The sequence below is a fragment of the Acomys russatus genome, chromosome 14 (assembly GCF_903995435.1).
Source record: "Acomys russatus chromosome 14, mAcoRus1.1, whole genome shotgun sequence".
Taxonomy (NCBI): Eukaryota; Metazoa; Chordata; class Mammalia; order Rodentia; family Muridae; genus Acomys; species Acomys russatus.
In genome coordinates, this window is record NC_067150.1 from 46,380,575 (window position 1) to 46,485,057 (window position 104,483).

At 43.7% G+C, this 104,483-nt stretch overlaps 2 protein-coding genes across 3 annotated transcripts; both read left to right on the forward strand.

Moving 5' to 3' along the window:
- The first annotated feature begins 25,006 nt into the window (after positions 1-25,006).
- Positions 25,007-83,630, forward strand: Ube2q2 (ubiquitin conjugating enzyme E2 Q2). 2 transcript variants are annotated; one of them, XM_051156483.1, is made up of 13 exons: positions 25,007-25,295; positions 41,078-41,179; positions 46,357-46,461; positions 55,802-55,858; positions 60,038-60,178; positions 63,662-63,746; positions 65,630-65,690; positions 66,483-66,573; positions 70,342-70,400; positions 72,972-73,020; positions 73,545-73,640; positions 80,076-80,142; positions 82,815-83,630. In XM_051156483.1, exons 1-13 carry the CDS (start codon positions 25,095-25,097, stop codon positions 82,844-82,846), a joined length of 1,146 nt encoding a protein of 381 aa, XP_051012440.1. In that variant the 5' UTR covers positions 25,007-25,094; the 3' UTR covers positions 82,847-83,630. The 2 variants fall into 2 exon arrangements, with proteins under 2 accessions (XP_051012440.1, XP_051012441.1); XM_051156484.1 differs by lacking the exon at positions 46,357-46,461.
- A 2,820-nt stretch (positions 83,631-86,450) lies between these two features.
- On the forward strand, positions 86,451-100,559 carry Fbxo22 (F-box protein 22). Its single transcript, XM_051156482.1, has 7 exons — positions 86,451-86,622; positions 86,778-86,916; positions 91,349-91,436; positions 92,644-92,739; positions 93,669-93,833; positions 96,976-97,141; positions 99,499-100,559. Exons 1-7 carry the CDS (start codon positions 86,486-86,488, stop codon positions 99,914-99,916), a joined length of 1,209 nt encoding a protein of 402 aa, XP_051012439.1. The 5' UTR covers positions 86,451-86,485; the 3' UTR covers positions 99,917-100,559.
- Positions 100,560-104,483: the final 3,924 nt, after the last annotated feature.

Sequence of the window (104,483 nt, forward strand, 5' to 3'; positions counted from 1 at the left end):
AGTTCCTCATGTTGTGGTGACCACCCCCCCCCCTCCATCATAAAATCATTTTGTTGCTGTTTCATAACTGTGGTTTTGCTATTGTTATGAGTTGTAATGTAAATATCTGGCGTACAGGCTATCCAATATATGACCTGCAAAGAGGTCACTACCCACTGCTCTAGAGACTGCTGATTAAATCACAGAGGCTGTAAATAGGGTTCATCTTGTACTCTGATGGGGTGGCTGCATAGAGAACCATGCTAGAAAGGCTTCTTATGGTAGACCAGGCTTACTGGTGCGCTATGTTGTGATTGATTAACAATGCCTGCCATGGCCATAGGCTACTGTTGTACTATGCTGGGATTGATTAGCGGTGCCTGCCATGGCCATAGGCTGTGCACCAAACATCTGTCAGCTCTGGAGAAAATGCCACTCCTCCGGTGCTGGTATTGCAGACATGTGCCACCTTCACTAGCTTTTTTTTTTTTCCCCGTGGACACCGAGGACCCAAACTCAGCTCCTCAAGCCAACTCCTGCCCAAACTAGGGAGTAAACTTTCTGTCTTTTGGTGCCAGAAATCTCGCTGAAATTGCACCAGGGTTTTTTTGTGTGTGTGTGGTGTAGGGTCTATGTACAACAGTTCTTGGAGGGGCCTTGCATTTGTTTGCTTGCTGCTGAGAACGGAACGTGTTAAAGTCTACATTCTGCCACCACGCTATAGCTGCAGTCCCGGAGGGTTCTTTAAATCGGGGCTTTAGGAAAATGACAGCAGGAAAGAGTTATTAGAGATGATGTTTTCAGCTTTCCTGAAAATTTTAAACAGGTTTATAATTTTCCAGCAGAGAATTTTGAGAGCGACTATTTTTTTCCTCCTTACTAATAGAGAAGTGGCTTTATGTAATTGCATAGTCCATGATGGAATCTCATTATTGCTTCATGCAGGCACATTTAACTATATCCTGTGATGGTGTGAGGATGGCCATAGGTTTGAATGTTTCCCACAGGTCCATGTGTTAAAGACCTGGTCCCGAGTCTGTGGTGGCATTGGGAGATATGGAATCTAAGATGGGGGAAGGCAGTGGAGGAAGCTTTCTGCAATTCTACCCTTGAACGAGATATGGGGACCCTGCTTTCTCCTCCCTGTCTCTCTTGTGCTACCTGACGGCCGTGAAGTTTCCTGATTGAAACATACAACAAAGCCGGGCGTGGTGGCGCACGCCTTTAATCCCAGCACTCGGGAGGCAGAGGCAGGCGGATCGCTGTGAGTTCGAGGCCAGCCTGGTCTACAAAGCGAGTCCATGATGGCCAAGGCTACACAGAGAAACCCTGTCTCGAAAAACCAAAAAAAAAAAAAAAAAAAGAAACATACAACAAAACTATGAGCCGAGGTGAACTTCCTATGTTGGAAGGTGATCATCCTGGGTATTTTCCTGTAACTTGAAGAGCTGGGGTGGGAAGATGACTCAGTAAAGGGCCTACTAATACCAGCATCAGGACCTGAATTGGCATCCCCAGAACACATGTAAAAAGGAAAGTATGGCAGCCCATGCCTGTAATCTCAGCCTTGGGCATGGGATGGGGGGGGGGGGGGGGCGTGGTGATGGCAGAGGGTGGAGCCAGACAGATCCCTCAAGCTCATTGGTCAGCTAGACTAGGCAAACTGATGAGTATCCGGTTTTAAGAACGACCCTGTCTCAGACACCCTGCACTGGCCTTAGGCCTCTACATGCATGCCCACACCACATACAATTAGTCCCCCCCCCACACACACCATGCACACAAGTAAGTACATGAAATTGGAAAGTGTCAAGTCCAAGGATATAAAATATACTAAAAGTGCTATGCAGGCTGTTTCTAGAACCGTCTTCACCGTGCAAAACTGAAACTACCTCCTAAACGCTCTGGAGTCCTCTTTTCGGACCTGCCGGACAGTCTACTGTTTTTCTGTGTTTGACTGAACACCTCAGATAAGGTGAGTCATACAGGGATGTGGCTCTCTGTGAAGACACTTAGTGTGGTATCCTCCAGGTCTGTCCTTACTGTGGCATGTGTCACAGTCTTCTTCCCTTTTATGGTCAGATAGTATCCCATGGTGTAGGTGGACACCTTTGGCTCACTCATCCCTCAGTGGACGCCCAGGTTGCTTCCACCTCTCAGGTACTTTGAAATGCCTTTTTCATCAAGAGAAATGAAAAGCGTTCACATGGAACTAGGCCTTCTGCCGTGAGGAGGGGCATGTCCCCCTCCCGCCTTGACTTCCTCTTGATGGTTTTGTTTGTTTGTGTTGTCTTTGTCTAACCCCATAGCCTACCCATGACTTTCCCCCAGCTGTTTCCCCGCCTTTATGAGGAAATCTGTCTTCTCCTTCTTCCTTGCGGAATTGGCCTTTTTTACTTACTATGTTTCTCACTGGGCTAGTTCTTTTTAATTGCTGTGTGACACCCTAGAGTATGCAGAACCCGAGGCTGCTCACACTCATGCTTTGGTGTGAGTTGGTGTGGCCACTTTGGAAAGCAGCTTGTCACTTCAGGAGGTCAGCATCCTTGCACGTCGTAACAGAGCAGCAGTGCCTTTCTTTCTTTCTTTCTTTCTTTTTTCATTCTTTTCTCTTTCTTTGTTTCTTCTTTTTTTTTTTTTTTTTTTTTTTTTTTTTTTTTTATTATGTATACAGTGCTCTGCCTGCTTGTACTCCTGCAGGCCAGAAGAGGGCATCAGATCACATTGTAGATGGTTGTGAGCCACCCTGTGGTTGCTGAGAATTGAACTGAGGACCTTTGGAACAACAGACCGTGTTCTTAACTGATGAGCCATCTCTCCAGCCCCTCTTTCTTTCTTTCTTTCTTCTTTTCTTTTCTTTTCTTTTTTTTTTTTTTCCTTTTGTTTTTTTCGACAGGGTTTTCCTGTGTAGCCCTGGCTGACCTGGACTCGCTTTGTAGAACAGGCTGGCCTGGAACTCACAGAGATCCGCCTGCCTCTGCCTCCCAAGTGCTGGAATTAAAGGCATGAGCCACCACGCCCAGCCAAGCAGCTTCTTAAAGAGCACAGAGCTGGAGAATAGCTGGACCAGGATGAAAACCAAGGACTCCGAAACTAGTCCTCCAGTAAAAACAGGCAATGTCCAAGGGTTCAGGCTAGCTGTCTGCCGGGAACGCTCTCTCTACGTGCTCCAAACATAGCAAATACCCACCCTTCATACAGCAAACAGAGCCAACAGCCCTTCCTTTTCAGAGGAAGCTCTAAGGGCAGCTTCGAGGGCAGTGCTCCAAGCCAAAAGAACTTTCCTCCACCTTTGTTTCTGCAGGCATGGGTGTGTTTGTGTATGAGAGGCTTGCCCAAGGTGGCCTTCAGGCCTACAGCCCTGTCCTTAGATATGAGTCAGCACGACACAGCCCAGCCTGGCCTCCTCCACCATTGCAAGGGTCCAGCTTGACTTTTCGACTGGTTGTCTGCTGTTTTCAAAGACTCCCTAAGCAGCAGGCAGTGTGGAGATACAGCCTAAGTCCAGCTCCTGACATGGACACTCCCCCCAGTCTCGGAGCTCCAGCACGCCATCTGTACACGCAGCCCCAAGCCACGTCCCAGACGGTCTTCTGGTTAAACAGATGTTATCCTCTGCTTCCTTTTCACAAATGGCTGGAGCTGTTAGTGGTCTCATAAGATGTACAGCCTGGGTCTGGCTTAGTTTTATCACCCAGGAGGTGCCTGTAGGAGAAGAGGCTAGGTTGGGCCAATTCCATGAGGGACTTCAATTCCTTTTCTTAGTTCAATGATGCCCTACTCTGTGTGTGTGTGGGTCCCAAGAAACAGGCACTGCTGGCTACAGGCTAAGTATTAGCTCATGGTCTTCCAGCAAAAGACATTCACAAGAAAGCCACATGCTGCCTCATCTCTGGCGAGTGGCATCATGTGGCTTATGCTTGTCAGAGATCATTGGTTTTTCGGTTTTCGCTGTTCTCAATCTCAATCTAGTCTAATTTCAATGGATTGTATAAGTAGAATTCTTCCAAGCTCACAGACACCAGTTGTAGAAGCAGTTGAATCACACACCCTAATTTTGTGGAGCTGACTGTAGCTTTTCCCCCCGCAAGACAGAGTTTCTCTGTATAGCCCTGGCTGTCCTTGGAACATACACTATAGACCAGGCTGGCCTTGAACTCAGAGATCTACCTGCCTCTGCTTCCCAAGTGCTGGCATTGAAGGCATGCACCACCACCTAGAGATGCAACTCTAGAGTCTATAATAGCCAAGGGCATGCATGGGATCTGGGCTCAAATATGGGCTCAGCACACACACGGTGTAAAATACGCAACAGTTCACAGCCTTGGCTTCCTGATGTGTAGCAGGGCTTATTAACTAAGACAGGTGTGAAAAATCAGCACACTGCCTGGCTCAGAACACCCTCCTGCGTGGTGACCATCATCCTGACTGTGTGCGAATTAGTGAGACAGGGAAGTACTTCTAAAGACAGCGGAACACCCTCCTGTTCTTGTGCAGAGGAGTGTGTGTTTTGCATGCTCTTGTTTTAGCTCGGAGCCCTTATTCTGGCAAGGTTAAACTCAGGACTCAGTTTGCACGACAGCACAGCTGTCACCTTGGCTGCTAAACGGAGGGGACGTAGTGCCCTGCTGTCTGTCTTTCTATTTATTTAGTTTCAACAGTGAGCATGTGTCTAGGTCAAGAACAGCATGCTCTGCTGGACATATTGGTGCATGCTTTTAATCCCAGCACTCGGGAGGCAGAGGCAGGCAGTTCGCTGTGAGTTCGAGGCCAGCCTGGTCTACAAAGTGAGTCCCAGACAGTCAAGGCTACACAGAGAGACCCTGTCTCGTAAAACAAAAATACATACATACACACACACATATATACATACATACCAGCATGCTTCAAGGGCTGGGGACGTGGTCCATTGGAGAGAGTACTTGCTGTGCACGAACAAGAGCCCGTGTGTGGAGCTCCAGCACTGCAGCAGTAAGTAAAAAGCTGAGTGTGGTGGTCCCCGCCTGCAACCCAGCACTGGGGAGGTGGAGACAGGAGGATCCCGCGGCCTCACTGCTCAGGCAGCCTAGCCAGCTGTTGAGCTGCAGGTTCAGTGTGAGACTCTAGCTCAGAAAATAAGGTGGAGACTGATGGATGATATCTGAAGTCACACAGGCAAGCACATCTGGATACACACATGTACCCACATGGATAGACCACACACACACACACACACACACACACACACACACACACACACACACACACGGGAAGAGCATGCCTCAGTTGGCTGAAATGAGCAGTCCAACTTGGAGAAGAATACCAAATCACCATGTTGAAATGTGAAAATGTAGAATGTTTGTGCCACCTCTGCGAAGTCAGTGACTGCCCCTGAGTTAAGAGATAAGCATTTCACCAACACTGGGGGCGCTTGCCTATAATGCCAGCACTTGGGAGGCAGAGGCTGGTGGATCTCTGGGTTTAAGGTTAGCCTGGTCTACAGAGTAGCAAGTTCTAGGATAGCCAGGGCTACACAAAGAAACCTTGTCTCAAAAAACAAGCCAACAAGCCAGGCGTGGGGGCACACGCTTTTAATCCTAGCACTTGGGAGGCAGAGGCAGGCGGATCCCTGTGAGTTCGAGGCCAGCCTGGTCTACAAAGCAAGTCCAGGACAGCCAAGTCTACACAGAGAAACCCTGTCTCAGAAGCCCCCCAAAACAAACAAACAAAAAACAGAGGTTGGGGGACTGCTGGGAAAGTAAACATGTTTCTTCAAGCTCCTTTTGGCTCAGTGCCTTGAGCGGGGCCACAGAAGGATTCTGCCACCTGAATCCATGCCTCTCTTCCCCATTTCTTTCTTGGGGTCTGGTCTTCATTACATAATCCAAGATACAAGTGAAAATTATTGAGGTTCCTCAACAGAGCCTGGAAAGATAGCCTGTGGACCTGAGTCTGATCCTCAGAACCCATGTACCAAAGCCAGGCATAGAGTGGCAGGATGGCTCAGCTGGTAAAGGCACTTTGCTACCAAACCCAGCCACCTGAGTTTGATCTCCGGGACCCATACGACGGCAGGAGAGAACCAGCTCCTGCAAGTTGACCCTTGACCTCTACAGATGTGCCATGGCTTGCATTGCCCTCTCCTACAAACAAACAAACTTTTTTGTTGTTGTTTTGGTTTGGTTTAGGAGACAGGTTTCTCTGTGTATCTCTGGCTGTCCTGGACTTGCTTTGTGGACCAGGCTGGCCTTGAACTCACAGCGATCCACATGCCTCTGCCTCCCTAGTGCTGGGGTTAAAGGCCTGCACCACCATGCCCGGCCCTATAAACATTATTTAAAAACAAACAAACAAACAAACAAACAAACAAAACAGGTGTGGTGGTTTGAATGAAAACGGCCACCATAAACTCATAAGGCGTGGCACTTTTGGAGGTATAGCCTTGTTGGAGGAAGTGTATCTAACAGGTAGTCTTTGAGGTTTCAGATTCTTGAGCCAGGCCCAGTATTTCCTCCTGTCTGCCCATCCAGATGTAGAACTCTCAGCTAGCCCCTCCCCCAGCACCATGGCTGCCTGCAGGCTGCCATGCTTCCCTCCGTGATGATAATGGACCAACCCTCTAAAACTGTCAACCAGCCCCAATGAAATATTTTCCTTTATAAGAGTTGCCAGCTGGGTGGTGGGGGCACACGCCTTTAATCCCAGCACTCGGCAGGCAGAGACAGGCGGATCACTGTGAGTTCAAGGTGCAGCCTGGTCTATAAAGTGAGTCCAGGACAGCAAAGATTACACAGAGAAATCCTGTCTCGAAAAAAACCAAAAACCAAAACAAACAAAAAAGAGTTGCCATGGTTGTATGTATGTGCATATATATATGTATATATTTGCCATGGTCCTGTTCTCTTCACAGTAATTGAAAGCCTAACTAAGACACCAGGTTTGGTGGGAGATGGGGACTAGGGTAATAGAAATAGGGAGACTCCTAGGGCTAGGGGGCCTAACTAGTGAGCTCCAGTGAGAGACCCTTTCACAAACACACAGGTAGACATCTCAGGAACAACACTGGAGGTTGTCCTCTGCCTTTCATGTCCCCTCCCCACCCCCCCACCCCACACACAAAGACAAGCCTGGCATGACGGTACACCTGATTTGAAAGGAAGGGCAGCCAAGGTTTCTGGGCCCTCGGGCTCTCAATGGGGAAAACAGTCAGGACACCTGGTGTGTCAGCTTTATTCCCAGTCTGGCTTGCTCCCCGACCCCAAGCACAGATGCTGGGGCCGGACTGCCTAGGCTCCAAGCCTAGTTATAGCTGGTTGAATGCAGGCTGTGCCTCTAATTTTTCTGTGCCTCAGTTTACTCACAGATAACATAGGGACAATGACAACATCTCTTCTGAAGAAGCACAGGGAGTATTAAGGGTCTGATTTATGTTAAGAGCTTCGGGTAGTGAGCAGCACTGAGAAAGCCCAGGCCTTTGCTGTGGTATGGTCACCTAGGCTGCTGCCTCCAGTTTGCTCTGCCTTTCAGTTTTTTCCCCTCTGGGTTTGTGATGTAATTGAGACCTACTCAGTTGTATAGCTCCCTTGTATAGCTCAGATTTCATATTTGGCTAAATCCAGAATACAGTAAAACTTCAAGCCCCAAACTAAGATGTCCTGTGAATGGACCAGACTCCCCCGTCCTGCCTCTTGTTTGTCTTCTCAGTTCACATCATTTGGCTTCTGCGCCTCTGTATAGGCCATTCTGTCTGCTGACAACCTTGCCCCCACTCTCCACTGGCTGTCCCCTGGTCACCATTCTTTTTTTCTACGTCCTTTACCTCAGACATCACATTGCCTAGGTTTTCACTGCTTCCCGGCCACTCTGCCTGACCGCCCACGCTGGGCTAGGTAGGAATTCCATAACCCTAGTTGTCCTTTATCTACCACTGCCATCCGGTGGTCTAGTTTCCTGTTACCTACAAAACAATCAGCATGCACACCTTTAATCCCAGCACTTGGGAGGCAGAGGCAGGTAGATCTTTGTGAGTTCAAGGCCAGCTGGGTCTACAGAGGGAGTTCCAGGACAGCCAGGGCTACACAGAGAGAAACCCTGCCTCCAAAAACCAAAAACCAAAACCAAACCAATCAGCACCTTGGGACACTAGCTGTGGCTTTTATCTTTGATCTCTGTGTTCTTTTAGATGTGCTGTACCCCCTTCTCCATCCTAGAGGCTCTAGCCTACTTGTCTAGACTTCCTGGGTTCTCTGCTCCTGGTTGGTTTCCGTCAGCTTAAGTGAGGTCAAGAGATTAAACAGTAGGGGTACAGCCAGGCCTTTTCTTCTCTCCTTCCCTAGGAGATTGTTCAAGGCTGGGTGTTTCCCTCAGCCAAGGCTGAGGCTCAAGACTCCCTCCTCCTCCTCTTCCTCTACCCCCCTCTTCCTCCTCCTCTTCTCCCTCTTCTTCCTCTTTCTCCTCCTCCTCCTCTTCCTCCTTCTTCTGTGAGACATGGTTTCTCTGTGTATCCTTAGCTGTCTTGGATGTGATTTGTGGACCAGTCTAGCCTAGAATTCACAGAGATCTGCCTGCCTCTGCCTCCTCGAGTGCTAGCTATGATTAAACGTGTGCACCACCACACCCCACTCAGTCATGAGCTCTTGCAGGGCGATGAAGATGGCCAACTACTGTCCTATGTTCTAAATGTCTGGGTTTTTTTGTTTGTTTGTTTGTTTTTGTTTTTTGTTTTTGCCATCCGCATCTCATCATGAACCAGTGTCAGCATGCAGAGCTACTCAGCTCTGCAGATCACACTTTGAATGATGGCACTCTACCCTACTCCCTCATTTTCCAACTCTGGCAGGCAGGTACTTCTGCCTCTCCTGTGGTCTCTCTAGGTTCCTGCTCTCTTCCTCATGGGACCCTTACAGGCACACCTTTGTAATTTGTTATAGTTTATTTATTTCTTTTTGAAACAAGGTCTCACTGTGTAGATGGGCTCTAGCTCATAGAACTGTGCCTGTGCCTGCTTTCCAAGTGTTGGGATTAAAGGTGTGTATCACCACATCTGGCCGAAAGGTATACACATGCATGTGCACATGTGTAAAGGCCAGAGGTTGGTTCCAGGTGTGCTGTCACCTCCTACTCATCATCGTCACCATCACCATTATCATCGTTATTGTTATTTTGAGACAACCTCTCTTACTGACTCTGTAACTTGACAATTTGGCTAGACTTGCTGGCTGGTAAGGCCTCAGTGCTCCTCCTGTCTCCACCTCCTCAGTGCTAGGATTACAGATACACACTATCACAGCTTTTCATGTGGGTACTGGGCATCCAAATGCAGGTCCTCGGGCTTATATGATATGTGATTTACCTATCTATCTAGGTGTCTCTCTCAATTCCCCATAATTATTATCTTGGGCTTTTGTTTGTTTTGTTTTGTTTTTCGAGACAGGGTTTCTCTGTGTAGCCTTGGTTGTCCTGTAGACCAGGCTGGCCTCGAACTCACAGTGTCTGCTCTTCCAGAAGTCCTAAGTTCAATTCCCAGCAACCACATGGTGGCTCACAACCATCTATAATGTGATCTAATGCTTTCTTCTGACCTGAGGGTATATATGCAGGCAGAGTACTGTATACATAATAATAAATAAATAAACCTTAAAAAAAAAACTGCCTCTGAATTCCATGAACTGCCACACTCAACTCCACTGCACTGTCTTTCAACTCACTTTTTTTTCTTTCTTCCTTTCTTTTTCTTTCTTTATTTTTTGTTTTGTTTTGTTGTTTTTTGAGATGGGTTTCTTTGTGTAGACTTGGCCATTCTAGACTCGATTTCTAGACCAGGCTGGCTACAAACTCAGTGATCCTCCTGCCTCTGACTCCCTGAGTGCTGGAATTAAAAGCATGCAATACCATGCCCAGCTTCTTTCCTTCCTTCCTTCCTTCCTTCTTTCTTTCTCTTTTTCTTTTTTCTCTCAACCCAACTGCCAGAACAGCACTGACTAGAACTCAGAGATCTGCATGCCTCTGTCTCCTGAGTGTTGGGATTAATGGCATGTACCACCTGGACCTAAGCTTTCCTTAACCTGAAACTTGTCTATACCAGGCTGGCCTTGAACTCAGATCTGCTTGCCTCTGTCTCCTAGCATTAAAGTCGTGTCTGCATTCCAGACAGATCACACAAACCTAGAAGGTCTTTGTATGTGCTCTCTTGCCAGAACAGCCATGTTCTGAATTAAAATTCCTCTACACAGAATTTGTAGAAATATGTTGTTCTTGCTTGCAGGGTGATCTTTTCCCACACATTTCCTCTTTGGCTTCCTGAGTGGAAGAAGAGAGTCCTTACTGCGTAATGTGAGCAAGTTGTTTTGTAATGAGGGGCCACAGGAGTTCTGGGAGCAAACGCTTCTCTTCTGAGTATAACTGTGTCATCTGTGGGAGGCCTGTAAGATCCCCATGCTGCCTGTCTGTGCCTGAGAGCAGCCCCAGGGAGCAGAGTAGAGGAGAGCCAGCACTGTGAACCAGTTCGTTCTGCCTGCAGCTGTGCATCAGTCCCACAGTGGGTGTGCTGATCTCAGGAGTGGGCTACGGAGAGGGAAGGAGGAGTCCAGGAGAACGGGCTGTCAGAGCCTGTGATTCAGACCTTCCAGTTGCAGAAGGGGTGATTTGGGTTGACATGAATTCCCAGAATGCCTGACACACCCACAAGCAAGCGGGCCCCAACCCATCCCAGGGAGCTTCTGTTATCCAGCCAAGGGCTTACATGGTTTCTACTCTCAGCATCATTTCCTGCTCTACAACAGCATGTCCCCCTGAGGACATCAATGAGAGCTGATGGGAAATGGTCCAGAGGCTCGCATGAGATTGACCTGTCATTTTAATAGGGCAGGTTGTTTCAGGAGAGCTGGTGTCCTGTCTTTGCTGACACACCTTAGCTTCTCTTAGTTCCTAAACTGCTTAAGCAGATTGGTCAACTGTTGGCTTGGTGGTAATGACAGGAATATTTACTCTGTAATCAAACCAAAGGTGGTGAACCTGGAAGGACACTAGGAGGTACATCTGGAAACAGGGGAAGGTATCGCTCTGGGGCCTGCAGAGAAACACCATTCCTGTACCTTGCTAGTCAGCATTTTGGAAACTAAAAAGTCCTGAGACCACTGCCCCTTTAAGAGCAGGACACTAAAGCTCAAAGGAATGTATTACTGTTAAAGATTACCCTGGAAATGATAGTCAGGGTTGGAATCCAAGTCTGACGGCTGCTAGTCCAGTGTGACTCCTAGTGTACTCTGCTACCACACAATGTAGTTGCCTCTCCAGTCATTAATTACTCACCTTTCTCTTTCTTTCTTTCTTTCTTTCTTTTTTCTTTTTTTAAGACAGGGTTTCTCCGTGTAGCCTTGGCTGTCCTGGACTCACTTTGTAGACCAGGCTGGCCTCAAACTCACAGAGATCTGTCTGCCTCTGCCTTTCAGAGTTCTGGGATTACAGGTGTCATGTCCCTGTACCCAGCTTCATTTGTTCATCATTCGTTCGTTCGTTCATTCATTCATTCATTCATTCATTCATTCACTCGCTCAGTATTTGTTGAACACTGCTATTAGTTGGCCCTGTGATAGGAGTATATAGATGTAGAGCCATGAACTAGATAGGCGTGAAGTTTAAATGCTATTAACTCACATTAAATGGGGGACAACAAGCAATGGCAAACGTGGTACCTTACAAGGATTTGAGAGTGCCAATGATACTAGGCCTTACAAACCTAACCTGGCCCTGTGGGGAGTGATAGTGATAATATCCTGGCTAGGTTCTTATTTTTTGGTCAAGGTGGCACAAGCTAGTGTAAGAAATTTTAACCCATCAATATGGCTACTCTGGCAGGACTACAGACATGTCCCTCACCCCGGCACCAAGACAGGGTTTCTCTTTTAACAGTCCTGGCTGTCCTGGATTTGCTTTGTAGACCAGACTGGCCTAGAACTCACAGAGATCTGCCTGCCTCTGTCTCCCTGAGTGCTGGGATCACAGGTATGCCCAGCTCAGATATCCCTTTAATCCCAGGAGAGAGAGGTAAGTAGATCTCTGAGTACAAGGCCAGCATGGCATACAGCAAGTTTCAGGTAAAGAAAAGCTTAGGTTCAGGCATGGTGGTACATGCCTTGCATCCCAGCACTCAGCAGACAGAGGCATGAAGATCTCTGAATTCTAGTCAGTGCTGTTCAGGCAGTCCTGCTGATGGTGAGCTGAGAGGCAGTGTGGTGAACTGAGTCTGCAGCAGTTCAGTTCATGGAATTTAGAGGCAGTTTTCACTGGGACAGTTTTACAGAGATAGGTTGAAGAGAGAACAAGCCAGATACAGGTAAAGACAGAACGAGCCAGGGAATGAGAAGGAGCCAGAAGATTAGAACAGATTGCCAAAGTTAGTTAGTTTGAGGCCAAGCAGAGCAATTCAGTCAGAAGCTGAGAAAAGCCAGTTTGAATCAGACAGCTTGGAGAGCAGGTTGAGCCAGAACAGCTGAACTGAACATCAAGCCAGAGTTCAGAAAGAGCTAGAAAGGGTGATGTTACTCAGCAGAAAGTCACAAAGGCTGAACACATGCTAGGCCTGCATTAGCTTGTACGGAGGCTAGAAGCTTCCAGGACTAGGTTAGCAGACAGAGGCTACAAGCCTTGAAGACAACAATTACATCAGGAGAATAAAAGTTACTTTCACAGCCGGGCGTGGTGGCACACGCCTTTAATCCCAGCACTTGGGAGGCAGAGGAAGGTGGATCGCTGTGAGTTCGAGGCCAGCCTGGTCTACAAAGTGAGTCTAGGACAGCCAAGGCTACACAGAGAAACCTTGTCTCGAAAAACCAAAAAAAAAAAAAAAGAAAGTAAGTTACTTTCACAAGCTAGTTATCTGGGAAAACAACCTCAGTTGAGGAAATACCTTTACAAGATTGCCTGGAGGCAAGTCTATAGTGCAGTTTCTGGAGTGATAATAGATGTGAGAGGGCCCAGCTTGCTGGGGTGGGGCCAAAACCCTGGGCAGGTGGTCCTGGGTTTTATAAGAATGCAGGCTGAGCCAGAGTATAGCGGCACACTCATGCCTTTAATCCCAGTATTCAGGGGGCAGAGGCAGAAGCAGTTGGATCTGTATGAGTTCAAGGCCAGCCAGGTCTACATAGCAAGTTCTTGGACATCCAGTGATAGCTACATGTGGGATCTGGGGGGCGGGGGCTGGGGGGAACCAACAAAACAACAAAAATGAAAGAGAGGAAGAAGGAGGGGAAGGAGGGGAGAGGGACACAGTTCACCCAGCAAGCACATGAACCAGAATTTGATCTAGAGGCCACATAAAAAAGCCAGGCATCACCGGATGCAGTGGCGCACGGCTGTAATCCCAGTACTCAGGGAAGCAGAGTCAGGTGGATCTCTGTGAATTTGAGGCCAGCCTGGTCTACAAAGTGAGTCCAGGACAGCCAAGGCTACACAGAAAGACCCTGTAACAAACAAACAAACAAGCAAACAAACAAACAAACAAGCAAAGCCAGGGATGGTAGGTGCTTGCTTGCAATCCAAGCACTGGAGAGGCAGAGACAAGATGATTTCTGGGGTTTCCTGGCTAGCTGGTCTAGGTAGATTGGTGCTCTCCAGGTTCATCAAAAGATCTTGTCTCCAAAAACAACATAGAGAGCTACTGAGGAAAACACCTGACATTGACCTCTGGTTTCTACATGCTTGCACCCATGTGTAAATGTATCCTGTACGCGCGCACACACACGTACATATGCATAGATATAAATTAATAACGCAGTTGATTCTGTTGTGGGAATAAAAGATGCACACCTAAGACCCTACCTTTGCTCTAAGACCTGTCTGGCTTTATGTTGTTCTTTATTTATTTCAAAGCTGAACTTGTATGCTGTCCTTGGGGTGCTGGGCTATAGATCGTCTCTTTCCTTTGCCTACCAGGCAGGGGGGTGGGGACAGGGGAGGGGATGCTCAGAGGAGGCTGGGAGGCTAGAGAAAAGAGAATGGATTGTTCTTTTTCTGCTTTTGCCCACCATTCCTGTTGGCGTTGTCCAACAAAGGCTGTTCATCCCAGTGGGGACAGTTGGTACCAATAATCACGGATGGTGCCACTTCCAGGATGTATGCACTTTCAGACTTGGCTCACTACATTCTCTGGAAACATCAGACTGGGTTACCCACGAATTCCAGTATCCTTGCCTACCACTGTGCTTACCTAAAGGCCAGTTTCCTGACCCTAGCTTCTTCCTGGTGTTGCTGGTGTTGCTTCCCTGCAGGACTAGAGTGGAAGCACAGGCAAATGTCTTTCCCTGCTGTGAGGGAGCCTGTGAGTAAGGGCGGTGTGAGCTCCCTGCTCTGGGGAGGTGGGGTTTATAATATGGGAGTTAAGAACCTTGAGAACTCTCTGCTCTAAAACTCTATCCCAACTCTTGTACTAAGGGGCTTAACCTATTTGAACCCGGTTTCTGGCTACCTAAAAGAGAACCCTTGGGAAAACCCAGTCATTTTTTTTTTTCTTTTCTTCTTATTTCTTTCTTTAAAAAAAAAAGTTTATTTTGTTGTCCTTCCTGTTGTTATTATTTTGAGACAAGTTCTAACTATTTAGCTTTGCTTGCCTGGAACTCACTCTGTAGGCCAAGCTGCCCTAGAACTCATAGACATTTGCCTGCCTCTGCCTCCCAAGTGCTAGAATTAAAGGCATGTGCCACCACACCTGGCCTCCTTTGATTTTTGAAAGATGCTATCTGAATGGCCAGCAAGCTCTAAGACTCTACCTGTCTGTATTTCCCCAGAGCTGGCCTTACAACAGTCTGCCACCATACCTGGTTTTATTTTGTTTTGTTTTTGAGACAGGATTTCTCTGTGTGGTCCTGGTTGTCCTAGAAGTTGCTTTGCAGACCAGGCTGACCTTAACTCATATACATCTGCCTGCCTCTGGCTCCCGAGTCCTGGAACTAACGATGTGTGTCACCACACATGGGTTCTGGTGTCGAACTTAAGTAGGAATCCTTTTATGGTTAGCCTTTACTGGCTGAGTTATTCTCCCAGCTCCTCCCACCCAGTCTTCATTTGAGGGTGTGTGTGTGTGTGTGTGTGTGTGTGTGTGTGTGTGTGTGTGTGTGTCTCCTTAAAACCAGGAGTGTTTTTCTCAAGGACCAGAAAGAAGCCATTCCTTTGAAATGCCATCACCTGGGTGGACAGGAAAGAGAGAATCCTAACTTTGACAGTGGCCAGCTACCAGACACAGCCGGCACCATCACATTTATGCAGCCCTCAGCAAAATCTCCCCTTAGAAGCTGTCCACTCCCTTTCCTGCCCCTTTCCCCTCCTTTGTGACGCGCCCAGTCACCTCTGCACAAACTGGAATGGAGCCTGGCTTTCTCTCCTGTGGTCAGAAGTTACTGAATAAAACCTCTTTTCATCACCTTAATTACTGTCTGCTTTTATTTACCAGTGTCAGAATCTTCCACCAAATAAAAAGATGACTTAAAAAAATGATTGACAGCCATGGGTAATGCAAGCATCAACAACAGAGGTTTGCTTGTTCTCTTTTCTCTTTGTGATTTGTCTCTTTCCAGGAAGGACATAATCCAGAAAGTAATACAATAAGGGCAAAAGGGAAGCCAAACTGTCTCGAGAGGGACAGCCTGGTTAGGGAACAGGCTGAGAACAAAGAACCCAAAATAGAGTGCTGACATTCGAGAGTTTATTTCTCTCTTACACAGAAGTTAGGAAGTGAGTTCAGGAGCAGAAGGGCAACTGTGATCCCACCCTGCCACCAGGAGGGGATTGGAAAGTGATAGCATCTTTTCCTGGTATACACTCCCCACCCCCACCCCGTGTCTATATCTTAGTTACTGGGCCCCACTAACTTGCAAGGGATGTTGAAACAGACAGTCTTTGGTTAGGTGTCCACATACCCAGGGAAAACCCTTTAATCCCAGCACTTGAGAGGCAGAGGCAGGCAGATCTCAATGAGATCAAGGCCAGCCTGGTCTACAGAGTGAGTTTTAGGACAGCCAAGGCTACACAGAGAAACCCTATCTTGGAAAAACAAGCAACCACGCCTTTAATCCCAGCACTAGGGAGGCAGAGGCAGACGGACTGCTGTGAATTCAAGGCTAGCCTGGTCTACAAAGTGAGTCCAGGACAGCCAAGGCCGTACGGAGAAACCTGTCTCAAGAAACAAACAAACAACAACGACAAAAAAAAAAAAAAAAAAAAAAAAAAAAGAAAGAAAGAAAGAAAGAAAAAGAAAAACCAAGCAACCAACAGGCAAACAAACAACCTCCTCAAAAAGGAGAAATTGATGGAATTGGCAGAGGAATGAATCTCCAGAACAGAACATAAGTACCTCAGACTAAGTCAGAGATTTGACTTGCACAGAGTTATCAGAAAAACCAAACTCCAGTTGCCTTCCTTTCTGCTTCCTGGGATCAACCTCAACATCAAATACTTGTATTGGAATCCTTGTTCAATGGCTTACTTCTGAGGCAGTGCAAATCTTGGGTCCCTTGAAATCCAGAGGGAAACTAAATGACATAACTTATATTTAGGAAGTAGATGAGAAGCCAGGTCTTTAACCAAGACAAAATATGTCTCCTTGTCCTTCCAGCCTGAACTCCCACTGTCCAGTTTGTTGCAGTGCTCATGTTTGCTCTGCTCTCACGCCATTGCGCTCCTTGACCCTTTGAACCGGCAAACTCCCTCACACATTCCTGGAACTAAGCTTGTCAGGATGGTGGAAAATATGAGCTCCGTCCAACACTTCTTGACACACAAAGAAACCAAGTATCAGAGACTGTGACTGGGCAGCATGTTCCCGGGAGAGTAACCCGAGGGGCCAGCTCAGGGCCCTTCTGGTTTTCCAGCATAAGCAGAATTTTGCTTTACCCTCTGAGTGGATGGAGCTCAAGTCTTTTAGCTGGAACACGGTTGTAACTGCTAAGGAAGCCTCCACCCTCAGGGGCCTAGGTTGTCTCCCCTTGGCCATGAGGTCTGTAGGGCTGTGCTCCTTACTACTTAATTTTTCATATCTTGTAAGATGAGACCTAAAGGTAAGGAAGGATATGATCTATTGATTGCAGGCTATTGAGAATCCTATAATGCATTCATTGATTATGGGGAACTGCGAACAGGATCAGGCTCTTGTTCCCATGAATTGCTCCTGGAAATCACACCCCTTTGGTCCTCAAATCTGATGCCAGAGGAGGAAGATCCCCCTCTAACCCAAACCAAAAACATCAAGGGCCCTTACTCAGCATGGTCTGGGGAGAAGGAGTTTTTTTTTTCCTAAAACAGTATAAAATTTGTGGAGTGTCAGTGAATTGGCCGTTTGTTTGGTCGGGTGCTTGTAATTCTACCTCTGAGTCACTTCGATTTCAAGTGTCCTTTTAAACGATTAGAAAACAGATCAAACCAGAGGAGGAGCTGAGGAAGTGGCTTTGTGAGTCGAGTGCTCAGCAGTGTAAACAGGAGTACCTGAATTGGATCCACAGCGCGCGCACGCACGCGCGCGCGCGCGCGCACACACACACACACACACACACACACGTGAAACCAAACCAAAGCAGGCCAAAATATATTTTTTTTGTTTGTTTGTTTTTTTGTTTTTTTTGTTTTTCGAGACAGGGTTTCTCTGTGTAGCCTTGGCCAGCCTGGACTCACTTTGTAGACCAGGCTGACCTCGAACTCACAGCGATCCACCTGCCTCTGCCTCCCAAGTGCTGGGATGAAAGGTGTGTGCCACCACGCCCGGCTGCAAAAATATATATTGGCCCTTTACATTTTCTTTGCAAAATTCTTCCATGAATGGCATCTCGCTGCCTTAAGAATGCATAGACTAATTGAAAATTATGTATTTATGTATCTATTCAATACCAATACTTTGAAAATTATAAATAAGCAGATAGAAAATTGAAGTCGTCTGAAAAGTCATTACCAAGATGTAACTTTTTTGTTGTTGTTGTTGTTTTTTGAGATAGGATTTCTCTATGTAGCCTTGGCTGTCCTGGATTCACTGTGTAGATCAGGCTGGCCTCAAACTCATAAAGATCCACCTGCCTCTGCCTCTCCCAAGCACTGGAATTAAAGGCGTGCAGCCACCACGCCTGGCTATAAAAATAACTTTTACTTGCCAGATGTAATTGCTGTCTCAGAGGCTTACTGCCTCCATCTGCTAACCTAGGCCTAGTCCTGGAAACTTCTAGCCTCCATACAATGTAGTCTAGGTCTAGAATGCTTTCAGCCTCTGAGTCTTACTGCTGAATAAGCTTACTCTTTCTACTTCTTTCTGAACTTTGGCTCAAACTCCTCTCCAAGCTGACTGATTCTATCTGGCTTCTCTCTCAGCTGCTGACTAAATTGCTGACTGGATAAATAGTCAGATATCTGCTTAGAGTGTCAAACAAAGAACAGCCCCAGGGATTCCCAATATGCCCTGTTTATCCACTGCTACCTTCTGTATGCTGTTGTGTATGTTGGAATAAGGCACAGGCTTTAGAAGGACATAGCCCATCCGAATCCTAGGACCTGAAGTATTGAGCCCCCCCAATCCAGGCACTCCTTGCTTAAACAATGCATGCAGTCTTGGGTCATTCCATCTTAGATGGTGATTCTCTGAGGTGTTAAGTGTGATTCTCTGAGGCAGCCTTCTGCCACTCAGAACCGTTAAAGCAAACTTTTTTCACTTGATGTAATTGTTGTCTTGGAAGCTTATTGCTCCTGTCTGCCAATCTAGGCCTAGTCCTGAAAGCTTCTAGCCTCCATACGGTCTAACCTAGGCCTAGAATGTTTTCAGTCTCTGAGACTTACTGCTGACTAAGCTCACCCTTTCTGGCTCTTTCTGAATTCTGGCTGGCTGGCTCAACTCAGCTGTTCTGGCTCAAATTCCTCTCCAAGCTGACTGACTCAATCTGGCTTCTCTCTTGGCCTCTCACTGAATTGCTTTGCTTGGCCTCACTCTAACTCTGGCAATATGTTCTAATCTTCAGGCTCCTTCTCATTCTCTGGATTGTTTTGTCTTCACCTATGTCTAGATTGTTCTCTCTTCACAACCTGTCTCTGTACAACTCTCCCAGCAAAAGCTGCCTTTGGATTCCAGGAACTGAACTGCCACAAACTCAACTCCACTGCACTGCCTCTCAACTCACTGCCTCAACCAAATTGCCTACCAGAACTGGGATTAGATTCATGTAGCACCAGGCCTAGACCTAAGCTTTTCTTTACCTGAAACTTATTTTACACCAGGCTGTCCTTGAACTCAGAAACCTGCTTGCTTCTGTCTCCCACGATTAAAGGTTTGTCTGCATTCTAGCTGGATCACACAGATCTAAAAGGTCTTTGGATGTACCATCTTGCCAGAGCAGCCATGTTCTGAATTAAATTTTCTCTGAACCAAGAAATGTTTACTATTAATATGATGTTGCACCCTTCCAGGTATACGGCCTTGTTAATTAAAGGCTCTTAGTTATTCCACACGGTAGACCAAAATGTTTCAAATGTCCAATTCTAAGACGCTGAATCCCTTTTTGTCTTTTACAAAGATAAAAGTATTTCTACACTGTTGCAGTTAAACACGCGCACGCGCACACACACACACACACACACACACACACACACACACACACACAGACATACACACACACCGGAACAACCTTGTAGAGTCAGCTTTCTCTTTCTAGTTTTGCACAGGTTCCAGGAATTGACCTTGGTGTGTGTGTGTGTGTGTGTGTGTGTACATGTAGCAGTGAACAAACTGTGTGGAGGCCAGACGTCAACAGCTACTCCTCACCTCATTTATTTGAGACAGGGTCTCCCATTGAATCTGTAGCTAGGGAGCCCCAGAGATTGCTGGGATTATAGTTTCATGTTCCCAAGCCCAGGTTTTGAATTTTTAAAGAGTTCCTTGCCCTGCCTTACCTTACTAGCTCCAGACCATGAGCACATCACTTCACATCTCTTTAGGCTGTGTCTGTGCACTACTGCCTTCCTGCCATGGCTTCCAGACTTTTCAGTGTTACTTTGAATAAGACTCTCTCCGGACTTTCATCATCTCTCAGATGTAGCAGTTCTCCTGCAGACATGTCCCTAGAATTGGCATCATACTTTCCCGTTTCACTGCCATTTACCTTGCTTTAATTTTTTTCACTAGTGACTTGGGCTGATCCAAAGTCTTTTAAAAATTGTTTAAGATGCCGGGCGTGGTGGCGCACACCTTTAATCCCAGCACTTGGGAGGCAGAGGCAGGTGGATCGCTGTGAGTTCGAGGCCAGCCTGGTCTACAAAGTGAGTCTAGGACAGCCAAGGCTACACAGAGAAACCTTGTCTCAAAAAACCAAAAAAAAAAAAAAAAATCATTTAAGTTAATGTATAAAGTAATTGTTTTACCAGAACAGTCTCAGTCTCTCTCTCTCTCTCTCTCTCTCTCTCTCTCTCTCTCTCTCTGTGTGTGTGTGTGTGTGTGTAGGACAGAGGATAACCATGGGTGCTGTTCATCAGGAGTTGTCCACTATTTTTTGATAGTCTTTCACTGGCCTGGTATTTTAGGCTGACTGGACAATGACCCCCAGGGATCTGCTTGTCCCTGCTTCCCTAGTGATGGATTATAAGCATGTGCTACTACATTTCACTTTTAATTAAAAAATAGTAATTGCGCCAGGTGTGGTGGCACATGCCTTTAATCCCAGCACTCAGAAGGGGGAGGCAGGCAGATTGCTGTGAGTTCGAGGCCAGCCTGGTCTACAAAGCAAGTCCAGGACAGCCAAGATAACATAGAGAAACCCTGTCTCAAAATAAATAAATAAATAAATAATAATAATAATTGTTTGGGGGTATCCTAGGTAGCTTTCTATTGCTGTGATAAGACGCTGGGGCCAAAAGCAAGTTGGGAGGAAAGGGTTTATTTCAGCTCACAGTTTCCAGTCCATCACCCAGGGAAGTCAGGGAAGGAACTCACAGCAGGCTCCTGGAGGCAGGAACTGGTGCAGAGGCCATGGAGTAGTGCTGCTTACTGGCTTGCTCCTCCGGCTTTCTTATACCACTCAGGACCACCAGCCCAGGGGTGGCACCACCCCCAGCGGATTGGGCCCTCCCACATCAATCATCAATAAAGAAAAAGCCACAGGCCAACTTAATAGGAGGAATTTTCTCAGCGGAGTTTCCCTGTTCTCAAAGGACTCTAGCTTGTATCAAGTTTACAAAACAAGCAAGCAAGCAAAACCAACCAGGACATGGGGATATGCGCAGACATGACATGTGTTGAGGACAGGGACCAGCAACCTTGTGGAGGCAGCTTTCTCTTTCTGGTTTTACACAGGTTCCAGGAATTGAATTGGCTTTGCCAGGTTGCACGTCCAGCAGGTGCTTTTACCCGGTGAGCCAGCATGCTGGCCAGTACCTGGTGTTTCCCCTGAGGGGTTCCAGGTATCACACTCTGGTCCTCATGCTTGCAAGGGGAGCACTTTACCAAATGAGCTATCCCCCTACCCCCTGGATGACGTTGTCATCCATGTCATTACATTTTGTTCTTGTTTGTACTTCTTCCCTTCCTCCTATTTCTCACAGTTCCCTTCCTCCTCATAGTCTCCCCCTTTCTACTCTCACGACATGCATATTTTATTAACTCTACCCCGCCTTAGGATTTCTTCCTTTCCTTCCATAATCCTGTCTACTTTATGTCTTCTGTTCACCCCTAGTCAGAAGGATGGAGCTAGAGAACCTCACAGATGGGTCTAAACTGCTCCGATGAAATAGGGCTGTGGACCCGGGAGATAGGGCAGTTGGCAAAGTGCTTGTCACATAAGCATGAAGCCCTTAGTTTGATCCCCAGAACCCATGCAAATCTGGCCATGTGTTGGAAACAGGAAGATCCTTGAGGCCTGATGGCCAGCCAGCCAAGAATCCCTGTGCAAGTCCCAGACAGTGAGGCACCTCTATTTCAAAAATCAAGATGGACATCTCTAAGGAATGACACCAGAGGCTGATGAGAGAGAGAGAGAGAATGTGCATACACATGCACATCCATACCCCCCCCCAACACATACAAACAATAATTTAAAAATATTATGGGGAGGCCAGATTTGGAGAATCTGAGTTTATTGCCTCCCCTTGATTGTTACTTTGTTCTCCTAAACCAGCATTAATCCTTTTTGTATAGTAACGCCACACTAATTTGAAAAGGCGTGACCCTCACCAGATGAAACTATAGCTCCTGGCATGCATGCCAGGGCTTCAGAATCTAGTCACAAATGACATCACCACTTTATTTTTCTCCTTGTGCCTGGCTGTCCACAGGAGGGGTGTCTACCGGGAGGTTCCTGAACAGGTTCCTAAGTCTCGGCAGAAGACGTGGGATGATATATCCTCCCTATCTCTGGGTATTTTGTTTGGATAGGCCAAATGATAGGCTGCTTATTGTGAGCCTGACAAACTCCTCTCAGGAAGCCTGAGCTCTTGGTGACACTAGTAAGAGCTGAGCCAACCCTGGCGATGGCTTAGCTTCTGGATGTCTCATTAGGTGGAGCAATATAGTTCCTTATTGTTTATGCCATTTTCAGCTACTCTCCTGCTATTTGCAGCACAACACACCAGGCGATAGCATGCTGGGTTTGGTGTGATATATTGAGCTTCTTGAATTCAGATAATCTACTCATCTTCTTAAACCTGTTTGGGCTCGGCACACACTGATCCCTCCAGCAGAGTAACGGTGAGGTTAACGTCCGTACATATCTGAGATGGAACAGGTGAGACCGGTCACAACACAGGAGGTTTTCTTTTTATTGTCTTTCAGCACCTAGAGATAACCAAATACAACTTCACTTGTTTAGTGACACCCAGTTCTGACCAGAATGGGCTCCTTTGCTGCCAGTACTTGTTTGTAACTGCTATGCCTGTTAGGATCCTAAGCACCAGGGACTGAAAGGAAAAATGAAATGACATGTCACATCTGCGCTCAGGGTCACCCCATGCAGTTACTTTTAGCTCAGAGCCCAGCTGTATGGTGCCACAGCCACAAATAGCCCTAAGTACAGGTTTTCTTCTGGAAAGATAAGATTACAAATTTTCAGCCAGGTGTGGTGGTGCAAGCCTTTAATCCCAGCACTTGGGAGGCAGAGGCAGGTGGATCTACGAGTTTGAAGTCAGCCTGGTCTGCAAAGTGAGTCCAGGACAGCCAAGGCTACACAGAGAAACATTGTCTCAACCCCCGCCCCCCAAAAAAACAAAGACAAAAACAAGATTATGATTTTTCTTAGGTTCTCAGTGGGATCGGGGGACCCTTCTGAAAACTAAGAAGTACAATAACATGGTACCTCAGAAATGAAAATAAAAACCCAAACACTGTCTCCTTGTGTTGTTATGTTGTAATGTAAGGAAGTCAGAAGCAGGAGATACTGAGGCAGCAAGGTTAGGTGCCTCAAGGCCAGTGTAAAGAGAAAAAGCAGGGGCCCTCAGTGAATATAAGAGCTTCAAAGCTAGGTATGGTGGTGCATGCCTTTAATCCCAGCACGCTGAGAGACGGAGGCAGAGGCAGCTAGATCTCTGTGAGTTCAAGGCCAGCCTGGTCTACATAGTGAGTTCTAGGACAGCCATAGCTAGTGAGGCCCTGTCTCCAAAAACAAACAAATGAATAAATTCCTAGCCAGGGGGTGGTGTGCCCAGTGCTCAGGATGCAGACTGGGCCAGGCCAGGCCAGACTGGTCTATAGAATGAGTTCCAGGGCAGCCAGGTCTACACAGTGAAACCTGTCTGGGAAGAACAAATAGCAAAGCAAAACCAAACCAAACCAAAAAAGAATGTTAAAATGGTAATAGCACGGCATTAAGCCAGGCCCAGGAGTCTTACTAAGCTAGAAGGTTGCATGCCCAGGAAGCTGGTCCTGCCTCTGGAATACATGAGTACATCTGCATGTCCGATTAACTATCTTCCCAGTGATGCGCTATTCCTTCAGACTGCAATGTGGTCCTTCAGCTATTTGTGAGGGCACCCGCAACGTGTCAGAAATTGTCTTAAGTGCTGGGGATTACGGAAAAGAGCAGGTATTCAGTAAATGGCACTGGTGTCACTAAGGCTCTTCCTCCCCGGATCCTGGGGGTGCTGCTCTGAATTAAGATTTCAGTGTTAAGTAGAGAAAAGCAACAAACAGAAATAAGCAGTAAGTTAACCTAGTGACGGGATACATGGTTACTTTAGCTTCTTGGTCAGGAAAAGATCAGTTTGACACATTTGAGATGTGACTTCAACAGACCTGGGCCAGCCCGGGAACTCAGGTCACCGAGTATCTACGTTAGCGTGACTACAGAAAGACTGAAAAATGAGAGATGGGAAGAAGCCGGCAGGATCCATCATCTTCCGCAAATAGGAGCGAAGGAGGGCGCACAAGTCGGGTGAGAAGGACCTTTCAGGAGCCACACTTAGAAAAGTGGTGGGTGGTTCAGCGCAGAGCGAGAGCAGCAGAGGTGAAGCTGCGAGGCGTGTACCCCTCACCTCCGCAGCCCGGCCGCGCCCAGGCCAGGTGAGTGGGCGGCCCGCGGACAAGCACGCGGAGGAGCCACCTCCAGGGGCCCGCGAGCTTCCTCCTACCGGAGCCGACGTGGCCGGCGCGATAGGCCGCGCACGTGTCTGGCCAGAGGCCCGGGCGCAGAGGCGCGCGCGCGGGGAGCTCGGGTCGGTCCGCGTGCGGAGCGGCTGGCCCAAATCCTCAGGGCGGCGGGTGCTGGGCGCCGAGCCCCGGCGCGGGGCGGAAGGGGGCTGGGTCATGAGAGGAGGGGGCGGCCGGCAGCGCGCACGGAGCTCGCGGGCGCGCGCCGGGGCGGGGGCAGCCCTCTCCCAGGCGGCGGTGGGGGCGGCGTCGCTGTTGCCCTTTTAAGCCGCGGGGCCACCGCCTCCTGCGGGTGGAGTCGGTTACAAAGGCAGTAGCCGGCCGGGCTCCCGCACGCCTGCCCGCCAGCCCGCCAGCCCGCCAGCCCGCCGAGGCCTCGCGCTCCTCGCCATTTTCCAGCCGCGCTCGGACGCGGGTCGCGGCAGCGGGGAGAGGCGGAGCCGCGAGAGCGCGGCCCGGGCCGGCCCCGCGGGGCGGTCGCGGCCGTGACGGCGGCTCCCGGCCCCGGCTCCCTTTCCTCACCCCTCCCGCCGGAGATGAGGGGAAGATGTCCGTGTCAGGGCTCAAGGCCGAGCTGAAGTTCCTGGCGTCCATCTTCGACAAGAACCACGAGCGATTCCGCATCGTCAGCTGGAAGCTGGACGAGCTGCACTGCCAGTTCCTGGTACCGCCGCCGCCGCCGCCGCCGCCACCGGGCAGCCCGCATTCGCCGCCGCCGCCGCCGCTCACACTCCACTGCAACATCACGGTGAGGCGCCGGGCCGCAGCCCCTCGGGGCCGGGCGGGGGCGGACGAGGGAGCCGCAGTCCCGGGACAAAGGGCGCCTGCCCTCGGAGACCCCCCGGCTTCCCGGGCGCGGCCGGTTGGCGGCTGGGCCCTGGCCCGGCCGGGAGCTCGGGGCTGCCTGGAAGGGAGGAGGCGGAGGCGCGTCGCGTCTCGGCGCGGGCTGGCTTTGCTCTGTTGGCCCCTCGCGGCCCCCGTCGGGCCCGGAGGTCGCCATGGCCGCCCGCAGCCTGCCTGCTCTGGGGACCGCGGCGCGGCGGTGGGCTCCACTCAGCCGCCCGGGTGGAAAGGCTCTCAAGTGTTTTTTTGTTTTGTTTTTTTTTTAAACTACTCATTTTTCCACCAGGTTTCAAAACCCCTCGTCCTTGCTTGTTCAATCAGTTCTCGTTTATGTGTTGGTCTCTGAGGACAAACGAACACTGAAAGCATACGTATTTAAGGAAAAAGTTTAGGACGCAACCCCGGGGGATGGTGTGAACCCTCGTTTAGCCCTGACCTGGCTTTGCGCTAACGAGTTTTGGAAAAGCTCTTAGAACCTTTGGCACGGCAGGTGGTGTGGCCAGTGGGCGAGCTGTCCCACCTGTGCGGAAGCCTGGCCATTACCAGGGGGGGGAAAGGGGATGCTGTCCCGTCTGCTCCCCGGAAAGATCAGGTTTGGATTCGAAAGCTAGAGAGACACGTGGGAAGTTTTTTTGTTTGTTTGTTTGTTTGTTTTGTTTAAGCGAAAAAGCTTATTAGGAACGTACACCTTGGTAAAAAATATCGAATTGTAAGTGAACTCTCCCCTCGCCTCCTATTAAAAGTGTATCATGAGGCTGGCTAGTCATTGTGGAATTTAATCTCATGTGCAGAATACACTTTATTACAACAGGAGTTAAGGTAGTAGTTTGAATATGGCTAAGATTCCTTCTGTTAAGTCAATAGATAACCCCAAATGTGGTGGGAGTTTGCAAAGGTCTTCCTTAGCATTATAATAACTGACCTTAACATAGTTACCAAACTCTACGGGAGAATGGGTACTGTTAGGTCCTGTACTGTCTGACAAAACAAAACAAAACAAAACAAAAATGCCGCAATGTGCTTTAGTGAGGAGAAAATTCACTTTCTGAATATTTCTTTATGCTGGTTGTGGGTACTGGTTTTTAAGAACTTGGTGGACCAGTACCTACTGGGAGAACTCAGACTTGGAGAGTTTTTTTTTTTTTTAAAGATTTATTTATTTGTCGTGTGTGCATTAGTGTTTTGCCTGCACGTATGTCTGTGTGAGGGTGTCAGATCACTTGAAGCTGGGTTATAGACAGTTGTGAGCTGCCACGTGGGCGCTGAGAATTGAACTCGTGGGAAGAGCAGCCAATGCTCCTAACTAGCTGAGCCGTCTCTCCGGCCCCTCTTGGAGAGTTTTACACAACCGTGTCAGCTGCTTTTGGTGTTATGAAATCTAAAGCAAGAATCTTAATGTTGAATAGGCAGCTGGGCCGACCGACTAGGCCGCTGCGGTGGTGCTACTCCTGGGCCGGTGATCCTGTGGTGGGCACTCCTGAGAGGCAGAGGCAGGAGGATCTCTGAGTTCAAGGCCAGCCTGGTCTACAGAGCGAGTTCCAGGACAACCAGAGCTGCACAGGGACACCCTAACTCAAAAACAACAGCAAAACAGAACAGAAAACCCGAGCAAGCCATGGGGCTAGCATGGCGTCTGCTTCATTTCCTGCTTTGAGTTGGCGCCCTGACTTAACCTCAGCGATGGAGTTGTTACCTGAGAGCTGTGAACTGAAATGACTACCCCCACCTTTTCCCCCCAAGTTGCTTTTGGTCATGATGTTTTATCATAGCAATAGAAATAGGGCAGGAACTGAAGGTGTGCCTCAGAGGAAGCCCCGAGTAGTTGTTGATCAGGTGTGAGGGTGTTGCAGATAGAGGAAACTCCACCCGAATGAGACACGGGAGCTGGAGAAGGTTGACTTGGGGGTGGACAGTTGATGCTCAGACTTGAAAAGCCCAGGATTGTATGCTGGTGAAGATTTTCCAAATATGGAAGGCAGTGTAAAAAGTAAGAGACTGTGAGTGGATTGGCCTGAGCAGTCGGCGGGCTATTATTGAGGTAGAACTTGAAGGTATGGCCAGGACAAGGTGCAACTGATCTGTATGACAAGGTACTGACAAGGTACTAAAGTTGTAGACTGGGGAGCCACGCCCTTATTCTGCTAAATTGAGAAAGTGTATCTGCTTTCAGAACTCAAATTCTTTACAATGGTATGGTATTAGAAAATTTGTGAATGCATGGTTTTTGGTTATTCCAGTGGGTGTTGGGTGATGCTGTTGGTATGCTGGCATTTACTAACAGGGGATGTTAATGTTTTGTAATGTTTGGGCTGTCTGCCATGCCAAAGAATTATCTGACCTAAAATGCCAGCAGCATCCCATGGAGAACCGTTTTGGAGACAAATAGGTCAGAGAAAGGATGTGATGATCTGGATTAGGTAGTTGCAATGGAAATAGAGTCAGAAAAGCCTCAGATGAAGTGGGTGAAAAGGTGTGTTGATATACTAGTGCATTGGTGTTGCTAGTAGTCATTATTAAAATTGAGCTAATAATGAGTTATAGCCAGACATTATCAGAAGACAATTTCAGATGCTTGGTAGGGATGTATGTTAACTTTATTGTGGAAAACTGACATACAGAGCTGAGCAGAGAGACCCTGTGCACCGTGGCTCAGCTATGATAAACTATGTGTTCTACTGGATTAATTTGAAGTATAGTTCAGACATAGTTTTTTCTATAAAGATTTTTGTCTGCGCCTATAAAAGGTATACTTTAAAAATCTGAGTGTTTTGATAATCTACAGGGCCTGCTTACATAGGTGTAATTTCCTCAAAAGGGAATTAGCAAGGGAAAAATGTGGTTGAAATTTAAACACAAGGTTCTTGTCTGCTAATAAACTTGTAGGTCGTTAGTGTCGCGGGCTTGACCCGTTCTTTCACTTTTCCTCTTTAGACAGCAGTGTGTATTGAGCATGCTATACACCAGGTTGCCAAGCAACCAAGAAGCATCCTTTCGCAGTTTTCTGTAATATTTGGCTGAATGGCACCATACTGTATACCAGTTTCTGAATAATCCTCCGTGGACACTGTGCCCACTTTACCTCCATACCCTCTGTGTCAGCCGTTCATCTTATTCCTGTGCAAAGTGTTCCTAACTCCGTCCTGCCTTGGACCTTGTCCCAGGGTCTGCCTTTTCCATGGCTTACTGCCTCTCAAGACTTCCTGGGCCATGAACAGTTCATGACAACATTTCCCCTTCTTCCCCTTAGGTATCTCTGCTTTATGTTTTCCCATGTTCTTTCAGGATTCTGATTATCTTTCTCCAAGTTAGACTTTAATGGTGGCAGGAGAATGTTGTGTAATTATAATTTTATGCCTTGCATTTTCTTCTCATCCATACTTGTTTTACTGACTATGGCCACTGTCCTATTTATATTTTGTTCAAAGAGAATTTCCCTATCTTGGAAGATAGGGCAAAAGAGTGAGAACATTAGAAAGTGTCATGGGGAGTAAACAAATGCTTAAATGGTTACTGAGGACTTGATTGGAAATCTGTAGTTTAGCTATATATGAAGACTAATGTCAGAAGTAAAAACTTCAGACATAGATTGTAGAGGAATGTTAATTCAGAACATGGCTGCTCTGGCAAGAGATCACGTCCATAGGCCTTCTAGGTCTGTGTGCTCCCACTGGAATACAAACGCGCTTTTAATCCAGGAGACAGAGGCAAACAGATCTGGGTTCAAGCCCAGCCTGGTATAGAGCAAGTATTAGGTAAAGAAAAGCTTAGGTCCAGGCATGGTGTTTTAAGCCTTTAATCCCACACGAACGTAAAGTTAGTTTGTAGAAGGAAGCACCAATGTTTGAAAGTGATGTCTAATTGAATGGTAGAAAAGGTGATGAATCAGAGAAGATTTGACAGAATAGGACACGCCCAACTCTCACCAAAAGAGAGAGGAAAGGGAAGCTACTTCAGAGGCAGTTTACAGAGAGAGAAGGCAGTTTTACCAGGACAGTAATAGAGAGACAGGTTGCAGAAAGAGAACTCAGGTGAAAACGGAATGAACCAGAAAACAAGAAGCCAGAGGATTTAGACAGATTGCTGAGTTAGTTTGAAGCCAAGCAGAGCAATTCCCGGCCAAAAGAGAAGCCAGATTAAGTAAGTCAGCTGGAAGGGTTTGAACCAGAACAGATGAATTGAGTCAGCCAGCCCAGAGCCCAGAACGAAAAAGTATGGATGAGCTTACCAAGCTGTAAGTCTCAGAGGCTGAAAACATTCTAGGCCTAGGTTAGGTTGTATTCCAGGACTAGGCGTGGGCCACCAGAGGGATGCAGGCAGTAAGCCTCCCAGACAGCAATTGAGCCAGGAGAATAAAAGCTTTTATAATAGGTGCTTTCCTTTCTAGGCCAAAGAAATTGTGCTGTTCCCCTCGTGCTCTTGAATATGGACCTCAGGGAGTCTTTATTTCTTGTTTTCTGTGGAAGCATGAAAGATTATCTGTTATATAAACTTACATGTTGTTTTTTCCAATTCAGTAAACAGGCCTGGTTGCCAGTCAGTACCCACTAACATCAGTTGTTACAATCACTCTCCAAAGCAAAGCAGCTTATTTTAATAACCTATACGGCTGTTTTGGGAGCTAATATGTGGCTTTCTTTTAGTCCTTTAAACATATTTAAGCTGACAGTTCCTTTACTCCTTTTTGTAGGAGTAAAGGGATGTTGAGACAGGATCTCCCTGTATTGCCTTGGCTGGCTTGAAACTTCCTATGCAGATCAACTGGCTCTGAAGCGTCCTGTCTACTTTCAGAGTGCTGGGATTATAGACCACTGTGTCTGGCTCCATTTCTTCTTGTATAGATTTGTTGGAATTTTGTGAGTGTGAGTGTGTGTCTATGTGTGCATGCGCATGTGGAGGTCAGAAGTCAGCTTTGGGTGGTATTTTTCAGGAGCCATCCACTTCTTTTCCTTTTCCTTTCATCTTCTTTGAGACAGAGCTTTTCATTGGCCTGGGCCTCATCAGCTAGTTTCGGTGGCTAGCCAGGGCTGGAGGAATCCCCCTGCCCTTACCTTCTTGGTGCTTGGCTTAATAGAGTGTGGCACTATGCCTGTCTGTCTTTCTTTCACATGGATTCTAGAAATCAAGCTCAAGTTTTCATGCTTGTGTAACAAGCACTTTATATAGTCTGAGCAGCCATCTCCTCAGCCCTTGTCCTTTAGCTCTGCGTGTGCGCGCACGCACAAGTGCAGATGTATGTATGAGAAGGCCAGGGGCCAACGTTGAGTGTTTATACTTAGGAGTTGTATCCCTTGTGTTTTTAACATTTTATTTATTTTATGTAGGTGTGTGCACATGTTCATGTGTGTAGGTCAGAGGACAGTCTCCACTATTTGTTCTTGCCTTCTGCCTTTTTTGAATCAAGGTCTCATTTAGCTGTTGCACTAGGTACACCAGGATAGCTGGTCAGCTTCAGGTGTGTTCTGTTTCCACTCCTGTTTTGCCAAAGGAATGCTGGGCTTGGATTATGTAGACATGTGCTACCTCAGTTTTGGAGGTCTGAACTGGTGAGGCACGCATGACAAACAGTTCTACCTGCTGAGCCATCTTCCTGGTGTATACTCGGTTTGCTTGCTTGCTTGCTTGTTCATGAAAGTGTTTTCACTTTTGTAAGGCTGCAGCAGCAGCCTAGTGAGCCCGACTTGCCTCTGTCTCCCCAGCACAGGGATTATATGAATGTCCACCACATTGGACCTTCTGTGCACTCTGAGAGTCAAGTCCAGGCACTCATGCTTTTGTTGCAGACTCAACTCTCTAGAGTCCTCCCCAGCTCTTGAGAGAGTCTGATGTAGTGCAGACTGGCCTCATAAATAAAACTCCTGATCCTCCTGTCTCCCTTCTGTGTGCCCTTCACATACCTTGCAGCATCTGGAGACTCTTGGTAGTCAATTGCTGTTTTAGAGTTTAAAACAAACACTTCCCAGAGGAAATATAAATTGGTGTAAAACTTTATTCTTTTTTTTTTTTAATGGTTTTTCGAGACAGGGTTTCTCTGTGTAGCTTTGGCTGTCCTGGACTCACTTTGTAGACCAGGCTGGCCTTGAACTCACAGCGATCCGCCTGCCTCTGCCTCCCGAGTGCTGGGATTAAAGGTGTGCGCCGCCACTCTCAGCCCTAAAACTTTATACTTTATATTACTTGCATACATAAATTGTTTCTTCATCAATGATTGTTAGGTGAGTTTTGATGAAATACTTTTCTGTTTAGCTAATTTCTATTCATTATTACCAAAAGCACCTCCCTCAACAGCAAGCTACTAAAGTAACAAACGTTAGTCCTGAGTCTGGGAGGGAGAGGCAGAGGAGGACGGATCGCCATAAAGAATCTGACCCTATAGTACTAGCTGGCCAATAAATAAGGACAATGACTTTCTGATCTGAAAATACCATTTAGGAGCTTAACATGGCAGCTCTGATAATTCCAACAGTTTAATATTTAGGATCTTGTTTACTTAATATTTAGTTATTTATTTAATATTTAAATACTCTATTTAAATGAGTATTTACTTGTTTACTTAATATTTACTTAATATTTAGAATTTCCCCCTCCCCCAGGGTTTCTCCGTGTATTCCTGGTGATCTTGAAGCTTACTCAAAGAGATCCACGTGCCTCCGCCTCCTTAGTGCCAGGATCATCGACATGTGCCACTGCTACCCAGTTAATATTTAGACTCTTAAACAAATCATTTCTTTTATTCTTTCTCAATAAAACAATCCCTTTTTGCCCTGGAATATTAATGGAAAGTGTTTTGTCAATAGTATTTTACTATACTGTACAAATGGGAAAGTGATAACCTTTATTTTAAAAATACTTCAAGCTGGATAGCTCAGTGATAGAGTACTTCACCTTGCCTCGCATATGCCAGGGTCTGGGCTCAAGACCCAGCTACAAAGAAAGGAAAGAAGGAAGGAAACAATTCTTTGCTTTATAACATCTTTTCATGGGAAATAAGCCATCGTGTTTTTTCTAGTCTTTATATTGCTAAAAAGAGTTCAGCCAAAGTTGTACAAAGGAAATAATGAACAAAATAACTACAGAGCCTAAGAGCTCTGCTGAGCTGCTTTTCCCATGACAGACGGCCTTCCCAAACTGAATTCCTAGAAAAGCTGCCATGTTCAGCTCCTAAATGGCACCTTCAGACCAGAAATGGGATTCTGAAGAGGCTTGGGTTTCCTTTTTATGAATGATGATATACTTTAGTAAGTTTTTGGTGGTGTCTGCAGGGTGGACTCTTAAACTGAGCCTGGAAAGGGAATATTAGATAAGTGTCAGCTAGTTTAGGGAGGGTCAAGGTCGAATGAAGTAGACACCGTCAAATATGAGTTACAGGAGAGAAACACAACAAGGCTCACCTCCCACCCTCAGGGCTTCTGGAATAGTGGTCTCTGATTGTTTCCGAAGACAGTCATGAAGCACAGTGCCTGATCGTCCAGAGCTCATCTTCATTGTTGTGTCTGCCTCAGTTCACTTAGAAAGGTGATCCCAGCACTCGGGAGGCAGAGGCAGGCGGATCGCTGTGAGTTCCAGGCCAGCCTGGTCTACAAAGTGAGTCCAGGACAACCAAGGCTACACAGAGAAAACCCTGTCTCGAAAAACCAAAAAAAAAAAAAAAAAAAAAGAAAGGTGTCCCGAGGAGCTGTAACTGGCTCTCTACCTTGGATAGTTCAGCAGCCTTTAGAACATGATGCAGAGTTTGTGCTGAAGCTTGGTTCCAAGGTGTGGGTATTTGTAATATGGAAAACTAAATGTTGTTTTTTTTTGTTTTTGTTTTTGTTTTTTTTTTTGTTTTGGTTTTTCAAGTCAGGGTTTCTCTGTGTAGCCTTGGCTGTCCTGGACTTGCTTTGTAGACCAGGCTGGCCTCAAACTCACAGCGATCTGCCTGCCTCTGCCTCCTGAGTGCTGGGATTAAAGGCGTGTGCCACCACGCCTGGCTAACTAAATGCTGTTGTGAGAAGCTTAGAAACCAGAGAAACAAAATAAAACAACAAAACCTCTCCATTATACCACCCACTGCCATGTATATGTATATTTTTTCTTTTTCTTTTTGTTGCTCTTTTGAGATGGTCTCTCTGTGTAGCCCTGGAACTCTATATACCAGGCTGGCCTCAAATTCACAGAGACCCTCTGCCTCTTGAATTTGGGGTTAAAGCTATCATATCTGGCTACTATTTTGAAAAATAATGAACAAGGTTGTTTTGTAATGTTCTTCTCACCTAGCAGTATCTGTATCCTGAGGTTTTCTCCAGTTGTTTGCCCTTCTGTGATATGACAAAACCATCTAGTGAGTCCTGACTCCTCATATTGGACATACAGGTGGTGGCTGCTTCTATTTCCCTCACCTATTTTAAGCAACACTCTGAGCATCAGTAGGTGGAATCTTTGTGTATACAGGAAATGTCCTTGAGGTGGTTGCTTTTAATTCTTGTTGCTGATTTGGTTTCTGAAGGTAACGAATTATGTTGTACTACTACTACTAGCTTTGTCAGAGTGGTAAAAATGTTAGCATAATGTAACAAATAAGCCCCACCACAGTCATGTAGGAGGTATACTTATCTACAGCCTTCTGAGAGGAAATATGACCTCATGAATTCTCCAGTGAGGGTCAAGGTGAATGCTAGCCAGAATTATATCCATCAGCCCAGTTGTCACAGAAAGAGACTTTAGTCTCAGGGCTTCCCCCACCTGACAGCTCGTCTGTGGGAATGGTTAGAATGTGTTCTGGCTGGTTTCATGTTAGCTTCACACAGTCGAGAGTTAGCTGAGGAGGGAACCTGAATTGAACACATGCCTCCATAAGATCAGGCTCTAGGCAAGTCTACAGGTCCTTTTCTTAGTGATTGATTGCAAAGGGCTCAGCACATTGTGGGTGTTGCCATCCTAGGCTTGGTGGTCCTGGTTTCTGTAAGGAAGCCGACTGAGCAAGCCAGAAAACAACACCCTACCATGTCCTCTGCATCAGCTCCTGCTCCCAGGTTCCTGTCCTGTTTGAGTTCCTGTCTTGGATTCCTTCAATGGACTGTGACTCAGGCTATGTAATCCAAATAAACCCTTCCTTCCCAAGTTGCTTTTGTTCATAATGTTTGACCACAGCAGTAGTAACCCTAACTATTTCATCTGGAGTTCTTTGGTTGTTTGTGTTAAGGGAGGGAGGTAGCAAAATCAGCCCCAGTGGAACGTGTAGGGTACGTGGAGAATAGAGAAAGGAGGTGTTTTTTCCAGGGAGGAAAGGCTAAGGTATTTGGCAGGAGAGAAGTTGGTTTTCTTTTCTTTTCCTTTGTTTGTTTGTTTTTCCTGAGACAGGTTTTCTCTGTGTAGCCTGGGCTGTCCTGAACTCGCTTTGTAGACCAGGCTGGCCTCGAAGTTGCAGCAATCTACCTGCCTCTGCCTCCTGAGTGCTGGGATTAAAGGTGTGCGCCACCATGCCAAGCTCAGTAGAGAGCTTGGAAAGCAGCAGTTCTCAATATTTTTGGAGTCAGGACTTTTACTTAAATATATTGCAGGCCTAAGGTAATTTCATTTTTACCAGTTATATTTTTGGTATTTATCAATAGAAATTAAAACAAATACCTAGAACATTAATTACTAAAAACGGTCTTATATACTGATGTTCTTTCATTTGCTTCTGCACTTTGTTTTGTTTTTGTTTTTCAAAACAGGGTTTCTCTGTGTTATCTTGGCTGGCCTGGACACGCTTTGTAGACCTGGCTGGACTCGAACTCGCAGCAATCCGCCTGCCTCTGTCTGCTTCCCAAGTGCTGGGATTAAAGGCATGTGACACCACACCCAGCTTTGTACTTTGTTTTTTATGTATGTTGTCTTTATGTTTGTCTGTGTGCCACGTGTGTGCCTGGTGCCTGTGGCGGCCAGAAGAGGGAGTTATATCTACTGGAATTGGCGTTAGAGATGGTTATGAACCACCGTGTGGGTGCTGGAAATGAACTCTGGGTTCTCTGGAAAAGCAGGCATGCTCGTAACTTCAAAGCCATCTCTAGTCCAGTTATTTTATACTTTAATTGAAGTAATGTGAACAAACCCAAATTCAGATAATCTGGTTGGAAAAAGAAATATTTTAGTAGCAATAGCCACTACAGATAAGTGGGATCTCCATGCCCCTTAGTGCTGGGAACTGAACCTACAAGTGTGCATACCACTGAGCTGCTTCCCAGCTTGTGAGTGTGAATGTGTGTGTGTGTTTGCGGGGGGGGGGGGGGGGGGGGGATGAAGAGAGGGAGAGAGGGAGGGACGCGGAAAGGGAGGGAGGGAGGAAAGAGAGGCAGAGAGACAAACACAGACTGACTTGACAAGAAGTTGATTTTTTTTTTTTGATGATATAGCATCATGCGTTGATCATTGGAAAAATATTTGGTTGACATATCTTCTAAAACTGGTGAGTTTCACTATGCAACATGTAATCTCACCATCAGTCTCATCAGAATACTTTCTGAAGCTTCAAGCTCATCCTGGTGGGTACAAGTGTTTCAAAGTTTGAATGTTTTTTTCTATAAAGTTTGACCTATTATTGGTGAAATGTACTTTCCTTTGCTTTAGAAATGACAGGCTTTCTCTTATTTTTGAGAAAACGTTTTCCAAAAACCCAAATTGGAATAAGTGTTGCACAGCCATGTTTTTCAGAAAAGTGGTGTCTGTTGATGTCAGTTTATGGTACAGATGAGTCACACATACCCACTCTCCAGCATCCACAGGGCACTTGTGTGTACTTCCTGCTTCATTGCCGTAAGAGTAGAAAGGTGGAGAAGATGCAATGGACATCACTTCCACTGTTCATCACAGATGCTCTGAAGAAAAAACCTCATCTTTTCACAGTTTTGTCCATTTAAATCCATTCCAGCAGATCAGTGGTTAGGACCGTCACTTGTGCGAATTTATCTGTACTGGGTTTGTACATTGGTCTCCTGGTACTGAGGGGGTCTAAGGCCTTTGAGAAACATTGACATGTGTGCCTAGACGTAGTACCTATCCCATCTTCTCATGGACAGGATTTACAGTACACAAATATCTGGGGGGATTGATTGCCTTTCCCTAAATTTCTCTTAATGTGGTGCAAAGCATTTATTTCACTCCACATTAATAGCGCATATGTTTCTTCATGCAGACATTTACTAGATAAACACTAATCTATACAATGTAATGTAGATCTATTTTTATTTTTTAAAAGCTAAAGAAAATACAAAGCCCATTCGATAAAAATGGTCTAGATGCTGTGTTCCCAAACTAGGCTGAAGACTGTGAAGATGAAGATGCCCTACTCAGTGAGTGCCTTTAAGAATGGTGTTAATTCTGAAGACACTTTTCCTTTTTAGCCTGTGAAGAAATGTAGAGCCAGTAAGAAAGAAATGAGAACACAGAGATAGTCAGCCATTGTGGGGCAGGTGCATGGGTATCATTACCGACCACTAATTTCAGTCGCTTTTTTCCCCCCTTAAGATTTGGTAAAATGCGGGGTGGGGTGGGGTGGAGTGGATGGTGCATACCTTTAATCCTAGCAGACCCAGGTGGAGCTCTGTGAGTTTGAGGCTAGCCTGATCTACAAAGCGAGTTCAGGACAGCCAGGGCTATTATGCAGAGAAACCCTGTCTGGAAAAACAAACAAACAAACAAAAAGATTTGGTAAAACGTGTTAACATTTTCTAGTTTCTGTGCTGTTAGTTCTGTTATAATGAGGCTTTTTAAAAATAAAGTTCCCATATATAGTGTTAAAGAACAGTGTTCTTCAAAACTATTTGTGTAATACAGTATTCCACTACTTACATGTATTCAGCAGCTACTATCTACCAGTAATGTCTTTTCCTAGATTTCTAGTAAAAAGCAGGATAAAGGAACAGAAAAAAATGCCTTTTAGAGCTCAGTGTGGTGGCGCATGCCTTTAATCCAGCACCTGGGAGGCAGAGTCAGGCGGATCACTATGAGTTCAAGGCCAGCCTGGTCTACAAAGTGAGTCTGCAACAGCCAAGGCTACACAGGAACTCTGTCTTAAAAAACCAAAAAGGGAGGGGGGAAAGCCAGTTAGTGGGTAAAAACATGTAATGCTTCCTTTATTAACCCACCTAAGCACACATATTTGTGCATTTATTTATTTATTTATTTATTTATTTATTTATTTATTGGGACAAGGTTTCTCTGTGTAGCCTTGGCTGTCCTAGACTTGCTTTGTAGACCAGGCTGACCTCGAACTCACAACGATCCACCTGCCTCTGCCTCCCGAGTGCTAGGCTTAAAAGTGTGTGCCACCACGCATATTTGTATTTTAAAAAATATTATATATTAGTAGCATTTCTCAGCAGTACTTTGTATAATAGGATATTGGAATTGTTTGACTAGCAATAGATGTATTTCTCTGTAACAAACTTAGGAACATTTATTTTACTTAATTTATCTTATGTATATAGGTGTTCTGCCTGCATGTATGTCTGTACACACGTGTGCAGTGCCAAGGCCAGAAGTGGGCATCAGATCCCCTAGAACTGGAGTTACAGATGTTTGTGAGCACCACATCTGGGTCCTCTGTAAGAACAATCAGTTTTCTTTACTGCTAAGCCTTTAGACCTTAACAAAGACAAGGAAGTGGGGTGTGAAGAGCCCACAGAAGTCAAAAGGTGTTGGGTTCCCTGGAACTGGAGTTACGGCTGGGTGTGTGCTGTCAGGTGGGTGCTGGAACTGTACCTGCCCTTTTGCAAGAGCAGGGAGTAGTGCTCTACCCACTGAGCCATGGCTTCAGCCTCCTAAATTTAGAGTTTTTAAACAACAAATGTGTTTCTGTGGATCAGAGTCTGTGCACCACTCACCTTGGATCCTTTGACTATCGTCTTTCCCAGTGCAAGAAAGTGTTGGTGGAGGCTACAGTGGACAGAAGGCTGGAAGGCGAGAGAGATCGCCTCCAAGCTCTCTCATAGCTGTTGGCATGATTCTTCTCATAGGGTGAGGGTCTTGGTTTAGTTCTTAGAGTCCTTTTTCATCTGCTTGCCATGCAGAGCTTGCATAGGTACTAGAGCTACCAGGAGATAAGCCAGACAGATTGACTTTTTTGTAACTTGGTTTCAGAAGTGGTATTGGTACTTTTGCTGTATTTAAAAGTTCAAGGAAGAGTGTTGGTTTGTGTGCATGTGTGCGTGCATGTGTGTGTGTGTTTTGGGTTTGTTACTGTTGTTTGGTTTTTTGCTGTTGTTATGTGTGTAGCTCTGGGTATCCTGGACTAGCCTCCAATTCACAGAGATCTGCCTGCCTCCGCCTCCCAAATGCTGGGACTAAAGGTGTGCGCCTTTGCCATCACCTGGCAGGGAGGGTATTTTAAAAAAAAAAAAAAAAAAAAAAAGGTTTAAATACTAAGGTGAGAATTAATTAGGGCCATTTTATTTATTTATTTTTTAATTTTTTAATTAATTTATTCTTGTTACATCTCAATGTTTATCCCATCCCTTGTATCCTCCCATTCTTCCCTCAACCCCCCCCCCCTCCGTTTTCCCATTATTCCCCTCCCCATGACTGTTCCTGAGGGGGATTGCCTCCCACTGTATATGCTCATAGGGTATCAAGTCTCTTCTTGGCAACCTGCTGTCCTTCCTCTGAGGGCCACCAGGTCTCCCCCTCCAGGGGACATGGTCAAATGTGAGGCACCAGAGTACGTGAGAAAGTCATATCCCACTCTCCACTCAACTGTGGAGAATGTTCTGACCGTTGGCTAGATCTGGGTAGGGGCTTAAAGTTTACCAGCCTGTATTGTCCTTGGCTGGTGCCTTAGTTTGAGCAGGACCCCTGGGCCCAAATATCATAATGTTCTACTTGTAGGTTTCTAGGACCCTCTGGATCCTTCTACTTTGCTATTCTCCCATGCTTCTCTCATTTAGAGTCAATTAGGGCCATTTTAGAGGCTTCCTGGTAGAGTGTTTGATAATTTCTATGAATAAACATCTCTATTAGGAGAACAGCTAACTCAGATGCCTACCTCTGTGGCAGGTGAAATCTGAATAAGGACTGTGGCAGCCCTGTGCTGCTGTTCACTCTGCTTCTAGCCCCTGCTGTATTTAAAGAGCAATCTTTAAAGACTGGTGATACAGGACAGCCAAGGCTACACAGAGAAACTCTGTCTCAAAAAGCCAAAACATAAAAAATAAAGAATAAAGACTGGTAATATAGTTCAGTGGTAGAGCATGTACCTGGGCATGGCCTTATATTTGATCCCAGATCCCCAGAAACAAAATAAGAAGAAACTATCACTCTGAAGGAAAGGATCAGGCAGCCAGGGTTGGTGGTGCCCTCCTGGTATCCCAGCTCTCGGGAGGTCGAGGCAGGTGGATCGCTGTGAGTGTCAGACCAGCCTGGTCTAAAGCAAGTCCAGAACGGCCAAGGCTACACAGAGAAACCTTGTTTTAAAAAATGAACAAAGAAAATAAAAATAAAAAATAAAATAAATAAAAATAAAAATAAAGAAAGAAAAAGAAAAGGATTAGGCAATAGCAGATGAAGGTAATTTTAATATGTCTGTTCTTTATGAAATTATATTCTGAAGCCAGGCAAAAATTCTAGCACTTAATGAGGCTAAGAGGATGTACAAAGTTGAGTTTACATATTGAGATCCCTTCTCAAAAAACAAGGAAAGAGCTGGGTGTGCTATCACACACTTTTAAGGCAGAGGCAGGTGAATCGAAGCCAGCTGGGTCTACAAAGAGAGTTCTAGGACTGCCAGGACTATAAGAGAAAAAATTCTTTGTTACAGTTTAAGAAAATAAATGGAAAAATAAATAGAGCAAATCCCCCCTTTAAATTTTATTTTTATTTCTCTTTAATTATCTGTATGTGTTTGCGTGGAGGGATATGCACATGAGTGCAGGTGTTTAAGGAGACTAGAAGTGCTGTCTCCCCTGGAGCTGGAGTTACAGGCAGTCTGAGCCAGCTGAGATGGCACTGTGAATTGAATTCAGGTTCTTTGGAAGAGCAGTGCATGCTCCACTTTATTTTATTTTATTGTTTTGTTTTGTTTTTTGAGACAGGGTTTCTCTGTGTAGCCTTGGTTGTCCCGGACTCACTTTGTAGACCAGGCTGGCCTTGAACTCACAGCGATCTGCCTGCCTTTGCCTCCTGAGTGCTGGGATTAAAGGTGTGAGCCACGCCTGGCTTATGTGTAGTATTATTAAAAGGCAAAATGTACTGTTCAAAATCTATAGACTGAATTTGAGTTGGGATTTTCTTTTTAATTTACCTTTTCACTTTGAGAGATTATTATGATTCCATAGTTTAAAGCCCTGAAAAAAAGGGTAAAATCTAGAAAATTCAGGTCGTGGTAGACCTGTTGTTGCAAGTCTTCAGTGGCACTTTAATATATTCCTCCCCTTAGAGAAAAGCAACTCTTAGGCACTTGGTTTTGATCATCCTGCTCAATGGGTAAAGTTCTCTCGTTGGCTTTTAAATACAAGTTGTATAACATGAACTCAGCAAGACTGAGCCGTTAAACTTAGCAAGTTTAATTTTTAAGTTCTACAGAGGGATCTGGTCTCTCTCCACATGAAGTCACCTTTCGTCCTTTGATGTAATTTTTTTGTGGATCATAATCACCTTGCTGCTTAGTGCTGTGGCTTTAATTGCATCTCTGGGTTGGTCTGTTTATAAATATGTTTCACCTAGCTGTCTCCATAACAGGAATCCTACCCATCTTCCTCACCAATATGGTTTGTGGACTCTGATGACCCAAATCTGACATCAGTTCTGGAACGCCTAGAAGATACTAAGAGCAACAATTCGGTAAGGAGATGAAACAGTCTTTCCTTTTTCCTTCTTATGGTCTTGTACATAGAAATTAAGTATTTAAGAGGTAATATGATAAAACTTCCCATATTAAAACTTACACCATTTATTTCTTATTCCTGATTTTTTTCCATCCCTTCTTAAATCATGAGATAAGTTGTTACAGTATGTTTAATAGTTATAATTTTAGGAAGGTTAGAGACTATAGCTTTTGGGGTCTAACTCCCTCTTTTCACACACACAGTGTATATTTATATTAGGAATCGAGGTTCTGCCCCTCCCTCTTTGAGACAGGATTTCTCTCTGTAGACCTGGCTGTCCTCAAACTCAGAGAGATCCACCTGCCTCTGCCTCCCTGAGTTCTGGGATTACAGGCCTGCGCCACCACTATCCTGTGCCTGTGCCCTGCAAGGTTCTGTTTTTCCTTTCGTTCTAACCATTAAACAAAGCAGAGATTTTTGATAGACTGTGGCAAAGGTGAGGGAGAACAAAGGAGGAAGATAGGCCAGTGTAGCTGTGAGGGGAGGGACTCCAGGACAGCATTAGGGTTAGTGTTAGGGGTTCCTTTGCTGACCAGGGCCTCAAGCCTGCAGTTAGGTCGCATTTGTTTGTTTGCTTGTGCTTTGATACTTAGTAGTCCCCCTGTCCACACATTTCAAGACTCCCAGTTAAACAGCGATAACAGGCTCCATATTAAATAACTTTAAAAGCTGTTTACTTCCGGTTTGTGTGTGTGGACCTTGAGTAACCCGGAAAGCAGTGCTTGTCTGGGGTAAAGGAGGCTGCTGTGTGAAAGTACCTTTTGGGGCTGGAGAGATGGCGCAGGAGCGTAGAGCACTGCGGCTTTTGCAGAGGAACGCAGGTCAGTTCCCAGCACCAAGTTCAACAGCTTACAGCTCCTTGGTCTCCACAGGCACTGTACTAAGGTGTACAAACACACCCACAATTAACAATAAAAGTCTAGTAAAAAGGATCTTTTCACTTTTTCAAATATTAAAAATATTTATTCTTGATTGTAAACTTCTGAGTACACATTATGAGACAACTAGTACGTGTAGATAAATGAAAAGAAGACATTTAATGATCATATAATTTTCTACCTAATATAACCACTGTTGACATATGGATACTTTCTGCCAGCTTTTTCTTTGCTAGCAAAATACATATACGGTTTCATATGTCTTTAAATAGTTAGGTTCATAGTCTGCAGTCGTACATCCATTTTGACCTTACTGTATTTTTCCATGGTGTTATTAAATCCTTATGGAAAATAATTGTTCTTTGTAGATGTCTTTTTTTTTTTTTTTAAATAACCCCTCCCCTTTCCCCTCCTCCCCCCGAGACACGGTTTCTCTGTGTAGCCTTGGCTGTCCTGGGCTTGCTTTATAGAGTAGGCTGGCCTCGAACTCACAACAATCCACCTACTTCTGCCTCCCTGAGTGCTGGGATTACAGGTGAAAAATACCCCTCTTAAACCTCTATAAACTGTAAAGAAACCAGTTGGGGAGAAACAATTAAATTCATTTGTTGAAGTATATTTTATAAAAATCTTTAGTGCCCCAAATGCAGCTTATTACAAGATAGAAAATACAGTGATAGTTTATTGATGATTACAACAAAAATTAAGCACATAGGAATAAACTTAAATATGGGAGACTTATATGAAGAAAAGTACAAAATTTTGCACAGTAGGATGTAATAATTTAGATAAGTGTTCCTGGCTGGGCAGACAGATATCTGAGATGTTACAAACGCCTCTTATCTCCATGTCCTTAGTTATAAATCTAATGCAATGTCACTGAAAATGACTTATGTATTTATTTTGGTTTTTAAAGACAGAATCTTGCTGTGTAGTTCAGGTTGGCCTGGAACTTGCAAACCTTTTGCCTCATACTTTTCAGTACTGGTATTATAGGCTGTGTCACTATGCCTAGCAACCAACAGAGTTGTTTCTGATATTGACAGAATGACTTGTAAGAATAAATAATAACATACAAAAAATTTTAAAGGTACAAGATTTGTCCAAACAGATAAAATAAAAATTGAATATTGGGACTAGACCAGCAAACAATAAAAGTTTAGAAACAGTCATGCAAATGACAATTTAGAATAAGCAAAGCTGCTATTTTAACTCAAGAAGGCTTTCTCTATAGATAATTTTAGAACTGACCATTTAGGAAAGTTAGACTTTGGCTTGTCAGACAGAATAAATTATAGATGTTTTAAACATGCTCTTAAAATACAAAAATTCTGGGGCTATTGAAGTAGCCAGCAGATGAAGGCACTTGCCTGTGAGATTGATGACCTGAGTTCAAGTCCCAGGGCCCGCATAGGGGACGGAGAAACTAACTCCACAGTTGTTCTCTGACTTCCACATTGTGTCGTGGTACATGTCATCCCCCATCAACTCCCCAACCTCCATAAGTCTAAAAAAATTCTGAAAAAAAAATGAACATAAGTTTGAAAAGTTAGTAAAAGTGTTTAAATCTTCAGAGCCATGAAAGTAGGAGTTAATTAAGAAGCCAGACAAGTACATGTTGATATCTCCAGCAGACTGGTCATGGGAAAGAGAGAGAGAGAGAGAGCCCTCTCGCTGTTCCTCCTTAAATTGCTTATCAGCCAGGCCTGGTGCCACAGATCCCTAATGCCAGCTACTTTGGAGTTAAGGCATGGAGTTGGCAAGTTCAAGGCCAGTCTGGTGAACCAGATTGAGATCCTGTCTCAAAAGGGTTGAAACTATGACTCAGTGGGAGAGCGTTCACCTACCTCATGCAGGCTCCTAGGCATAAATCTTGGTACCAAAAAACAAACAAACAAACAAACAAACCTGTCAAATTAAATGGAATAGGACTTAACATTGGACCTAATTATAGAAAGTAAATGTGTTTACCTGAAGGAAAAACATGTTTTCACTCTTATCTATAGCCTCTGCCAGTTTGAAAATAGTTCTTTTGTTTTGATTTTTTAACTTATTTATTATAGTATAGATTCTGCCATTGTGTTGACGTTTATTTCTTAGTTGTCTAATCCAGTGGTTCCTTTTTAAATACCCAATTGGATTTTTCTGGAGCTGAAATATTCTTCCATCAACATGTATTACTTAATACCCACCAATACAGAGCTGGTTAAAAATTTTAAAATGTGTATAGCTGAATACTCCACTATAGTAAAAAAAAGAATGCAGACAGCCTTTCCCCATATTACACATAGGACCTTCCATGATATAAGTAAAAAACAAGGCATAGGCTATTGTGTAATCAGTCCTCTGCTGTGTACAGTGTTGTAAATATATACTAGTTCTGTCTTGGCTGTTCTTGCCCTCTCCCTCCCTCTGGTAAAGGTAGGAAGCTGTTATCAGAACACAGAGAAATACTTTTAAGAATATTGATTGGCTTCTCTGTGAAGCTCTGTGATAAGTGATGTGTATTCAAAGACAAGGAGTGTCTGTCCTGTGCAAATTGATAACTTAGTAGGGGCTTCTATGGGACCACTATTCTCTATTTCTTACTGTCTTGTCTTGGTCTCCTCTGAGGTGCTCTTCCTTGGTATGTCTCTTTATTATCTTTTTATTCTGTGCTTTCTCTGTGCAAACTCTTTTACTCTCATTACTTGAGTCATACTTTATTTATTGCAGAGATACCTAAATCTGTATCTCAAAATTTATCTTCGGAGTTTGAAACCCACTTATGTATATATAGAGCCTCTGTGTCCAGGGGATCCTGCTGGATGTGCCATGGGATGTGATTACCAGTTTACATTTGTCTCCATCAGCCCATTGTGTTTCCCCTCATTAATTATCTTCGTGAACAGGAAATAATGATACTGGTCATCTGTGCCTGGCCCTGGGAATTTACGAGTTCTTTTTTATGGTTCTGTTCCCCAAACCATGTACCAAAAACTTGTCCATTTACGTTCTAAAAAATTTAGTCCCCCTTAAGTTTCTTCCACAGTCCCTGAAGAGGAAGAGAGTGTTAAAAATTAACCTTGTGGATGATGTGCTCCCTGTTTTTCCTGTTGCGTGGTATGATCCCATCACACTGCTGCCGCCTACAGCACCCCTGCAGGGTCCTATGCCAGGAGTCCAGGGCAGGGTTGTGTCCTGGTCACCCTGTCTCATCTTACTATGTACTTAAATATCTAGATGGAAAACAAATCCTTAGAGGTGGGCCCTTTGCTTCCTTTTAAGCACGAGGAGGTTTGTTTGATATAATTTAGTTTAGCCTTCCTCGTGTCCACTTGGTCCTTCATTCATTGTGGAAGGGCTTGTTCTTTGCTGGGTTTAACCCATTCTAATCCTGTTTCTGTTTTCTTAGTCCTCCATAAACCTGCTTCTTCTTCATGTCTTTTCTTGGTCAGAGACACTGAGCTAACTGTTCCTGCCCAGTGAAGTAAGTTACCTTATCAGCTCCCATCTGAGTCTAAGCATTGCTTATCTTCTATGTTGGGGAGAAGCCCTGAATAATGAAAAGTATGTTTGCACATAGTTTGCCTTGTTTACTTCCTTAAAGTAAATAATACCTAAAACATTTTAAAAGTAGAAATTTAAAGAGGTATTCTAATATGGCAGTTTCCTAATGATTTTTTTTCCTTTTCTTTTGGAGAGGCTTAATTTTAATTTACTCCTTACTGTCATGAGACAGCCTTCATTTCCCTGTTTTACAGATGGGGAGACTAAAGCAAGGGGCTTAGATAGACAATGTTATTTATTCCAGGGCTTGGTCTACTAGGTCACATTTGTCTCTGTAGTTTTAAACAAATATGGCTGTTGCATATGTAATTTTATAATCCATATGCAACACCTTCTTTAGGTTTTTTTTAAAATTTTGAGTCTTAGAGTGCATTAATGCTCTCTTGTATAAAGCTGCAAGTTTTTAAGATGTTAGCAACGAGACACTAAACAGTGTCTGAACCTTCTGTGCCTTTTTGTTGGTGTTTTCTGCTAGAGACCATGTTGAAAGGACATACTAAGCTGTAGTAACTTTTAAAAAATAGTGATTTTCTTATCCCAGCAGCTCTAAAATGTATTAGAGACTGTTCCTCCATCCTTAGGCAGCAGCTGAGCAGGAGCACACGCTCTCAGTTCCTTCTGGATTGATAACAGTAGTTGTAGCATTGTTCAATGTCTCCCAAGGGCTCCTTAACATAATGCTTATTTACTGAAATGTGTTTTGTAGCTTCGTCAGCAGTTGAAGTGGTTGATATGTGAACTCTGCAGATTATATAACCTTCCTAAGCACCTGGATGTTGAGATGCTAGATCAACCACTACCCACGGGTCAGGTAAAGTAAACATTCTCTAGTGTTGAAGAGCTGAAATCAATTGTCTTAAAAGTTAAACTAGGATAATATAAAATTATTATACAACGTATTTGGAAGTTAGTTTTTTGTTCCTAATAAATTTAAATGCCTTGCTGTAGGTCCTAAAACAGCCTTTTTTTATTTCCTGGAGTTGCTTGTATTTTACTATGATAGGTGAGTCCTTGCTCATTGACCCCATCATTTTGGTTTTTGTTAAAATTTCTGATTTCTGTGTTTCTTCTTTGATTGTTTGCTTGTTTAGTCAGTTACCTTCCCTTGACATACCATGTCCATAAATCTGTGTGTGCTTCTTCAGGTCTAATGCAAAGTTACCTCTCCTAAGCCAAGGACATTTTCACCAGTTCAACAGTCACTCATCTAGTTAGCTATTAGTTGCTGGTGACTTTTTATTATAACAGATGAAGGCTTAGTTTCTTATACCACCTACTTAACCACCCACTATTTAGTCATGAGCAATCAGTTTGCCATCAGGACTTTGTGGAGCCATGTTTTCTGTTACGGCATTTCCTTACTTATGGCATCTTGTATTTCTCAGTGTCCTTTTTATAGTAATATTTCTTGGTTTATAAAAGTTAACATTCTCTTCCTGTGATCCTCTCTCTTTGGAGTTGTTGGCTTTTCTGCGTTAGTCTTTATGAGTTGTTCTCTGGGCTGGCTGTACAGTTGTTACCTCTAGATTTTTCTTGTCTGCTCTCCTAGAGTGAATTTATTGATACCTGGGTCTCATGTCGTTTCTATTGGCTTACCTTTTCTTGTTTGTCTTTATTATATTGTCAGGTAAAAGCCAAAGCATGAAGGAATGGCATATTTTCTGAGTTAGCTTTTGAAAACTCTACTTTAGAGTTAGGGTTTTAGAACAAGCCCACACTGTTTTTGAAACTTGGTTCTGCTTGCTACCTTAAGTGCATGGGTTCTTATCCCTCTAGTCGTTGCTCATTTGCACAAAGTAGTTTGACAGCACTGTGGGTATTCTAAAGCGTGGTCAGTGAGGTGCATGTGAATTGGGACTTCCTTAATGTCAACTGCTGTTATATTCTGTTTTACTCAAGGTTTGATTGAATTCATACATCTAGGCTGAAATTTCTGCCTCAGAATTTCAAAGACTGTGCTGTTGCCTTGTAGCCAGTGGTGTTGCTGAAGCTGATGGCATCCGCAATCTTATTTGTGTTTTATGAAGCTTCTCTGGAGACTTCAGAGAGTCTTGCTTCCCTCGGTGTAAGGAAACACTACAACAGTGTCCTTAACGTAGGGCCTTTTCCTTTCATTGTGCTAGGCATTCAGTCAGGGGTATTCCTTTTCAAGGTGAGTCTTGAATTTTGTTATATTTTTGTGTGTTAGCTTTGCTTTTTCATTTTATTTTGGAGTTTATTAATTGGGCTTCAATTTTGATTTTGTCTTTTAGAGACAAGGTCTTGTGTACTTCGGTGTAGCCTCAAAAACCATGTGTAGCTGAGGCTGGTGATCCTCTTAACTCTACATCCTGAATGCTAGAATTACAGGATTGTGCTATCACGTTTGGCTGCTTTTAGATTCAGACCTTTTAGCTTGAGTCTTTACATCTTTTGTATTACATTCTTTTTCCTAATTTATCATGTTTTCATTTGTGTGTGGATGTGTACGTGTTGGTGGCACTTTTGTGGAAGTCAGAGAAGAACTTGCAGGAATTGTTTCTCTCCTTGTACCATCCAGTCCCAGAATCAAGCCCAGGTGGTCAGGCTTGGCAGCAGGCACCTTTATCCACTGAGACACTTTACTTTTTCTTTTAAAATCTTGCTGTTCTTTCAACTTTTTACTATTTTACACAGACAGTAATAACTTTAAAAGGTTTTTAAAAAGCGTGTATTTTTAGTGAGTATGAGTGTTTTGCCTACATGTATGTACGTGTGCCACATGTGTGTAGTAAAGGGCTGTTAGAAGTGGGGTTACTGGGAATGGAGTTACAGGTGGGTGCGAGCTGCCATGTGGGTGCTGGGAACCACACCCTAGTCCTCTGCAAGAGCAGCAAGTGCTCTTAACCACTGAGCCATCTTTTGGCCCCTAAGTTTTGTTTTTAGTATGTATCTGTTTACCCCATTTTCTTAAAACTTAATATCTTAGAGCTGGATGTCGTGGTACATGTTTATAGTCTCAGCACTCAGGAGGCTGAGGCAGGATGAATATGACCTTGTTCAGCCAGTCCTACAAATGAAGACCCAGTCTCAAAAACCAAAAAACAGGCTGGGCATGGTGCTGTGTGCCTTTAATCCTGGCACTTGGGAAGTAGACGCAGGCAAATCTCTTGAGTCTGAGTATAGTTGGGGCTATATGGTGAGGCCTTGTCTCAAAATTTCAAAACAAAAAACCTTAACGTCTTAAAATAGTCATTCGTTCTATTGGGTGGGTCGGCTAGGCTTAGCTGGGTGGTGTCTGATGGCTTCATTTGATGACTATTACTGTGTAGTCAGGTGGTGGCACGTTCAGGATAGTATGGCTGTAGACAGCTTGTGTGATCTTTATCCTGAGCAGCCCTTAAAGTGTCCAAGAGGGCTTTTTCCGCTCCTCATGTTTCTCCCCTCCCCCCCCACCCCTTGCGTACATGGCATCATCCTCTAGGGCTTCTTCATATCACTTCTGTTTCTTCAAAGGCCAATCAGAACTCTCCAAGAACACAAGAGGGAAAGTTGCTGGGTGGCCCCCCTCCCCCTAGACAGGGTTTCTCTGTGTAGCTTTGGCTGTGCTAGAACTCACTCTGTAGACCAGGCTAGCCTCGAACTCAGGGATCCACTTGCCTCTGCCTCCTGAGTGCGGGGCTGAAGACATGCACCACCACCACTCCACTTAAGTCACTGGACATTCTTAAGGTTTAACCGTGGAGCAGATCTGTTGGTTAGCGAGTAAAGCATTCTTGAGGCCAGTGCAGGTTGACTGTGGGCTGGGACATCCTGACTTTAAGTGCCAGGTGGTGCATCTCATCCGGAGGGGAGTCATCTCTAGCAGCTCACTGCGAACCTAGCTGAAGAGCTGCCCCTGGGTCTCCCTTCCTCATTGTGTTTGTATTGGTGGTATGGATGCGATAGAATCAGAAGGCAGTGTTTTGTCCTCTTCAGCATCTGTATTTTCTATTTACTCTGTATATTCTCAGTTAAAGAATGTCTTGTTCGGGCTGGAGAGATGGCTCAGTGGTTAAGAGCGCTGCCTGCTCTTCCAAAGGTCCTGAGTTCAATTCCCACCAACCACATGGTAGCTCACAACCATCTGTAACACGATCTGATGCCCTCTTCTGGCCTGCAGGTGTACATGCATGCAGAACACTGTATACATAATAATAAATACATCTTTAAAAAAAAAAAAAAAAAAAAGAATGTCTTGTTCTATATATTGTAAAGCCTGTCCTCAAATCCTTTTGTATTCTATGTTTGTTTATTCGTATTTTGATTTGTTTTGTTTTTTTGGTTTTTTGTTTTTTGGTTTTTTTCGAGACAGGGTTTCTCTGTGTTAGCCTTCGCTGTCCTGGACTTGTATTGTAGACCAGGTTGGCCTCGAACTCACGGGGATCCACCTGCCTCTGCCTCCCGAGTGCTGGGATTAAAGGCCTGCGCCACCACCGCCCGGCTCATATTTTGATTTTTTAAAGATACCTTTCTTCTTTTGCACCAAGTGAAGTGAAGTTCCTTGTAGCCAATACTTGTCATCTCGTGGCTTTAGCTGGGGAATTTATGTTGATCCCAACTACTCTTTCCCCCTACTTTTTCACTCGCTAGTACAGGATAAACAATGGCTCCCATTTCACAGGAGATGATTGCTTGTCAGACAGATGACAGATCTTGCTGGGGAATGCACTGTATTTTAGGGCTGGTGGTTAGCCTGTAGGTTTCCATTTCTGCCTGCTGTTCTTTTGCTGAGTATTTGGTGTCTGAGTCTGGAGCCTCTTCAGGGTGCTTTTTGTAAATGTATCCTTCGTCACTGTTGTCCTCTGACCTTTGCTTGTGAGTTTCGTTGTTCACAGTTCCTGTTTGCAGTTCTCTAATGAAGATGGAGTTTTATTGCTCTTAGTAGACTCATTCCCTTTGTTTTTTAAATTTTTATACCTATACAATGTTTATTCAAGCCAGGTGCAGTGGCTCATGCCTTTAATCCCAGGACTAAGAGAGGCAGAGGCAGGCGGACCTCTGTGAGTTCGAGGCCAGCCTGGTCCACAGAGTGAGTCCAGGACAGCCAAGGCCACACAGAGAAACCCTGTCTCAGAAAAATAAACAAACAAACAAGAAGCCCTGTACCCCCAAAGGCATGGCTTCCAACACATACAATATTTATTCTTTTGTAATTTAGTGGAGACTAAAGAAAGGTGATGATAAAAATGATTTGTTTTGTATCTGTTCAAGTTTTATTTTCTAAAATGTCTTTTTTTTTTTTTTTTAAACTGAAAAGTATATCCAGAACTTGGAAATCTTTTTTCCCTGGGTTTACATAGAAGGACAATGTAGATATCTAAGATAGTTTGTGAGTTATGTAACAAAAATGTCCTGATTTTGATTCATCCTTTGTGTTTTTCTAATAAACATTGTTAGATTAGATATGACTTTTTTTTTTTTTTTTTTTTTTTTGTAACTTAGATTCTAAGGCTGTAGAATGGTTTTGTCTCTTTTTAGGCTCTTGTTTCATTTCTGTGCCAAGGTTATGACTTAGGAAGCTTTGCTGTCTCACCAGCTCTCACCCCCTTTTTTGAGTTTCTCCCTGGCCTGCAACTTACCCAGTAGGCGAGACTGACTGTCCAGCAAGCCTTGGAACTGTCATGTCGGACTTGTACATAGAACCTGAGGATCTGAATTCTGGTCCTTATGTTTACATGGCAAATACTTGGTTTACTGAGCCACCCTCTTCAGATCTTCATAGCTAGCCGTCTTTCTTTTTCTCTGACTTTATACTCCACGTGTGCATACTTGTATATAGTTTAGTGTTGCCTATTTTCGAGCTTTATGTATTTGAATCACAATGTGTATTACATGTTTTCCTTCGCAGTTCCCTTTTCATTTCTGTGTTCATTCGATTGTTCAGATAGACCAGAATATTTTCCCATTTGCCACTTCCCCACCCGCGACTCATTTTGTAGACCAGGCTGGCTTTGAACCTACAGAGAGCCACCTATGTCTGCCTCTCTTGGTGCTGGGATTACAGGCGTGCCCCACTGCGCTTGGCTCCCATTTGCCATTTGAGTGTTGATGGACGGTTAGATTGTTTCTAGGTGTTTGCTTGTTGTTGTTTTGTTTTTCTGTTACGAGGACTCCTACTATGGGTTTCTTGTTAATATTTCTGGATTCCTGTATAGTTACTGCTCTGGGGTCTGTCTTAGGAGTTGTTTGCTAGGATATGAGTGCTTATTTATTCATTTATTTTTAACCCAAGAGTTATCTAGCTGGGTGGTGGTGGCACACGCATGCCTTTAATCCCAGCACTGGGTGGATTGCTGTGAGTTCGAGGCCAGCCTGGTCTACAGAACGAGTCCAGGACAGCCAAGGCTACACAGAGAAACCCTGCTGCCAAAAAAAAAAAAAAAAAAAGTTATCTAGACAGAACTTTACAATATTTTTCACGTGACTGACTTTGGGGATACTTTTGTTTTTATTTGTCAGTAACTGTGAGACTGTGCTATTGGTGTAATTGCTGTTATTGCTTATTGTTATTGTAATTGCTGTTATTTCTCAGGTAGATCCCTAAATAATATGTTCTAGTCTTGTTGTTTCTAGAAAGGTTTGGTTTATGGAGATGTGTATGGTATGCATGGAGAGTGCCTTTTTTTTTTTTTTAAAGTATATAAAGTGTGTTGGTACATAGAATCCCACTGATGTACATAAGAGAGAGCGCGCACGCGCGCGCGCACACACATTTCTGACTGAATAGTCATAGTTACAGAGTTCTAAGTTCTTTGTTGGGTGTCTTCCTAGTTGTTTACATTTTAACCTCTGATATTTATTGCTAGAAATAAAACTCCAACAACTGTGTGATTCCTCTTTCTGTGTATCTCATCTTCTGTCTGAATGCTGGTTTGGTTCCTGGTTAATGTGGACTCCGTTTAGCTTCTCAGTGTTTCCTTGCAGTGTCTGGAGACACTCACTACTCTAAATTCTCTCAGTGCTTGCCACCATTTGTTTCTTTTCCTTTCATTCTCTGGAGGAACATTAGAACTTTGTGTTTGTGTCCTCCTCATCCCTTACATGCTTTTATTTCTAACATCTCAGGCTTGCACGCAATCTCCTTTCTTTTTATTCATGTCTCAGTTTGGTCATTTTCATTATAAATGCTTTGTTCAGAGGAGACTTTTGGATTCTTTGGGCCTTTTACTGTTTTTCTTTTAATGTTTTTATCTCCTGGAACTGTCTTGTCTTTTGTGTAGTAACATTTCCTTGTTTTCTGGGTGTAGTAGCTTCTCAGCTGTTCTATTGATTGCAGTTAGATCCCAGCTCTGTCCTTTTTACTAGTTGTGCATCAGGTCACTATGTGGCTTTATGGTACTTCGTTATTTGCTAATTTATAGGAAAGGTATGGCATCAGTCAGTACCACTTACTTTAAAAAAATGTCTTATTTATTTTATGTATGAGTGCTCTGCCTGCATGTACACCTGCAGGCCAGAAGAGGGCATCAGATCATATTATAGATGGTTGTGAGCCACCATGTGGTTGCTGGGACTTGAACTCAGGATCTCTGGAAGAGCAGACAGTGCTCTTATCCACTGAGCCATCTCTCCAGCCCATGTACCACTTATTGATAGGAGTGTCATAGGGTAATTTTCTCTGTTGTCCAGTGTTTGACCTGTACTCTGCTGAAGCTGGATGATGGGGCTCCTAGGTTTCCCAGCTCCTGACAATGTAATGTTGACTTATAAAAAGATTCAAGCCATCCACGGTGGTGCATGCCTTTAATTCCAGCACTTGGGAGGCAGAGGCAGGTGGATCTCTGTGAGGTCAGCCTGGTCTACAAGGGGGTTCCAGAACAGCCAGGGCTGTTATATAAAGAAACCCTGTCTGAAAAAACAGAAACAAAAAAAAAGAAAAAAAAAAAAAAGAAAAAGAAAAAGAAAAAAAAGGAAAAGATTCTTTTTTTTTCTCTTTGGTTCTAATACCTATAGTTGTTAAGAGGCCATCAGGGTAGATCCGGTTCCCATAGACTAGAGTGATCCTCAAATTAATTGGGACAACCTAGTAGTAGTTGATCCTGTTGTTCCCCGTTGGCTCTCTCGGCCAGGGTGGCTAAACCTTTTTAGCACCAGCAGGATCCATCTGCTTTCTGTCTGTTGTTACCCTGTAGTTGTGGGTCTGTGTACTGTTTTTCTAGGGAGCGATGTTGTTTTTATGCTTGGGCCCTCCCCCCCCCCCAATTTGGTTTTATTTTGAAACAGGCTTTCTACTCACAGCTTGGGCTGGTCCTAGTACTCACTTTGTAGGGTAGGTGACCTTGAGCTCACTGCAGTCCTCCTAAGCACTGGGGCTATAGGCATGAGCCACAGTGCTTTAGTAGGATTTTGAGAAGAAGCCAGCCTGCTTGTTGAAATGAAGGCCTTAGGATTTTCATAAGCTTAATTGGCTTTGTGTTTTTGTCAAATTACTTATCCTTTGGGGAATGACATTGCTCATAAAATGTCAGGAAGGGACTGTTTTGATGGTCACAGACATAGGCTTGAGCTGCGTGTCAGAATCACCTAAAAAAAAAAATTTTTTTTTTTTAAATTTAATTTTGGTGGGGGGTTGTTCGAAACAAGGTTTCTCTGTGTAGCCTTGGCTGTCCTGAACCAGGCTAACCTTGAACTCACGGAGATCTGCTTGCCTCTGCCTTCCTAAGTGTGAGGATTACCTGCGTGCTCCACTGTGCCCGGCTTTAAATTTAATTTTTAAATACTAAAATATAATTATATTGTTACCCTCCTCTCTCCAACACCTCCCATGCACTGGTCTTGCTTTCTTTCAAATTCATAGCCTCTATTTCTTCAATTGTTGTTACACACACGCGCACGCACACACACGCACACACACACACACTCTTCAGTCCATATAACTTGTACGTATTTTTTTTTCAAGGCTGACTATGTGGTTTTGATTAACCAATTGGTGGGCTCGTCTATGGGGAGGATTATTTCTCCTGCTGTTCCATAGTTCCCTGTGGAGGCCCCATGAGAGTTCCCCTTTCTCTGTTAACATCTCCATGGTGTCATTCTTGTTCAGGTCTTACCCAGGCAGCCATGATGGTGAGACTTCATGGCTGTAGCTTCTGTGATATCTCTAGGAGACCAAACCTCACAGCAAATGTTCTTCTCCTTCCTCTGGCTCTTAAAATCTGACCTGCTCCTTATTCTGCAGGTAATTGGTTGTGGTTTTCTGTAATGGTCTCTAACTCTTGCACTAAAATTCATATAAGGACAGATTCTCAGGGATAGGTTCTGAAATTAGCATCTCAAAAATTCTTTTCATCCCTGGTGCACTCAGACTTGTATTTGGGACCTTGAGATTGCTTGCATAGCTATGTTCTTTTTGTTTTTGAGAAGATACCAAAAAATAATTTGGTTTAGAAATGAAGAAAAGGATAAACTACAATAATTTTGGCAACTGCTTGCTTTTCTCGTTTCATCTTTCCTTCAGAAAGGAATAAGTGTTTTAAATGTACAAGGTTTTTCCAGCTCACTGACTGTGAGAGAGTCACATGCTCTGTGATAATGAGTTTTCCTTAAGACTGGTGCTCAGACCATCTAAGAACAGGCACCTTGAGACTGCTTGGATCCTGGTTGGGCTGATTTGATCCTACTTTCTTGATATTAGGTATTCTGAGTCCCACACTAACTATCAATACATTTCCGTATTGGGAGCTGGCAGACTTTGCTCTGGCAGGAGATATCGTGTGCTACTTGTACATGAAGACCCTTTGGAAGTCCCACTTCTGTATGGTGACGAGTGAGCCGTACTTCATGAGAAGTGGTCCACAGTGTCTATTTCATTGCAGTGTACCTGACCGTTTAAAATGCAAGGTGTGTACATTTATAGAAAGATTAAGGCTTTTCATGCTGAAAGGGTAGGTAGATTAAAGAAAGAGTGATTTGAAGCATTTATTATAAGCAGAAGCCTTTGGCCATATACGCATAGCTACATAAATAAAACATTTAAAAAATTAGAATGTCTTTATTTGATTGCCTTTGTTTATTCTTAAGGCATCTACTATATTGGATTAAATCCTATAATGTTAATAAGCTCTGCATATGAGACTACAGTGACAGTGGTTAATAGTGGCCAGTTTCCTGATGTGTTATGTGCAGCGTTGATAATTCTTTCTCTGTTTCAGAATGGGACAACTGAGGAAGTGACTTCAGAAGAGGAGGAAGAGGAGGAGATGGCTGAAGTAGGTATTTATGTAAGAATGCCATTTCATTAGTATCAACACTTTTTCCATCTAATTCTTATTTCTTTATGTGTATATGTGGGGTTGGGTGTTTGTGTTATCTAGTACATGAAGAGATCAAAAGGCATCATGTGGGAGTCTATTCTCTCTTTCCACCACGTGAGTGCAAGGATTGAACTCAAGTCATTAGACTTGAGGTAAGTTCCCTTTTGTGACGAGCCATCCATCCAGCTTGCTCGTCTCTCACGAACATCTCAGTCACTCTCTGGTCTTCTTCTTGAAGTCATGTTAATGTTGAATAACAAAAAGCACTGCGTATTTCAAATGGAGCATACTTTCTAAACTGCCTGCGCTTCTGATTAATAATATGCCTTTGAAGACATTGTTTCATCTGAGGGCAGTAAAATTTGTTTACATTTAGTAATAATATTTAGTTTATAATTTGGATATTTTAAATTTAAAGTTTTGTGTTTACAGCTGGGAACACGCTCAGTCAGTAAAGTGCTTGCTGTGCAAGTATTGAGTACCTGAGTGCAGATTTCCAGCATTCATGTTTTTGTTGTTGTTTTAAAGCTGGGTGCTGCAACTTGCATCTGTAACTCCAGCTTTGGGGAGGTGGAGACAGAAGGATCCCTGTGACTTTTTCAGCCAGCCAATCAGCTAGACCCAGGTTCAGTAAGAGACTCTGTCTGAAAAGATAAGGTAGGGAATAATTGTCCAAGACTTAACATTTGGCCTCCATAGATACATGAACCCAATGTGTGTGTACACACACACACACACACACACACACTAGACAGACAGACACACAATTATATTTGAATGAAAGGAAGATTTGAGGAAATCACAGGGGCTGCTTGCTAGAAGCAGTGACTTTATTTTATTGAAAAACCATTTAAGGGCTTTTCTGTTAGTCTGCTTTGTGCTGCTGGAATTAGAATACCTAAGACCAGGTAATTTATGTTTGCACAGTTTGAGACCTAGGAAGTTTAGGCTTGGGGTACTGTGAGGACTTTTCATGCTGTGTCCTCAAAGGGTAGAAAACAAAAGGGCAGGAGAACATGCTAGCCAAATAGTCTGTTCCACATCCTTTTTAAAGGGCTTGATTCCATTGTAGAGAAAGGAGAGTTGTGCTAATCATCTTTAAAGGCCCTATCTTAAAAATTTGTTTTGCATCTTAATTTTTCATTTTTAATAATTTAATTATTGATATTATTTATTTATTTGTAGCCCCTCTCCTCCAGTCCCACCCTCCTTACCCACACCATCCACAATTGGTTTTTTTGTTTGTTTGTTTTGTTTTGTTTTTTTTAAAGAGACAAGGTTTCTTCTGTGTAGCCCTGGCTGCCCTGGAACTTTGGTCCTGCTCTGCAGACCAGGGTGGCCTCAGGTTATAGTGCCAGGCCACGGTGATGCACATCTTTAATTCCAGCACTTGGGAAGCAGAGGCAGGTAGCATGATTTCCCTCCTGTTGAGTGGGTCTTTAGTCCAGTTAGACAGCTGTTGATGCCACCAACATGTTAGTGCCACTTGCTGCACCTTTTATGCATCTCTTGCCATGATGGGCATTGCAGTTCACAGGTGTCGCACGTAGAGGACTGCTTTAGCTGCCCCCTTCCTTGGCAGCTGGCATAGTATTCACTGTGGAGGCTAGACACGATGGGGGCTTTCAGGACAGACGCAGCTCAGATCATCAGAGTCCTCTGCCTTAAGTGTGGTGTCATCAGCAGTAAGGAAGGTCCCCATCTTAATGCCATCGTATCACCATACCTGATTGTGGGAGGGAACACATTCAAATAACAAATTTTGTAGCAACTTTCCAAAGCATTAAAATAATTGTCAGTCAACAATAGATCTTCAGGCCTTTGAAGCTTTAAATTTAAGTTCAGGTTTTGAAGTGAAGATCCACAGGGCTCCATTGACCAGATAAAATGTACATGACTTTCATGGTCTGTTGCTTCAGGAAGATTCCTTTTTGTTTTGGATCTTATAATTTATTTAGACTTTTATCTTAACTTTATTTGGAAAAAAATTCTGTTTAAAATATACTTTGAGAATGAGTCAAAGCTAAAAAGTAATCACTGTTTTGTGTCTGGGAATTTAGTTAGTTACTTTTGGTGGATAGGCTGTTCGCATGCAGTTTAACTCAGGTGCAACAACTGCATGAGAACATTAAGGCCCGCCCTCCCCGGGCCCAGTGTGCAGTGAAATAGACCTTCCACCGAGAGTCTCTGGATTCTTCTTTTTCTCTAATGAGATTGACAAGGGACAGTGATATTTAGGGAAATGTAGAAGAGTAGGCAGTGATTTAGGAGATGTCAGATTAAGACAAGTAAAAAGGAAGAATTTCCATTTTGTTAGAATTAATGTGTCTGAAAGGTCTTGAGTGACCCTGAGTGGGATGTGTTTGGGCACTGGGTGCTGTCTTTAAGGACAGGAGAGTGAGTGTCCTGGAGTACATGACTGGGTAGAAAAGGCGGTGACTTAGAGACAAACATTTTTGTTTGATAAGGTTGTTAAATAAGAGACCATAAGCAGAGACCAGTGTGCTACAAATACTGTTTTAGAAAGATGATAATGTATATTAAGGATTTGCTGTCTAAAATTCAGATAAAGTGTATAGATGGAAATGACTTGAGTTTGGAGGAGGAGATTAAGGAGACACTCTGAAATTCTGAAGAAAACAAATATAGCATAGGAGAGAAGTCCTGCATGGACTGTGATTAAGAACAGAATGTAAAGGGCTGAAGGAGGCCCGTTGGGCTTGTTTTGGGTGGAAGGTAGTCATTAACCCTCAATCCAGTTTGCATGAAAAATGGAGGTAGTTAATAAAACCCACTCAGGCAGCTTAGTAATTGAAGCTTAGAGTAGTCGAATACTTGAAAAAATTAGGATCAGAAAGCTTGGGCATAGATTTGTGCATGTGAGTGCATGCATGCCTGGTCGGGGGGGGGGGGGGGGGGGGGAGGGAGAGAGAAGCGGGGAGAGAGAGAGAGATACGGGAAAGGAACAAGATGGGCCACGAAAGATGTTGGTCTGCAGATATTTTTCAAAATTTTTTCCTAAAATCTTTGCCCTAAATTTTTTTTTCTTCCTTTCTTTATCTTTTTTGAGACAGGGTTTCCCTGTGTAGTCCAGGCTGTCCTGGGCTTGCTTTGTAGACCAGGCTGGCTTTGAACTCACGTGGCTCTGCCTGCCTCTGCGTCCCAAGTGTTGGGATTAAAGGCATGCACCACTATGCCTGCCTTTCTCTTTGGTTTTTTTTGAGACAAGGTCATTTATAGCCCAGGCTGGCTCAAAGTCCCTATGTATCTGAGGATGACCCTGATCTTCTGATATTTCTACCTCTACACCTCCTGATGCTAGAAGTACAGGCAAGTGCCACATATTCAGTTTTAGACGGTACTTGGGGATCAAGGACCTTACACATGCCTAGGTAAGCACTTTACTTACCAAGCTGCCGAAACTCTGTCTTGAAAAACAAACAAACAAACAAACAAAAACAAAGAGAATTAAACTGTTTTTAGTATTTTAATGACCCATAATGGATGATCCATTAAATTAACTTTTTTGGTATGCATCAATTTTGTTTTTGTAATTATCAGAATGAAGTATGTATAGTTATGTATAAATTAGCGTTCACCTTTCTTAGAGTAAAACTCTAAAGTCAGCTTTTTTAGAACAATGTATGAATAACTACAGGGGTTTTTTTTATTGTTGTTTTGTTTTTGTTCTTAATTTTTTTTGAGGCAGGGTTTCTCTATGTAGCTTTGGCTGTCCTGACTTGCTTTGTAGACCACAGAGATCCACCTGCCTCTGCCTCTGAGTGCTGAGATTACAGGTGTGTGCCACCGTGCCTGGCTTATAACTACAGTTCTTAACATCTGTCACTAAATTGCTTCAAAAGTTCCTCATAATAGGAGATTTTTAAAGATGACATGTTTGATAGTAGTCACAACTTTATGAAACTATGGGATCTGGTGTACTCAACCTAGCTTTTCCACTGGACATAAGGTATTAAGAGAGACACTTCTGGTTGGAATGTGGGGCTTTCCCCTTCTTCATAGAATGCATGCATCCTTTCTTTGTTGTACTTTTTATTCCATTCAAATTTTTTTTTTCTGACAGAAGAAGCTAGTGAAGTAGGGAACCTTAATAAGCATTTCCCCTCTTTGTAGGATATAGAAGACTTAGATCATTATGAGATGAAGGAAGAAGAGCCTATTAATGGGAAAAAGTCAGAGGACGAAGGGATTGAAAAAGAAAATTTGGCAATATTGGAGAAAATCAGGAAGACTCAAAGGCAAGACCATTTAAATGTAAGTGTGAGTAAGTATCTAGAACCTGGACTCTATGGTTAAATCATTACAGATAATAATTGGGTAATTCATTAAGATAGCAATCTCAGCTGCCCTTTGTTTTCATGCTTGCTGTGGTGATGGGTGCATTCGTGTTTTGTTGACCTCAGGCTGCTTTTCCTGACTGTTGGCAGCCACTTTCTGCCCTGTTCCTCTTCACATCTTGAAGCATGCTGCTATCTCAGTGTAATAATGTTGTGATAGTTAGTTTTAATTGTCAACTTGACATAACCTAGAATTAGCCTGGGAAAGAGTCCCTGAGAGATCATCCCCATTGGATTGATCTCTAGGCATCTCAGTCACTGTGGGTGACAGCTTTCCTTAGGTGGGAGTCTTGGAACTCTAGAGTAGAGAAGACAAAAGCTGAACTGCAAACAAGTGGGTGAACGTGTACGCAGCCGCTTCTCTCTGCTCTTGACTGTGCGTGTGGTATGACTATCTGAATTTTCCCCTTGACTTCTCCATAGTGATGGACTGTGACCTGGAATTGAAGGCTGAGATAAACTTCATTCTTTCCTTAAGTTTTTTTGTCGAGTATTTTTGGGTTTTTGTTTGTTTGTTTGTTTTTTGAGACAGGGTTTCTCTGTGTAGCCTTGGCTGTCCTGGACTCACTTTGTAGACCAGGCTGGCCTCGAACTCACAGAGATCCACCTGCCTCTGCCTCCCGAGTGTTGGGATTAAAAGCGTGTGCCACCATACCCGGCTTGTTGGATATCTTTATCCCAGCAACAGAAGCTAACCGAGAAGAGCCCCTCCTTCCATGCTACTGCTGCTGCTGCTCTACTATTTACTCCCCTACTACTGCTCTATATGTTCAGATTCAGCCTCCTGCAAAGTATTACTCAGACTCTGTCTCCACAAAATCTGATCTCTGTCTTTTGTGTCCCAACTACCCCAAAAGTAACTTTTCTCTTTGCATTTACTTAGCCCTGACCCTCACACCTACAGGGTCTCACTTTGTAGCTCTGGCTAGCCTGGAACTCTATGTAAACGAGGTTGGCCTTTTATTTTGTTTTTTGTTTTTTCAAGGCTCTTTGTAGCCTTGACTATCTGGAACTCGATTTGTAGACCAGGCTGGCCCCGAACTTCCAGAGCTCTGCCTGCCTCTGCCTCCCAAGTGCTGGGATTAAAGGCGTGTACCACCACCACCTGGCCAGATTGTTCAACTTTAAAATGAGGCAGACAGTATATTCTTTTTGGATGACTTGTGAAAAATTAAAATGGGTTGGGGTATGGGGTCGGGGTGTTGCCCAGACAAGGGGAGTATGCAGTGGTAGTCTGGTTATCTGATACTACTGATAAGAGCAGCTTATTAACTCCATGAAGTCAGGGCCAGCTGCCTTGTCTTGGGCAAACACAGTGAATGAATTGTAACAAGTAAATTCTTATCCTTCCTTCTGTCATATTTACTATACTAATTGGTGAGTTTTTGTTGGTTTTGTTTTGTTTTGTTTCGTTGTTGTTTTTTGAGACACAGTTTCTCTATGTGACAGTCCTGGCTGACCTGGACTCACTTTGTAGACCAAGCTGGTCTTGAACTCACAGAGATTCACCTGCCTCTGTCCTCCTGAGTGCTGGGATTAAAGGCATGAGCCACCATGCCTGGCAGTAGGTGAGTTTTTTATTGCAGAGAACTTTAAGCCCACATCTTGATTATTGACATACATTTGTACCACCTGAACTAATACTCTCCTTGCTGTGTCTTATGGTGGACTCCAGTTTGTACGCTTTACAGTTAGAAGAGCTACAGATTATTGAGTACTCTGACATAAGTATAAGGCTAAGAACTTTGTGTTACCTTCTCATTTAATCTTGATAGAATCTTCATAGGCATTCTTCATATTTCATAGATGTAAAAGCTAGGGCTTAAAACCGGTTCAAGGGCTGTGAGATGGCTCAGTGGTTAAAGTGGTTGCCTCCCAAGCAGCAAGTGTTAGGATTGGTGTTTGTATCTCTAGAACCCACATGAATGCTGGGTGCATGTTGTGTGGTAGGCCAGCCTATATTTCCACAACTCAGAAGGTGGAGAAAGGACCCCCTGGGCAAGCTGGCTAATTTACCTTCAAGTAAGAGACCCTACCTCAGTGAATAAGGTGGAAAGCAACCAAGGATGATGATCCACTGCCCACATCAGCTCTGGGCCTGTACATGCATGAGTATACATGTATTCTTGCACTTACACGTGGGTGTGCCTACAGGGATGCACACGTACCACACATATATACATTTCTTAAAATCTAACTAGTTCACAGTCATATAGCTAGGAAACAGATCTTTGTAAACTTTTTAACCCACAGTAGTACAACCTTTAAACTTTTTGTTTTTTAAGAAATAGTAGTTTATTTTGTGCGCATGCGTGTATGGGGAGATTGTGGGTGTCAGTTCTCTCCTACCATGTGGATCCTGGCGATCATCATACTTGGTAACAGGAGCCTTTGCCTGCTAAAGTATCTTGGTCCACAGTCTTTAATTTTACATAATGAAAATTTAGTTGCATTCCTCTTCATCTTTAGAGATGTCTCAGTGCTGTGAAGAAAATCAGCGGCTGGGTACAGTGGCACACGCCTGTAATCCCAGCACTTGGGCAGGCGGATCTCTTGAGTTCAAAGCCAGCCTGGTCTACAAAGTGAGTGCAGGACGCCAGGGCTACACAGAGAAACCCTGTCTCAGAAAAACAAAAGAAAACAAAATACAAACCAAACCAAACAAAAAGCCAAGCTGTGTGAAGACAATGTGTTATTTTCCTAAGATGTAGCTAGACCTTCAGTGTAACTTCATTTTTTGGTTGTTTGGTTTTTGTGTTTTGAGAGAGGGTTTCGCTGTATATCCTTGGCTGTCCTGGACTCTCTTGGTAGACCAGGCTGGCCTCGAACTCACAGAGATTTGCCTGCCTCTGCCTCTCAAGTGCTGGCATTAAAGGTGTGTGCCACCACCTCCCGGCATAATTTCTTATCTTATTAACGGAACGCTGATTCAGTTAATGCTGAAGTGTCATGGTGAGAATCTTCTAGAATTTGTAGAAGTTGGGAATAGACTTAACTTACACTTGGTCACAGAGTCCATAGTGTTCTGGATATACTGTGAGGCCTCCACTCATGATATAAACAAGCTAGATATGTCTTGAGTTTTCTTGTCACTTCATAATCATTTATTCAATTACACTTCTTGACTGATACTTTTTCCATTTAAAATTTTTATTTATTAATTTTTAGTTTATTTATTCACTTTACATCCTGGCTATAGCCTCCTCCTCCTTTCCTCCCAGTCCCACCCTCCCTTTCCCTTCCCTCTCCTCTCTTTCTCAGAAAAGGGGAGGCCCCCTCCCACCCACCCCAGCTCATCAACTTCTTGAATTCTTAATGCTGAGCCATGCTCATCTTTGTAACATCACTGTAAAGTTTTACATCAGGCTTTGATACTTCAAACTTTTAATCATTGTTTCAGGGTGCAGTGTCTGGGTCGGTGCAAGCATCAGACAGACTCATGAAGGAGCTCAGGGATGTCTACAGATCACAGAGCTACAAGGCAGGTGAGGCCCTGGCTCTGCTGGCTGATTGCTTCTTTACATGTAGTGTTGTGTCTTTTTTTTTTTTTTTTTTTTTTTTTTTTTTGGTTTTTCGAGACAGGGTTTCTCTGTGTAGCCTTGGCCATCCTGGACTCACTTTGTAGACCAGGCTGGCCTCGAACTCACAGCGATCTGCCTGCCTTTGCCTCCCGAGTGCTGGGATTAAAGGCGTGCGCCACCACGCCCGGCATGTTGTGTCTCTTTATCTTTGCTTTCCTTTTGAGGCCTGTCTTTGAACTCACTTTTTCTGTTTGCTCATGATGGAATTAGACATGTGTGCCACCACACCCAGAATAGACAGTGTCATTTCCTGTAATATAAGTAGACAGAATTCGGTTTTTTTTTTTTTTTTTTTTTTTTTTTTTTTTTTTGGTTTTTCGAGACAGGGTTTCTCTGTGTGGCCTTGGCTATCCTGGACTCACTTTGTAGACCGGGCTGGCCTCGAACTCACAGCGATCCGCCTGCCTCTGCCTCCCGAGTGCTGAGCAGAATTGGGTTTTGTTTGTTTGTTTTTTGAGACAGGGTTCAACTGTGTAGCCCTGGCTGTCCTAGACTAACTTTGTAGAACAGGCTGGCCTCGAACACACAGAGATCCGCCTACCTCTGCCTGGTGAGTTTATCTTTTATCTTTTTTAAATTAAAAAACAAACAAACCAAAACATCACTGGACATGGTGGCCCACACCTTTAATCCCAGCACTTGGGGAAGCAAAGGCAGGCGGATCCCTGTGTGTTGAAGGACAGCCTGCTCTACAAAGTTAGTCTAGGACAGCCAGGGCTGTTATACAGAGAAACTCTGTCTCAAAAAACCAAAAATCAAAAACCAAAACCAAACAAATCCAAAATCCCATCATAATTATAATTATACATACATTTGTACATAATTATACATACATATAACTCATGATTTTTATTTTCTGGCAAAAGCATGAGTAACACTACTTTTTAAAATATAATTTACATTAATGTACTTTATTATACAAGGAAAACTTATTGAATAATAAGTTCATAGTTTTCTTACTTTGAAACAAAACTTACCATAGGGGTGTGGTGTTCTTTTCAAAATTGATGGGTTTCATTCATCTCATAATTCCATGAAAAAAATGTTCTTTTTTAGGCCTGTAGCTACATCTCATTGGTAGAGCACTTGCCAAGTGGACATGGGGCCTTGGGATTCAATTCTCAGTATGAGGAATTTAAAAAAAAGTTTTTTCTTATCTAGTAAAATTTGAGTATTATAGAGCCTGTGGGGGGAAAATTATTGCTGCAGTATTAATAAACAAGAAATAATCAGTTTAGGAATTATTGATCCGATCATTTTGGATTCACTAAAAAAATTAATGTAGAGTTGTTTAAAAGATTGATATAAGGGCCAGAGAGTGGTTAAGGGCACTTTATGCTTTTGGAGAGGACCCCAGTTCAGTTCCTGTACTCATGCCAGATGCTCACAGCTGCCTCTCTACACAGGCAAGCACACAGTGGTACACATTGACAGACACATACATAAAATAAAATATATAATACAAAATTATATGTATCCTCTAAAAAGAGTGACGGTAGAAAAAAAAGACATACAGGTGAAAATTAAAGTAGTATATATAAGATTCCATTTTCTTAGAAGTGTTTGTATACATAGAACTATTATTTGCATAACGTGTGTTTTTCAGAGAAGGTGAGTACTAAGCAGCTTTTAATTGATGAAAGTATTTTTGAGTTTATACCTGTAATTATTTTAATAATGAAATGTTGCTGTTATTGGCTATTTAGTATATTTAGTATATACATGTACCTGCACCAGAGTAATACATAATCAAGTGAAGAGTAGCCAGTGTGCTTATGTTTCCACAGGGATTTACTCAGTGGAACTAATAAATGACAGCTTATACGACTGGCATGTCAAACTACACAAGTAAGTACCTTTTATGCTAACCTATTCTTTACAAGGGAATGTTGGTTTTTCTTTCTTTCTTTTTTTTTTTTTTTTTTTCCTGGTATTTACTAGGATGCTAGTACTCTGTGATTGTGACAATTTACAAACAAAATATATTTAAGTAACATGAAACTGATACTGTTTATATTTGAAGTAGGAAGATTTAGGCAGTACATATAGAAGAGATATAGAAAAAATGTTTTGTTTTTACAGTGATTTACTTTTCTTGGTTTTATTTGTGGTAAATTTCTTTCCTTAAACTTCTAGGTTAAAGATAAAATTTTAGGGCTGGAGAGATGGTTCAGAGGTTAAGAGCACTGACTGTTTTTCCAGAGGTCCTGAGTTCAAGTCCCAGCAACCACATGGTGGCTCACAACCATCTATAATGAGATCTGGTGCCCTCTTCTGCCATGCAGGTGTACATGCAGGCACAACACTGTATTCATAATAATAAATAAATCTTTAAAAAAATATATGTATAATTTTAGAAAAGCGTGTCATCAAAAAGTTTTTGAGTTGTTTGAAAAATGCTGTGTATTCAACTGTTGCTCTTTGGAATGACTGTCAATTTCAAATTCCTTTTGTTCCCATGGAGCTAGAGCCCGTAGTGATCCTTTTTTTCCCTGGAACTGTGGAGCACTTTAGACCTTCTGTTTGGAACTTACCCTGTCTGGGACTCTGTGGTCCCTTTTGGACTGGCTCAGTTAGAGCTTAGTAGGAAAGGTCTTTCTAACTGTGTGTGACCTGGCTTTTTTGTTTTGTTATTTTTAGGGTTGACTCTGATAGTCCTCTGCACAGTGATCTTCAGATCTTGAAAGAAAAAGAAGGCATAGAATATATTTTGCTTAGCTTCTCTTTTAAGGTAAGAACACTGTAGTGGGATGCATGTCTTCTAATGGGAGTGTGCAAGTGGCTCAGCTGCCTTGGAGAACAATTTGGGATGATTTGGTAAAGTAGAAGATACTCATACCTTGGCTGTCCTGGAACTTGCTATCTTAACTCACAGAGGTCTGCCTGCCTTTAACTCCTGAGTGCTAGGATTAAATGTTTACAGTGGGCCTGGCTAGTCTAGGAGTTGTTGAGGAGTCTACTCCGCAGGAGATGAGTGCTTAGACAAAGTAGGAAGTGCACAAGGATGTGCAGAGCAGCATTGTTTGTCATAGCCCCAAACCAGAAATAACCCAGTTACAGTAAGATGAAAAGTGAGGTATTCATAAGATAGATATATTTGACAAGATAGGTCAGTGTTAAGTAGAAGAAACTAGACTTCTAGCTGTTTCATTTAGTTCTATTTATATAGAGTTCAACAATTTGTAAATCTAGTATTGTATAGGGCGTGCATTGTCAGTGCAGGTAAATGAAAATTGGTCCTTTAAATGAAACATTCTTAGGTATGCCACAAAACATACATATTTCTGTTGTGCCAAAATTCCATGTGTCAGGGGACCCAGGTAAAATTAGGAAAAACATTTCTAGGAAGACTTGAGTTAAGCAATAGTGAAGGAAGAAAGCTCAGGAATACCGAAGTTGGGGTTCATACTTGGGCATACAAAGCTTCCCTGTATATTTATGTTGCATTCTGAGTTTGTAGTATAGTTAGTAATTTTGGAGATGTTAACAATAAAAGTTCAATAATAGGTAAAATGTTAGTGATTTAATGTATATGTTAATGATTGAAAAAAAGCTAGATTGAAGTGATTTAAGATTGAAGTGATTTATGTTGAAGTGATTCAGGGTTTCTCTTTGCCCTGTTCTGTATCGCAGAGGAGGATTGGTGCAGGAATTGTCATGGAATTACAGTCCTGTCCACATTAGTTTACTTAAGTGACTTTGAACCCTCTCATGCTATTTAAGGCCTTGCAGCTCTTCTTGGGGATAAGGGAGGTGGCTCTTGGGCTTTTGGAGAACATACTGAAAAGCCTACAGTATCTGGGATCTGCCCTTTGTGTTATAAACCCGCCATTGGGGGTTTTATTTGAGGACATAGTTGGTCTGTTCAGCTTCTTGGTTTCAGACAGCTATCACCCCTTTCTCAGCACTGGTTGATGATACAGAATTAACCTTTGGAGACTAGGTGGAGGCCTTTACTTTAACCTCAGCTAGAAATGACACAGAGCTCATGTGTGGCCTTGGTGGTCTGGGTGACACAGGTGGATTTAAAATGTTTTAAGGAAGAAAACAAAGACATTAAAGAATATTTTTTTGATACTTAGAACTTGTAGAAATGTTTATTAGTTGTATCTCAGCTCTGAAATAGAATTACTTTCTGAAATTAAGGTAGTTCTCAATCAGAAGGGGTTTTATTGTTACTCATTTGGGATCATGCACTTAAAGATCTATTTTAATAATAGTTTTGCTCTTCCAAGCTTTGTGTCCATGCTTTAATTATACTCTTAAATTATAGATAAATCTAAAACATTAAACTGTCGCTAAGTTGGCGTCTTGTATGGGCAGGTGTCTTCTTTTTCTAACTTGTAGAAATCTAAGGTGCCCCACTCTAGCCACTAGAAATGTGCCTCCTCTGCCAGGAAGTGTGAGTTTTCATAATTTTTATGTTTCTAGAAATTATGTGAGCAGGCAGTGGTGAGTTACAGAAAGTATGCTCATTGTTTTTCCACTTTTTGTTTTCTTGGAAATAATTGGATGAAGTCTATCTGTTCTTATCCTGCCTCAATGAGTTTAAAAAATTTTTAAAGCATTACTTCATGTTCTTTGAACATAACAATTGTACACAATTTCTCTGAGACTCCCTTGGCCTGTCTTCATCAGGAGCAGGAAGCCGTTTCCCCCATCCAGCTGCTGTAGCCTTCCTGACCTGGCCACCAGGGCACTGGTGTCTAATACTCTGGGCTACTTCACCTACTGTCTACATGATATCAGACGACTCTCCACCTTTTTAGGGCTAGAGAGGGGGTAGGGTCTCTGACTATCCTAGAATCCCCCAATTTGTCTAGACTAGCTGGCCAGTGAGCTCAGTGCTCTTGTCCATGTCTCCTCAGTGCTGGGACACAGGCTAAAACTCAGGTTTTTGTGCACAGCCATCTCCTCAGCAGCAGCCTTCTTTGAAGCACCTTCCCCATTGTATTGAATGTTACTACTGTTGCTGGGTTTAAATCTGCCGTATTATAGGTGATTTTCTGCTTGTCTTTCTTGTGTTAGATCCCTTGCTGAGTTTCGTAGGACTCTGATTTCCCACCTTTTAGCTTAGAGGGTGTGTTCTCTTACTTATCCTGTATATATCCTTGAATTGTCAGATCCTATATTTATTTTCTGCCCTTGAAATCTCAGTCTTGGAGCAGTGGTTCTCAACTTCCCTAGTGCTGCAACACTTTAATACAATTCTCATGTGGCCATCCCCAACCGTAAAATGATTTTCATCGCTGCTTCATAACTGTAATGTTGCAACTGTAGGAATCAACGTAAATATCTGATGTGCAGGATCTCTGATATGTGATCCCAAAGGTCATCTCGACCCATCAATTCAGAACCACTACCTTAGACGGTTTGAGTTCATGTTCTCAATACATGCATTTACATTCCATACTTGGATTCCGGAATTTTCATACTCTTTATTCTCCCAGGTTATATCTAGCATGATATTTTTTTTTTATTCTGTCTACAAATATTTTTGATTCTTTTTAGTGTGGCTTTGCAGGTGGGAAAATACCTGGTTTTATTTCTTTTTGTTTGAGACAAGGTCTTGTTATGAAGCACAGACTGGTCTCAAACTTGTTACCCTCTTGTTATTTTCTGCATTTCCCACCTCTTTTACCTTCTTTGGTCTTTGCTAACTTCATTTTGGGTGTATGCCCTGTGTCTCCCTGTTTACTGAATCTCTTTTCTACAGTTTGTTGACATACTCTCAGTCACCCAGTAGGTTATTCGTTCTTGCCGCTGTGGCTCCAGATTCCAGACTCTTTATGGGCTCTTTTGTAACGATGCACTGTTCTGCTGTTTCATCTTCTCTTCCTTCCAGACGCTCATCAGCTACTCTGATGTGTACCTGTTGTCTCTGGGTTTGCTGCTCTGCTTCTGTCTTCTCATTGTGTTGTCCTGATGTCTGAGTTCACTAATGATAGACATTGCATGTGTGTGAGAGATTGCAGTGTTGCATTCTTTCCCAGAAGAGAATACCATTTGCCCGCCAGGGCCACAGGCAGTGGGGATACCCAGAGAGTCAGTTATGGAGAGAACTGAGAGCCAGACTTGACTCCCTGTGAGGGTCGTTGGCTGTTAGTCTCCTCAGGGCCCAGCCTGACATGTAGAAGGCCTCTCTTTTGTGTGCTGCAGTTCCAGCTTTTACCTTTCTGGCTGTGAATCTGCATTCTGCTGTTTGCTAGCCTCTTCCTCTTCTGTAATGAGAAGTAAAGGCCTCTTTCTCCCAGGCCTGCCCATAGCTGTGCTGCTTAGTGTACCTTGTGGGTTACTGCAGCTCTGCTCTGTTCTTTTCTGACCTGAGTTTCATATTTGATGATTTTGTTGTTGTTTGTTTCTCATCTTTCTTATGGTACTAATGGCTTTCATATTACTAGGTAATAAGAGGATACATTTATTGATTATTTGAAAACCTTCTAAATAACTCAAAATTTAAAATGATGTTCTTAAAATTGATAAAACTTAACTTTTCTAGGATAATTTTCCATTTGATCCTCCATTTGTTCGAGTGGTGTTGCCTGTTCTCTCAGGAGGGTAAGTGTATGTACTTACTTTTTTTGGGTTAGTATGTGTCAGAGTCTTTTGCAGAACTAACTGGACCATAGGAGGTCAGGATTGCTGAACTTCTGCCAGAAGATTCTGTGTCAAATAGTTTGAGAAGGCCCGAGAGCTTACATTTTTAAGAAGTTCTCAAACTGATAGCACTGGTTTGGGGTCCACATTCAGAACCACTGGTACAACTTATTTATAAATAGACATCTTAACAGAGTTTGTTTATAGATACTGACCCTTAAAAAATGGGTTTTAGCTGAGTGTGCCTGCCTGCAATCCTAATCTGTCAGAAACTGACAAAGGATTGTGAGTTCCAGCCCAGCTTTGGCTATTCATAGGTCTGAGCCTGCCAGAGAGAGAGAGAGATCTAGCTATCCATCCAGTCTGTCTAGATCTGGGTGTTAGGTAATATAGTCAATATATAAACCATACTTGAGGGTTTCGGTAGAGTTACAGTTTCTGTGCTTCACAGGCCTGTGGAGACCACAAGCTAAGAGAGCATAGAACAAAGGTGTGTAGAATTGTGAAGTTTCATTTCGTTACCTTTAAACGTTCTCTTCGTGCTTCCAGATGAGGCAGTGAAGGTAGTTTTTCTACCGTACAGCCCCATGGCTGTTTTTGGAAGGAGAATATTAGGTAACCTAGCCAAATATTTACATATACAAAATGAAGATAAGGGGAAATAAGGTGCATTTTAAACTGTTGTATCTCTTGCTCAGAATGCCAGCCCTTCATAGCCAAGTAGAGCAACACTAAACCTTTTCACAGTTGAGCGTGGCTGTAACACTACAGATTGTGTAACAAGCCACTTTTTTCTCTTTCCTCTGTAAGTATTTAACTATGAATATTAGATTTATCTGTCATTAACTGGTATAGGAAAAAGGTAATAACAATCTAAAAATGTTCAAGGAATGGAAGAGGTGGCTCAGTTGGTAAAATGCTTCTGAGAAACTAGAACCCACATTAAAGGGCCTCTGTTGCCGTGGCAGCAGCAGCGGCAGTGATCAAAGTGGAGGTAGTGGCTGGATGCTCCAAGCTAAGGAGTCCTGTAGCTTCCCCAAGACTTGCAGGCCTGCTGCCTCCCACCCACCCACCCTGCCCCACCAAGAGCTGTGTCTAGCCCCTAAGCAGCACCACTAAAGCTTCCCACCTCAGGGCTGTCAGCCCCTCCTCCCCCTGGGGAAGGGGGTGTGAAGACAGGAGGTGACAAACTAGGAGTTCATGGCAGCACCACAGTGGGAGAGCTGTCCATATTGACCTTTCTGGTCTCAGAATGCCTGCTCCCATGAGAGCTGTCTATGATGAAGACAACCTTTCCTGCTTCAGCCTACTGCCATCATGGGTGCTGCCCTCACGGGCAGCACCTCCTCTCTAGTCTCTCCGCTATTCGTGCTGCAGGGAAAGGCTTCCCTGTTGAGGACTCTGTAAATTTTGTAAACTTTGTATACATCATAAACTTTGTAAGCCCTCAAGGCAAAAAAGTGGCCAGACCCCTGCCTGAGAAAGTTCCAGCAGCCCAGCTCCTTCCCCAGACCTCTGTAACTGTCATTTCCACTCCCTCAGTAGGACTCATCCCATATTATGCTACTTTGAAGGTGAAAAGTCTGGACAAAGCCCTGATCCCTGAGCCAGGAAAACTGACCTTTCAGCTAAAACATACCATCTCTGAGCAGGAGAACGGGCCAATCCTTGAACAGGAAAGCCCACCAATATCTGAGCTCCCCAAGCTCAGGTCTTGAAGTCCTACCGATCCTCACTCTGGAAATCCCTGCCCTAGAAAGTGCTGCCCTCTAAGAAATCCTATATAAAGGCTGTGTCTGCTCCGCTTCTGTGGCCTTCTCCCTGGAGCAGAGGCTACCACTCCTGGATTTGTCCTACCTTTCCTGGGTCAGTCTGTCCAATAAATCACTTTTAAGAGATTTACTGCCTCCCAAGGCTACACAGAGAAACCCTGTCTCAAAACCAAAAAAAAAAAGAGCCGGGCGTGGTGGCGCACGCCTTTAATCCCAGCACTCGGGAGGCAGAGGCAGGCGGATCACTGAGTTCGAGGCCAGCCTGGTCTACAAAGTGAGTCCAGGATGGCCAAGGTTACACAGAGAAAGCCTGTCTCCAAAAACCAAAAACCAAAAAAAAAAAAACAAAAAAAAAAAAAAAGAAAAGAAAAGAAAGAAAAACAAAACAAAAAAGAGATTTACTGTCTGGTGTGACTCTTTCATTGGAAGAAGCAATGGCAAAGAAGAAGAGCAGAGCGCAGCGGAATCTAAGAGCAGTGTCCTCAGCCTGGGTGCAAGGGGCAGGGCATGAGTGTCAGCTCAGAAAACATCATTCTGCTCCGGTTCTCTGGCATGTTTAGAGCTAAGTTCCTAGTTTTTGACATGAGAAAAGTTTGTTTGACTTCTGTGAATTTGTTTGACAAGTTGATTGTATTAGAGTAATGACCAAAGTCATTTTCGTATGTTGTCTTCTAATTTTGTGTGCATGCTTTCTTAGTAATGATTTAGGGATTAAGGAGTATTGGCATGCAATGATATGCTTGCTTTTCTCTTTGTAAAGGTACGTGCTGGGTGGAGGAGCACTCTGTATGGAGCTTCTCACAAAACAGGTAACTCTCGTGCACAATTTTTAGCCTTAGTGGACTATTTCCATATATAAGCTAAATTTTAAGAGGAAAGTTCTTAAATGTCGTACGTAGCGCCTACTTTGATAACAAAAATCCAAGATAAATTGGTGAAATTTTATTGTACTTTGAGCTCACTCTATGCTGGAACAGCCATTGAGAATGATGTTTATGAGCCGGGCGTGGTGGTGCATGCCTTTAATCCCAGCACTCGGGAGGCAGAGGCAGGCGGATCGCTGTGAGTTCGAGGCCAGCCTGGTCTACAAAGTGAGTCCAGGACAGCCATGGCTACACAGAGAAACCCTGTCTCGAAAAACCAAAAAAAAAAAAAAAAAAAAAAAAAGAGAATGATGTTTATTTAGAACACAGGGTTGTTTGTGAGATTCTAGATGTAGCTGCAGTGTTTTTCCCATCTCTACAGACTTGTATTTGCTGTTGTTGGGTTCCTCTGTGCTGTTCAGTTAGTTTTTTCTGAATGGGAATTGTGATGGGCTTCATTCTTCCTGCAGGGCTGGAGCAGTGCCTATTCAATAGAATCCGTCATCATGCAAATCAACGCCACCTTGGTGAAAGGCAAAGCCCGAGTACAGTTTGGAGCGAATAAGGTACGTTATTAAGAACCGCACAGAGGTGCTGGGGTGCTCATGCTAAGATGTGTTTCATGTGAAGCATCTTCCTGCCTTGGTTCTATTTTGAAAATTTATTTTTATGTCTGAATGTCTTGGCTAGATGGATGTGTCTGTGTACCATATGCGTGCCTGGTGCCCTTAGAAGCCAGAAGAGGGCATTGGATGAACTGTAGTTATGGACAGTTGTGATTCCCCATGTGGGTAACTGGAATTGAACTCAGCTCCTCTTCCAGAACAAGCACTCTTAGCTGACGAGCCATCTCTCCAGCTCCCTGTCTTAGTTCTTTTTGAGACGTTTTATTTCATTTACCTCATCTTTCATAAACAGACATGTTTAGAGTTTGCGCTTAGGATGTTAGATGTAACATGCTAAGTAAAAAGCCTGCTGTACTTTGAGGTTTCTCCAAACTGAGACCATGTTAGCACCATTGATTTTTAGCTACTGTGCACATGCTGGACTCTATTCTACTAAATCATTAACCTTTCCAACCCTTTAATAACGCAAGAAATGTTCTGTCCTCTTCATTTTATAGATGAAGAAACTGAGACACACAAGGTCCAATAACTCCTAAGGTCATGGGGTCAAAACAAGGGTCTCAGCCAGTGTGCTGAGTTTATGATTTCTACTAGAAGAATCTTCCAGGTGGGAGTGTAGCTATTCCTAGGCATTTATGAGGTTTGTTTTGAAAAAAACTTGTGTGTTGGAAATCACCTTGATCTGATGCTTTTTGAATAGTGAATGTTTTTCCTAAAGCTCTTTGTGAATTTGCATTGTTTTATTCAAGTTACAGGATTTACACTTACACTGCACATCAAATTGTGAGATTTATTTAAAGAAAGTTAATCCACAGAAAAAGCAAAAAAAAGTAAAATGTCATTAAGTATTTTATTTGGGATGATTTAGTGTTGCTTTTAACTGTTGAACAGTGGAATATTTATACGAGAACAAAATGTCTTTTTTTTTAAAATCCAGAAGCACCAATGCTCAATAATTTATATTGAACCAGCATTGGCTTTTGTTTGTTTTATTTTGAGACAAGGTTTCTTTTTAGTCCTGGCTCTCTGGCACTCTCTGTGTACGCTAGGGTGGCCTTGAACTTACAGAGATGTGCCTGCCTCTGCTCCCGAGTGGTGGGATTAAAGGCCTGTCACCACCACTGCCTGGCCAAATTAACATTTTTTGTTTGTTTGTTTGTTTGTTTGTTTGTTTGTTTGTTTTAAGACAGGGTTTCTCTGTGTAGCCTTGGATGTCCTAGACTGACTTTGTAAACCAGGCTGGCCTCAAACTCACAGCTATCTCCCTGCCTCTGCCTCCCAAGTGCTGGCATTAAAGGTGTGTGCCACCATTGCCTGGCCAAATTTCTTTTTGCCGTATATTTATTACTTTACAATATTTTAAATGTTTACATTTTATCTTAGTCAAAAAAGCAAAGATATAATATTCTAATGATATTGTCAGTTGTTGTTTCAAAGTAATTGAATGCACTTATCTTCTGAAGGGCTGAGTTAACTGACATAAATTTATACATATGCTGGGAAGCAGAGTTCCTCTCAGCAGACATGATTGAGGGTCACATTGGATTAATGGGGGTGAGACTTGGTAGCTCTGTACAGGCAGGAACCTATGGACCAGTGGAAGTACTCTTGCCATCAGCACCCCCACTTTCTGACAGTGCTTAACCAGAAAGAGTGAGAACTATGGAGTTAGAAGGATGTCGGCCAGGCTGTTTTCTGTTTAATTACTTGGAAATAAAGTCTATAGCATTAACTTGAGGTTATACAAGCAATGAATGTTCCAGAGTGTTAGCCTGCTCATGAGAAAGTTTTTCCCAGCATTTGGGAGGCTAAGGCAGGAAGATTGTAAACTTGAGGCCAGCTGGACTATCTAGTGATTCTAGGCACAACTGGACGATATAAGGAGACCCTGTCGTGAAAACTATAAAATAAAGCACACTAGTGTGCTCAGCAGTCACATTACAGAGGAAACCGTGGTGAGTGACGGTGAAGCTGTGGGGCACACACAGCCTTCTCTGACCTCCTTCCACAGCCAGGACGGGCACCTTCTGTTGTGGTCATTCGCCTGCTCAGAAGCCCAGGAAGGACGTGTTGGCTTTTCACTTTCTTTCTAATGCTAGGGAGGGACTAAACAGCGTTGTCTTGTATTTATAAGTAAGTTATGGTGCCAAGTACAAGAACCTTGATTCTCCACAGGGGCTGTTTGGAGACCATGTTAGTTGCAGCCACAGCTTTTACCAGGGCAGACTCATCCTCTAGAGAGGTGTTTCTAACTGAAGCGTTTAGACTTCCCAAAGACTAACATCAAACCAGTGGAAACAGCAACTAGGCCACCCAGGACTAGTCCTTGAAATTATCAGATCACAAGATAGGTGTAAGGGCTAGGGTTATAGCTTAGTAGTGCAGTACTTACTCAGCATGTGTTCAGCTCCCCACCCCCACCCCCACCCCCAGGACCTCCAAACACAACACAGAACAAAATAGAGACAAACTGCAGTTATTTGAAGTGCAATAAAATTGTTGTATGCAATGTCAAAGGAAGAAAATGGAAGCTGGGCACGTGGTCACGTGCTTATAACCCTAGCACTTAGAGAACGCTGGAAGCAGGAGGATCAGAAGTTCAAGGTCATGTTTGGCTACATAGTGGGTTCAAGGCCAGAGTGGCCTACAGGAGACCCTGCCTCAAAAAGAGAAAGAAAAGAAAGCATCTAGAAATGGTACCATGAGATTGATCAGTTAATAAGACTGGGAATGGTATTGAGAGATCTGAAGAAGAATTTAACAACATACACAATAGCTTAAAATTGAAGAGAGACCCCTTGATAAAACCACAGGGAAAACCACATCAATAATGCCAACAAAGGAAGAGGTGTGCATATGTGGTCTGCTAGCTGAACCAACAGAGCTCCATGCCCAGTATCGGATGCCCTTTATCTTTTCCAGATATACATGGGAAACTGAAAAGCTCACTGCTGATTATTTTATAAAGCAAGGCAGACAATATAAAAAGAGTGCTTCCTTCCAAACCATGTAATTCAAATATGTAATTAAGTTAGAAGATAATGTTATGATCTGTAATGATGGGGCGAGGGAGCACCATGGTGGGCCCGTGCCAAGGTGTGTCCCCTGAGGAATTAGGCAACATAACAGATCTGGGATAAAAGAGGTTCATTGGGGGAAGAGTAAGGGGGCCTGGAGAGGGGCTGGAGGCAATGAGTGAACCATGAGGGTCATGACATAAGCAATTGCTGGCACCCTGAAGGCAGGCCAGCTGAATTGCCTATAAGCTAACAGATAATAATGAATAGATTAATTAGAGTACATGTGAACTTGGAACTCTTAAGTGCCTTTCTAAGTTACAGTTAAGAAAAACATGTAGCCGGGCGTGGTGGCGCACGCCTTTAATCCCAGCACTTGGGAGGCAGAGGCAGGCGGATCGCTGTGAGTTTGAGGCCAGCCTGCTCTACAAAGTGAGTTCAGGATGGCCAAGGCTACACAGAGAAACCCTGTCTCGAAAAATCAAAAGAAAAAAAGAAAAAAAACATATAAAAATAAAAAATACTTTTGAACTGTAATAGTCGTACTAAAAAAATTTTTTTTAAAACTGTAAAAAAAAAAAAATTTTTTTTGGGGGGGGGGGTTTTGAGACAGGGTTTCCCTGTGTAGCCTTGGCTGTCCTGGACTCCCTCTGTTTACCAGGCTGGCCTAGAACTCACAGAGATCTGCCTGTCTCAGACTCTTGAGTGTTAGGATTAAAGGCATGTACCACCATTCCCAACTCTGTTTTGTTTTTTGGTTTTGTTTTTTCTAATAACACTCTAGCTCCCAAATAATGACATGGAGATCTACTACATTTATTAATAAGCTCTGAAGCACTATAGCTGGGCAGATTCTCTTCTGTTCTAACCCATCTGTGCTGGTCTGGACTATTTCCCAGCCACGTGCCTGTTACCTACTATCTAGTCTCACCTTGGCTGCTCCTGCTCCATCTTTGTCCTCATGGCGACCTTCTCTTCTTCCTTTCTCTTTTCTTGGTCTCTCTGTCTCTGTGTGTCTCTCCCTTCCTCCCCCACTCTCTTCTCCTGTCCAGCTATTGGCTGTTCAGCTTTTTATTAACCAATCAGAGGTAATTGGGGAGCTCTCTGTACACAGCACTAATAGAGGAGAGTCTTCAGCAGTAATGACAATGCCCACCTCCCAAAGTAAGCTCTGAATGCACAGTGCATAAGAGCACCCTCAAAAAGAGACCCTTCTAAAGAAGACCCATTGTGCAGAAAGGCAAAAAGGAGACAAGATTCTTTCTCATCCTAGTTACAGAAAACTTAATGGTAAGTATATGCCAGCCATATACAATGAATGTTCTGTGCCCTTTCAGGCTCATACTGCCGTGTTGTCAAGTAGGAATTTGAAAACATTCTGCAGTGTTTAAGATAACAGCAACAATACAGTCAGAAACTAAAAGAGGGCTCTGAACAATAGTGAAAGAAGAAAAGAAAGGGCAAATGACACCAGGTACATGAAAGAGAAGAGGCTGGAGGTAGTGACCTTACAAGGATAGTTCTCTTGTGAGGGAGAGGGGAATCTACAAATGCATACCTTGTTCAACATGCTGATGCCTCCTTCCTCATATGCTAATTTACAGAATAAAAACAATAGCAGCAGATCAAAGTCTAACTCAGGGTTAGAAAGGAGTCAAAGGGAGAAATTAAGGAAGGTGTAAGGAGAAGTATCTGCTGACCTGACTAGTAGTGCCTTAAACCAGAGGTCAGTCATTGGCTGTCCACAGTGTCAGAGTCTGATTGGTGCTTGGGTTGGGAGAATGGGTCATCTGAGAATATGTCATAGGGATTTTATTAGGTTTAGTTAGATTTCGCTTTTACTTTTCTCCTTGTGGAAAAAAATTAATGTGTATAGATGTTTTTCCTGCATGTCTTGTTTGTCTATGCACATGGTGGCTGCAGAGGAGTGGGGCATCAGATCCCTGGAACTGGAGTTGTGAGCTACTCTATGGGTTCTGGGAATCGAACCTTCGTGCTCTAGAAGAGCAGCCAGTGTTCTTAACCACAGAAACATCTCTCTAGCCCATGAAAGGAATTTGAAAGTTATTTTTGAGATATTTGTGTGTGTGTCTTAGATGCTGTATGGCAGGGATTTTTTAAAAATAAAGATTACTCTGTAGAAAATAGGGTCTATTTATAGAAATAAAATAAATGGCTCACAAATGCATGGAAACTGGCCCAGCTGGACTGAGTAGTAGACCAGTAAATTGAATCCACAAGGAGGATGTGGCTTTACAGAGCTTGAAGGACTCCTGGGAAGCCACCTGGAGGTGCTCACAGATGGGTGGCCTTGACAGCTCATACCCAGCACTTGAGTTAGGCCTCAGCATTGCAAAGGCTTGTCCTTTGATGGGACAGCTTCCTTCTAGGTGGTTTTTAGCCAGTACAGGTTGATCTTTGGAAAACAGGCCAAGCATGAATGTCCTTGCAGAAGTGTACAAGAAGCTGGTAAAGACAAGTATCCTGAGCAGGGAAGCAGGGATGGGAGAGTTTGGTCGTTTGGCGACTGTCTCGACCTTTTGTTTCTTCTGCACTGTGCGTTTGTTATGCAGCAGGTTGTATGATGTGCTGCTGTAGGGGGTGTCTGTTCTAGAGCGTGTCTCTGTAGATTTTGAAGTTAAGATGGAGGTCATTTGAGTTTATGGGACAAAATTCAGTCTGAATTTGGCTCCTTAGAGAAAGCTCCTTTTTATCCAAAGAGGTGACTTGACAGCAGTCAATACGCACTCTTTACCCTTCTAACTGCAAATGTTTAGATGCATGGTGCCTGAAGCTTAGTGTCAGACAGACTTTTTGGAATAAATCAGAAGGAAGGGTTGGGAAACACATCCAAATGTGTTTCCATTGACTTAATCTGACAGTGTGGAGACACACACTCTAGGACTATAAAACCCTCATTCTTGACCAGTGGTAGGAAGACTTAAAAAAACAGCAGCTCAGGGCTGGAGAGATAGTTCATTGGCTAAGAGCACCATCTTCTCTTCCAGAGGACCTGAGTTCAACTCCCAGCAACCATATGGTGGCTCATAGCCATCTCTAATAAGATCTAGTGCCCTCTTCTGGTGTGCAGGCACACATGCAAGCTGAATACTGTATGTGTAATGAATAAATAAATCTTTTTTTTAAAAAATAGTCAGCTCCTCTTAAGTTTGTGGGGTTTTATGAAGTACAGTTTTGGTATTGTTATTCTTAGAAACTTGTAGCAAATAAAGGTAACACAAGTCGTCTAGAAAATGAAAATGTCCTTTTAAGCACAGTAGTGATGCATCCAGAAATCTACTCTGCTAGCTCTCCTCTGGCTGCAGTTTTGATTTAATAATATTTATTTCTTTTTCAGAATCAGTATAATCTAGCACGAGCCCAACAATCCTATAATTCCATTGTACAGATACATGAAAAAAATGGTATGTTCAATTCAATAAGTACTTACTGCCATTCGTGAGGTTGTACACAGCATGCTGGTGTGTGCCTTGTTAATTTTTGGGGGTTTGTTCTTTTTTTTTTTTTTTTTATCAAATACTGTTAATTACAGTAAAAGAAAAATTTGTGTTCATAATCTTAACACTGCTTCTTTAAAAACTTACACCCTGAACTCTTAAGTGCCTTTGAATCAGAGCCAAGAAATTTAGCTTAATGAATAAATCTTTTTGCTCACTTGAAATATATTCTGTAAATAAAGGAATTGTGTTCGCAACTCTGTATAGGAGCTTTCACTATATACAGTTGCTGAGCTAGTGTAACAGGATCATGACCATCTGCTTCTGAAACATTCAGATTCAGACTTCCCTTCCTTCCTACCTCAGGGTCAAACCCAGAACTCCGCCAGGTAAAAACATTTTACTAGTAAGATACAGCTCTGCGCTCTCTCTCTCTCTCTCTCTCTCTGTGTGTGTGTGTGTGTGTGAGAGAGAGAGAGAGAGACAGAGACAGAGAGAGAGACAGAGAGAGGGGCAGGCAGGCAGACAGACAGACATTGATCTACCTTGCCCTTGCTTTTTTTTTCTTTTCTTTTTTCTTTCTTTTTTTTATTTTATTTTATTTTATTTTATTTTGCTTTTAAAGCCAGGATGTCACTAAGCTGCCCAGGCTGGCTTTGAGATCACGCTGTAGTCCAGGCAAACCTTGAACTTGGACTCATCCTGCTTCAGTCTCCCCAGTGGCTGGCCTGATAGGCCGGCATCACCTGGCCTGGCTTGGAAGACCTATTTGCAAGTGCCATTTATGTCACTCCCTAGCTCTGTGGCTGTGATTTATTTTGAAAAGAAATACTTGTTTTGTGTGTATGTGTTTGCCACCACACACACCATATGAGTTCTGAGAGTCAGATTGTCTGGCTTGGTGGCAGGTGCCCTCACCCACTGAGCCATTTTGCTGGCCGCTATGATCTCTTTGAGCCCCAGTTTCCTCATCTCTGAAGTTGGCAAAGTGTTTCTTAGTTAACAGGATAGTGCCTGTGCAGAGTACTTTCTGTACCCTAAACAGGAGTTTATTGAAGCAGTGGGAGGGAAACTATGCTCTTCTGTGCAGAGTAGAGGGTAGGTGCCTTAGGTAGGTATCTGTAGTAAATGCTCTTAACTTTGCTAGTTTTAATGTGAGTTACCATGCAAGCTTGAGGCCCTAAGTTTGTTCTGAGAATGCACATGAAATGCCAGATACGGGAGTGGATGCTCTGATTCCAGCTCTGGGGAGGCAGAGAAAGAACATTTCTTGGGCTCACTGGCCAGCCAGTCTGAATTGTTGAGCTCCAGGTTGAGACGTGTCTCAAAAAGCGAGGAGAGTGAGCCAGGCGTGGTGGTGCATGCTTGTAACCCCAGCACTTGGGAGGCAGAGGCAGGTGGATTTCTGTGAGTTCGAGGCCAGCCTGGTCTACAAAGCGAGTCCAGAACAGCCAATGCTACACAGAGAAAACCTGTCTCAAAAAACCAAAAAAGAAAAAAAAAGCGAGAGCAACATAAGAAGACACAGGATGTTGGCCTCTGGCCTGGGCAAGCTCAAGTGTAGGGTTAGAGTTGCATCTTGCACTCAATTTTATCTTAATGCAAAGCCAACTTTTTACTCTTTCAGTGACTCCTTTTAGAAATAGTATTCAAAACCAAATCTAAAACCTTCAAAGGAAGGTCTTAAAATACGAACTCAAGCCAAGGCTTTTGTAATAGTCATTTTTAGGAAGTACATCACGTGAGTATGCCCTAGTGCCTGCTTCGTACCAGGCATGGCCGAGCATCCCGTTGCCTGGCTGTGAGAGCTTAGATTTGTGTGGAGTCTGAGCAATCGTCACATTTCTCCCTTTTTCTTTCTTAAAGCAAACCTTACAGTTGGCATTCACAGATATATATAGAAAAGGGAGGGAGGGAGAGAGACAGAGAGTGCCTTGCCTGATGAAAGAGCAATGGATTCAGAATCAGAAGACAGCTGCCCAGTGGTAGCGAACACCTTTAATCCCGGGATCTCTATGAGTTTGAGGTCAGCCTAGTCTATAGATCGAGTTCTAGGACAGCCAGAGCTAAGCCAGAAACCCTATCCTGCGGAAGAGAGATGGGGGAAGAGCAGAATCAGAGGAGAGCAATTCTAATTTTGTGTTTGTTATAAATTAACAAAATTGTGTGCTTTTCATGTGTAACTTGATGTTTAGACTTACATTATGAGATTACTAACTCTGTAATGGATGCCTTGCACAGCTAGAATTTTAATGTGATGAGAACACTTAACCTACCAATGTTTTTAATTCCAACTGCCAGGATTTTGTTTGGGGGATATTTTGAGTGAGGTTTGCCTAAATACAAAGCTGAAATGGAAGGTTAGCATATAGACTTCTGTTATTCCATACAGTCATTATCAGCTAAGAATACAATTTATATAGAGATGTTGAAAACTCAAGTATGATCTAGTCCTAAGTAATAACTTGATACTGTGGACATATCAGAATTCTAGGTTAATAACCAAAAAAGAAGCTTAACTTTCTACAGTAGGGTTAAACAACAAAGTTATGACTAGAGACTAGACCTGATTTTAGTAATGCCTTTTTCTAGTTGCTTCAAGGATTGAAGGAGGTAACTGTTTTTCCATTTTATTTCAGGCTGGTACACACCTCCAAAGGAAGATGGTTAACTACATTGACATGTGTCTGGACCAATGTTGCTTTAAGGAAAACCGTTCCAACGTGCAGACATAAGCTTTTGAGTGCCCGTATAACAGCAGTACCGAAGACATTAGCTAATAGATCATTTAGTGGATAATCTGTCAACTGACATCCAGTTACAGCCTTTTCATTTTGCTCACTTTAGGTATCTTGGACTGAGCAGTGGGGCCTTTACTGTATTTTTCCTGATAAGTACACACAATAGCCACTCCTTTCCACCTCTTCCTTGAGAAGTGAAATCTCTAAGCAGGGAAGTCAGCATCAGTTTACTGCAGCTGTGACTTTACATTGAGCCTATGGGGTATGAAGATTTTTGAAATCCTGTTCATTTAGAGCTAATAAAAGTTTAACTGATGGTCAATACTGGTTTAGAAATTTTAGGTCTTCTAAACCATAACCCTTTCAGGTCTGAAATCATTATATTGCCAAAATTATGACAGGAAGCCTCTTCGTTAAATTGTTATGCTTTTTCATGGTTGTGTGAAGGTTTGAACTATTCTGGAAGTATGATCTTAGTTGTATCATATTAGGTAAAGCAAGCGAAGCAGCCACGTGTGAGCAGTAGTGTCCACTGGGGCAGCAGAGTCCTATTGGGCTGAACCTGCCCCCTCTTGGGTCAACATTTCTTTTGAGGAAGAGCCACAGTGTAGAGCCTGAAGTTCTAAACTATGAGGCCATTTTACCTTTCATTTATTAACGGGGTGTTGCAATTGTTGATAAACTAATAAACTTATGAAGTGATTGGCACTAAAACAGACTCCTTGAGCAAAATTATGAAAGATACCTAAATTGGAGACCCTTAAATTTTTGCTATAGTCATGTAGTGGCTTTTACATCACAATGCCAGTGGGAAATTAGCTTATGTTAATTTTATAAAACGTGACACAAATCAATGTGCTTTCCATTTTATTGCCTTACCTTAATCAGTCCTCTTTGGTTGGTAATAGACCTTTTTTTTTTTTTTTTTTTTTTTTTTAAATAATCCCAAGTTTGGTTTAAATAAAAATTCTAGCTATTAAGCACTTTTAAAAAAGAAACCCAGAGGGGCTAGGTGGATGGCTTAGCGGTTAAGAGCACTGTCTGTTCTTCCAAAGGTCATGAGTTTAATTCCCAGCAACCACATGGTGGTTCCCAACCATCTATATAATGAGATCTGGTGCCCTCTTCTGGCATGCAGGAGTTACATGCAGGCAGAACACTGTACACATAAATAAATCTTTAAAAAGAAAAAAGAAAGAAAGAAAAAACAAAGAAACCCAGAAGCACATTTCCCGCACAAACCAGTACAGGCTTCAAAGGTGTACTTATACATTTGATTTGAGATTATTTTTTTAAGCTTTGTAAACCACACCCAGGAGACTTGGCACTTGTACATTTTATGTGTGGTTTTAGTTTCTCTTGATTCTGTTGGTTAAGAGGACAGTAAAGATAGCTGATATTCTTGCTCACTTGGTCACCTTTAAATAAATGAGCACCAGTGGCTCAGATAACAAGTGACAAGGCAGAATTCTTCAACACATTATAAAGTTCCTTAAGCCTAAGGCAAAATCTTGAATACATTATTGAATTCTTTAATATCCTAATGGCTAGCAGATTGACAGCTGCACATTGGCATGCTTTGTTTTTTTTTTTTTTTTGGTTTTTTGTTTTGTTTTTGTTTTGGGATTTTTTTTATTTTATTTTTCATTGCAGATTTATTTGGCAATGTACAGTAAATTTTGTAAACTTGCATCAAGTTTATGAATAAAGAACCGTTTAAAAATCAGTTTGTTATTTCCCTCATAAGAAATGCTGTGATTCAGGTGTCTTTAGGCTCTATATTTAATTTTTAGTAGGGTATTTAAAGAGAAGATGGGGTGTGGGAAATTGAAGCGGAGATGAAGATTGATTTAATGAGAGAGGTAGAGAGCATAAAATTGATGTGTACACACATAGTGCACGAAGTCTTTCCATAGCTGTTTGGTTTTTTTTTAAGACAGGGTTTCTCTATGTAGCGTTCATTGTCCTGGACTTGCTTTGTGGACCAGGCTGGCCTCGAACTCAACAGAGATCCACCTGCCTCTCCCTCCTGAGTGCTGGGATTAAAGGCCTGTGCCTCCACACCTGGTCCTCCCATTACATTCTTTTAAGTTCAAATATGTGTGGATTTGCCAATTTGTTTATTTTGAGACTGTCTTGCTCTCCAGCCAAGGTGGCTTTGTGGAAACTTGTGACTCTAGAGCTGTTTTAATGTGTCTGATCTTACACATCCCCTCACACAATCCCTCTTTTATTATACTCACGGCCCCTATGCACACCACTATCAGTATTTTATAGCCTAAGAAGCTCAGAAGGAAAGCTCTAGTCCCAGTATGTTTGGGTAATACTCTTCCTGACCTTGAGTGAAATTTCCCGTGCCGGTTTCATCGTTGGTTTGAATGTTATGTCTCCATGTACCCTACTTGATTCAAAAACAGTGGTCCTCTCTGAAAGCTGCTTTAGGTGGGGAAATCTTTCCCCTGGTTCTCACCGGGTGTCTCCTCCTCCCCTGCCAAGCTAGTGCCTGGTAAGAACGAGCCGTAGATTTGTTAGGGCCTGTAGTTCTGGAAGTAGAACTTCAGGACTCCTGGAGAGCTGCTGGGGTTTTTAACGGAAAGCATTTGAGTTTTCACACATTCTCAGTGCATAGTGGAGCTTGGGAGGCTGCCTGACACATCCATGTGTTTGGTATTAAACCTTAAGGTTTCTAGAGTAAAGTGGATGTGTTTGGTATTAAACCTTAAGGTTTCTAGAGTAAAGTGGCAGTTTATTACTGAGGGCAGGGGCCTTCTAAAAGTTTTTCTCCACAAGAATATTGTTAATATGTTTTATGTTATGTTACGTTAAAATACTTGGTTGTTGGGAAGCCCAGATTGTTTTTTCGGCTTGAGATCCTCTTCAGCTTGCTGCATTGCAGACGTGGATCATCATTCCTAGATCAAAATGTTGTGATAGGTATCACAGTGTAAAAAAGGTCATGAGCCCCAAAACAAGAAGTCCCAAGGTCAGAACAAGTAGCCGGGAGCCGACCACGCACTGCTAACACCAAGGGCCCCTCTGTCAGAACACTACCGATTCAATTTGCAACGAAGCTTCGTCTACTCTTCCTTTCACTTGTGGTTCGGGAATATGTGCGGAAACCATCTGAGGGTTAAAACAGATTGTTGGGCCCCCGTCCCCTATGATTTTGTAGCTCGGAGATGAAGAAACACGAGCCAAAGAAGAATGGTTCCAGCGTGAAAATGTCTGGTTTGGCGTGTGCTTTCTGTAGCAATTATAGTTAGTGGCCAAAAAATGGCGAGTCCTATTTATGTTTACTTGTTTAAAAGAGTAACGAGTTAACCAGATTGGCCAAATAAACCGAGTGAGTGTTTGCAGCCGGCTCCAAAGCGAGGTTGCAACGGTTCCCTTCCGGGCGGAACCGTACAAGCCGTTACAGCTGGCTGTACAGCTGCAGCTGCGCGTCCAATGCCGGAAGTGGCCCGCCGGAAGTGGCGCGCGCCTGCTCAGTAAGCCCGAGGTTACCGAAGTGCGCCGGCCGCTCAGGTTCCTCCAAGCTGCCTTGGGGCTCTCGGGCCAGTAAGCGAGGAATGGAGCCGGTGGGCGGCGGCGGCGGCGGCGGCTCTTCCTCAGACCCGCGAAGCACCTATGTGCTTAGTAACCTTGCGGAGGTGGTGGAGCGTGTGCTTACCTTCCTGCCCGCCAAGGCGCTGCTGCGGGTAGCCGGGTGAGGGCGAACGTGGCGGGAGGAGACCTTCGTCCCTGCGGGTGGCGGGTTCACCCCTGCCTGGGATGTCCTAGTGTTTGGCTGAGCGCTGCGGCGCTGCTGACGGCGGGAACGATCCTCCCGGCCGCAACCCTTTGTGCTTTTTGCGTCCCCAGAGTGTGCCGCCTGTGGAGGGAGTGTGTGCGCAGAGTGCTGCGGACCCATCGCAGCGTGACCTGGATCTCCGCGGGTGTGGCGGATGCCGGCCACCTGGAGGGACATTGCTTGGTCCGCGTGGTGGCTGAGGCGCTTGAGGCAAGTATGGAGGCGTGCCGCGGACAGTCAGTTGCAGGCCCGGTGGGCCATCTTTGAGAACTTTTTAAAAAATCACGATTATGGTTTTAAAAATCATGTCCCTGATTTTGTTAATTTGGGGAACCTTTGCTCGTATTCTGGAAAGCTTTTATAATAAGCGTCAGGTTTGTAAGGGCGTGCTGCAGCTTACTCCCTGTTAGATGTTGGGCGATTGACATAGCCAGGTGTTGACTATCACAGCGCTTTACAGAGCCTTCCCGTCCCTTGTCTGTGTTGTGCAATGAAGGCATTGGGTATCGCTTGCCCACCGTCATGCACTAGAACCGAAGAACTAAAACTTCTACCTAAATACTTAAGTCATAATCGGTCTCTCATTTGTGTACCTGGATCTAAGAGTCTACATTGGGAGGTGAGGACAAACGATAGAGCTGGTAGTCAATCTTAAGTACCTCGCTGAGTGGCAGGGACCCTTGTGGACCCTTGAGAAAATTGCCAATTTAATGCTCTGTTATCCCTTAATATGTGTACTAGGCAAACAGAAGGTTCTACTCAATCACAATATAGCCTCCAAATTGGGAGATTATGATAGATGTGTTGGTTAGAGGTTTGTTTTTGTTTTTTAACTTGAGACAAGCTAACGTTCATCTGGAAAGAGAGAAGCTCCAGTGCTTGAATCAGATTGGCCTAAAGGCAAGTCTGCAGACAGCACGTTTGGTGTGGTGTGGTGTGGCCCAGCCTGCTGTGGGCTGTACCGCCTGTGGGTCCCGTGGTCCTGGTGTTGATAAGAAAACAAAGTGAGCAAGCCAAGGAGAAAACCCAGTAAACAGCACTCCGCTATGGCTTCTGCTTCAGTTTCTGCCTTGGCTTCCTTCACTGGGCTATCACCAGGCTGTATGAAAATAAACCTGTTACCCCTCAGATTTCTGTTCGCAATGGTCCTTTTCCCAGCAAGAAAAACTAAGTAATACATTACCTAAGAGACATGGGAGGTGGGTCTCACTAGTCAAAATGGAGATAATTTGAGTACCAAAATAAAAACTGAGAGTAACAGTTACACCCTTCAGTAAGAGACTGCAGGCGTGCTGCCGTCCAGCACTCACACTTCCGTTCACAGTTTGTCTCAGTGCCTTTCTTGATGGCAAAAGGATTCTGTTCCCAGTGACTTTAAGTAAAAGGCATGTTTCTTTGACCTGCATCCGGTTTCCCAGCTTGACCTTACTTACCTGCCTCAACACTTAAGAAGGTTCGAGGCTAGTTAACGTGTAGACCGAGCTTTACTGGACAGTGGGTCTCTGTGAGGAAGGCTGGGAAGTAGGGTGTGCCCTTCTGCCAGCGTCCTTCCGGGCGTCCCCGGCTTTCCTTTGTCCCATTACTTTAAATTATTTGATTCAGAGGCCTGCCTTTAAGATGTCTGCCCTGTTGCAGCTAAATGTTTGTGGGTAGAAACTTTGAAACAGTGTTCTCTTTCCATTTGTTCCTGCGCACATTTGTCGGGAGCTCTTGGTCTCTTATTTAAAGATAGAGCTGCTGTTGTTAGTGTCTGTCCTGGGCTCACACTGTCTTTGGTTTGGGTAGTGAGCTCTCAAGCCAGCTTCGTTGTCTGTTTAGGGATGACCTTTTTGTTTGTGGTACCAGATGTTTTTAGCTTGTCTTTCGCTTGCTTCATTCAGAGAAATTAGTAGTTTCTCCACCAGTCTTGGTTTCTTTTAGTGGAGAATGGTATTTAGGATCTAAGGTCAGCACTGTCTAAGTGTAATCACTGTTGTTGAGGGGTTTGCTGCCTCTAGCCCAGACAGGAATATATGTACATATCTGTATATGCAATTGTTCTTTGGTATTGTTGGGGTATTAGTTGCCCCATATTGAAGTCCACATATGCTCAAGTCCCTTATACAGTGGCATAGTATTTCTGTTAACCTATATAGCCCACCTATATTTAAATTTAAATCTCTAGATTACCTATACCTAACAAAGTTTTCTATAAATAGAGTGTTCTAGAAAATAATGACAAGAAAAAGCTTTGTACATACTCAGTATAGATGCAGCCTCTCCCCCATTTTATTATTTATTTATTGGTTTTTCCAGGCAGGGTTTTCCTGTGCAGCCTTGGCTGCCTTGGACTTGCTTTGTAGGCCAGGCTGGCCTCGAACTCACAAGTGTGCGATACTGCACCTGGCTTCTCCCCCATTTTTAAAAATAGCTACATTTACATCCTTGAATGAAGAGAGAGCTGCAGAGAGAACTGACTGTGTATTTGGAGGTGTATTTCTGTCAGTATGTGAAAACTCATGAGTTACCTTAGGTGCATCCAATCCAACATAAGATTTTTTTTTTCTCATTTCCTCTCTGCTCATATTTATATCTCCCTTTTTTACAGTGGGAAATGTGTCTCTTCAAAAAAAAAAAAAAGAAAGAAAGAAAGAAAGAAAAAAAAGAAAAGACTTGCTGGGTGTGGTGGTGTATGCCTTCAATCCCAGCACTTGGGAGGCAGAGTCAGGTAGATCTCTGAGTTCAAGGATAGCCTGGTCTACAAAGTGAGTTCCAGGATAGCCAGGGCCTGAGAAGCCAGAGAAGCCCTGTCTCAAAAAAACCAAAACCCAAAAAATGTCCTATTTGTATGTGTCTGTCTGTCTGTGTGTCCGTGTGTGCCCATGCCCATGGAGGCCAGAAAAAAGCACTGGAGCCCTTAGAGCTGGAGAGCTGTATGAACCCTGTCCTCTGACAGCACAGCACCTCTGAAATGCTAAGCCATCTCTCCAGCTCTGGCTCATATTTTGGGGAGGTTTTGTTTTTTCAAGACAAGGTTTCTCTGTATAGCCTTGACTGCCCTGGACTAGGTTTGTAGACCAGGGTGGCCTTGAACTCAATGATCCACCTACCTCTGCCTCCCCATTTTAAAAGTGTGTGCACACACCCCATCCCCCAGTGCTGGCTCTTATATTTAATGTGAATGTCCTGTGTGTGCTGTCTTCTGTAGGTTTTCTTCTTTGCTCTTCTGGACTCTTGGACTCATACCCAGAAAGCTGGCTAGCATCCTTCAGGCCTGTTAGAGTACTATTTCTCTCTTATAACATCGATCAAAACCCACAGTCTATTATTCAGAATCTTTTATTTGAAAGAATTAAAAATACCACAGAAGTGTTCTTTGGAGCATCATGTACAGTAAGGGAACTTAAAAACAACCTGCTGTTTGTTTAGTAAAAAAAGTCATTAAATTATAAATCACAAGGTGCATTTAATGTTTAATGGTAAGAAAATCTTGATAAAGGGGCTGGAGAGATAGTGTTTAGTGAGAATTAGAGCCAGGTTTGTATATTTGTTTAAACGTAGGAAGCTCAAGGCTGACTGCTCAAGGTTACCCTGCTGACGATGGCAGAGGCAGGACCAGGCCCTGACTCCTCACTCAGCAAGCTTTGCAAACAGAAGCAACTCAGACGTCAGAAAGAAGCCCAAGTGGGTCTAGTGGCTCAGTGGGGCTGTGGGTGCTGGCAGGCCTGCCCAGCCAAAGCAGAAAGGTAAACAGCCTGAGTGTTTCCAAGGTTTTAGCAAAAGGATTGGGAAATACGTAAAAATTTTGTGGGATTTTAAATTGTGCCAACCAGTTAAGACATTTTTAAAATGTCAGGTGAAATCAACAGTTTGCACCCATAGATCATATGTCTTACTGTGCCCACACCGTCCATTATACTGTTCAGTGTTTCTCATGAGTTTATCCAGAACCTACTCTAAAACATCTGAATCTCCCCCAGATTATGAGGCAGGGATGCTTTACAGTCTATACTTTATTCCATTCTAATAGGAAAAAGTCTCATTTAGTTCAGCCATTTGACACTTATCTACAATGTGAGGCTTAGGAAAGCCTGTGTGATGAAAAGCCCTGCTCAGAGTCTAGACACAAACGAGAGTGGCAGGGCTGTTAGGGATGTCACATGGAGATGGCAAATAGCAAAGGGTATGACATCTAGGAGCAGGGATTGAGAAGTTTGCTCTAAGGCACCTTAAAGGAACCAATTTTAAGGTGCTCGGCAGCAAGGGAACCTGTACAAGTGTGTGTAGGTCTGAAGTACTGAGCTGGAGGGCTGGCAAGGAAAGCCAGAAGAGGGGTGCAGCCTGTGCACCCTCTCCCTGTTGAGATGCTTCTTACTGTGATGCCTGTTCAGTAAAGCGAGACGCAGCTTTAGCTGGTACCTAATGTCTGCTCTAAAATATTAAATGAGCCTTATGAAAATGAACTTCTTAAGGCTTAGATAAGTTAGACACAAAAAAACAAACAAAATAGTAGGTGCTCAGTAAGTAAGCTGACGAGCAGAGTGGCACAGGAGAAGCAAGAGGACTGAGGATGGATGGGGACATTGGAGTCAGTGCCCTTGGGGATTCCTGGGGGACACACAGGCATTCTCAGACTCACAGCCAATTCTCTTTCTCTTTGCAGAATGTTCACATCTTACCACGGACAGTTCTCTATATGGCAGATTCTGAAACTTTCATTAGCCTGGAAGAGTGTCGCGGCCATAAAAGAGGTAGATATGGAGAAAAGAGTTAGGTTTCTTTGTTGTCTGTTGTTTTTGACATTGTCCTAGCCCTGAGAGCAAGCCTTCTGACGCTTTGGGCTCTGCCCTTGGTACACATGCCTATGTCTGGCTTGAGCTGAGGAGCCCTTTGTGCTACAGATTGATGTCTAACCTCAGGGTACAATTGCAATGAGGATTTTCAGAAAGATATTTTTCTTGTTTTGAAATACTTTACTCCTTGGGGCTGGAGAGATGGCTCAGAGGTTAAGAGCACTGGTTGCTCTTCCATAGGCCCTGAGTTCAATTCCCAGCAACCACATGGTGGCTCACAACCATCTATAATGTGGTCTGATACCCTCTTCTGGCCTGCAGGTGCACATGCAGGCAGAGCACTGTGTACATGATAAATAAATAAATCTTAAAAAAAAAAAAAATACTCCTCCAAGTGTACTTCTCTTTAATAAAACAAGAGCCTGGCTTTGGTTATCAAGCCTGTTTATCTATAATGTAGTACTTCGGGGTTCAGTTTACCACAGCTCTTTACAGATACTATGTATTCTTGGCTTGCTAAGGAGAAATACAGACCAAGAATCCAAGGTGGACCCCTGCAGCCCTGACTTTGATTTGAACGTTGTCTGACTTGAATCTAGCTGACCAGAGTCAAGTAGTCATTATGCAGTGACATCAGCTGCACAGAGAGAGCCAGTAAATAGCACCTGTCAGACTCAGTACTGAGCCAAATGTGATGCCTTTGGGGCAGAAGTAGTGTATGAACAAAGGGCAACAGGAAACTAGTGATGGCAAAGGTTAGGCTTAGAATTTGAATAAAACAGGCATCAAAAAGGGGAACGTGCTTATTTTAATCAAAATGTTGAGGCTTTCTTATAAAGTTTCCCCCCTTTTCCTTCCTTCCATTGTTGTCTTTTCCTTTGAGACAAGGTAACATGTAGTCCAGGCTAGCCTCAAAACTCACTTTATAGCTAAGATCACCCACTTTCAGGTGCTAGGATTCTGCTTGGCACCTCCTTGGGGTTTGTGCAGTGCTGTGGCTGATGAGGGAGACCAGGGCTTCTTGCGTGCTGGGCTAGTATTCTACCAACTGTCCTCCACCCCGGCCTGATAACCTGTTGTTAAGGATTGTTTTGTTTTTTAACATTGTCAGATTTGACAATGAAAATGTATAGTGTTTCATGATTGTGCTACTTTGTTGTTACAGCGAGGAAAAGAACTACTATGGAGGCAGCGTTTGCCCTGGAGAAGCTGTTCCCCAAGCAGTGTCAAATCCTTGGGATTGTGACCCCGGGCATTGTCGGTGAGAGAAATTAACCGTTTACTTCTTGCTTAGTGTGATGTGGTGAAATATTTATAGCTGAGAAGTCCGTTCACATTTCCGGTCATCTAAAACAATAGCACTGGGCATCCTTGCCAGGGCGTTGCGTTGTGCTTAATCTCTCTCAGGGTGCTGAGGGTCATGGTTCACATCTCAAGGCTGCTTAAGAGCAAAGTGCACTCCCTGTCTTCCCTTAGCCATTGACAGTGGGGGTGGGGAGGGTCTCATTCTTCCTACCCCAGAATAGGAAAGACCTGCAGCCAGTCCAGTCTGGAGAGTGACAGGTCACAGTGGGCCTTATCTAGACACTTGTTCCTCTTTGTGTTGCCACCGTGGCACATTGCTGTTACTATTTGGATTGTTGGCTATTGCTGTAACCCTGGTGCAGGGGTTAAAATTACTGGGTTAGGATTCCAGCTTAGTGCCTGTGTTACTTGAGACAGCCCCCCTGACATCCACAAGGCTTCAGTTTCCTCATCAGTGAAATGGGATGCTGGTGTTTGTACAGTCTTTGGAGGATTGTGACCATGTAGTGACTTAGCACATCCGTGGCATTTAGAAACAGAGCCTTGCTGGTGGCTCTGCTGGTAAAGGCCCTCCCTAGTCCTGGGTCCCCACACAAGTACGCTGAAAGACTGAGCAGCTGTAGACGGTTTGGACGCTTTCTCCTTTTTTGTTTTGTTGCTGGTTTTGTTTTTGTTTGTTTTGTTTATAAAGCATCTCTTTCTGAACATACTTGAAAGGATGCGTCAGGCATCGCCACCCTGAGGTTGTCAGAGAACTTTTTTTACTCTAAGAGCATCTATTTGGTAGTAGCGTAAGCTGTAGTTAGGATGCAGTGGGCTGATAAAGCCTCTTACTAAATCGGGTTTCTATGAGATGTCCTCACAAAGCTGTCGTTTTCTCCCTAGTGACTCCAATGGGATCTGGTAGCAATCGACCTCGGGAAATAGAAATTGGAGAGGCTGGTTTTGCTTTATTATTCCCTCAAATTGAAGGAGTGAAAATTCAGCCCTTTCATTTTATGAAGGACCCCAAGAATTTAACACTTGAAAGACGTCAACTTACTGAAGTGGGTAAGTTAATCATTATTTACTATTGTTTGTTTGTTTGGAGACAGGGTTTCTAGTTCTGGCTAGTCTTGATCTCTGAGATCCTCCTGAGTGCTGGGTTTAAAGGTCTGTGCCATACAGCTGGCATTGTTACTGTTACCTGCTCATTTTGTTCATTGGCTTGCTCTGTTTCAATTTTGGCCAACTAGTGGCTTCTAGGCTGCTGTCAACAAGGCTAGTGATTGGTAGAATTGGTTTTAAATTATTTTATTTGCCATGAAGTCCTAGATGACCAGAGATGAACATTTTTATAAGCATTCTGTCAATAAACCTGTGTATGAGTGCTTCGCTTGCATGTATGTAAGTGTATGTGTCATCTGTGTGTACTGCCCATGGAGAGCAGGAAAGGACATTAGATTCCCTGGAACTGGAATTATAGGCACATGTGAGGTAAGATATGTGCGTGCATTTAATTGTAATTGAATTTTGAAGGAATTCTTGGTCTTCAGTAAGCTCTTAATAGATAATTGTCTTTGTTGTTGTTGTTGTTATTTAAAGCTGAAAAACTTAAACTTTTAAAAATATTCCTAGTAATGTTATAAAAGTTTTTAGAAGAAAAAAGTTGGTGTTAGGAGAGATAGGCCTGAATAGTTAGGAGTGGACCAGAGTTTGAGAAAGTAAGTGTGGTTGAATTTGGAGTAGGGTCTAGTGTCAGCAAAGCAGTGTGAAGGCCTCATCACCTACCCCTGCAGAGGGGGTGATTGGGTTTAAACTCACTGCTCATAAAAAGTCACTTAGTACTAACTCCGCATCTGTGTATAGACAGGCTAGCCTGAAAACACACGTCTTCGTTAGGCAGTGTCACTCAGACTTGTCACTTCCACAGTGCTAATATGTAAGTTAGATGTTGAATCCTGTTGGGTCCCAGCCTGTGGGAAGAATCGAATCAGGGTTCACCTGAAAGAGGGAGTGGGGATTGAAAGTAGGATACAGAGACGCGAGAAATAACGAATCAAGTCAGGACATTTCTGATCAAGATTCACTTTATTGCTGACTAGCAGGAACATATACAGAGCAAGGTCAATAGGATCTATGCTTATCTCACTCACCCTAGCCCCCGGGCAAGAATATAATAGCCTAAATCACTCCCTATGGAACTTCCTAGTTGTCTGAGTAGTTCCTTGTGAGAACTTCCTAGATCCTCTGGGTGGGTCCAAGTTGAGACTTCTCTACTTCTTTCAAAGGTAAATAGTCCAAGGATAGCTTAGAACACAAGACCTCGTGGTGAGGTAAAGGCCAGCAACTCGAAGGTCACAGCATACAGCCTAAGCACAGGATTTCTGACATGGCAGAATTTGGCATGGGTTCCCACAGAATCCTGTACCTAAAGAGATAAGTTTAGCTTTACAGACAAGAAAATGGGTTTGGAAAAGTTAAGAAGCTTGTCCCTACTTAAAGACCAGCAATAGAAAAATAGTATAACAGCAAAGGGAAGTTTGAGTTTATGGGTCAGAGGAAGGAGCATGTACATTGAGAATGTCAGGAGCAGTGTAAGCAGGGGAGTAAGAGCTGAATCTGGGAGTCGTGCACATAGGCCTCAGTGCGGAAGAGGCTCAGGCAGGTACAAGCACCCTGTACTGTAGTGTAAACTGTTTAGAAAACAGGCTTGAGCTGCGGCGTAGCTTCAAGACTTTGAGGCTGCTCAGGAAAATCCCTCACTTTTCTTTTTCCAGGTGCATGTACCACAGGTGCATTTGTGTTTAGACCTAGGGTTGGTGTCAGGTGTGCATCTTCAGTGTCTCTGCACCCTAACTTTTGAACAGCCATGTCATTGTCCCAAACTAGTCGTTTCCATGGAAGTAACAATCTTGTTTCTAAAATAAGTAGACTTGACTGTTGGCCCCACAGGCTTCTTCCTACTCAGAAAATTTGTTCTACAAAAGGAAAGGGTCTTCTCAGTGTGCCAGGCTCGGCTGGAAGAGGGAGGACCCTTCAAAGCTGGCTACGGGCGCATGGTGCTAGGAAGGTTTGTTATTTTCCACTGTGCAAACCTACAGTTTACAAAGTATTTCTCAAGCTGGGCGTGGTGGCACATGCCTTTAATCCCACGACTTGGGAGGCAGAAGCAGGTGGATCAATGTGAGTTCCAGGCAAGCCCAGGATAGCCAAGGCTACACAGAGAAACCCTGTCTCAAAAACTAAAAAAACAAAACAAAACAAAACAAAAACCCAACCAACAACAACAAAGTTTTATTTCTCAGCAATTGGTTCAATGGGGTGGAGACACTGCTCCACATGTGACCTGCAAGTAAAGCTACCTAGATTTCAGCACAGAACAAAATTCCAGGATGAGCCGGTGTGAAGCAGAGCTGGGATTTATTAAAAGGAGATTTTTAATATAAATTTCAGCAAGCGGTTGAGAGACCTTCAGGGAAAATGGATGTGGGCTGCTCAGGAAAGTCCCACATTGTCATCTTTATAAAAGGGTCATGCGGAGGTTAGTTGGGCTCACTGGGTGGCTCCTGGGATGCAGGACGGGATTCCACTCGGTGAGATGGAGTTAGGTGTGTTAATGTGGTGGGGTTCTTGATCCATAGTTGCCAGAGTCTTCCCAGCCTTGTGGTCTACAGGGCTCCTTTTCCTTTCTGTCTGGCCTGCTTCAGTCTTGCTGAGTGATCCTTCTATCATGATGAAAGTCATGTGGCTCAGTTAAGTGAAACATCAGTGTAATTAGGGTTGTATTTTCTTCCTGTCCCAGAAGCCATCTGTTTGTAATACTGATCGGTTTTAAATTAATGCTATGTAAGCAGTGTGCCAGAGGCTCAGGTGGAAGGCCAGAGCTCAGGGAATGAGATGGCCTCTTTCTTGAGCTTTGCTAGTGGTGGAGGCTGCTTTTAGACCACATTTGCTAAGGTAGAACTCTAGGTCACTGGCATGGATGGGGTTAGGATGTGGAGTCACCTTGTATCATTGCTGCCCACTCTGTCACTGTGTCCTTGCTTGTTTGAGGCATGTTAGTTCAAAAAGCCATTAATGGAAAAATTATAACTAAGACTTGAGTAATCTCAAAGTATACAAAATGGAAAACAGCTTCACCCTTGCAAAGCACACCTGGGAATAACAGTTCACACTGTTTTAAGGCTGTCTTTATCCGTCACTTGTGCAGGTCTTCTGGATAACCCTGAGCTTCGTGTGGTCCTTGTCTTTGGCTATAACTGCTGTAAGGTGGGAGCCAGCAATTATATGTATCGAGTAGTCAGCACTTTCAGCAACATGAACATCATCCTGGCTGGAGGCCAGGTGGACAACTTGTCTTCACTGACGTGTGAAAAGTAAGCCTGAGCGCTTTGCCTTTCTTCCATGGGTGACTGGAAATGACTTCAGGTTCTCATTACATTAGGAATCAAATTTGAGCAGAGTGTGGTGGTGTTATGTCTTTAACTCCAGTACTCTGAGGAGGCAGAGGCAGGCAAATCTCTTGAATGCAGGGTCAGCCTGGTCTACACTGGTGACTTCCAGGCCAGCCAAGGGTATGAGGTGATAACCCTGTCTCAAAAAATACAAAAAAAAAAAAATGAAAAGAAAGGAATTGCCAGGATACCAATTCATTCCATTTTTCTGTTGCCAAGACGCTCACTAATCACAGTTCTGCTTGCAGTCAAAGAGTTAAGCTTGTACTTATTGTCCTTTAAGACCATCTCGGGCTCCTTCTGCATAAGCCATTGATGCATTCATAGCTCTGGCCCTCCTAGGATGCTCCTGCAAATGAAGACGTCATCAGTGAGTGAGGCTAAAATAAATAAAATCACGTGATTTATTTCGGTATAGCATTGAGTTGCTAACTGGGAAATAGAGATAAGGAAGAGCAGGTTTTTAGAAGAAAGGAAGGACTCTAAGGCAAGGTTGAAGCAGCTTGCTGTGAACAGTTCTCAGTGGCCCTGTGCGGACATCATCTTAAACAAGCTGAGACTAGACCTCCGCCAGGGTCTGCATGTAAGATGCGCACACGGGAGGTCCGCAGCAAGTGAGCACAAGTCCCGAGGTTGGGAAGTTGGAGTGTGGAACCCTGCAAGCTCATCTTTCTGAACAGTTACTTGAAGATTGAATTCTTGTGTCTGGAGCAAACTTCAGCCTCTCAGAGACAGTCTCTGTGCTTATGAATTCGTGTGTATAGTGTTCCCAGGCTTTCTTTGTGGAGGTCATTCATGGGTCATGTGTTCATGGCAAAGCCAGACAGGCTCTTAACACTAGGATTGGGGAGGGATCTCCCTGTGGCATCTGTAACCTGCTCCCAAGGGAACAGCATGCTGTGGGTATCGTACTGGTATTTTTGGGAACTGAATACTAGAATTTTTTTTATTTGTGTGTGTGTGTGTGTGTGTGTGTGTACACACACACACCAGTGTTGCTTGGTGCCTTACTGGCTTAGTTTCTTGCTAGCCCAGAGAGTCTTGTGCGTTCTGTAGTCAGTTGTTGATAAGTGCTGTAGGGACTTAAAGTGTTCTTCCCAGTGGATGTTCATTACATGCTTTATTTATAACGTTTACTGACAGTGCATTTTCTTTTGTAAGGACAAAATGTTTTATTTAAAAAAAAAAAAAGCCTTAACAGGGCTGATGAGGCACTTGCCACCAGAACTAGGAACCTGAGTTTAATCCTTGGGACCCACAAGGTGGAAAGGACTCCTGTGCTTTCCATCCATATGCCATGCCAGATAAACACACAAAATTAATGTAATAGAAAAAAAAAAATGATTTTTGAGTTAGGGTTTACAGGGATTTTCTGTATTGCTTTTGGCTGTCCTAGGACTCGCTTTGTAGACCAGGCTGCCCTCAAGCTCAGAGATCCACCTACCTCTGTCTCCCAAGTGCTGAGATTAAAGGCGTGCACCATGACACCCAGCCTAGGAAAAAAATTTTAAGATTTAATTTTGTGATGTGTGGCTGTCTGTGTAGAGGTATGTGCACGTGAGTGCAGGTGCCCTCAGCGACCACAGGTGTGTTAGATTTCTTGGAGCTGGAGTTAACAGGTGGTTATGAACCACCTCATGTGAGTGCTAAGAGCCCAGCTGGGATCTTGTGTGAGAGCAGAGCATGCTCTTGACCTCCGTCTGTGCCACCTCTGCAGCCCTGCCCCCAGCAGCCCTGCCCCCAGCTGTGAAGCCTTCAAATGAAAATGAGTCAAATTCAGGCTCAAACAATAAGCCAGACAGGAAGGAAGCATTGCAGTCATACTTGTTAAAGGCGAGTCAACACAAAGCTAAAACCTGCGGAGCTGAACATTCCCTCCATGATTATATTCCTAATATAGCTTTTTCATAATGTAACAGTGGCTGCAGTCAGAGGAAAGAGGCCATAATGTAAAACATACTCAAGTAGGTATGGTGGGGATATCAGTTAGTGACAGAGTACTTGCCAGCACCACCACCGCAAAGCTACGTGACACAAACCTACCAGGTCCCATTTAGAATGGGTACTACTACGAATCCAGGAAGAGTTTCTGAATAGCTAGCTTTGAATTTGTGGCTGAAAAAGACAGTTGCTCACCTTTTTCAATCTGTCCTGTTTTTAATAACAGTTTAGTTTAGTCTGAAAAGATAAACCTCAGACTAAAGCTTGTGTTGCCAAAGGCGGCAGCAGCCCTCTCCCCGTCAGTCAGGAGGTATTGATGATCTCCTGTTTGTTTCCAGGAAGCCTCTGGATATTGATGCTTCAGGTGTGGTTGGACTGTCGTTTAGTGGGCACCGAATCCAGAGCGCCACAGTGCTCCTCACCGAGGATGTGAACGATGTCAAGACTGTTGAGGCAGCCATGCAGCGCCTCAAAGCAGCCAACATCCCGGAGCAGAACACCATTGGCTTCATGTTCGCGTGCGTTGGCCGGGGCTTTCAGTACTACAGAGCCAAGGGGAACGTTGAGGCTGATGCCTTTAGGAAGTTTTTCCCCAGTGTACCCTTATTTGGCTTCTTTGGCAATGGGGAGATTGGATGTGACCGGATAGTCACTGGGAACTTTATACTGAGGAGATGTAACGAGCTAAAGGAAGAGGATCTGTTCCATAGCTACACAACCATCATGGCGCTCATTCACCTGGGGGCCTCTAAATAAGCCACCTTGTTCAGAGTGACTTCACAGTATTTAACTTTGGGGCTGCCTTTTTCAGAGAAATGGAAACGATGTAAATTTTTAGATAAAACTAGCTATGCGTGTTTTGTAGCTTTGAGTGGTGCTCTGAAGTCACTTTGGGATGACTTTTAATATATTGATGAAGGACAACTTTCTATACACACAGGTCAAGAAGTGAGGCTGTTGCTAGGTGCAGGCAAAGCTGCTGTGGCTAGACTGCGCCCGGTTCTGTGGCCACTGTGTAAGCCACTGGGGGTTGAGAAGGCCACCGGGAAGACGGGTTAAGACCTTGTAGTGGCTGATAAACTTTTAGCAGACTCATGACTTTATTCTCCCTTTATAAAGGAGAAAATTAAAGAAATGGTTTGAGAAGCTTTTCTCTGCTTTTCAGTTTTCACAGAAGTTGTACAAATATTGCTGACTTTTTATTTTTCTGTAAAGACTGTCTGTGATTCAATACTGTATAAAGTTGCCCCTTTAAGTCAGTTAGCGTTTTCCTCTTCACAGGAAAGACTGCAAGGGAACAATCTTTTTCACATAGTTCTGAAAGTTATATCACCATATTTTGGTTTTATACCAATAAAATATACTTGAAAGCCCACTCGACTAGTGTTGCATCTATTCTTTTGGTGAGAGAATGAAGGGCACAAACTACTCCTATCGGTGAGAACCTGGAGCTGAGAGAGAGCTGTGAGAGCATCTGTTCCCCTCAGAAGCCAAGCTTATAGCGCACGTGCTGATGGCAACCAATTTTTCCGTTACTCACGTGTCCGTATTTCTCAGTACTATTGCATCATGAGGTCTTAGCAATTCCCAGCCTTCATTTGATCTTTTTTATTGCTTGGAATCTGGGCAGGTCAGGAGTCACCTTGGAGACTGCAAAGAAGTCAGCACGTCACTGTGCAGAGGACCACAGAAGGAGCCTGGGTCTCTGTACGCTTCTGTTGTTGTACCCTCAGGGGACCCCGGCTGCCTGCCTCTAGACTGCTTCACAGGCAGAAGTTAATGTGGACCTGCACCAGGTCTATGTTGCAGGATAGTCTTACAAGTTAACTAATGGGTGACATTTCTGTAATGGCCAGTGGTTTATCCTAACAGGGCAGTAGACAATCTGTAAGTAAAATCAAATACAAGTATTAAAGGAATAATTGGCTAGTTTGTAAACAAAAACCCAAATGCCTAGAAATGGCAACTGCTGCAGATACTTACGAAGCTGCAAAAATAATCGCATGACAAAAGGCTGATATGAGGGCAACAGTGATGGCATGTTGACATGCTGAGCCGCCCTCTCAAGCAAGCCTCACGAGACCGCCTGCAAAGCTTGGAAAGCACTGATTTCTCTGTACACTCCAGGTGAACCGTGTCTGGGGCTCTAGCTTGTTAGAAAAGGGTTGTTTCAAGGAACTCATTTTCATACCTTTGATGCAAGGAAAAGGGAAGATGTCACAGTGTTACAGAGTAAAGAGTGTGAACGCCCACATGTAAGTAAGTTTTGGCCCTGTTATTTTTGCTTAGGTGAGCAACAGACAAAGCGAAGAGGAACCTTGTAGTTGAGGTGCAGAGGAGAAACCCTGCAGGCAGAACACTGCTGTGCGGGTGTGGCCAGTAAGTGGCCTTATCACTCCAGCAGGCACTGCTTGTAAAAGCCCCAAAGATCCACAAATGACAAAGTCAAGAGGAGATAGTTGGAGAGACAGGGAAGTTGGAACATCCGAAAGCAACCACAGGAGGATTTGAAATGCCGTAAATGCCAAGAGAAGCCACTTGCTCTAAGGATCTGACACCTTGGCCCTTCAACTGAGTCTGATCCCTGAGTCTGGGGAAACTGGCGTAGTGGACATTGCTGAATAAATGGTTGGATAAAATGGGGAGAGGATGCAAAAAGGGGCGCCTGTCAAAAGTTTGGGAGAATAAACACAAGTGGAACTAGCAAACCAGGGGATCAGAGTAGAGGAGTGATAGCATTAAAATACTGACATCCAAAATGAAAAGTAACAGGCACACAGAGGCCAAGGGAAATGAGGTCCATTCAGAGACTCAAGACCTCAAGATGACTCAGATAGAGGTGCATGCCACCAAGACACAACCCAAGTTTGATAACAAGGACAGACTAGGTGTCCACAAAGAGAAAAGAATTATAAAAACACAAAACAAAACCACTAACCGATGACCTTACCAGATGCTTTCAGAGGCCTCTGGGGACAGGGAGGGACAATGAAGAAAAAAAGCTGAAACTGGAACCAGAAGATTGAAGCAGGTGAGCCCAACATGAAGGATTTGTGGAAGACACAAATTGCTGGCCAACACAGCACTAGCATGGGGAAACAGGAAAGGCATTTGGTAAAAAAACCCACCCTTTTGTACTTAAAAACAACTAACAAAGTAGAGAGGAATGACCTCAACATAAAAGCCCACCATGAGACCGCCCACGCTGAAATCACACAGTGGAAAAGCTTGGCAAGGATGCTTGCCTGCGCTATTGCTAGTCAGCATGGGCCGGCCGGAGCCACTAAGCAAGAAGAGAAGACATCAGATGGAAAGAAGCAAAACTGTCTCTTCGCAAATTGTATGATCTTTTTACACAGAAAACTGAAGATTCCACAGAAGACTTTCAGAATTAATTAACTACTCATAGTGCCAGGGCTGCTTCTTCAGCAATGAACAAACAACCAATCATCAGAGCGCTCCTTTTTACAGCAGCTTCAAGAATAGGATACTGGGTCTGCCGCAGAAATGATGGGACACATCCGCGTTGATGGGCTGGGCGTTTTAAAATGCTGGCACTACCCCAAGCAGTCTACAGGTGCAGTGCAATCCCCATCCAAGCCATAGCCTCACAGTGCTGCTTTTGTTTTTCCGGACAGAAAAATGAACCCTAAAGTTCAGATACACTCCCAAGGGACATGGAATAGCCGAGTCAGTCTCAAATAGTAAAGTAGAATAAGACATCTGATTCCAGAACAGACTGATTCTGGCATCGAGATAAACTGATGGAACAGAGAGCCTTAGAAAGGAAACATCTGCAGCATGACGAACTATCAACAAAAGTACCAAGACGATTTTCCATAAGGAACAGGCAACCTTCCAGAAAACAGTGCTGGAGCCAGGACCTTAAGTAATACCATATATTAACATTAACTCAAAATGGGCTTTTAAAAATTTAACAATAGGCTGGGCGTGGTGGCGCACACCTTTAATCCCAGCACTCGGGAGGCAGAGGCAGGCGGATTGCTCTGAGTTTGAGGCCAGCCTGGTCTACAAAGGGAGTCCAGGACAGCCAAGGCTACACAGAGAAACCCTGTCTCAAAAACAAAACAAAACAAAAATTTAACAATAAAGCTGGGTGTGGTGGCACACACTTTTAATCCCAGTATTCAGGGAGGCAAAGGCAGGTGGATCTCTGAGTTGAAGGCCAGCCTGGTCTACAAAGTGAGAAATCCTGCCTCGAAACTCCCTCCTCCAAAAACAAAAAACAAAACCAAATATTTAACAATCATAGCTTAAAAAACAAAACAAAAAAAAATCCTATACAACCCTTAGAGGAAAACATCACGATAAAATATCAGGGTAATGAATCTTAAAATGATTTTTGTGGAGTTCTTACCAAATTTTTAGGAATCAAAAACAGACCTAAGCAGACCAATTAAAAGTGGTGGCGCACACCTTTAATCCAGCACTCAGGAGGCAGAGGCAGGTGGATCTCTTGAGTTCAAGGCCAACCTGGTCTACAAAGAGTCCAAGACAGCCAGGGCTACACAGAGAAACCCTGTCTCGAAAAACCAAAAAAATTAATTAAAATAAAATAAAATAAAAAATTAAAACTATGCATGAAAATATAAGGCTAAAACTTCATACATAGAATTAAAAGTATATTTGCAGCCCACAAATAAGTACTTAATGTCCAGAACATAGAACTAAAAAGTGCAACAACACATATTTTAAAGTGGCTTGGGACTGTTTAAACAGGTGTCCATAGGAGATATATAGGTAACTAACAAACACTGGCAGTATGGTCAACCACTGATGCCCAGGGAAATGCGTGTTAAGCCCCAATGAGATGGCACATCACCCCGCTAGGATGGCACGAGTTTTCCATCTCCCAGTCTCACCCTCTTCCTTCTCTGCACACATGGTAACACAGAAGCACAAGTGTCGGGCCCTGCGGCTGGTAAAGCTCTAAAATGGCACATTTGTTACAGAAAACAATATGATCCTTGTCAAATTAAGCAGAAATTACAATTCAACCCGAAAATTCTACGTGAAGTATAATATTTCAATATAAAAGCGGGGGTCTGGTGGTATATATTGTAACATCGCTGTTTACAGCAGTCGAATTGGAAGTAATACAAATATATTTGCATGGTACACAGAATATAATGTACCCACACTGAGTAATACTGAGCTGTTATTAAAAGAATGGGATTTTGGTTAAGTGTGGATGAGCTTTGAAAACATGTGGACTGCAACAATGCATATGTGTCTCCAGTTACTTCCTGGTGGATGTATATTTGCATGGTCTCAGAGGCTCAAGCCCGGCCCAGTGTATCTC

Coding starts and splice junctions, on each gene's coding strand:
- Fbxo22 (XM_051156482.1), top strand. CDS start 86,486: ATGGAGCCGGTGGGCGGCGGCGGCGGCGGCGGCTCTTCCTCAGACCCG. Junction 86,917..91,348: donor TGGTGGCTGAGGCGCTTGAG/GCAAGTATGGAG, acceptor TTCTCTTTGCAG/AATGTTCACATCTTACCACG. Junction 97,142..99,498: donor TCTTCACTGACGTGTGAAAA/GTAAGCCTGAGC, acceptor GTTTGTTTCCAG/GAAGCCTCTGGATATTGATG.
- Ube2q2 (XM_051156483.1), top strand. CDS start 25,095: ATGTCCGTGTCAGGGCTCAAGGCCGAGCTGAAGTTCCTGGCGTCCATC. Junction 65,691..66,482: donor TGGCATGTCAAACTACACAA/GTAAGTACCTTT, acceptor TGTTATTTTTAG/GGTTGACTCTGATAGTCCTC. Junction 66,574..70,341: donor TGCTTAGCTTCTCTTTTAAG/GTAAGAACACTG, acceptor TAACTTTTCTAG/GATAATTTTCCATTTGATCC.